Source organism: Dermochelys coriacea, chromosome 11 (assembly GCF_009764565.3).
Source record: "Dermochelys coriacea isolate rDerCor1 chromosome 11, rDerCor1.pri.v4, whole genome shotgun sequence".
In the NCBI taxonomy this organism is placed as follows: Eukaryota; Metazoa; Chordata; order Testudines; family Dermochelyidae; genus Dermochelys; species Dermochelys coriacea.
The window spans coordinates 64,257,724-64,401,902 of NC_050078.2; the positions used below are offsets into that span (position 1 = coordinate 64,257,724).

General features: G+C 43.1%; 1 protein-coding gene across 2 annotated transcripts; it reads right to left on the minus strand.

Moving 5' to 3' along the window:
- Positions 1–40,216: 40,216 nt before the first annotated feature.
- On the minus strand, positions 40,217–111,352 carry KLF7 (Kruppel like factor 7). 2 transcript variants are annotated; one of them, XM_038422429.2, is made up of 4 exons: positions 109,873–111,352; positions 65,637–66,252; positions 48,837–48,960; positions 40,217–41,855 (listed from the first exon to the last, which is right to left on the minus strand). In XM_038422429.2, the coding sequence occupies exons 1-4, from the start codon at positions 109,972–109,974 to the stop codon at positions 41,804–41,806; spliced, it is 894 nt and encodes a 297-aa protein (XP_038278357.1). In that variant the 5' UTR covers positions 109,975–111,352; the 3' UTR covers positions 40,217–41,803. The 2 variants fall into 2 exon arrangements, with proteins under 2 accessions (XP_038278357.1, XP_038278358.1); XM_038422430.2 differs by having other exon boundaries at positions 41,818–41,855; positions 65,824–66,252; positions 109,873–110,422.
- Between the last annotated feature and the right edge of the window lie 32,827 nt (positions 111,353–144,179).

A 144,179-nucleotide genomic window follows, 5' to 3' on the forward strand; every position in this document is an offset into this window, starting at 1 on the left:
AGCAAGTTAAGGAAGTATGGGCCGGATGAATGCACTATAAGGTGGGTAGAAAGCTGGCTAGATTGTCGGGCTCAACGGGTAGTGATCAATGGCTCCATGTCTAGTTGGCAGCCGGTGTCAAGTGGAGTGCCCCAGGGGTCGGTCCGGGGCCCGTTTTGTTCAATATCTTCATAAATGATCTGGAGGATGGTGTGGATTGCACTCTCAGCAAATTTGCGGATGATACTAAACTGGGAGGAGTGGTAGATACGCTGGAGGGGAGGGATAGGATACAGAAGGACCTAGACAAATTGGAGGATTGGGCCAAAAGAAATCTAATGAGGTTCAATAAGGATAAGTGCAGGGTCCTGCACTTAGGATGGAAGAATCCAATGCACCGCTACAGACTAGGGACCGAATGGCTCGGCAGCAGTTCTGCGGAAAAGGACCTAGGGGTGACAGTGGACGAGAAGCTGGATATGAGTCAGCAGTTGTGCCCTTGTTGCCAAGAAGGCCAATGGCATTTTGGGATGTATAAGTAGGGGCCATAGCGAGCAGATCGAGGGACGTGATCGTTCCCCTCTATTCGACACTGGTGAGGCCTCATCTGGAGTACTGTGTCCAGTTTTGGGCCCCACACTACAAGAAGGATGTGGATAAATTGGAAAGAGTACAGCGAAGGGCAACAAAAATGATTAGGGGTCTAGAGCACATGACTTATGAGGAGAGGCTGAGGGAGCTGGATGTTTAGTCTGCAGAAGAGAAGAATGAGGGGGGATTTGATAGCTGCTTTCAACTACCTGAAAGGGGGTTTCAAAGAGGATGGCTCTAGACTGTTCTCAATGGTAGCAGATGACAGAACGAGGAGTAATGGTCTCAAGTTGCAATGGGGGAGGTTAGATTGGATATTAGGAAAAACTTTTCACTAAGAGGGTGGTGAAACACTGGAATGCGTTACCTAGGGAGGTGGTAGAATCTCCTTCCTTAGAGGTTTTTAAGGTCAGGCTTGACAAAGCCCTGGCTAGGATGATTTAACTGGGACTTGGTCCTGCTTTGAGCAGGGGGTTGGACTAGATGACCTTCTGGGGTCCCTTCCAACCCTGATATTCTATGATTCTATGATTCTAAGTGCTGCCTGGAGCCTGCACCCCTTCCTCCGAACCCTTCAGTCCCACCCTGGATCACCCTCCTGCACCCCCCCACCCTTCATCCCCAGCCGGAACACTCCCCACCACCACCCTGCACCCCAACCCCCACTTTCGTGAGCATTCATAGCCTGCCATACAATTTCCATACCCAGATGTGCCCCTCAGGCCAAAAATTTGCCCATCCTTGCACTAGCATAATGACCCTCCAGCAGTCTGTGTTCATGGAAACCTAACGCTTGGAGGGTGTTTATTACATTGTTACACTACATTATTAGTTTATATTGCAGTAACACAACGGGGCTCCAACCAGAGATCAGTCCCTCATTGTGCTAGACATTATTCCTCTGTGTAGTGAAGAAGAGCTCACAGTTTTCGCATGGTGGGAGAGACAACAGGAAACCATAACAAACAAATAGGGGGCGATAAACCAAACCACTGCGGCCATTATAGAATGAGTAAAATGTTGTAGGCCTGATTCTGCTCTTGTTTACACTCATTGTAAAGCAGGAGCCAGGCTGCAAATGTTCTTGGAGTTACTACAGCATAAAATCAGAATCAGCTCTGAGCGTGTATCTGCCAGCCCCTAAAAACAGAGCTATCCTGTTGGAACCATGAAACTGCCTTGTGTTCACAGCAAATTATAGCAAAGCTCTCTTATGGTTTCAGCTTCAGAGTCATGGAGAGCCACACCTGTCCTATATCCTAGGCCTACAGTAGATTACAGGATCATACCTAACAATCTTGATCAGCTTATTTGGTTGGGTAAGTATCATATGGCTTAAGAGGATAGAAAACTCCCTTTCCGATAATGATTCACGCGGGGATTTCCCCTTGTTTCAGTATTAGCCTTGCTGGATTTTTTTTCTTCTTTCCTACCTGCTTTGCTGCTGGGAGATTGCTCATTATAACACAGAATTTTAAAAAAGACCCAATCCTGTCAGCATGGATCTGAGTCATGAAGTGCTGAGCACTCTCGCGGGGGAGGTGAGAGCACTCAGTACATCCTGCAAGTCAGCCTTTTGGAAAGAACATCCCTCATTACGGCGCAGAGCTGCGCGAAGAAAGCCATTTGCAGTGCACGTAACAAGTATGTTGGTCTACAAAACCCAGAAAATATGCTATGTAGTCGTTAATGCCATCTATTGGCAGTTTTTGTTAAATATTTGTATAGATGTACAGCCAGAGCTGTCTTGTAACAGTGGCCACAGATCTGTAGGTAGAGTGACAAATTCAGAGATGACCTGCAAGTTAAACACCCTGACGGTGATGTAGGCACACTCACTCACGGTGAAATGCCCTTACGCCTATTGAGAGCCACCCTACCCCTGCATAAGGGAGTCTAAGCTGGTATAACATATGCATTGAGGAGCTAGAGGAAGGTGTGAGTTAAAGTGGGATGGAGCCTAGTTTAATTTACAGCTTCTTTTGGCTGCTTGGCTTGTAACAAACATCAGCTTAGCTCTACTTACACCCACTCCTGATGTCAAAGGGTGTGTAAAGAGAGTCTAAGTTACTGTATGGGAGAGAACGGCATGAATCTAACTTACCCATACTCACCATCACCTCTGAATTTGGCACCTGATGTTAACATCAAAGTATAATATAGTAATTAATAAGTAATACCTAACACTTACGGTAGCACTTTTCAACAATGGATCTAAAAGTGCTTTACAAAGGACGTCAGTACAATTATCCCCATTTTACAGATGGATAAACTGAGGCAAAGAGGTGCCCTGACTTCCCCAAGCTTACCCAGCAGTCCAGTGCCAGAGCTGGGAATACGGCTTTTGAGTCCCAGTCTGTTGCCCTATTCACTGGACTACACTTCTCTGAAGAGAAACCAAGAGTAAAACCCTGAGGTTGTTGGAAAGACAAAACCAAACATTATGCAGTGTAACAAATACCCTCCCCGCCCCATCATTTGAAGCTTCCTCCTTTACAGTGATGGTGTTTCTTACTGAGGCCTGATTGTTTCAAAAGGCCCAAATACATTGACTTCAATGGGAGCTCTTGGGTGTTTCGCACGTCTGAAAATCACTTATTAGGCAGCTAGCTAAGGGTTTAGCTGCCTAATTTTAATCCCCCCATTTTTAAATTCTTGGTTTGTTGCTCTTTGTCTCATACTCTTACAATGGCTGGAGTCTTGGGGGAAGCCTGAGAACTAGGGAGGAGGCTTTAAGAACAAGACGTGGCATTAGGAAGTAGAACTTCTTTTAAAAAATAGGTTTCAGAGTAGCAGCCGTGTTAGTCTGTATTCTCAAAAAGAAAAGGAGTACTTGTGGCACCTTAGAGACTAACAAATTTATTAGAGCATAAGCTTTCGTGATGCATCCGATGAAGTGAGCTGTAGCTCACGAAAGCTTATGCTCTAATAAATTTGTTAGTCTCTAAGGTGCCACAAGTACTCCTTTTCTTTTTAAAAAATATTGACCCCCTCAACCATAATTCAGTAAGGTGATGTTTGTGGTTTTGCTAATAGCACCAAAGGTCAAAATAAACATGCTCACTAAATTTCTAGTGAAGAACTATGAAATAATCTACTGGCCTCACTTTCTAGACTTTAATAAAGCACTGAAGAAACCAGATAATACACGCACATCACAAGTATGCTGTATAGGTATATGTTTTATGGTCTTGATCCTGCCCTCATTATAGGTGGTAACAAAACTCCCATTGACTTTAAGGGAAGCAGGATTGGTCCTAGCATATCTGTCCCTAATTTCCTGCTTTCCCCACAGATCTCTAGCTACTTTCTTTTGCCACCTGTGATTGTTTTTTTTATTTCCTCTCTCCAGGAAGTCTGTGTTTGCTTATCTATTTGCTTAAGCCAGCACAAAAGCCTCTGTGGCTTTTTATCTGTAGTTACCCTTTATAGAACATCTGCTTACAATCCAGTAGTTGGCTGCATTTTTGAAAACAACCAACACTTTTATTGATTTCTCTGAATTGTGTAAAATAGTTATTATTGTACTTCCAAAAATGCTCCCATTCCATTGGTAGAGAGCACGCTAAAACAGTAGGTATCCAATAATATGATCAAGCAAAAGCAGAAAGTTAGAAAGCACTTTCCAACAGGGCTAAAGCATATAATGGTGTATTGGAAAGATAGCAGTGTGTTGCATCATGGTTTGTCAACCTGGGTGTTGCACATAAGAGTTGTGACCATCCTGCCATTCTCTTCTTTTTAAATGGAAGGGTGGTGGGTTCTGGGGTGGCTAGAGAGATGGGTGTGTGGATTTATATATTTCTATTGACATAGCTCCTGAGGGCCCTACACAGAAGTCAGGGCCCCGTTGTACAAGACATGTACAAACATATAGCACACAGCCAGTCCGTGTCCCAGAGAGCTCCCAGTCTAGGATACAGACAATACGCAGCTGGAGAATAAGCCGACCCGTGGTGGGGAGAGGGATGGGAAGGCAAGGTAATAGCAGAGATGGGTGCACTGAACAGAGTCAGAAGTCCTGCTGAGCTATGGAGTCAGTCACCGATGGAGGACCACATTTTTTTTTTATTTTTGTGTGTGTGTTTTAAGAGCTAATTGGGTAGTGCTTGCTAGTTCTGCTAATGGGAGAAAAAGTGCTCCTTTTGGACTCAGTCCTGCTCCCATTGGAGTCTTTGGCATAGAGCAACTTAGATGAGTTCAAGCCCCTTAGAAGTACTCACTATTGGGTGATTTACGTTAGGTAGCTTTCGACAGCAATTGGTTACCAATAGAACACCATCACCTCAGAGAAGCATATTACATACAGCACAGCCGGATTTTCTGAGGTGCCTGACTATCCCTGAAAATCTGCCCCAATGTCTCCAATAGCTCCAACTGAAGAGTTGGGAGGAAGTCCTCCAGTATGAGTCCTTCCATGCCTTTAGTGGCTTTTCAGCATCTCTGCTGGACAGGCAGAGAGCGGGGAGAGGCACGTGCTTTTGTGGATTAAACATAAGCATGTGTAAATTTAGTGTTGACAAAAGAGGGAAGCGAATAGTATAGGCTGGAGTTCTTCCGGGGGAGACATGATTCCAGGTTTTCTCCTTCGTGTTGCTCCTAGACACCCAGAAATTAGAAATGGGTGTGAGAGGCTTGGTTACTTAATGTAGCTAAGGTCATCCAGGAGACCAATGGTAGAGCCAGGTACAACTTGGGCCTCCTGACTCCCAGTCCCGTGCTATGTTGGCTAAATGGTGCTGTCTCCCTTTACTATACCAACTAGGATCATTTCATGGGTACTTTGACCTCCCACCTGTCTGTGTTTTCCTAACATAGTGTGTCTTGTATGGTTAGACTGTTAGCATTTTGGAGTAGGGCCTGTTTTTTTTAATTTAATGTATTGTGTTTATACAGCCCTGGTTCCTGACTGCCGTACAAACAATAAATGATATTATTATTTTAGACTCACTTCCCCTTCATAGTCTATCTAGATTGTCTTAAAATTGTTCCTCGCTTCTGTGTTTGAGAAGAGCAGTATGAGCTAGGTCATATCTGAGCATCCTATTATTTGATTAGGCAGGTTTCTGAAATACATCACCTCCATTTCACATGAAGTTGAAAAGGCATCCTATGAGTTACATGGACACTTGTATACTTGAGGTGGTTGTTTGCTGAGTTAAGCCCAACATGTTAAAAGTGGGGGAGGAGAACTATAGGTTGTATTAAAATTGCCTGAGGGTTTTTTTTGGACTGGTTCATAAAAACAGCTGCATCAAAAATCTGGAAAACAAATTCAGCACCAAATAGTTTCTAGTGCCCCATCTATTTCAACTAGTGTGCTATTAATAGAACACACAACAGCAGGGAGTGGGAAAATCAATGTATTCTCACTCACATAAGGGTCTGACTAAATGACTTTCAAATGCAAAAATAAATAAATGGTTCCCCATGATAATCTGAAACTGTATTACACTGGCTGAAACTACTTGGCTTTTTAACAGTAACCTAACACGTTAAATTCAATCAGTTTTATTTGAGGCCGTAGATAGATTAATCTCCATTACCCTGGGCGTGCTCTTTTTTCCCCCCCCCCCCCCAATCTCCTCATCTTCGTGTTACCATTTTTCTTCTTACTAGACATCTCAGTTCATTTCCGTGAGCCTTCTTCATCTTAATGGCTGAATTTCAGATTTAATAATAAACCCCTCAGACATCTAAAGGGAAGTAAGTATGTGTGAAAGAGCAATGAACATTTTAAAATAATAGAGGCTCATTAACATTTTGTCCACTGCTGTCGCTGGATAAATAACTTATTTTAGCTTTCACAAATGGGATGTTCAGTGTTGTACTGCTGGCTTCAGATGCCATTTAAAACAGAAAAATCTCCCTCTCCCCCACTTCTATAATTGGCAAAAGGTATCTTTCTCCCCCCCCCCGCCCCCGCCCTCCCACAACCCCCTGAGAAATGGAATGAGGACATAGCAATTAACTCTCCAGTTCCTGCAATCCGAACGCTAATCACATCCTTAGCAACTGCTTGGTCACTACAGTACTGGCACCATCCCTAGCTCAAATCCTTTCTTAATCATTCTCATAGTAACTTTGGTCAGAGCAGAGGTTATGCACACTTGCTGACATGCCGCCAAACGATTCCATCAATCTCCATTCTGCAAAGTCGGACCCCATTGCAAATGAAAGCAAGCTGGGAGGCTCAAAAGGCAGCCATTAACTGGTCAGAGAACCCAGGCTGTTTGCTTTCCAGACACAGTGTGTAAATGACAGACCAAATGTTTCACTACAGCATCTCTGCTCTAATAGTCTTAAATGTGAGGCTAATGAACTTTATCTTTCAACTCCATTGAATCTCATTACACTGTAAATACCCCTTGTGTAATATATTCCAGTGAATCAGCTGCCAAAAACAGTAACGATGCTATCAGTAAAGAACTATGGTCTAAAAAACAGCCCAACTAGATTCATTTTTCTCAGTAAATGTTTGCCCTATGAAGAGTAGAGACAAACTACAGAAGATGTAATAGAAGAATTATAGAAGTCGTGATACCTGAGGATACTGAAAGAATCAATCAGCAATATACAGTCAATAGATCAAAATTCTAGTCCTGCTGAAGTCAATTGACTCCTGTGTCACTAAGATTTGACTTGTTAAAAATGGCTCAGTTTCACTCAGCTGTTCTCATTTGGCCAAAGTCTGCTCTCAGATCCACCACTATAAATCTAGAGTAACTACTGTAAGCAAGTGAAATGGAAAGGAATTTGAATCTCATCTAGTCTATAATGAGCAATCTACAGACCAGATGTGAACTACTGTAACGAGGTTTCATTTACTGGATATTTGGAGTCAAATTTACCAGCTTGCTCTAGCTGCTTTGAGCCACTCCAGCAACACCAACCAGTGATAAACCTGGTTTGCTGGTCCGTTAAAATGTGTGTGAGTGACGACTTTGCATTGCCAGAACAGTATAAAACAGTCGGCGTGTGTTCATGAATCTAGCCCTTAACTTTTAAATGGCAAAATTCTTGTCTATGGAATAAGAAAAGGAGTACTTGTGGAACCTTAGCGACTTACATTTATTTGAGCATAAGCTCACAAAAGCTTATGCTCAAATAAATTTGGTAGTCTCTAAGGTGCCACAAGTACTCCTTTTCTTTTTGCGGATACAGACTAACACAGCTGCTACTCTGAAACCTGTCTATAGAATGGATTCTTTTACACTAGTCAGCAAGTTCCCAGACAGGGAAATCATAGTTGGAAGGAGGAGAATGAATGTGAGAGCCCTATTCAAAGTATGTGAGAGCCCATTTCATGTGTCAGTCTCCAGCTATTGCGGATACAAGCAAACAACTCCTGGGGACAGGTGATTCCAGATCTTCCTAATGCAGGATTTCTCCCTCTGGAGAAGCTGGTATTGGCTCCTGTTGGAGGCAGGATACTGAACTTGTGGGTTTGGCCCAGTATGGTACTTTCTATGTTCAGATTTGGAGAACATATTCAGATATAAGCTGTGGGTGTTGAGATGCTGTAGATTAGACAATTATTAACACGGAGATCTGTCTAAGCATCAGATAAATGTGTGGCTTCAAAATGAGGTGCAGAGTGGACATTTTCAGTAATGGCAGCATTTACTATATATTTCTAATTGGAGGATATAAATTCTCCATTTTCCTAATTGATTCCTGTAACAAAGATGCACTGAGTGCTGTATACAGTTCCCTGATTGCTGGGCAAACATTATTGCAGTGTCAATATTTGCTCTTTTTTCCTAGAGCTCTCATTGTCTGAGAGGCTATAATTCATTTGGGACAATGTTGTAGTAGTTTTGTATTTAATACACATAGAAAGTATCTGGCAAATTAACCTACTTTCTTTTTTAAATACTTTGCACTGAAAACAGTTGTAACTTCATTGCTAAGACTGAAAGCCAAGATGTTCAAAAGTGACTACTGATTTTGGGTGCTTTTTTTTTTTTTTCTTACCCTATTGAAGATATCTTTGAAAGGGGCCTGGATTTTCAAAGGTGGGGGCTCAGAATTCATATCCACTTAAAGGCCCTTTTACACTGCCAGAGACAGGCTGCGTAACCATGTTGGTCCTTCATCTTCCCATGCCCCATCTCCATCTGCTCTGACTGTTCCAGCTGCTTATGGCATTTTTGTCTTGACTCTGGTAAGCTCTTTAGAGTAGGGACTGTCTCTTACTATGTGTTTGCACGGCACCTCACACAACGGGGACCTCCATCCTGATTTGCCTCTCCTGGCACTACTGTAATGTAAACAAATAGATGACAAATGTGCCCCAAACTTTTATGCTGGCTGTGGGGGTTCCGTTGCCTGCAAGAGAAAGAATAAGCAATACACACAGATCTGGTCTGATTTTATTGTGGAGGGAATGAAGAGGATAGTGGATGGATGTTTCCTATCGAACAGGGGGAGGGAGAAGATATAAGCTCTAGCCAGGGATAAATGAGACTTGCTTGTTCCTAAAGGGCTTATCTTTTTAATTACTACACAGCTCTGCCATGTAACCCTAGAGCATGAGCAGTAAACCACCTGCTACTGCTGGTGCATCCTTGGAGACTTCCTATGACTGCAAGTTTGGCAAAGTTGTCTGAATTGACCTAAACGTCATGCAAACCACAGCACGGGATCTCCTTGGTATTTATCTTACTTGCAGTAGGGTATTTTTGATATGTTGTCTGGGATGCACCACCATGGAATAGTACTTCAGATTATTCCATTGGTCCCTTGGTCTTTTGCATATACGTAATTGTGTTTCAGATAATACTATTCCCAGTTTGACAGATGATCACTGTAATTTATGGTAATGAAATGGCTAGGGAGTCCCTTCTGTGTCTGGAAGGAAGCCAGAACTAAAGAACATTGTGAGAAATCAGTGCTTTGGGTGTTAGACCCCAATATAGGACTAGGTATTGGTTGAACAGTGTTCATCTGTTTCAGATGTACAGAGTTAGACATCCACACCAAGGTCTTCCCACTGCCAGATCTGAACGTAGAAGCTGCAATTCTGAAAGGATAGGATTTACTACAGGTTATTCACAATTCCTGGTTTCAGAGTAGCAGCCGTGTTAATCTGTATTCGCAAAAAGAAAAGGAGTACTTGTGGCACCTTAGAGACTAACGAATTTATTTGAGCATAAGCTTTCGTGAGCTACAGCTCACTTCATCTGATGCATTTGGTGGAAAATACAGTGGGGAGATTTATATACACACACGGAGAACATGAAACAATGGGTTTTATCATACACACTGTAAGGAGAGTGATCACTTAAGATGAGCCATCACCAGCAGCGGGGAGGGGGGGAAGAGGAGGAAAACCTTTCATGGTGACAAGCAAGGTAGGCCATTTCCAGCAGTTAACAAGAACATCTGAGGAACAGTGGGGGGTGGGGTGGGGGAGAGAAATAACATGGGGAAATAGTTTTACTTTGTGTAATGACTCATCCATTCCCAGTCTCTATTCAAGCCTAAGTTAATTGTATCCAGTTTGCAAATTAATTCCAATTCAGCAGTCTCTCGTTGGAGTCTGTTTCTGAAGTTTTTTTGTTGAAGGATAGCCACCCTCAGGTCTGTAATCGAGTGACCGGAGAGATTGAAGTGTTCTCTGACTGGTTTTTGAATGTTATAAATCTTGACGTCTGATTTGTGTCCATTCATTCTTTTACGTAGAGACTGTCCAGTTTGACCAATGTACATGGCAGAGGGACATTGTTGGCACATGATGGCATATATCACCTTGGTAGATGCGCAGGTGAATGAGCCTCTGATAGTGTGGCTGATGTGATTAGGCCCTATGATGGTGTCCCCTGAATAGATATGTGGAAAGAGTTGGCAACGGGCTTTGTTGCAAGGATAGGTTCCTGGGTTAGTGGTTCTGTTGTGTGGTGTGTGGTTGCTGGTGAGTATTTGCTTCAGGTTGGGGGCCTGTCTCCCAACAGAACCACTAACCCAGGAACCTATCCTTGCAACAAAGCCCGTTGCCAACTCTGTCCACATATCTATTCAGGGGACACCATCATAGGGCCTAATCACATCAGCCACACTATCAGAGGCTCATTCACCTGCGCATCTACCAATGTGATATATGCCATCATGTGCCAGCAATGTCCCTCTGCCATGTACATTGGTCAAATTGGACAGTCTCTACATAAAAGAATAAATGGACACAAATCAGACGTCAAGAATTATAACATTCAAAAACCAGTCGGAGAACACTTCAATCTCTCCGGTCACTTGATTACAGACCTGAGAGTGGCTATCCTTCAACAAAAAACCTTCAAAAACAGACTCCAACGAGAGACTGCTGAATTGGAATTAATTTGCAAACTGGATACAATTAACTTTAGGCTTGAATAGAGACTGGGAATGGATGAGTCATTACACAAAGTAAAACTATTTCCCCATGTTATTTCTCTCCCCCACCCCACCCCCCACTGTTCCTCAGATGTTCTTGTTAACTGCTGGAAATGGCCTACCTTGCTTTTCACCATGAAAGGTTTTCCTCCTCTTCCCCCCCCCCCACTGCTGGTAATGACTCATCTTAAGTGATCACTCTCCTTACAGTGTGTATGATAAAACCCATTGTTTCATGTTCTCTGTGTGTGTATATAAATCTCCCCACGGTATTTTCCACCAAATGCATCCGACGTAGTGAGCTGTAGCTCACGAAAGCTTATGCTCAAATACATTTGTTAGTCTCTAAGGTGCCACAAGTACTCCTTTTCTTTTCACAATTCCTGCTTTGCTTTGCTTTGCTTACTGTAATGTTCTTTTTTCACCCTGTTCTGTGTTCCAAAGGGTTGAATTTGGTCTTGTGTGTGTAAAAGGTGGGGGGCATTTTTCCATAGGCAACTAAAATAGGTCACTTCTCTGCAAGCCGATTTGAGAGGAAGCCTTGAGTCCAATATTCATTTCTCCTTACATGCATGGAAATTCAAGTTGCATGAATGGAAACCCCATCCAGAATATTGGAGTTTAAAATCCAAAGTGTGGATCTGAGAAGAGTTTTGCCAGATCTGGGCAAAAACTTACATTTTATATGAGACATTACCAAGATCCTGCTGACTAAGAATTCATCTTTCCAACTAAAATGATGATCATTGTGACACACTGGTCAGTGTGGGCTACGGGTCCCTCTCTGTGCCCAAGCCACTGAGGGTATGAGTCTTTTAGATCCCCAATGGGAGAGCATTCGTTTTAAGCTGTAGCTGCTCACACTTTTTGCTCTGGAGGTCCCCGGTTTGGTCCCCAATATGTTAGCCAAGATCATAGCTGCACTAGGGAACTTTCCTTTTGTTCTTCATTTCTGCCAAAGCTTCCTCTTACAGTCAAGTTGATGGTCTAGCATTAACCAACAAAATCATTTGAATTTGAAAATAAAAACAGCTCCCTAGCTGACTATAGTTAGCTGACCTAACTATTTTTCTGAGTCATCACACATTCTCCCTCTCAGCCCTCCTGCCTATCGTATCTTTTTCTGCCACATGTTCCCCTGGACCTTGCTGCAGCTGATAATGCTTCCAGTAGCAACCTTTGCAGATTTGTCTCTGGGACAAATTTTGATCTGACCCAAGTTTTACACTAGTGTAACTGCATGGACTTCAATGGAGTTGTTTTTTGGTTTACACCAGGATAAATGAGATCAGAATAAGGTCCAGATTGATTGATTGTCAAAATCAACTGGTTGGTCTTCCTTGTTGACTTTTATCTAGACTCTGACGTGAATAATGAAGACATCTCAGAAAGAATTTCTGGGAGCTACACTAGAATCCTGCGCCACCTTGATTTGTTTTAATATGCTGTTTAACTCTAGCAGCCCTAATACAAGAGATTCAGGGCCTGGTTGTCATTGCCACTAAGATCCCTTTACACTCCTCCATAACTTGATGGAATTGGTAAATTGATGTAAATCGTCTCTTAAAGTGGGTATAAGGCCCTTTATACTGCCAGAGCAATGTAAAAAGGCCTTTATATAAATGAGAATCAGGCCCTTAATGACTATTTTGTAGCACCAAGTGCTTGTAAGCAAAAATGACTGCATAAAATGATGATCTGTTCTTAATCTCTTTCATTACATTTATAAAATCAGAAACATAAAGACCAGCTCCTGTGCGACAAAGACCCTTCCTGCTGGATTCCTCAGTAATAGGGGAATTGTAGCAAAAAGCTACCCAGTTGCAGGAAAATTTCAGATGTGCTACCAACAGTTGGCTACCAGAGCCTAGAGCTGTCCTTTCCTATGGCTATGGGCTTTGTTGTCCAATAGAAAAGACAGAAGGAGGAAATTAACAAGAACTTAACTAGCAGAAACTTCAGAAAATAGAAACAGGATTATCTACTAGGGAGGCCATTTCCTTCTAGATCCCATTTAAGGCCCTGAATCTGGGAAGCCCTTAAGCATGTGCTTAATTTTAAGCATGTGTCTTAGTGCCCTTGGAGAATAGGAATGCCTTCCTGAAGTGGAGTCTTAGGTGCTTTTTCCATTCTCTAGCTCTATAGAGCTTCTCCCTCCTCCCCCATTAGGTACAATGGATCTCTGAAAAGTTTCTCTTTTCGCATTGCTAAATATGGTGGGTGGGTGGGTGAATGACCAATGGAGACAACTGATTCAAATAGTAAGTTAGGGGAATAGGTTATAATAACAACAGCATGTTCCCAGCTTTTTAAAGAGGAATTTGTGTTTCTTAATCATTTCAAGTTCACTGTAACCTTGAGAACTAAATATGCATACATACTGACCCAGAAGCTGAGTTTGGTATGGATGTTCTTCTTCTATAAATACACCAGCTTAGTATGTTTTGGAAAGCCATAAATTAGCACCAAAGAGACTAATGAATAATACGTTTTTGCATGGCATTTTTTTTTTTTAAGTTGAATCATCTCTGGGTGGTTTTGGCCATCTTTTGGACACTTGCCACAGTACATTTCTTCTGGACATTTTTAATGTGTGGGAAAATGTTTCCAGTGCTTTTTAATACACTTAATAAAAAGGAAGGCTTTTCTTTAATTGCACGTCAAGAGCCTACTCCTATTGACAATGAGTCACGGTTAGATTTCTCTGATTTTCAAAGAAGCATGATCAGTCCCTATGATCATTGGAGGAAAATGACCATTTTAGATTCAAATTTCTGGGGCCAAGATTTTCAAAAGTGCCTAGTGATTTTGAGTTTCTCAAATTTTTTTTTTGGGGTGCCCAACTTGAGCCACCTTAAAGGAGACTGATTAGGAAAGGGAAGGTGCTCAGCTCTTTGTAAAAGTCACTCTTCAGGGTGTCTCAGGTTGGAAATAATGGTTTACTCACTAGGCACGTGGCTGAGAATCCACATGAATCCAGGAGAATCTCACTTGGAACCAGGGACAATTTATATAGTGGGGGTGCTGAGAGCCATTGAATCAAATTGTATATGATGGAAACCACTTCAAGCCAGGTATGCAGCCATACCTCCATCTCTTGTTCCAACACCTATTCTGGGAGCCCAAAATGAGACATTCAGAACACTAGTCACTTTTGAAAATATTGCCCCTGTCTGTGTGTCACTTTGATAGAAACTAATTAGTGGAACCTCTAGAATAGGGGAAAGTAATTTTACAGGATTTTTTTAATTTAAACTTTTGCTACTTCTATTTCTGTTCTATTACTTTCTTTTTTTATAAAAAGATATTAAACTTCCTGGAACAGTCTATACATAGCACAAGTACTCGCTAGTCCCCACTTGGTTTGTGTATATCCCCTGCAATCATTACTCATATTAAACTCCCGTTGGCTACAATGACCTTAACTCTGCAATTTCCTTCCCATGTGGCCTGATAGAGTCCAAGTCTGCTGGCCACCTGCCGGAGAATGCCCAGTGCATCTGTTTACTCAGGGGTTGAGCTGAGAGAAGGCGGTTATAGCTCATGCTGTGGGATTTTACTTGACGTTCTTTTAGTTTTAATTTGAAGATTTGGGGCCATATTGCACAGCTGTCAAGCACTGATCTAGGTGACTAATCCCATTGATTATTGTATGTGCTCTATGAGAATGTCTACACTGCACTAATAAAACCTGCTGTACCGAGTCTCAGAGCTCAGGTCAGCAGGCTCGGGCTGGGGCTGGGGGCTATAAAATTGGTAGTGTTCACATTCAGGCTCAGGGCAGGAGCCCAGGCTGTGAGAACCTGCAAGGGGAGGTGGTAGGTCTTAGAGCCTGGGCTCTAGCCTGAGTGTCTACACTGCTATTTTTAGCCCCAGAGCCCAAGCCCTGTAAGCCAAAATCACCTGACCCAGGCTCTGAGGTTTGGTGCCACATGGGTGGGGAGGGGTGGAATTGCTGCAGTGCAGACTTACCCTTATAGGCCCTGGTCCTGTAAAGGCTTAACCTGACTCATTGTGAGTAGCTGCACTGACTTCAGTGGGACTCATCAGCTGCAGTAGGATTGCTCAGAGTGAGTTAATCGTCAGTGAGGCTTTGTAGGATGGGGGATGTAGTTTGTATGTGCCTCCTGATGGCATGGAACTCTTTTTTTTTTTTTTTTATACACTGTCAGCCAGCATCTGGGAGACAGCTGGACTATCACTAACAGGATAGTGTTCTGGTTCAGGGGCCACATAATGGGAAAGAGGGTAGGAAGAATCCCTTCTAACAAAATCTCATTTGTAATGCTAGGGAGCCTAGTGCCTGCTCACTTTAACCCTCTATTGCCCAAGTCAATACAAGATGCAAACAACAGGCTATGTGCTGCCCTTGATGCAGATGTAAGTAATGGCTCCCCATGTCTGGAGGGAATCAGTGGAGATAGATCCAGAACTCTGAAAAGATAGGCCTTGCACTCTTGATTTTTTTTTTTTTCCCCGTGTGGCCTATGACTGTTGGAGGTACTTAAATAGCCTCCAACGTGAGCCTATGGAAGTGAATGTCCGCACTTGAGACTGTAAGATCTTTCTGACTAGCATCTTCGTTTTTAGATTCCTCTTACCAAAGTTGAGTATCATCATGCTAGATCTTGGCATGACTCTTCCCCAGTGGATGTGAAACAGAGTTACGCTTTTGTTTTATTTAGTGGCTCAGTGAGAGTTAGTACTTTGAACATGATTCAGATACACATTCAACTGTCTAGTCTTACCACTCAGAAATGCTATCTCCTATGGCATCTTTCAGTTCTAGCATTATTCTCCCACCTCTGTGACCTATTCTGTCCTTGCTGTCCAGTTTAGACAAGTATTACAATAGCTTATTGATTTTTGTCATTTCACCATTTTTCAGAAATGCCCGTTATGTCAAATTCCTCTTCCATTGCCAGGCACAGTACTTAACCTGTTAACAGTTTTATGTTTCTGATTTATAGACATGTACAATATTTGTTTTTGACTATGTATCTATTTTTTAAACAACTATGTTTGCCTGGCTCCTTATTACTTTTCCACAATATGGTCTCAGTCCACCTCTCCCTTTTCAAGGTCAGCTGCCATTCTTGTTCCTATCCCTCATTACTGGTACACGGTTGCCTTTATATTATTGACTAAAGCTGTTGAAAAGGGGGACACGCAGTAATGCCTTCCCTTTATCATCCATGAATTTTGAAACCATTTTTTTGAGCAGTGTTATCATAGAGCTGGTAAAAATATAGTACTTTTTAAAATGAAAATTAAAAATGTTTCAGATGTGAAATGTGTTGACTAATGCTATTATTGACATCTCCATGAAGCTGGTTGGAAAGTGGTAGAGTTTTTGTGGGAAAAAAAATCTGGAAAACATTGAAATCATTTTTTTGCTGCAAAAAGGAATGCGTTTTCACTGTATTCAACATTTTTCATTAAAAAAGGAATTTTGAAAGTGTGTGTGTGTGTGTGGGGGGGGGGGTCTCTCTTTATTCTCTTCTCCCCCCCCCTTTTCCACTCAAAAGGTGGAGGGGGAAATTGCATTATCTTCTCATCCATGCACTTTACCTCTCATTTTTCCCTGTGTCTAAGCTGACCCTGTGGGTGAAATTGAAAGCATTTCACAGAGGGCTAGCCTATCAAGCCTGAGCTGAAGCTGAAATTCAAACATTTTTAAAATAAACTTTATTTTATTTTATTTTTAACTAGAATGGTTTTTAGAAAATAACATTTTTCAGTTTTTGGTTTTTGTTTTTTTTTAATTGAAAAACAGATTTTATTTTTTAATTTCACACAAAAAATGGCAGTTTCTTTAGTTCCATTAACAACTAATTGAGCAGCCCCATTCACTCGGTTCTGAATGCCCACGCACACCACACTTCCTTGTGGCCACTCTCTGTGATTCACTCTATCCCAGTCGTTCTCAACCTATTTACCATTGTGGGCCACATCCACTACTACCTCTATGGCCCTGAGGATGTCACGTGGGCCGCAGCTCTGTGTTGATTGGGCCACAGGTTGAGAACCACTGCTCTGTCCCAAGGCCTCTCTCAGCTTGAGAATCTACATGAATTCTAGGAGAATATAGGAGAATATCATGGCTTTAGGTTTTGCCCAAAAGATTTCACACAGCTTCACTGGCAGGGAGGATTAGTGACCCACAAGCTGAGAAGAAAACCACTCACGCTAGAGTGAATTAAAAAATATGTCACAGTCATTGTAATGCTTGGAAAAGAGGTCCTTCATTATTGCCACATGGAAATATGTGGAATAAAAGTATGTTCAGCACCATTTTGGAGCATTTGCTATAAATACACTTGTAAGGAATCTAACTCTAGCCATAAACCATAATTTTGTAGGAAATTCAGCACACTAGGTCACCATCACCCAAGGGAGAAGCACTTGGAGGATGTTGTTAATTTGTTACATTATTAATGCTGAGCCCAGGCGTGGTCCCTGTAGAAAACATTGCTTTCTGTCTCCAGCTGTTCTTATTAAAATCAGAATTGTGCAGAAGAGCAGAGTCTTCACATGAACTTGCTGCTTGGGAGACCAGGATCATGGGTGCATACAGAGAGATTCAAGTCAAATTATCTGCTCTTTGTTTTTATTTTATGCCCCCCCAAAAAGCTGGAAAAGCTTGGTATGAGGAAGGAAAATCTCAGTATTCAGCATCAAGAATTAAAGGCCTGATCAAAAATCAATTGAAGTCAGTTGGAGACTTTCCATTGGTTTGGTTTGTTTTCAGTGGGCTTTGGATCAAGTTCCAGGTTAGCAACAATTCTTAGAGACGGGAGCTCTGCCTCTGATTCGCACCTGAAAACTGCACGCTGTATCTAGCTGCTCAGAGATGCAATAATTGAGCTTCTCTCTCCCTCTCCTTGGAGATTTTCACACTTCCTCCCCCAGCCCCCACCCCCAAAAAACCCAATAGAGTAATAGCTGCCAAAGTCCTCTGCCTCCCTCTTCCTCTCCCATATGCGTGGAATGCCCATGAGCTTTAATACTTGCTACCCAGGATGCTCTAGGAAAGAGAAAGATTGAAGCATACATTGATGTGCTCAAGCACTCCTGAGGCATGTATGTGCTGCACACATGCTGCGGAAAGTGACTCATTGCTCCTCGCATATGTATCTTCTTTGTTACCTAGGAGGGATAAGATGCATTAGTTGTTGATCTCCAAGCTTTTCATGGAAGCAGCAGGGTGCATGTTTTGTTTCTGGTGCAGATTGAGATTTGTGAATTCTGCAAAGATCTACTTATAGATTACAGCTACAAACAAATAGGCATCGAAGCTAGGTTTAGGAATCATGACTCTACACTTGTAAAGCATCATCTAAGCGTTGTTTAGACATTAAAATACTCCTGTTAAGCAGATATTTGTCCCCATGTTGTAGATGAGGTATAGAGGCCACATGACTAGCCCAAGACCATGCAGCAGATTGGTGGCAGGAGCTGGGATTGAAACTCAAGAGCTCCCAGCCCCAAAATCAATCCACTGCTCCCTGCTGTTTGTAGCTGTCATATGAAAGGATAGTGCACAAGTAGGCTTATTATTGTGTATACAGTTTTTGAGAGCGTGCTAAGCACTTTACAGAACACACATGAAGATACTGTCACTGCCCAGCAAAGCTTTTAGAAGTGATGCAACAAGTGACAGTAACAAATAATAGAGAGCATGAAATGGGGAAGGAATAGGGTTGTTGAGTTGTGGTATTTGCATACCCTCATGTTTCCATTAACTTTAATCTTATTTTATGGTAAATTTAAGTTGTTTCTCTAGTCAACAAAGGACTAGGTGTTTAGGAGGGATATGAATGAAGCCGGTCTTAGGGGAGGGTGTTGCAGGCATGGAAAAAGTCAGAGGTGAGTGAGGTGTCATTCTGTCCAGTGTATTTATATAGCTCCCCTTACTGCAGCATGTTCACATTGTAAGGTGTTTATCCTCATGACACCCCTGTGAGGTAAGACAGTGGTATTATTCCCATTGTACTTGTGGGAAACTGAGGCAGCTGACTTTCCCAAGGCCATGTGGGAAGTCTTTTTGGTACAGCATAAAATTGAATCCAACTCATAAGTCCTAGACTAACATAACCACTGTACCATTCTTCTTCATTTGCTGCAAGTGGGGGTGGGAGAATGAGACAGGAAATCAGGCTAGAGATAGTGTTGCCATCTTACCTTTCTTGATATCATCCAGGTCAACATTTTGATGCTGTGACGTTGCCCGAGGAGGCCATGATGTTGTATGAGTTCATAAGATTATCTGTACTGTCCTGTAAATGTTAGGACAGATAGGGATTTTCACAACCACGTCACCAGGCTGAATCTAGAGTCGGACGGTTGTGACCATCTGTAAACTATCTGATTGGTGTCCTACACACATCAATTGGTAACTCCAGACTGTTTCTTAGACCTTGTCTACGCTTGCCTATACTTGTGTCGGCGTGAAGGGTACATTTAGCTACATGCCACAGTGAAAGCCAGGCTGTGTCCATGCTCTCTGCATGGCTACCCTGTGTGTAGCTACACGTGGCAGTGAAAGGCTCTGGCTTGGGGAGGCAGAGTAGAAAAGCGATGGCAGGTTCCTGCTGCTGGAGCCTTTCACTGCTGGCAGGGGAGAGGCAGTGGGGGAAGGCTCTGGCCATGAGTCGGCAATGGAACACTATACTGCTAAAAACTGGGGGGAGGGATAGGTCAGTGGTATGAGCATTGGCCTGCTAAACCCAGGATTGTGAGTTCAATCCTTGAGGGGGCCATTTAGGGATCTGGGGCAAAAATTGGGGATTGGCCCTGCTTTGAGCAGGGGGTTGGACTAGATGACCTCCTGAGGTCCCTTCCAACCCTGATATTCTGTAAGTGTGGCCATCGGAGGTACTGCCTGAGAATGTAGAGAGCCATGTAGGGCACACACCCTGAGGTTCAGGTGTGTAGGACACTCTGCCCACCTAAGCAGTGCCATGCTGTCTACACTGCTGTTTATACCTGAGCTAGCTGGGCCTCTAGTATAAGTACTCTGCACACCACCAGAAGAGTATACCTACCCTTACTGGACGTGGATCTACCTTCACAATTGGCATTGCTTGGCATAGGTGTAGGCAGTCAAAGCAGCAAAGACAAGGACTGATTAGAAACGGAGATTAAATTATCCTTTCAATCCTAGAGGAGGTAGCTCTGGGTCTGGGTAGATGCACATTGGTAGGTATCAGGTTCTTTTCTTTGGACAGGGAATCTTCGCATTTTCACCAGCAATAAATTCTCTCTCTCACACAAAACAAAAACAAAACCTCACAAGAGGGAGGGTGTATGGGCAAAAGTCAGCTCTTGTTTTCAATGTCACTTCATCTTAAGTGATGAAGTGTAATCAGAGAGAGAAAAATAGCAGAGGTGCGTGAAGGAAAACATCCTTCAATTGGAACAGTGAGTTCTCTGTGATTATTTACAAGATCTCTTTAGAAAAAATCATACAGGAATGACTGAAATTTCTCCTCCAAAATAGTGTCAGAGGCGGCTATGTAAACAATGAATAGCATTCTAATACATGGTTTAAATACACTGAATTGGAGTAGGTAGTGAGAGGTGCCTTTCCCAAGCTGCTGTCAAACACAACTCGCATGCCATGTAGACTCCAAACTTACCCTTCCTGGAATTTTGGATTTGTTAACATGGAAATAAATAAGAACAAATAAGAGCTCAAAACTTCTTTCCAGGCATGGTTCCTCCTAGGGTTCCTCCCTCTTTATTGCTCAGCCCTCACCCTAGATCTTCTTTTTCTAGCAAGTCATTCCACCTTATATCCTGGTGAGGAGACAAGCAACCTACTTTAATGAGGCAATTGAACCCACTTATCTGCTAGCAGGTGAGGTGTCTCAGCAAATATTACCAGCTTGTGACTTTGGAGTGGTAAATATTAGGGGAATTATTTCATTTAGCTGAGTTTAAGCACATAAATGGAGGAGGGCATGGGGAACTGAGGCAATGAAAGATTAAGTGACTTGCCAAAGGTCACACAGGGTATCTATGGCAGAGCTAGGAATTGAACTAGTTTCTCCAGAGTCATAATCCACTCTTTCACCACAAAATTCTGCAGAGGTCTCATTGTCTCTAAATCTGTGCATGATCTTTTCTCTCTAATTTTCACTTTGTTCCTCTCCCTGGCCCAACAGCTGCAAAAAATCCTGAAGCAGTTGGAGTCTGAGCTGTATCTATTTCTCTATTAAAATAGAGTGCCCAGTGTTGAAAGCATGCTGGACAACCTGTTCTGACACAAACATATAAGCAATTTACTTGTAGCTTCCTCCTGGTTTCTTTTCTAACTGGAAATTAAGTCTTTCAGAGGAGGTTGGCCAAACCCCTTTTGACTACGGACTTGCTGCCAGCGATTACTGATTAATTAGGGATATGTTTTCCCCTTGGTATGTGCGTGATGCAATTCCTACTAACATCAAAGGGAGAACAGCCCCCTTAGGCTGGCTGAGCAGCAACTGCCCAGGGGCTGCTTCTGTCTCTTGATAACACATTGCTCTGCCTCCGGATGTGTTGTTTGCCCTCCCATTGTAGTTGCCCCCACTCTTTCCCACATCTCCTTTTGGATTTCCCTCCTCTTTTCCTGTTAACTCAAAGCACAAGACAAAGAAGGAGGTGATCCCAAGCCTGACTGCTGGGGCTGGCACAGCTAGCTTAAAGAGGGCCCCATGCATGGAGGCCAGAGGCGCATTTCTGAGTGTATCAGGGGTACTGACAGGTCACTTTTCAACCCTGGGGCAACAGGTACTGAGGGTAACACCTGCTCTCCGTGGCTGAGCTCCCCATACACCTCTTGTGTCCTCCCTCGCATGCAGTGGTCACCATTAAAAGGCCAACAGTTGCTTCCAATTGTAAGAATAACAGCAAGCCTGCGGGAGCCGTGCAGTCCGCCAGTGTCTGTATATGCCGGCCTTTCAATAGCAACTACTGTAACTAGTGTGCCAGGCTGTGTTGCTGGAGATAGCGGCTGTGTCCATTGTAAAGTGCCGGCATGTCAGCATCATGAAGAGACCAGCAGCTAAGGGGTTGAAAACAATCACGGCTGAGAAGAATATTTCCAACTGCAGCATTTTTATAATTTATTTAGTAACCAACCCTGCAAGAGAAACTCGAGACTGGGCAACAAGCGCAGCTGGCTTTGCAGCAGGAAGGGACCGCCAGAAACTGGGGGGGAGGGGGTGTCAACAAATGGCTGCGCAGGGAGAGAACGGCATGATTTCCACGTTCTGTGAAAAGATTGGCTTCACCTGTGTTTCCTGTTGAGTTTCCCCTTCACCATCACAGGTTTTGCTTCCTCTGCAGAGATTTCCAGTTAGTTCAAGAAGAGTAGTTCAGGCTTTCCCCCAAACCAGCCAGCACGATCAGGGCCAGCTCCTGCGTTTGAAGTGAGGGAGTGTTGGTTGTACAAGAGAGGCATGATCAGACCCCCAAGACTCAATGTACCATGTAGTAATTTCCCTCCACCCGCAAATTCAGTAGCTTTCCTGCTGGAGGAAGAGAGGCCTGGTGGTTAAGGCACTGACCTTGGGTTCAGTCCACCCAGTTCTGCTACAAACTCCCTGTGTGGTTTTGGGCAGGTCGTTTAATCTCTCGGGGCCCAGATCCCCAAAGGTACTGAGGGATTGTTCTGCTCAGCATTGCAACGCTTAACCCATAGTGGAATCCTCAGCCAGGTGCCCAGGCTCCCCATAGAATATGTGGGGAGAATTAGGTGCCCAAGAAAGGGATCCTCAAAAGTCAGCAAGCTGAACGGGGAGTTGCCTGAGGTGGCGAGGAGGGGGGCGGGGAGAGGCTCCTCAGAGGCCGACCTCGGGTGCCCGTCTGATGGGACAGAAAGAGGCGCCTCCTTTCACTTGGAATCCTCCGCCACACACACACTCTCTTGGAGTTAGACACCTAAGCCAGGCCAGTGGTTTAGGAAGCCCATGTCCTAGTATCTGAAACAACCTCTTTCTCGCTCTCTCCCTGCATTGTCCAACTGTCTCTTTTGTGTCCATGCTGTGTTGCTGCTTCCCCCTCCTCCCCTGGCTACATCTGGCCCTCCTGCTGCTGGGTCTGACAGATTTTGGGCCTTAGGCATGCTCTGAACATGCCTCTAGGATTGGGCTCTGCTGGCAAGAAGGGTGTTCCCCCGAGAATCCTGCTTCAGGGCGAGCAAGGGCTTAGAGCTGCTCGTTTAGCTGTGGGATGGCATAGGGGTTTAGCAGCCTTTTGCAAAAGTTCACCAGCAGAAACTTTTAGGCCTCTACGGGGTTAGGTAGCGTGAGGGGCGGTTTTGAAAATGTCAGTGGGGCCTAAATGGTAGACTTTGCTTCGTAAAGAGGCAGATACGTGCCGAAATAAATTTCAGGATCTTGGTGTCTCAGTTCCCTGTCCGTGAAATGGGGGTGATAATACATGCCCTCTCTCACCTCTTGCTTTTATATTTTGAGGGGTGCAATTTAGTATTTTGTTTTCTCTGCCTTTGCCCAGGCCCTGCTATGTGAGGTGCTACAAAGTGGTGCCCTTAACTGGGGAAATTCAAAATGCTATCTGGTCAGGAACATACAAAACTCCTTCCAATAGTTGTGGAGGAAGAGAAAGCAAATGAGCCCTCTCTCTTAATCACTGCCTCACTCTGTGCTGAGCTTCCTGACCCCTCTTCCTGCCCATACTCTCCAAGAATCACAGGAAATTAGGTTTCTAGTGTGGAAAAAATAACCCCAGCATTTAGCAAAGAAAACTGTAAACATTTCCACCCAGGAGAGGCAATGCTATTTGGCTTGCCAAGAAAACAATTAACTTTATAGTAAAGGGATCTCTGAGCAACAAAAAAATTTTAACTCGCGACACTGAGCGCTAGTTATTGTGGGAATGAAGGGAAGTGTGCGCCCTTCAGTGTGGAGAGAGGGAGGAATGCTGAAGAGGAGGAGAGAAGATTGACAGCTGTATCACACATACCATACCGGAGCCAGGCTGGTCCAGTGGATAAAACACTGGACTGATGCCAGGGTTAAATTTCCAGCTCAGCGATGGGTTTCCTGTGCAACCTTGAATGGTTCACTTAATCTACACTGTGCCTTGGTTCCCCATCCTATAGAGGGGGATGATACTTCCCTACCTGAAACAGGTGTTTTGAGGATAACGTCCATTAGTGACTATGAGGTAATCAGATACTATGATGAGGATGAAGGCCATATAAATACATAGATGGATAGTGTTGAGTTGAGTCCCCATAGGGAAGTTCCTTCTAGTGGTGTCTAATTACCCAGGCATTTAGAAGAACTCACTATTCATTAATGGCCTAATGATACAGTACATGTATTGTGAAAATCTGCCCCTTCTTCATTCTTTATTTTTAGGACAAAGCAGCTAAGTCTTCCGCTTTACCTGACACACATTCACACTTTGGCTCTCGTCACACTGACTCACCAATGCATCATTCTTTGTTGAGCTGTGGAGACTGTGACCAGGTCACTGTGCTCATTGTTTCTTGGTGGCCCATGTGCTCCCTGTAAGTAGAGCCTCTTAAACTTGAAGGAAACAGCCTATTGAAGAGCTCAGGCAGAAGTACCAATGTATTCTTTCTCCAGGCAATATTAAAAACCTGAAATTCACTCAATGGCAGCAAGGGATGAGCCACTTCCAAGTGAGATTGAGATGAATTTGAGAGACTAGGTGCATGAGTTAATAACATTTATTGGGCCAACTTCTGCTGGTGAAAGTGACAAGCTTTCGAGCTATCCAGAGCTCTGTGGAGCTCAAAAGTTTGTCCTCTCTCATCAATAGTAATTGGTCCAATAAGAGATATTACCTAACCCACCTTGTCTCTCTCTAATATCCTGAGACCAACACGGCAAACATGAAGCTGAGAAACATTGAGAAGATCAGATGTAGACAAGCAAAGCATTCTAATCTGTTCACCTGAGGATAAAGTGATGACTGAGATGATCTGGGTTTTGTGTGTGTTGATGGAGTTGTCCGGGAGCTACTACCTTGAATTTAGATGGAGAGGTAAAAGGAATCCTTACTCCTCTCCAACAGCACTCGGAGAGTTCATAAACGTTTCCCACAGTGCTATGCGTTGTTGCTCTGATTACCAGGGCTGCTTTATCTTCCCCTTTTCAGCTATCGCAGATTATAAGGGAAAATAGGAATGGAAAGAACTTACAGCCAGAGGGAACAGGGGAGAGACTGGAGAATAGCACTGTCACCAGAAAAAGGCAGGTCTATGTGATCAGGGACTCTTTATTGAGAAGAATAGACAGGCCTGTAACTAGAGCTGATCCAGAGAATAGAAGGGTGTGCGGTCTTCCGGGTGCTAAGATACGAAGTGTAGATCTGAGGTTGAAAAGGATCCTAAAGGGAGCGGGAAAGAATCCCCTAATTATCCTTTATTTGGGAACAAATGATACGGCTAGATTCTCGCTGGAAAGTATTAAGGGAGACTATGCTAGGCTGGGGAAGATGCTTAAGGAAATTGAGGCTCAGGTGATCTTTAGTGGGATCCTGCCTGTTCCTAGAGAAGGGCAACGAAGGTGTGACAAGATTATGACTGTCAACAGATGGCTTAGGTAGTGATGCTATAAGGAGGGCTTTGGGATGTATGGCCACTCGGAGGCATTCATGGACAGAGGACAGTTCTCTCGGGATGGACTTCATCTGAGTAGGGAAGGAAATAGACTTCTAGGATGGAGGCTGGCACAACTGATAAAGAGAGCTTTAAACTAGGAATTTTGGGGAGATGGTTGGGAGATGTCCAGGTAATCTCCATGCCAGATTTTAGCATTGAGAGGGAAGAAGATGAAGTAAGAAAGGATATAGCCATAGGAAGGAGAATGTATATAAGGAGCGAGGGCAGTGTGGATACCAGTCTAATAGGTTATACTGGCTGTAGAATGATTGTGCCTAATAGGGTACAAAATGTGAGCGAGGCCAAACAGCAAAAATTAAGATGTTTGTACACCAATGCGAGGAGCCTAGGTAACAAAATGGAGGAACTAGAGCTACTGGTGCAGGAAGTGAAACCAGATATTATAGGGATAACAGAAACATGGTGGAATAGTAGTCATGACTAGACTACAGGTATTGAAGGGTATGTGCTGTTTAGGAAAGACAGAAATAAAGATAAACGTGGTGGAGTAGCATTGTATATCAATGATGAGGTAGAATGTAAAGAAATAAGAAGCGATGCAATGGATAAGACAGAGTCCGTCTGGGCAAAAATTACATTGGGGAAGATAACTAGTAGAGCCTCTCCTACGATAGTGCTTGGGGTGTGCTATAGACCTCCGAGATCTAATTTGGATATGGATAGAGCCCTTTTTAATGTTTTTAATAAAGTAAATACTAATGGAAACTGCGTGATCCTGGGAGACTTGAACTTCCCAGATATAGACTGGAGGACGAGTGCTAGTAGTAATAATAGGGCTCAGATTTTCCTAGATGCGATAGCTGATGGATTCCTTCATCAAGTAGTTGCTGAACCGACTAGAGGGGATGCCATTTTAGATTTAATTTTGGTGAGTAGCGAGGACCTCATAGAAGAAATGGTTGTAGGGGACAATCTTGGCTCAAGTGATCATGAGCTAATTCAGTTCAAACTGAAAGGAAGGATTAACAAAAATAAATCTGCAACTAGAGTTTTTGATTTCAAAAGGGCTGACTTTCAAAAATTAAGGAAATTAGTTAGGGAAGTGGATTGGACTGAAGAATTTATGGATCTAAAGGTAGAGGAGGCCTGGGATTACTTTAAATCAAAGCTGCAGAAGCTATCGGAAACCTGTATCCCAGGAAAGGGGAAAAAATTCATAGGCAGGAGTTGTAGACCAAGCTGGATGAGCAAGCATCTTAGAGAGGTGATTAAGAAGAAGCAGAAAGCATACAGGGAGTGGAAGATGGGAGGGATCAGCAAGGAAAGCTACCTTATTGAGGTCAGAACATGTAGGGATAAAGTGAGACAGGCTAAAAGTCGAGTAGAGTTGGACCTTGCAAAGGGAATTAAAACCAATAGTAAAAGGTTCTATAGCCATATAAATAAGAAGAAAACTAAGAAAAAAGAAGTGGGGCCTCTAAACACTGAGGATGGAGTGGAGGTTAAAGATAATCTAGGCATGGCCCAATATCTAAACAAATACTTTGACTCAGTCTTTAATAAGGCTAAAGAGGATCTTAGGGATAATGGTAGCATGACAAATGGGAATGAGGATATAGAGGTAGATATTACCATATCTGAGGTAGAAGCGAAACTCGAACAGTTTAATGGGACTAAATCGGGGGGCCCAGATAATCTTCATCCAAGAATACTAAAGGAATTGGCACCTGAAATTGCAAGCCTATTGGCAAGAATTTTTTAATGAATCTGTAAACTCAGGAGTTGTACCGAATGATTGGAGAATTGCTAATATAGTTCCTATTTTTAAGAAAGGAAAAAAAAGTGATCCAGGTAACTACAGGCCAGTTAGTTTGACATCTGTAGTATGCAAGGTCCTGGATAAAATTTTGAAGGAGAAATTAGTTAAGGACATTGAAGTCAATGGTAAACAGGACAAAATACAACATGGTTTTACAAAAGGTAGAACCTGCCAAACCAACCTGATCTCCTTCTTTGAGAAAGTAACAGATTTTTTAGATAAAGGAAACGCAGTGGATCTAATTTACTTAGATTTCAGTAAGGCATTTGATACTGTGCCACATGGGGAATTATTAGTTAAATTGGAAAAGATGGGGATCAATATGAACATCAAAAGGTGGATAAGGAATTGGTTAAAGGGGAGACTACAAGGGTCCTACTGAAAGGCAAACTGTCAGGCTGGAGGGAGGTTGCCAGTGGAGTTCCTCAGGGATCAGTTTTGGGAGCAATCTGATTTAATCTTTTTATTACTGATCTTGGCAAAAAAAGTGGGAGTGTGCTAATAAAGTTTGCAGATGATACAAAGCTGGGAGGTATTGCCAATTCAGAGAAGGATCGGGATATTATATAGGAGGATCTGGATGACCTTGTAAACTGGAGTAATAGTAATAGGATGAAATTTAATAGTGAGAAGTATAAGGTTCTGCATTTAGGGATTAATAACAAGAATTTTAGTTATAAGCTGGGGACGCATCAATTAGAAGTAACGGAAGAGGAGAAGGACCTTGGAGTATTGGTTGATCATAGGATGACTATGAGCCGCCAATGTGATATGGCTGTGAAAAAAACGAATGCGGTTTTGGGATGCATCAGGAGAGGCATTTCCAGTAGGGATAAGGAGGTTTTAGTGCCATTATACAAGGCACTGGTGAGACCTCACCTGGAATACTGTGTGTAGTTCTGGTCTCCCAAGTTTAAAAAGGATGAATTCAAAATGGACCAGGTACAGAGAAGGGCTACTAGGATGATCCGAGGAATGGAAAACTTGTCTTATGAAAGGAGACTTAAGGAGCTTGGCTTGTTTAGCCTAACTAAAAGAAGGCTGAGGGGAGATATGATTGCTCTCTATAAATATATCAGAGGGATAAATACCGGAGAGGAAGAGGAATTATTTAAGCTCAGCACCAATGTGGACACAAGAACAAATGGGTATAAACTGGCCACCAGGAAGTTTAGACTTGAAATCAGACGAAGGTTTCTAACCATCAGAGGAGTGAAGTTTTGGAATAGCCTTCCAAGGGAAGCAGTGGGGGCAAAAGATCTATCTGGCTTTAAGATTCTACTCGATAATTTTATGGAGGAGATGGTATGATGGGATAATGTGATTTTGGTAATTAATTGATCTTTAAATATTCAGGGTAAATAGGCCTAATCCCCTGAGATGGGATGTTAGATGGATGGGATCTGAGTTACCCAGGAAAGAATTTTCTGTAGTATCTGGCTGGTGAATCTTGCCCATATGCTCAGGGTTTAGCTGATTGCCATATTTGGGGTCGGGAAGGAATTTTCCTCCAGGGCAGATTGGAGAGGCCCTGGAGGTTTTTCACCTTCCTCTGTAGCATGGGGCACGGGTCACTTGAGGGAGGATTCTCTGCTCCTTGAAGTCTTTAAACCGCGATCTGAGGACTTCAATAGCTCAGACATAGGTGAGGTTTTTCGTAGGAGTGGGTGAGTGAGATTCTGTGGCCTGCGTTGTGCAGGAGGTCGGACTAGATGATCACAATGGTCCCTTCTGACCTTAGTATCTATGAATCTCTTCCTGTGTCCTCCGCTAACCATATCCTTGTAAGGTCTGAGGAAGGCATTGGAGAAAGATTTGTATTTGGCCTTTCAGAGAGATTCTGTTACTCAAGGCCCTTTTTGCTAAGATTTTGACTCCCAACTCTGCCCCAGCTTTCTACTTCCTAAGTTAAGTGGAGTTTTTTGGAGAGCAGGAAGCCGCCTATTTTCAGAAATCCTTCCTGAGCATCCAAAAATACTTTTTCATCTCAGTTTTGAAATGGTGCTTCATTTAGCGCACTCCATCTGTAGTACTTATGTGGCTGTATTACCATAGTGTCCGAACACCTCGCAGTCTTTAGCGAATTTGTCCTCACGCCTTGTGAGGTAGGGCAGTGCTATTATCCCCATTTTACAGGAGGGGAAAATGAGGCACAGAGAGGCTTAAGTGACTTTCTAAGTTCCCAGGGGAAGTGTCTGTCTGGGAGGGGGGAGGGAGGGGCAGAGAGCAGGAAACTGAACCCTGGTCTCCTGACTCCCAGGCTTCTATTCTAACCATACTTCCCTTCGAATACGTACTCTGCACTGAACTATTGTTCAGCCTAGTAAGGACTGGACTAAAATCCCCATAGCTGATTCTTTTCCAGCTCATACCAGTTTTATACCACTTTAACTCCAGTGACTCAAAGGGGTTACCCCTGATTTACGCTGGGGTGAGTGACAGAAGAATCATGCCACCAAATGTAGGGCCTGTCATTAAGCACTTTCCATCAATGTCCTTGTATTGGGGAGAATTTCCTAATGTTTCCTAATTATTTCTCTCTGAACCACTGGATACTGAGGGGGGGGATGTGTCCTGAATCCTGAGGTACACTGATAATGTTCAGAAACTTCATAATGAGCCCCAGACCAGATGAAATCTGCCTGGTTTGTGCTTTCAGCCTGAAGTCAACACTCTGTGCTGCTTTGGGAACACGGGCTGAGTTTGAGGCTACTCCTTCCCACCCCACAGGGCAGATAGGGATTTATGGTGTGGGATAGTTTCCAGATGAAATGCAGCAGCTTCTGGTGAGTGTCATCAAGTTTCTGAGTGCATTTGGTGGAAAAACAAACATACACTGAGGAGCTGTGAATCCATGTGATTAGACCCACTGGGGAGGGATAGTTCAGTGGTTTGAGCATTGGCCTGCTAAACCCAGGGTTGTGAGTTCAATCCTTAAGGGGCCATTTGGGATCTGGAGCAAAAATTGGGGTTTGGTCCTGCTTTGAGCAGGGGCTTGGACTAGATGACCTCCTGAGGTCCCTTCCAGCTCTGGTATTCTAACCTGCGCTGGTACCTCTATATGGTAATTTGGACACTAGCCAACCAGTGTAAACAATAAAAGAATTTGAATCTGCTCAGTTGGATGCCAAGGAAGGGTCTTTGAACTCAGGAAGCCTCCTACGTGGTTTGAAGCAAAATAGCGTTATCAGAAAACCAAGCAAATTGGAAACCCCTTGCCCTCGAGAGCCCCCATGTCTCACAGCTCTGATGACTCTAGTTGCCTCCCTACACTCCGGTGAAGACACACATGCCAGTGCTGCGTCAGCAGAGAACTGACTTAACTCAGCAATATGGAGGGTCTTTGGAAAGCCGGGGAGGGAGCCTGGTCCAATTTTCATTGAAAAAGGTTTTTTTTTTTTAATTTTTTTTATCTTTTTTTAAAAAAATTCAAAATACTTCAAAATGTTTTCTTTTGTTTTTGGTGGGAAAAATTGCTTGAGCCCTGGCACCCATTTCATTACAAAGTAAGCCCTACTGATTATCCACCCAGCTGGAATCTTTGTCTCCTAACCTATGGCAGGATTTTCAGAAGTGCTCAGTATTAGCTCTTCTTCCATGAAAGTCGTTGGGAGTTTCACCATTGACCTAAATGGGAAAAAGAATTAAATCAGTGTTGAGTGCTTACAATGGTCCCACCCCCAAATGCCTCTTTTCACAAGCCCCATAAGTCTATGTGGAACTTTAAAATGACAGCTTTTCTCTTACCTTCGACTGGAAAAAGGTAGAAAAAAGTAACACACTCATTTTTATAGTTTCTTCGTTTTCTTTTAATAAACCATCCCTACATTTTGTTTCAACCAGATCTAGACTAATTTCTTTCTAGAAAACAAATGCAAGCTGGCAGCCGTCTATGACACTCTATACTGTCCACCAGATAGCCTTGTGGTCTTGGAGTCATAACTAGGAAGAGACTGAGTTTATTCAGGAGATGATTGGATTCCTTTAGCCTGAAGGAACAGCCTTACCAGTTCAGCTCTCACCACACCCCATTCCAGCTGATGTGCCTTGGAGGAGTATTTGGAGGGACCTTCTAATCTGGGTGGGAAACAAGGCGGGGACTGACCCTAGCATCAATGGATGCAAATTTTTGTTTTAAATGGGGAGAATGTAGTACTGGTACTTGCCCTTCTGCAGGAAGAGCAATGGCAGTGGAAGCTGTTGAAGGAGCTTGTTCTCTTTCTGTTAGTTGAATAGCTTGCGGGGGAAGATGTTTCTTTATATGATCAGCTTTCCTGCCCTTAAGTCCAGGAAAGTGTGTGACTGCTATTCTTGTAGACTAAGTACGTAGCGGCTCCTAAAAGGAAATGAAATATAAGGTAAAGGATAGGATTTTCTGAAAGTTCCTAGAGAACAAAATTATTAAAATGTTTACCTGTAAGTGAGAGTTCTGCATCTGATACACTAGTCAAAGGCTTGGCTCCATCCTTTATTACAGGCTAGGCAGGCAGAAGTCAGTCAAATTGCACCAAAGGTTTTAGTGATGACGGTTACACTTAGGTTTCAGAGTAGCAGCGTGTTAGTCTGTATTCGCAAAAAGAAAAGGAGTACTTGTGGCACCTTAGAGACTAACAAATTTATTAGAGCATAAGCTTTCGTGAGCTACAGCTCACTTCATCGAAATGCATCCGATGAAGTGAGCTGAAGCTCACGAAAGCTTATGCTCTAATAAATTTTAGTCTCTAAGGTGCCACAAGTACTCCTTTTCTTTCTGGTTACACTTACTTAACCCAAAACTTCCACAGCACCCAGGGAGAGGAGATGTTAAGGATTTGGGCATAAGGTTTGTATGAAAGATGCTATAAAATGTTTATTATATGGTTATAATTCCATATATTGTAGACATATGGAATAATTATGTACACTGCTATAATTATAGCCACATAATACAAGTATATCCACCTATAATAAATGGATAAGTTTTTCAGCCCTGTATTTTTGTGGCATCATGTCAAAGTACTAAGACTATTCCACACTTACTGTAAGAAAATATTTAACATACAATGACTTTTTTTTAAAGAAACATCAGGTTTACTATTTGATCAGCAGAGAGAAAGGAATGCAACCTCAGCACTTAAACAAGTGTTGGATTCTTTGTTGGCACAAGTGTAACTAATAATATACTCCCATATAGGACATGTAGTGGTCACCATTAAATATGAAGCATTGATTTGTGCCATCATATTGATTACCAGTCCTTAATTTGTGATAGGCCTGAGCCCTGGCATCTCTAGGCTTGGCAGCCCACAGCCCTAGCATCTTTTGGCTTGCTGCATCAGCTATGAATGGGAAAAAATTGCTTGAGCCCTGGCACCCATTTCTTTACAAAGTAAGCCCTGCTGATTATCCATCCAGCTGGAATCTTTGTCTCCTAACCTATGGCAGGATTTTCAGAAGTGCTCAGTATTAGCTCTTCTTCCATGAAAGTCGTTGGGAGTTTCACCATTGACCTAAATTGGAAAAAGAATTACATCAGTGTTGAGTACTTACAATGGTCCCACCCCCAAATGCCTCTTTTCACAAGCCCCATTAGTCAATGTGGAACTTTAAAATGACCGAAAACACAAAGCACCCACCATTTTTATGTTTCACCAGAAGCCCTTATTAAAAATGTAGGTTTATAATACAGTGCTCATTCAATAGTTACCACCCATGGGTATTGGAAACACCATGTTTACCCTCTTTAGTCTTCTCCCAGATGTGACTGTAGAGGACTTGCATCAGTTTTGATCAATATCACTAAAATCAAAACCAAGCCATGGATGTACTACCAGCATCTGAAGCCCAATTGGGATCTCATAGAAGTCCACTGGGAGTTGTTCACACGCAGCTGACTGGATGATCAGGTCCCTAGTGTCTAACACTAATAGTGCTATTAGCAATTCCCTGGGGTAATGAGCTATGCTGTCCCAGGGAGGAAAAACAGATAGATTGCATCATAGGGGCCCAACCAGCCCATCGGATGAGTGCATGCAATTCCCAATGAAGCAGGTGGGATTGAATATACACTTCCATCAGCATAAACATAAAGGGTTTCAAGACAGATTTTAAGAAGTTGGCCTCTTTATTTTATGCCAATTATTATTTGCGTTGTCCACAATTACTGTCCGTTGGCCATCCAAGAACTTGATTTGTTGGTACAGTCAGGGGCTGGGACATCTAAGTGAACTAAATAGTGCCTGCAAAATTGCAGCCACAAAAAAAGGGACACTAAGTGAGAGCAGAGATGGAAATTTTGCTCTATAGCATCTTGAGAGGGAATGTGCTCCATAGACAGGAGCATAGGTCTGGGAGTCGGGAGACCTCAGTGCTATCCCCACCTCCGCCACTGAGCTGTTCAACCTTCAGCAAGTCACTGAATCTCTTTGTGACTCTGACCCTCTGGTAAAAGGGGATCATAATATTTACTTCCCTTTTTAAAGTGTTTGGACCGCTATAGATGTACAGTGCTATGTAAGTGCTGTATGTTATAAAAATGCCATGGGACAGATCCTCAGCTGGTGTCAATTGGCATAGCTCCAGCAGAGTGATGCTGATTTATACCAGCTGAGGATCAGGAACATTTTTAATCAAGGGAATATCTTTAGGGTGAGTCTCCCAAACCGGGCATCTATGTAAATGACACTCATCTGGTCTAAAGTAAAAACAAAAGTAGATAATTTAGTTCCTGATCCTGATTTCAGTGGGACCACTCATATACTTTAAGGCTGCCATCAAAAAAGATGGAAAAAAATTGTTCTCTCTTGCCCCAGAGGACAGGACAAGAGACAATGGGTTGAAACTACAGCATGGCCGGTTTAGATTAAATCTCGTGGAAAAACTTCCCAACTGTGAGAACAGTAGGACAATAGAACACACTGCCTAGGGAAGTCGTGGAATCTCCTTCACTGGAAGTTTTCAAAAAAAGGCTGGATAGCCATCTGTCTTGGATAATTTAGACACAACAAATCCTGCATCTTGGCAGGTGGTTAGACGAGATGACCCTTGCAGTCCCGGTTCTGTGATTCTATGTATGTGTTTGCAGTGCTAAGGCCTTACTATCTGGAGAGGTTTTATTCAGAGAAGTTCCAGTAAAGAAGTAACATTCAGGACACACTGACCATTTTCAGGCCAAACACATTCTACTGTTTATTACACATATTACATTCTTAAATAAAAATGCATCACATAACATTTTTGCATAGATATCTTACAATATACCAATTTAAAAAAGAATTATGAAACAGACCAGTAACAAAAATAAATTTTTTCTTCATTAATAATTTTGTAACATTAACATACCACCATCATATAATACAAATAATATTTTTTAAATCTTAAAGACTTTTTGTACAGCAAAAAAACTGACAAAGTAATATATTTATATTTATATATATATATATTTATAAAAAGCTTAAAAAAAATAAAATGTCAAAAAAAGGCAGAACTGAGGGCTACAAGATTGGGTACTTCTGTGATATATTAGAAATACCAGAGTAGGCCTGAGAGAATGTGACCGAGGGCATCTCCAAATGCACTTGTTAGACACATCTGGCAAAAGAAAAATTATAGTGCAAAATGAACATCCTTTGAGCTATGTTGTTTGTGGGGGAGAGGGGTGTTTTTGTTTCAAAGGGGGAGCATTCATACTGTTGTTTGTTTGTTTGTTAAAGTGATACAGTAGCGACCAAGAAAGAGCTTAAACAAGGAGTGAGGGGGAGAAAGTGAACATTGTGATAAAAGAAAAATATCTTGACCATATTATTTTTTACTTCCTGTTTAAATGAGAAGAAATACGAAGGTCTTGTTTTATGGGAGAAAAGTTACAGCAGTTCATCGAACTGATTTTTAAAATCAATCTAGTTAAACCGGAGCCAGCCTCTAATATAAATGCACCTAAAATAGCTTAGCTGTTTGTTACATCAGTTAAGATTGATTAATTAAAAGTTACCAATGCAAACTAAACAGACTTAAGCAAAGGTTAAGTGCACCTATGTAGGGGCTTTTTCATTCATTTAACTAGCTTGATTTTATAAAACTGATGCAACTTGTCTGGTAAAGACGAGGCCCCAGTAACAAAATAGTGTTTAAACCAGTGTTTCAAGCTACTCTCGGGGCCTGTAGGGCTCGTGTTCTAAACTACAGGAGAGATGCGTTAAAATATAAGCTAAGGATCAGCCCCCCAGCCAACAGGCCTTTTTGGGACTTTGTGTTGGTTTTATTTTTCTCTACAGTCCAAAGATAAAGGCTAAAAATGTCATCTCTCTCCATTCTGTTTCACTCTCCGGGTATAGTCTGAGCCCTCCCTTTCCCACCCCCTAGTTTGCAGCTTACTAGCTCACAATACACAGCAACAAATACGGCTGAAAACTTCCTATGTAAACCCACGCTATTTCTAAAATGCACTGGCAACAGTAAGCACCCTCCCCAAACCAAAGGCAATAGGCACAGTTGGCTACCACACTGAAAATGTCAGTAGCTCAATTTCTTCTTCCATGTAGGTATGTGCTATACATACACACCCAGAGAGAGGGGGTAGAACCTGTTTTCTGGCAGCACACGGAAGTTGGAATCAAAACACTTACAAGTAAATGCTTTCATTTTGAAAATTATGAACAGTCCAACTTTAATTTTTACATAAAAATGCTATTCATAAGCTTTAAGGAAAAAAACAAAAACAAAACCCTGTTTGAAAACACCTGCTTCTGAATGTTTTCAGTTAGGTAAGTCCACTTTTGAGGTGGTACAGAAGGCAGATAGTCACCACATTTCTGAATATACTGACCTCTTTCTCAAAGAAGGGAGAAAAGTTTCACTACATAAGAGAGACCTTAGTGTGTGTGGGCCAACTCCTGCAATGCTTACATGGCCAAAACTTGCCACTGAAGCCACTGAGATGTTGTGGCTGAGTAAGATCGCAGAAGTTATCCCTGTTATTATTAATGCAACACTTGGAAGATTAACCACTTTAGCTTCATTGTGAAATCATCATTCCAAGGGACTAGAAATAATGCTAGTAAGAGAAGGCAAGACTCTTTCGATCAATGGGTGTAAAATTTTAGGAAGAAGAGGATTTTCATGTTTTTGTTTTTCAAGCCAATACTGAATAGAGTTATTTTCACGTTCTTTTTAAAATATATGATCTACAAGAAACCAACAAAATGTATTTTAAGGGAGTGTTGGGTTAGCGGTTTTGCCCACAAATATGAAAGCTTAAAAATACAAAATCGTACAGCATGGGGATGCCAAGAATCAAGATGTGTTGAGGCATGAATAAAAGCGTGATTTAAAAACCCTGGAACCACTGGCAGTTGGCCCTGTGAAAGTGAAATTATTTACAAACTTTTTCCCCTCTTTTTTTTTTATACTTTTTGACAGATGTAAGGTAGAGGGGAAAAAGGAAACAATTAAACAAAGCTTGATTTGTTTCTTATATTGCAAGCATCTGTTATGATCTCTTCGGTACATAGAGAAGCAAAGATCCCAAAAGCTTAAATAGGAGGGCAAACTTTGTATTGAAAAATGCTAAAGAAACAAAAATGCCCAAAATTGGGGAACAATATGAGAGAGAGAGAGAGAGAGAGAGAGAGAGAGAGCCTCTGAGTTTGCAAATAGTAATCAAGACACAGAGAAGATGCATTCAGTCACACTAGCCATCATATTCATGCATCGTCTCCGTTTAGGCAGGACATCAAAGATTAGTTGCTTTTAGCTTAAATTAAACACAGAATCCTGAAAGCAACGAAGTGGGTCCCACTTTTACATTCCAATTTACCCTCTTCTCCCATATTTAGTCAGTGGTTTCAGGGTACCAAGTAAAATGGTGCTTGCCTTTAAAAAAATAAAATAAAATCAGATTCCAGTGAAGCCTGCTGCCAATGAGACGAAAGATAGTATTCTAATGTTCATATGCACAGTGATGTAAATTACATTAGATCTAAAGTAATTTAACTCCTATGTGTTGGGCAAGGACCCAAGACATAGGGATAGGCTGCATGGCACAGTAATGTCTGCTGACAGTCACACTGGGACTTCCATTAGTTTTTACTTTTCCAAACCTCTCTCCTAATAGAAAGGTCCTGTAGAATTTAATAAGGAGGAAACTAATAGAGGTCTCTGGGCTTGATTCTATGTTCTGTTACACCAGTCTAATAGAGCGAAGAATCAACCCCACAAAGTGAAATTCTGGGCACCAGTGAAGTCAATGGGAGTCTTGACATGGGGCTAGGATTTCATTCATGGAATTTAATAGCAAATGATATCCACCTTTTGTTTTCTAACCATTGAGGATGTAATTCTCTAGTTCAACAGACAGAATGCTGGTCACTGGAGTAAAGCACCTCTGGGGTAATGAATTGAAGTATTTGCTAGGCTCTCACTCGAATTGCTGGAATTGTCTAGCATTTTGTATATTGTATGTACACTTTTGAGGGTTGTTTTTGTTACTCTGAAAAGTGACTAAAACATGGCACTGTCACCCTCCATGCTTGATATGGGAACAGTGAGACACGACAGGAGTGCTGAGGATACAGATCAAAAAGGTGACCCCAAAGAAAGAAGGAAACCCAACTTGCATGTCCGATCCCAATCTGAGTTATGAGACAACCGGCTTTTATACCTACACTAAGAAAATCTGATATGGAATAACTGAAAGAAAAAATAAAGCCACATAATGAAACTTTAACTCATTTTTTTGAAGCAGAACCCCATTAAGATGTACATTCTGCTCAGTTACACCAGTGTAAATCCAGAATAACTCGGGTACCCCAGTGTCCTAATATATGAAGTGTGTCCTGCTTGCTCTTCTCCAGACTAATGCTATATCACTATTCAGAGAAACTCATATTCCTCCTCTGTGCTCTTTTTCTACCAGTTTGTAGGCATCAGGTTTTTTTTGTGGGACTTTGTGTCTCAATTTGTTTCCATCCCCAGTGATCTTGGAAGCCATGTCTGGTCATTTTATGTCTTCTGTACTGCAAATGGGCATGAATTCAATTTGAAGGGAAACTGGGTAAAGCTCTCTCTTTAAGGCTCTTTTGAAAAGCTGTTAGATAACTTGGTTCCCAAAACAGCCTTATAGAGAGGATTAGCTCTTTCCCATTTTTCATGGGTCCCAGGTAGATTGTTACTAGTGATTCTTTACAATGTGAATGAAGTGAATGCAACTGTAGCAGAAAAACATGGGCTAAGACCTTCAAAAGTCGCAAGTGATCTTGGGTGCCTCAGGTTTTGAGTTCTCGACTTAAAAGGGGCCTGGTTTTTCTACAGAGTCCTGAGCACCAATGCATGGAAATCAAACCCATTTAAGTTGTCTCAAGTTGGGCACCCAAAATCCTTACTCACTTTTGAAAAATCGTAACTATGACCAAACTGTTTGCTTTACCCACTGTCCTCTATGAGACTAGAACACGCACTTTCTGCTATTAAATGACTGACAGAGTGCACTGAGCTGAGACACAATATACGCAGATTACAAATGTCTCAGAAAAATATCAGTGATGGTCCTGAAACCCCAAATTTCTCTTTCAAAGTTAGAGGACCATCACAGACAGGGCCCAACTGAGAAATCCAGATCTTGGTTTGGATTCTGAACCCATTTCCTATGGTTTTGGGGTATTTTGATTCAGGCCTATCTGTAGAAACAAAAGTTTCCAAATATTTCAGAATTTTTTGATATTTATCAAAAGGGCCCTTGTTCTGCTATATTTTAAATGAGATGTTAACAAGACCTCAAGTGACAAGAGGAAGCAAATATTTTCTCTCCCTTTTTTTTTTTCATTTTTAAAATAGAGCCTTGTACTTAAATTGCCCTTAATATTAAGTCTTCCGGACTATTAGTAACATTTCTAGAGGCAGGAGTACCTAGAGTTCTGAAGAGAACATTTATACAGGCTCATAGCCTAATGTAGTGGTGAGTATGTGCACATGTACTGTAGGATGCTATAGGAATGAACTTCTAGAGTTTTCTAAATTTTTATCTAATGCACTGAATGGATGCTCTATAGTTTCATGCTGCTGAGGTTCAAGTATCCTCAAGTTCCCATGAGACATCCTGGTAAGATGCTCCACATATTCAAACACAAGTTGGGTTGTAGGGCCCTCAGAACCCAATTGAACTCCTGGATGGAATGGCCATAAGAAGTATGCAAACACAGAAGTCGAGAACTACGAGATTGTCAGCAAGCAGTGCTCCAGTAATTTTTTTTAATAGTATAGTTAGTTTTAAATCTTTGGACTAAAACTCTATTTTCTTACTTTTTTCACTGTTACATCATTGCCCCCCAAAAAGATGGTTAGATTTTGGTCCATATCTCATGCCATATGGACCAGATATCATATTCCCCAGCAAAGTGTCCAACTGACAGTCAGTATTTGTAAAAACTGTGAGCAAAATAAACATCTTTCAGGTAGATTCAATCTCTGACTGGAACAAAGGTTGCGCAAATGCTGAGAACGCAAGTACCAATGATTCCAGTGACTGCTCTTATGTTTTACAGCTATGGATTTTTTTTTAAGAGTTCAGTTTTGCATCCCAAAAGGGAAATATTTAACAGTCAATGAGTCAAAACAGTCAAAGGAGGGCAGTTGGCTAGTACAGTATAAAAGAGCAGCAACCATTTGTGGACCATATGCCATTTTGTTTCATTTCTAGACGTGTCTTGTAGGGAGGGTCCCAGAATATACAAAATATACAACCTGTCCAATGACCACCCCACCTGCTTGCATAGGCCATTTTATATGGTCCTAAAGGCAGTCTCTGGAGTTAGGGCCAGTGCCAACTTGCTATAAATGCAAGTTGTATTTATATATATATAATATATTACTTTTTTTTTTAAAACAAGAAATTTAGTCCACTTTGAGCCAAGACGGTCAAATTATCTACAGGATTCAAGGGTGAGCATGAGGCTTCCATTGATCCTGGATGGTACAGAAGGTTGAATAGGACCCATGCTACCAATACTTTAGACCGATCGCTTGAAAAATCCTCAGTGCTGTGCACAAAAGCCAACCCTTCATTCACTCTTTAAATATTCTTACAATTTTTTTTTATATCCAAGGGCTATACCATCACCTTGATGAATGGGAAAGGAGGACTGTGATCTTTCCTTTAAAAGATTAATGCTGAATGAAGCCACTTTATTTGGAAGAGGTTCTCACTCTGGGACTGGAGTAGTATTTTTGGCTTTTTTTTTTTTTTTTTGTAAGATGCTTAACCAAAAGTTAGGCTTAGAAAATAAATGTTTGCAGGTGCTCTTTCAACAAATAAAAGTCAATGTTTTAAACTGGTCAATAGAATAACAAGAATACGCAACACAATTTGTCAATCACTGTGGATTGTAGCCAACATGCTCACATGGTGCTGAAGGAAATCTGTCGTCATGCCTGATTGTCCAGTCCAAGACAGATAAGCAGGTGAAGAGAAGGAGTTCTAAAGATCACTTGTTCGTGGAGAAAAGATAAAATGTCTAAGCTTCCACATGAGCTTTTCAAATTTTCATTAGACAAACAAGAAGTCCTAGCTATGGCAATAAGGTGATGCCTATGGAGATATAACGTGGTGTTTCAGGGACTCTTCCTTTGGCCGCTTTTCAGTCATGCCAGCAGCTTCCATAATCCCTACCAGTGCATAGGGCATGCAATAGCCAAAAAAAAGTTAACACAAAAATACCCAAACAAAAATATCGTCCTCCATGAAGTCTACATAAACTCAGGCCAAACAGATGATGTATATGTCACAGGTGTCACTCCACAGTCAACTACCATTAAGGCCATTGGTATTGACTTAAAATGATCTAATAGCTCAGTTCTAGGAAGAACCAAAACCAAGACAGATCAAAGTGTCTGTGAGAAGTTTGACGTGTCAAGCATTAGGAATTCTCAGACAAAGAACAAAGGAACCAAGAGGTTAATTTTGGCTACCAAACTGGGATTTGGTTTTCTAGGTCATTATTCCCCCCGCCCTCCCATCTATTTAAAAAGAAAAGTTAGTGCTACAAATATGCAACTTCAAGACGACATATTCTCCTATGGAGTTGCATTGAGAAGCGAGTTAAATAAGCCCCTCCTACTTGCTGTCCACCTGCAGAGAAGCCTCTTCCATTTTACTTTGATTTCTACTGGCAATAGCTGGAAACAAATCCATGGGTGATGAAGTCTGTAAGCAATTATTCTATCTTACTGACTTCACCATCTCCTCTCCTGCACCTTCTTCCATCCAGCTGGGGCAAGGCATAAAGAACAGATGTATGTATTTAAGTATAGTTGGGTGCATGACAGTGTGAGTGTGTGGTCTGTGTACAGAGGTTTACATGTGATCAAGTTCTCTTCTTCCGCAAGGCAGCGGGTTATAACTGAGTTCCACCCTTCATGCCATGTCTTTTAGCTCAGCTGACATCTATGCCATGCTGATGGATTTTAGGTACTTAGATGTGCCTCTTCATGTGGAGGGCAAGATGGTCAGACCTGGAAAAACACCTGCAAAACAAACAAAATAAGAATTTTAAAAACAGGCCTTTCTGCTCCTCTACCATCATGCACAAGAACAATGTTCACCCAGGTTTACAGCAGTTCCCTGGAACCTGCCACATGTGGTCACAAAGTCAAGATAAGTGACCATTCAAGATAAGTAGCTATGCTGGCTTATCCATCAGCAGATGATTCTCCCCTCAGCCCAACCCCACCAGATTCATACTATCAGAAACTGGGGAATGGGCAAGTTAATTCATTAACTAAGTAGCTGTAGTAATAAAAATTAAATAATTTTGCATATTTTATAGAGTCAGATTTTTCAAGGGCTCAGCACCCTTAGATGTAGCCATATCATCAAAAGACCTCAGCACCCACTTGGGCATCAAAACAAGAGGCCAGATTTGAGGGCTGAGCTGCTCATTTTGGTAGCTAAATCGAAGCAGAGCTCTGTTGAAAATCTGGCCCAAAGAGCCTTCTGTCTGAGAATGAGTGCTATACAGATATTGATGAAGGTAGTCTCACAACATCCCTGAGAGGAAGCTAGGCATTATCCCCATTTTATAGATGAGGACACTGAGGCACAGTGAGATAAGGAATTTGCTCGAGGTCCCACAAGAAGTCTGGCAAACCCAGCAACAGAATCCAGGTCTTTCACTTCCAAGTTCTGGGCTTTATCCCCCAAGGCCATCTTATCTTTAGACCACATGCAAAATGTAGATGCATGTTAGTGCTTATGAAAGGCTCTCAGAATGAGAGCCTTAGAGAATGAAAACCTCTCTCCAATCACAACATTAACACAGTGCTTTGCTCCACCAAAGTGTATTCACTGTGACTGAACTTCTGAGGACAACAGGCAATTCTTTCTTCATGGCCATTCGATCCTTGACCCTTCTGCTAACCTTTCCAGCAAGGAAGAGAGAACGTAAATGCCAAATGCAGTATGCTAGGAATTGGACTGAGAGCAGCAACTGCTTTCACACTGGCCACCCAAATACCACTATATACAAAGCAGCCTTCGGCCAAGATTTTCAGAAGTGCCTAGTGATCCCTTTTAAAGAGGACTGCTTCCAGAGGGCAGGTGTTTGGCACTTTCTGAAAAATAAAGCCCCTTTAAGATGCCTCAGACTAGGCCCTCAAAACCCGAGGTACCCAAAATCGCTTGGAACTTTTGAAAATCTTGACCTTCACTCTTGACACCCTAACCTGTATGACACTTTCTAAGTTATATTTAGTAATGATAAAAAGAATCCACCACCAATTACATTTGCTGCTTGTTGCCGGAACCTTAGCCCAGTGTACATTGTGGCAGGCCACTTCCAGAATTAACCTGTCTGTGATGCTTTGAAAATTCATGCAGTGCCACACAGTTACATTTCAAAATAAACACTGACAAACACTTTTTTATTTTTATTTTCTTTTAAAAAAGCTTGTTGCTAGAATTTGTTGTGCACACAAACAGATTTATGCTGAATAAATTATGATAAAAGCAACAGGTCCCATCGGTGTCTTCAGCATGAGGCAAAGAAAGAATCATGAAAATCAGAGGGCAAAGGTCTGTAGTACACTTAGTCTGTCCTTTTGCCATTATTCTCTGATCCTCTGTGCGCCTACTACTACTTGTATGCAGGGGTGAGCAAATATGATAAATATTGTAAGAGCAGAAAATCTGCAAGAAAACTTTCACATATATGGCCAGATCCTCAAATGGTATAAATCAGCATAGCTCCAGTGTAATCAATGATGCTATGTTGATTCATACCAGCTGAGGATCTGGTCCATGCTTCTTTACAAAACAGAGTAGGAAAAATTTAAAAAACAATTTTAGAATGGTATGGAGTTGGAATCCGGCATTCTTTTAAGTTCCAGGGTGACATATGTGCATTAAATATGGAGAGAGAGACAGAGAGGAAAGACTTACAATGGACAGTGGGCTTCTAATACAGAAGGCTCACCGCAGCTAGTATTGTCCAGCTGAAGGGTACCAAATATGTCCTTGGACAGCTATCTCTCTCTCTCATCAGGATAATGGAGAAAGCAGCATGCTGTGGATATTATGGCTGCCAAAACAAGTATGGGTGCCAGGAAGACAGGCACCAGCTGGCATTTTAAACTATGACCAGCCACAAGACCACCACCTGACCACTGCTTCTCTCGGATGCCTGCTGATAACCAGAAGCAATATTGATTAAAAGTCTGCTGAGTCACTGACATGGCAAGATTTGTTAATGTTAATAAACGAACCAAAAGTTTGTTTCATATTAATAACCTTATGTTCTGCTCCAATATATTTTTATACTTCATAAAATGATACATAACTAATCCTGCAGGCTCTTTCCCAGCTAGTAATTCAGTTAGCTTCATCTACTGGGGAGGCTCCTAGAGGAGGAGGACAGTTTCAACTGGGGGGGAAAAAAAAGTCAAAAAAAGAACTAGATAAATTCATGGAGGATAGGTCCATCAATGGCTATTAGCTAGGATGGGCAGGGATGGTGTCCCTAGCCTCTGTTTGCCAGAAGCTGGGAATGGGTGACAGGGAATGGATCACTTACATAAGAACAACCATACTGGGTCATATCAAAGGTCCATCTAGCCCAGCATCCTGGCATTGGCCACTGTCAGAAGACAGGATGCTGGGCTAGATGGATCTTTGATCTGACCCAGTATGGTGGTTGTTATGTAAGTCCCCACAAAATATTACAGCTAAATGCTACCATTAAAAAGCCCAAGACGCATCTGCAGCTATTAAGTGGCTGAGGTCCGGCCACATTTTCCCTTCTTGGAACTGGTGCTGGCAATAGGTTGGCCCAGAATGGACAGTTGTCCTCAATAGATTCGGAAATAGGGATCTATGAGGGAAAATCCTGTAGATCTCTGGTCTTCCACAGGACAGGTCTCTGTTTCCACAACTTTTCCAGCTCTATAGCATTGCTGCATGTTGTACCCACGCCCAGTACGTACCACCTCCAGGATTCAGAAAGGCTGCATGTGTCCCTGCATTGTTCCTAGCAGGAACAGCTTGCAATGCATAAAACTATCATAATTCCTGATGGGCTTGCATGGACATAAACTGCCTGCTTCCAAACAGGCTGGTGGGTTTCATCTCCACAGCTGCAGAGCAACAAGGGGAGGCAGCTGGGATGGGAAGAGAACATAATGTTCAGCCATCTTTTTCCTCTGCTCAGATCCTACCCGGAGAGACTTGGTCCTCTTAGCAATCTACCTACCCCTCCAGCTGGGTGGAGAGGAGCACATGGCTCTTAGCTTGCAGTCAAGGAGGATACCCATATATATATTAAAATAAAATTGAAGAGTTTTTCATCATGTTTCCCGCAGTTGAACACTGACAGCTGTGGCCATGGCTCACCCAGGTGTTCTGACATAGGGTATGTAAAGTCACCCATGGTTCTGAAAAGCTTCTCAACTATTTCTTCAGCAACGCTAATAACCAACACGTTCATGGTGCCTCAGCCACTCAGGGGGCTCTTTCATCTCCTTCTGGGCTACTTCAGCTCCCTCTGCTTTCTTCCCAGCTGCCTCCAAAGCATACACCACTAGCTGTACATATGCTGCTCCTCACATCAGTGGTAGTTTGCCAACCAAAATTAACAACACGATCTGTGTCCTGTAAGACGTGGGGGCAAAACTAAACACTTCATTTTAAAGGATCCTGTTTTTCCAGAAGGAACTTCAGCTGTTAATCCCCTTTCATGACAAAGAGAGTTGTGTTTCCACCCAAGGCCAAAGGTCCGCTACAAAACTGATTGAAGTCATTGGTCCTGGAGCATGCCCTTGGCACCTCCATTTACACCAAAAACAGTGTGTGCCTGAAAGTTTGGTGCTTTAAAAAGAAGCCACCAACATTGTTTGAAAAAGGGAGAAAGTGTGCATGCGTGCGCACTTGGGGAGGGAGAAAATAAAGTGACAGACTTCTAGCTTCCTGTCTCCCCACCCCCACTTCCTTTTCTCTCTAAAAGTTATAACACCTGATTTGACCTATATGGGTTGTTTTAAAAATTGTCCTCTAGGCTGATAGCATGAATACAATCCAAAAGGCTTGTGGTGTAAAGCCACAGCCCTGAAAAAGGGGGATTTAATGGACTCGTTGATGGATCACGTACATAAACGCTCCCCCTACTGGTAGTTCAATCACCATTTTCATGCTCTGATTGCCAAAGTACTCACCTTCACCTCTGAAGAGTGGTGTGCAGTTGGTTTACACTACATCGAGACTGTTAAAAGATGTACCTAAGGCTACTTAAAGCTCAGAAAACCAGGATGTTTACTGTAGGCAAGGACACGTCTGTCATTAGTGGAGGGTAAAAAGGAAGAAGTTAAAAAGAAATCTAAGAGGGAGCAGTTTAGAGATAGTGAGAATCCCATTTCTCTATCTGGGACCTTAATTCGGGAAAGCACCTGTTTAACTTGAAGCACATGCTTAAATGCTTTCCTGAATATGGATGGACTGAAGTATGTACTTAAGAGCATGCCTGAATACAGGCCTGGAGTAGGGGGCGGTGAGCACACTTGGGAAGAGGGAAAGAGGAAGAGAAAGGAAAGAAAGTGTTAAGTCAAAGCAGGCCCAGTGAAGTAAAGGAGCCATCACTCTGAACCACTTTAAACACAGTGAGTCCCTGAGCTTCCCAAACTAGACCTAGTGAAAGGGTGGTGGAAAATTGATGGACAGATTACACCACATATGATCAGTTTAAACTGCTGAATACTTTTTACCTAGCCATAGATTTAGTCAAATGGGGGGAAAATTGACAATTTTAAGGGAACAAATTCATTGAATAAAACAGCAAATAGACACTGTGATGGTGGCTGCTATAGAAAAAACACTTAGATAAAAAGAGAGAGATATTATTCTTCCAACTTGACATGTAACAAACGACTAAAGGAGATTATTGAGTTAATAGTGAGTGGTGAGATATCCTTGGATCTGAATGATCACAACTGTTGTCTTTTTGCAACAGAAACCAAAAAGGGTTGTTTGTTTATTGGGGGGTTAAGGGATTGGCGGGAAGGGACTTGGTTGGTTCTTAAAGAGCAAAGACAAGCAGAAAGCAGCCTCTTACAATAAAAATAAAAAACATCAATGTTCTTCTACTTCACAGAGATGTTTATAAAAAGGCAAGACTCCAGAGGGTCTGTGCTTGGTTTGTCCTTTATCATTCTGAAAGACAGAGGAAGCCCTTGGTTGGGGGTGGGGGGAGAGTGGAGGATGAGGATCTTGGAAAGACAGGATGTGCAAATGATCAAATTTCCTTCTCATCAAAGGATGTGTCCCTGTCTATGTTCTATGTATCCTTTCTCTATGCTTGCTCTTGGCCACTCTGGTGTGCCCACAGGCTTTATAAACTCTATATTGTATTACAAACCATTTTCTTATCATAACGGAGAACCTTAGTGCTGCATTAAAAAGACGGGTAATTTTCTTAAGCCTCTTAAAAATATATATAAATAGGATTAGCTGGATAACATGTTCAGATGCAAGCACATTATTTGATTATGCCTACACTGGATCCAGCCTTCACCCTGGGCATTGCCAGCCTCCAGTTTTGGGGGGAAGGGTTATTGTTTGATAATGTCAGTACTGTCAGATGTGATTCCTTGTGTAGTCTCTCTATTGCTCCACCCCAATTATGTATTTATTTTTAAGAGCCAGATTTTCAAAAATGCTCAGCAACCACAACCGGGACCAGATTCTCAAAAGAGCTCTGCTTCCATTCAGGCACCTAAATTAAGAGGCCAGATTTTCAACAGGAATCAGCAGCCAGCAGCTCCCATTGTTCTGGATGACAGCTGCTGAGCAGACAGCTCTCTAGGCAAACCCAGTCGTCTCACTTTTAGCTGCCCAAATTAGAGCTGTTGGACGGGGAGTTCTTTGGAAAACCTGGCTTTGGGTACTTATCCCTGGATCTAGGTGCTTAAAAAGACATGACCAAATATTAAATCTACAGTATTACATAAAACTGAGGTAGTCACGTGAGTGATTTAAAGACAAGAGGACTAGATTCTCAGTCAGTGTGACTAGTCAGGGCTCCTTTGATTTCACCCAAAATCCTAGTGGTAAAATTTTCAGATGTGCTTAAATCACATAGGCACTTCTGAAAATGTTGCCCTTGTTTCCCCAGGAACTGTCTCCCGCCCCCTCTACAACAGTCCTTTGTTTGCCTCTCTTCTTATAGGCAAACAAAGGGCTGTGTGCTCAGTTAACTGAACCAGAGGATCAGTGATAGATTTAACATGCAGAAAAAGGAAAATGCTGTCAGCCCCCTCGGGTTGGTTCTAGATCTTGGGTACCTTCGCCATTTACGTGAGAATCTGTGAGCATCACACATTCCCCATCTTAGGCTGTGTTGACTCCCTTGACCCATTGGTTTGTGAGGTTTGACAGTCCTCAGGTAACTTCCTTTACAGGGACCAGGAAGCCAAGAGGTGGAGTCCAACCACAATTTTGTAAGTGTGGGAGGGTAGCTGGGAATTCAGGCTTTTGTTGTTGCCCAAGTCACATGGGATCACGGAGAGGGAAAGCCAAGATGTTGTTGCAGCTAGCAGGCTGGGTAGAGTTTATGCACGTTAAAGCGAGATTTTGCTAAACAAAGCTGTGCACTGGGCCAAATCCTGCTCCAGTCAGAGTCAATGGCAAAACTCCCACTGACTTCGATGGGACCACAATCTGGCCTTGAGGGGTATCCATAAGGAAAACCAGGTACAGAAATTAGTTGCTGGTCCCAGCCCAGATGCTAGCAGACAAACTTCCTCTTCCCAGAACCCCCCCGCCACGCCTGACACTCCTGCTGGCCACCAAAGAAGAGAGGGGTTTCAGGGCAAAAAAAACATGGGCCATGCACTGTAAGGAAAGAGGCACTGCTGTTGTGTATGCCGTATGGAAAGCCAGAGGCTTTGGTCCCTGGGGGCTGGCAGTGGGCTCTCTTTCACTAGCCGTACATTTGCTTGAACACTAGAGTTAGAAGGCTGCATTACCTGTCACAATGGTTGCATTTAAAGGGTTTTGCCCCTGTGTGTTTCCTGTAGTGCCTCGTGAGCTCGTCGCTTCGTGCAAAACGCCACTCGCACCCCTCCCATGAGCACTTGTAAGGCTTCTCACCTGCAGGGGGACGAGAGATCAATCAGTACTGCAATGAAATTACTGCTGCCTAAACCTGCCCACCCTTTGTCCCACACCCAGCCAGCCAGGCCTTTGCCTCCCAGTTAGCCACATAGGGCACGAGCACCACTGATGTTGCCCCACGTTTGCCCCACACCTGGTTGCCTAGCACGCAAGCACCAATGACTTATATTCACTCAGACTCTTCAAATCTATGGCAGACTCCCAAAAGCAATTGTCCATTCTGAACCTGTTTCAAGGCCCGCTGAAGTCAATAGGAAACTTTCCATCAACTTGAATGGTCTTTGGATCAGGCCCCAACTTCATTACATCTTAAATTCTTGTGCTACCTTGGTGAAAGAAATATTTCAAACCCGTCAATGTTTTTTTGTTTATTTTTGTTTTTAAAAAATCCAAACACCCCCACAGCTGTGTTGCCGTAGGCTTGTTTTCAATTCCTTGAGTCAGCATTGTGTGCACAAATCTGGTTACTGCCCATGCAAGTGGCTATTCCTGTGCACAGACATCATGATTGCCCATGCATGTCAGGCAAATAGGCGTACAACTGCACATGTAATTAAACCCATAGTGCTTAAAATACCATTTAACGAAAAGTATTGCTGTAGTTCTGGCTTTTAGGAGTTGCCTTTCATCCCCCACCCTGGTAGCACTCACATTTCCTACCACCCAGACCCCATGACTTGTATCCCCACTTAGATGCACCTGCTTAGTTGATTATAAAGTGCAAATGATATTTTCGGTGCTGCAAGAAGAGAACTGTTCTCTTTAAATCTGTTAATCCCACAGGCGATTGTGACTGATTAGCACCTTTATGACCATATGTTTATCAGCTGTTATCCCACATGGAACACTCTCTCTCATACAATTCCCTTGAAGTCAGTGGGGCTGCAGGGGTTAGAAGTCAGTGCCGAATCCGCTCCGCTGTGTTCACTTTCCCCATTTGATACCACAAACCAGGTTCTGGGGTCAAATGCAGCTCTGGTGTAGCACCCATGACCTCAAGGACGGTACTCCAAGGCCATTAACATTTTAGAATCACAGAAATCCGGGTTGGAAGGGACCTTAGGAGGTCATCTAGTCCAACCCCCGCCCAAAGCAAGATCAATCCCCAACTAGTGGATACTGTCAAGGTCCAAAATTCCCCCAGCCACACGGCCACTTTCTCTACAGGATTGCAAAGTATGGGCGTGTGCACACATTTACCACATCTCCTCTGAACAAATGTGTGAATGCTCTTCTCCTACATTGCAGCCATGGCACTATGCCCAACCCTCCTGAGCAACCCAGCAATAAAAAGAGGCTGGCGGCATTAGGGGAGGTGGGGATGAGCGAGAATACAGGGAGGAAACAGGTTTCATTGTTAACCTTCAAAGGGGTAATTATAAGCAGGGAGGGAAAGTTGTTTTTGTTTTTGTTTTTTAAATTCTGAAAATTGCTAAGGTGTTTCTTTAAATCTCTCTCAGCAGATTTAAATACCAAATATAGCGTGTCAGGTCTCCCAATGTCATGAATTTACCACAGAATATATTCAGCAGGTACTAGAGAGAGATCTGAATAGTTTATAGTGCAAAACTAGGAGCGACACAGTAAGCTGGTGTAACTCCACTGACTGCAACAGTTACCCCAGGAACTGATTTGGCCCAGTATGGGTAGGAAAAGCTTCTCTGTGACTAGTCATTTACCAAACATTATTGATTACAAGCTAGGCTCTGCTGCTCCAAAGATAAAGTGGAAAGCTGGCACAGAGAGGAGAGGAGAATGGGCTGGGATATCTACCAGAGTTCAGCAATTCAAGCCTTTTATCCTCCACTCAAGTTTGAAAAGCAGAACCCATGAAAGGATGCATTGCATCGTTCCTATTAGAAGAGGAAACCCTACATGAGGCTGCAGCAGATGGAGAAATGCCAAGGCACAGACCGATCCATCAGTCAAGCAATCACAGTCTATAGGCCCTAAAGAATAAAAGGTAGTGGATGGGGGAGGGTTCAAGAAAAAAACAAAAAAAGAAGAGGCAGCAGGATTTTCATTTCCAATCGCATTCTCCCTGAATTTCAATCTAGGCAGGTGGTGTTGGTTTTCCCCCCCAGAATACCATATGAGAGTGCATAAAACAGAGCCCAGATATCTTAAGCCAATCATGAACATTCACCACACTGTACAGGTAACATTCCTCTACAGCTCTAGAGCACAAGGCCTTAGAACAGCAGGTCCCTCGTGTGCTGCAAGACCTAGGCAAAAGAGGCCAATGAAACATGCCTACATTTATATGTGCTGTAGTATTTAGGATGCCCTAATTCTCTTCTAAGCTGTGTGTTTGTCCCAGCCATTTTTGGGTTAGACAGTAAAAATAAAAGAAATCCTAAAGAAACCGCCGGCTGGTAACAATGAGAAAACAGAACAAACATAGCACATGCTGGATTGGAACAAGCTAGACACATTGAGGCAAATTTGTTAAAAAGGAATTTTCCGCTCAGAAAGCCATTCAAGGTTTTCATTTCCATCAGGGCCTAGATCACAGGCAAGGTGGTGTTTCCCATGCCCATCTCAGCCGTGGCTCAGGCATTGCCCCCAATGCTAGCCCACCCAAACACTGCCCTCAAGTGTACTACAGCCTACATGCTCTCTCCTAGAGATCCAGGGCAAGATTTGTATGCTGCCCTGGGTCTCCACTGGCATAGAAAGTGGACACCCAGAAATGACACCCCATATTCTGGACTTGTCCCTGATGGTGGACCATTGAGCTGCTGCTCTACTGGACAACTAACATGTTGTTTTTAAAAGCAATACACACCATAGTAACAAATTTTGTGTGTGTGTGTGAGAGAGAGAGAGGGTAATGTGCATGGTGAAAATCATTTAGCTTGTGTGGCTGCAAGAGAAGAGATGCCTCGCTCACAATGGAGACAGCAAGGCAGATGTGTTTCTGCGTGGCTGTGCATTTGTTGCATACTTTATGGAGAGAGTGAGAGATGCTGACGCTTGTTCAAAACTGGCAGGTACAGACAGCCTAACGTACAATCATCTACAGAACAGAAAGGTTGTTAACAAATACTGTAGTCTTTGCCTGAAATCAGTGGGCATTATGACTGAAGATGGATTTGTCTAATTAACGTTTGCCAAGTGCTTTCAGAATGTAGAGTGCTGTATTTAGCTTATTGAAGGCCAGCAGTAGTTCTGTTAGGCCTGTCTAGAATACATGTATGGGTGGCATGCTACATATCTCTGTTGTCTGTGCTCCAGGGGCTCTGTCCCCAATTTGTCTTAGCATAGCATAGAGTCCGGTTTTGTCTTCAGATTCCCTTCCTCTGTAACATTAGCCATGTTCTGTCAAATGTCAGACAGCTCCTTTGTGCTCCCAGGCAGCCTGCTTGCTTACAGTCAGTCGTGTGGCATAACAGAAAGGCAAAAGTGCCTGTGACCTTTAAAGCCATGTCAAAAAGAGATCCTTGTCCCACAGACCTAAAATAGATTAGCTTCCCCCCCCCACCCCCATATAGCAATTTTGAAAATGGGAGGGTGGGGGTAGGGAGAGATTTCCGTGAGCACCTCTGTGCACAAAGGATAAGAACTAACTGTATCTTTTCATTGTTGCTTTACTCTTACCCATTGTAGATAAAATTAAAAGCCTCTCTTGGCTACTGGTCCCACAAAGGGTGTCTGGGAGTGGGGTGTCCCTCTGATCTCAGTAGTGGTAACAGTGGAAAAAAATGATGAGGGATGAATTCAATGTGCTCTTCTGTTTTAATAGAGGAAACGTGTGAATAAGAGAGTACATGGTGAAATCCTGGCTTTACTGGAGTTAATGGCAAAACTCTCAATGACTTCAACGGGGCTAGGATTTCACCCTGTAACTTTATAAAATAATAAATTAATATACCAGAAATGAGTGTGCACCCCCTCCTCCCCGGTCCCAAACACTGCAACTGTCAAAATATTTTGTTTGCAATGTCTTTTGTGAAATCATGACATTTATTTGAAGTAGTATTAGACCCTGATCTATGCAGTTCCTGGGGTCCACACCACACTGAGCTCTTTGCAACATCCAGGCATAAGTCCCTTATGGTTTCTCTCAGTTCTCCCCTGTGTGACAATAAGGAAACTCTCCTCAAGTGTTGCTGAGTCAGCCAAAATATTTGAAGAATGCAGGGAGGGGGAAATAGATCCTTGATGACATACATTTTGAACTTCATTTAAATTTTAAAATGAAGTCCCTTTCATTCTTCAATACTATGTAAAGTCATAAACATAAAACATTAGAAAACCTCCATAAAAAGTCAGCATATGCTCTTCCACTGTAACTTATTTTCACATGGTTTCAGGACCCACAATTGTGCATTTTTGTAATCAGTACAAAACTGGAAATTCTATTTCCCTCCCTTTTTACAAATTGGAGATAAAACGAGATTATGTGTGCGGGGGGGAGGGGAGGAAGAAAAAACAATTTCAAAAGCCTGAGCTGTTAAGAGATTGTGTGGGCTGAGAGTCACTGCTAGAAATTTGTATTCCACTTGCTTCCTTGTAGAGATAGTCAAAGGTGAACTGCAAAGCAAAACTGAATAGGGAGTTAAATGCAGGCTCGTTCTCCTGAACTCTCCCCTAAGCAAAAGTGGGGAGGGGGAGATAAGCAGCAGGAAGTTATGTGAGTAGGAGCAGGATCAGAGCAGCCTCACTGACTTTTTAGAGAACCTTTCTATAGTTCTCCTTCCCATCTCTTCTGCAAAATCCTTAAAAAGAAAAGGAGTACTTGTGGCACCTTAGAGACTAACAAATTTATTAGAGCATAAGCTTTCGTGAGCTACAGCTGCTGTTTCAGAGAGAGTAGCCTAGAATGGAGCATCACACAGCAGAAGTGTCCGTGTCATTGAAACCCAGGCAATCCCAGGCATAGGTCACGGAGTAACACATTCTGGGATTGCTTTAGTGAAACAGGAAGTAACACGAGAATTCCAGATGGGGGTGGGGTGGGGTTGGGATTTCAGTGGTGAATGGCTCCCTACCCACACTGCCTTGAGGAGATGTGTAATACATGAATTTGGTTTTGCTCACAGTTTGTCTTAATAACAAAAGCCTATTGTATCACAATAAGAAGCCTAATACAATAATCACATGACATGTATCTTACATTTAGCTTTCATCCCAGAGTGCTTTACAAATTACATACACAGCGTACCAGTGAAACAAAGCCTTTGCTGGGGCAAGGGTAATAATCGGGCAGAATACCCAGCATGCTGCACAATAGAAAACGTTGTTGGTCAAGGACACTAGGTCAAACCGTTATTTCTACGAAAGATGCCAAGTGATCTTCAGCATCAGCATGTTGCAGAAAGGATGACAGATTTCAAGGACTCCTCCAAAAGACTCATACCTTAATAATAACCCTCTCAGTGCCCTATGCACCACCACTACCCACCTCTCATTTCACTGTGTACACTCTACTCCATGATGGAGCATGGGCTATTGTGAACCCCAGTCTCTCTAGAGACAGATTTGGAGTAGTCCAAGATCCTTTGCCGGCTCTCCATCCACAGTTTCAAGTGAGGAGTCACAAGTCACAATTGTATGGCTCACACAGCTGAGACGGAAAAGTCTCCTGAAAAGACACAGACACGCACTCTGGAGGTTAAATATACAACCTCTGTGTCCTGCAACTTGTGTGCCTCTCCTCAACTAAGCAAAAGTGAAACTACTTATAAAATCAATTTCAGCTTCTCTTAAGGTCCTTTCATTCTCTAATTGATTTTTTTTTTACTGAGAAATGGAAAATGACTTTTTATTTAAATATACAAAGGACTAGAGGGTACTGGAGAGTATTTAACTGTTTCATCATTCTTTTCTGCCTATACAAGAATTGTTTTTTCATTACCATTTTGGCACCAGCCAGAAAGATAACTACCGCCTCAAAGGTGATGGTACAAAGCAAACGGACATTAGGCAGAATGTGATAGGAGTGTCAAATACACAATGAGACAAGGTTGTGACTCTTTTTAGGTCAATAGGGATGATTACATGTTAAAATTAGTACTGATTTACATGAACATGGTATAGATCTTTTCATCCAAAAAGCTCAAAAGTGCCTGTATAAATGTGGCTATATTCATGTCCATTTTAGAAGTGGGGAAAGAGAAATTAAGTGCCCAATAAGAGTCTTTCACACACAAAGCCCGTAGCAGTTTTCTGCACATAGTCATTCAGTGCATGAAAATAAATTATTTTGATTCCACCTTATTTCCTATATACATACACATCGCCCCTCCCCCCCCCCCAGGGATATAGCCAACAAGGTTCAAAACATGTAACTAATTTCAAAGAAAGGAAAACACTCCATTTTCTACCCTCCTTGCAAAGAAGCATTTAATAAATATCCATTGTCCATCGACACGCACGCTGAACAGAAAGCAGTCTGAGGAATACCATGTTTATTCTCCCATAAAGAGCCATAAAGCCTTCTAAATTCTGATTTTCTTTTAAATATATTTTAATAAGCTTAGCCAAGAAAGATGCTCCAGGATTCTGATGTGTGCTCAGAGCAGAAGGATTTAGTTTAAAGAGCAGGACTGGGGACACAGGTGCCAGGCATTGTGTAGAATTTGCACTTATGCTCCATTAATTGCCAACATATCCTCCCCCACCTCAGACCCCTCGGGAGAACAGCAGGCCCAGACTGGTACCCAGCAGCAACACCAGCAGCAAAAGTAGCCAATTAGCCTCTAGAATAAGTGCGTGGGAGGGGAAGGGGGGGAGTGGATGCAGTTGCCTAGCAACCAGAGAGCAGAAACAGCTGTGTAGCAGGCCAAGGTTGGTACCCTGGCAGTGACTGCTAGCCAATTAGCACACTGCATTTAATACTGATGTGGTTTCCTAGTAACAGACTGTACAAATCTGTCTGTTGCACTCTTCTCCTCCTTTCCTCATATTTTCCCCCAGTCATGCTAGGCATTGCTGTTTGCCCTAATTACTGATTCTCTGCTGCTTCAAGCTGCCATTATTTTTGTCCCCAGAGAGGTTGGAAGAACTTAAAAAAAAAAATCATCTCCTCTAATAAGAGCTTTTAGTTTCAAATTCAGTTGAGCTCTAAAAGCTCAAGAGGAGGCAACCACAGCAAAATAAACAGATGAAGGGGGACAGGGGGCAAAAACTCAAAGATTTCAATTCACTTTGAAAGATTTTTCCAGGACCCCACAATAAACTTTTTTTTTTTTTTTGCAAGTTACACTGAAGAGCAAGTAATGAAAAGGGCTATTTATAACACGCACCATAAATGTCCACAAGGCACAACTCTGTGGCAAAGATCTATAGTTTGCGGACTTTCATTTTGTGCATATAGATTCTCTGGGAAATTCTAGGCAACATAGGAAGACTTATCAGTGATTAGAGCTGGTGGAAAAATGGTTACATATTTTCACAAAAATATGCTAACATTTTTAATTCTTTTTTGTGCTGCAGGTTTTGAAAAAGGAACATTTTTTTTGTTTGAAATTTTTTTGTATTAATTTTTTACCCCCTTTTTTCCTTTTGCCTCTGGAAAACAGGGAGGAAAAAAGGAGAAGGGGGGAAAAGGAGACAGGAAAAAATGAAAAACTCCCCAGAATTTCTCATTTTCCAGTTTTGTCCAAAAAAATTCTGATTTTTTAAAAAAGTAAAAAGGCCTTTTTTGAATTAACAAAAAACATGTAGAATAGTTCTTCTATGATGCTATGCTGTAGTCTTTTGCTACAGTGTATTGTGCAAGCCAATTTAAGATGGGTTAGTTCAACATGCACAAACTATTGGCTGAGAAGTTTATATCCGGAATTGCATTATTTCATCTGGATTTTGGAAACAGGCATGGTTAACTCTTTTCAGTTCTAAGGGAGATGAGAACACCAGCTCATAAATCACCTGGAGTAATTAACTCCATCATGATAAATAGCGACTCAAATGCACTAAGAATATGTATCATTTGATGACTTAGAACTTTACCAGGTTGGTGACTTTATGATATGGGCGGGGCGGGGGGGGGAAGAGAGATTTATCTATAGTGATAATACCCACTTGCTGGGCCTGATCCAAAGCCCACAAAGTCAATGAAAAGACTGCTATTCAATGTACTCTGAACAACACTTAAAAGTGCTAATAAAATTGTACTAATTGTATTGCACATGTGTAAAGAGCAATTTTCAATGAATTATAACTCAGTCAATCCAAACCAATTTTCACCAAGTATGCTCAAAGGTATGTCTTCTACACAAGGGCTATTTCCATGACCAATACCAACTTTCCAACCCCAGTCCTTACAGTGCTATAATTTTTACAAATTATTTTCTAAGGGGAAAGTATTTCCCTGCCCTGTCCCTCTCCATTACTCCTGCCTCTTGTACAAAAACAAAAATTTTTGCTCAAACTTCAAAACAAAACAACCAGCCACTCCCACTGGGTAAAGACCAAACATCTGAAAAGGCAAATGTTTTGCAAACTAAAAGGTGATTGAAAGCTTATGCAAGCAGCCATAGTGTCTACTGCTAATTCAACATATAATAAACTAAACAAAAATAGACACATTCTATTAAATACACAAGTATTTATATAAAATCATCCACCTTTAAATAACATTTTGCTTCCAGAAGTCTCTACTGCATTAATAATCATGTATGGACATGGGAATTGGCCTACCAGAACTGCTCAATTGTCCAGCTATCCCAATATCCTGCTTTTGTCAGAGGTAAAGGAGCAGATGCTTCAGGGAAAGGTGTAAAATCCTGTGTTATACTCCTAATTGTGCAATATTATACCATGAGGGGACAGTTCGTTCTGTGCCCAGCTGGTGATCGGCTTTTATCTTGAAACACGAGCCCTTATAAGGGTTATCTTAGCTAGCAGAAATGCAGATGTTTTCCATTGTGGGCCCAATCTTCAAATATGAGTTTAACAGTTAGGTGTCTAACTAAAGGTTTAGCTGTCTAAAGTAGCACTTACATGCCTAAACACAGATTTAGGCATCCAACTTTAAAACTCTAGCCCATAAATATCTAATGTTTTTCATTTGTACTCAGCCATTTGCCTCAAGATCTTGAAGCAATAAGTGGCACGAGTTAATTAGATGTAGCAACAACAACAAAAAAAGTATTCTGATCTGTTTTAAAATTGATTTGCAAAGCAAAACAATTGGATTTATGCTCCTTTGGGCTTCTTTGTAACATATAAAGATGACTGTGAGCAGAGAAAGACTTAAGCCTGCTAGCCTTGATTCCCCAGTCATACAAAGGTTTTTGCATGCCCTCTAAAAATTCTGGATAATTTGGGTTGTACTCTATGCTTCTACCTTCTCCATTCCAAACTGACTAGCCTATTATTTAAACTCTCCTTAGATGGAAGCCCCTGTCTCTGAATCATTTTTAATCCATTGCAGCATATTATAGTTTATCAAAATTCCTTGCACGTGGCCTTAAGCAAAAGCTTCTTGAAAAGTAAATAAAATGATCCCCACTGGTTCTAGACCCTGTCCTGATAGGGTGATCAGATAGCAAGTATGAAAAATCGGGACAGTGTGGGGGAAATAGGCACCTATATAAGAAAAAGCCCCAAATATCAGGACTGTCCCTATAAAATTGAGACATCTGGTCACCCTATGTCCTGATCTCACACTCCAACAGCTGCAGCAGGTTAGAAAGGCACAATTATAACTTACAAAAACAATGCTTGGTTGTCATCATCCTATCCAGGTCCTTCATGTGTCTTTTAAATTAATTTTCCCAGTGGGTGCTAACAAAAGGTGCACAGTTCTCTATTACCCATAGTCATCCTCAGGCTTCTGTTCAGTGTGGACACAATACATGGGACACATTTTCAAGCACATCATTTTGTTAGTGGCTCAGATGCTTCAACCTTGGTTTCCTCTGAAATGCTCAGATCAGTCACATCCAGTCCGTGATGTAACTGTGACTGCATTTTAACAACTTAAGTTGTTTCCATTTCTGACTGGTCTTCACCTTTGCTAGGTGCGAAAAGCATTCGCAGAGTAGAGATTTCTCCATCATCCTCTGTTGAAAAACGATGCACAGAAAGAGTTTAGGGCCAGATTCAAATATCCTTACTGCTACTGAATGCCGCCTGACTCTGCAGGAAGTGCCGTTGACTTCAATGGGACAGCTCAAGGAGTGAGGTGCCACTCAAAGGGAGTACAGGTATCAGAATCTCCCCCTTAGCTTTGCTGCACAGTATATTACTTCCCTTTGCTAGTCTAGGCAGAAGTTATTGTATCCCATTACTCTTCTTCTACTAGGTTCAGGAATGTTGTTGCTATCTAGGCCTTATCTCCTGGCTGGATCACTCTTGCTCATCTCTTCTGTTTTTAAGCTGCTGGTGTTGGTATCTGTATTTTCCATTTGTGATGATGTACTTGGTTCCGTGACCTTATTTTTGCTGAAGCTTCTTCTTCAAAGGATTGCTCCCCCTTCTCCAGCCGCAGCTCTTCTTTTGCCGAAGCCAAAGTTATCCCCTACTACTGGTCACATACTTTTATTAAATGCTCTTCATCTCCTCAGTAGATATCATGCTCTGTCCCCTAGCTCCTATATTAGAGAATCTTGTGGAACCTTAACAGTACACAACTAGTTTTGCAACTAGTTTTTGTATCCGTAGCGCCTTTGCATCCAGTGATCTCACAGGTTAAGCTTCCCATCGCCTTCGTAAGGTGGGTATGTGAACACAGAGGCACCACAAACTGAAATGCAGTTACACTGCAGGAGAAACACAACTCTTTAACAATGCATAATCCGACTACACAACGGGAGGTGAATTGAAACTGCAGGGAGAACTTAGGCAAGCAGAAAGCAATTACCTGAACTTCATTATGGCTGGGAACACAGAGTTAGCATCTCTACCTTTACAGAAAGTGCCATGGGACCATAGATTACCACTGGAGGTCATCTATTCCTAGAGTCAGCATCTCCAGCAGCACCATGCCCCCTCAGCTCACAGGGAAGAGCAAAGGAATTATCTTCCTTGTCTAGGTCCTGGTCCCAAGCCAACCTGTGTGACAGCAAACAACGAGTCCCCATGGCATTGCACTAAGCACAATCTAGGGAGTGACCTCCCTACACCCAGTCGCCAGACTTCTATGGAAAAAAAATTCATCAGTTCCACACAAGGCTCCTCCCACTGCCCATCTGTATGACGACAGGATTTGGTGCTCTCAAAATGAACGGGTGTTTCAGAAAAGTTGCTGGCTCAGGATAAAGTCTTTCACCCCTCAGCCACCATTCCTAATCCAGCTCAGGACAGCAGTGACCAAAAGCAACTATGAGCCAATGGTCATATAGAGATCCATGTGAAATGAGACGAGGGTCTCATTATAAGGGCTCAGTCTCCTTACTTGAGAATTGTTGTCCACATAATTGACACCGTTGTCTGCTCTGCCTCAGCTGAGACCAAGGACTGAATGACTATGGAGATAGCTACCCAGGGACACTAGAGGTGGCCCGTGTACCCTGAAGCAGACTGGCGTGTCACATGGGGGACCTTGCATGGTGCTGCAGCTGGTCTGTAGATAAAGTTTTAAAATGCAAGTACTATCTATTGGTAATTTACGTCTATGTAGATCTTCTCCTATGATCTAGTACCTTTTGAAGGGCCCATTTCCACAGTCACAACTCTCACAGGTGTAAGACTTGGGCACTTTCAAAAGTGAAATGGCAAATTTTTTCCAAAACTAGCTGAACATTAAACAGACTCAGGAAGGAAAACCCAGACTAGGCTCATTTTAATCAGTCTAGATGAACTCTAGTTTCACTTCTATTCAAATTACAAAAAAAACAAAAAACCCCTTCAAGTTTAGCAATGCAAAAATACACCCAACTACCCCAAAGTAAATCTAACCCAGAAAGGATTTCCTCTCGCTAAGTGTGCCCACTGTTTCTGTTGTCACACATAGAGAAGCTGGGAATTATCTGTGACCAAGGACTCCCTTCCTGCCCTTCCACTTCTCATGCTGCTAACCCCTGCAGATTACCTTCTAAACATCACATAAAGCTGTGAATCTTTCTTTTGGCATAGCAAGTACTCCTGGGCTAAAGGTAGGCAATCTCTGGTCTTCGTTTCTTCCATGCTGCCTGTGCAGCTCTTCCCAATTTCTTTCCCCAATTTGCTTTGCTTGGCTATTCATATCTTTCTCCTCTTGCTTGGCTGGCTTCCTACCCTCTTGCACTATCTCATTAATACAATGTAGATATTACTTCACACGCTAATACTATCACGGGTCTTGCTATCAAATCATCTTATTTTCCCAGTTATTCCCTGACTTCCTATTCCTTCCCGTTATCTCTCACTCTTCTTACCACTATTCCTTCTTCTCTTGCCATTTCTAAATACTATACTTTTTCTTCTTCTATCCCCTACTCTTTGGAAATCTCTTTCCCATTGTTATCTTAAATCCCATCTCAAAACTTTTATCCCTTCCTATTGTTTAATGCTGCTTCTAATGACCTGATGTCTCCCTTTTCTTCTTTCTTGTAACTCTAATAATTTGTTCTCCTGCAGGACCACCAGTGGTTGGTTTGTTTGGGTTTGGTTATTCTTACCCAGCACTTTGGATAAAAGACACTATATAGTAAAATGGGAAGACAATGTGAGACAGGCTACTGCTTAAAGCCCTTAAGATACCTGGGGAAATGAAAGCACTGGGAAGTTAGATCTCACCAGATCCTAATTTTAAAAAGAAAAAAAAATCCTGAAGTCCTCAGAACATCCCAAAAGATACTCAAAGGAGTCCCAAGCAGGATCTATCAGAGGATCAGCTTGAATAAAATCCCCAACTTAAGGATCTTCCTTGCAAGTCCATAAGTGGTGTTTATTTTTGGCCAGAAATACTCCATCCCATCATTATACTCTCCCCTCCACCCATATTAGTACAAGGAAGTCGAATACGACAAGCTTCATCTGTTCCACTGGCCTCTGAGCTTAGGGACAAAATGAATCGTGGTGACTAACCCTTCTTTAGGTCACATGCCAGCTCATTTCTAGATGTGTTTGCATCCAGACCCTCGCCAGCAATATCCTGCCTTCTAATTTAGGAGGCAGCTGATGACTGTCTTTTTTTTTTTTTTTGAGCATTCCACTTAACTCCCCCTCTGCTCCCCGCTACATTGGTAATTCAGCTCCATGCATTTGTTAAGACTGGGCTAAAATCCCTGTTTCCCAAAGAAACAAACTGTCATTCGTTGTGCTGATGTCTGCTATGTGATTAAGTGCAACTGAATGGGTTAAGGCTGGATTACCTCTGCAGCCAGCCCAACTCTATTTATTCCATTTAGATTCCACACCTCACTCCCGCATTAGCTGCACGTCTTTCCCCGACACCCAGCTCACGTTTTCCTGCCATTTAAAGTTCACTGTTGCACACGTCTTCCTACCCACTGCTTGGCTTCCCCCATTTCAGTCTGTATAACCTCCATTTTAATTTCTCCATTTACTCCCTATTTCCCATTCCCTTCTGTTTTGTTCAGATTATACTGTCCCTTCCAAATTAAATTCTCTTCTATACAGATAGTCATTCATCCCTTTCCAAAGGCTGATGATTTCATAGTGAAAATGTTGCATCAAGTGTGCCATATAATAATCTCCTGAATCTTGCATATGGTGCAGCAGAATAATAGGAGTTTGTACAGCGCCTAGCACGTTGCGACCCTGATCCTGACAGGAAACCTCTAAGTGTTACTGATTATATAAACATACTATATAAGAAAAAGTCAGATCTAGTGGGTTGCTAGCATTTTGTAGCATGCCTGGCTCTGTTTGGATCATCACACACTAAAGAAAGCCAGCCAAGTGTCCGATCAGCGTTACATACAAACAAAAAGGAATGCAAGTCTTCCCCCAACAGACATGGTTTTAATTTTCATGGAAAGGAGTGAATCCTTTTGATCCGGCATGTTGTCTTTATACACGAGTTGTGTGATCTTCCTTCTGCTTGGTCTGAACCCCATACTGAGAACTCTTTGTCTGTAAGCGCCATCCTGCCCTTTCTGAACAGAGCAGTAACTGGCAAATGGCTCTTGTATTACTCACGAGCGTGCTACTAGCCAAAGTAAAATATCCTGCAATCATTTCAGATCCTCTAGTTCAGCTACCGACTGAGCCAAGTGGCTAGTGGCCATTGGCACTGTCAGCCACATTCACGATCAACAACATTATACCGACGACAGATCCAAGCAGGCTGCATGCGAAAACAAAGAACCAAGCAAGATGAGTGCTTCTTGTCTATAATCTTGGGTGTTGGGGCTGGGAGGAGACAGCTTGAGCCGTGTACAATATATAGCCCAGAATTTCCCAAGCCACTCCCCTCTAACATTTACTGTCTCTGTTTTGGAGGCAGTTTGACTCTCTCCTTGTGTTAGAACCACTAGCTTTGTTGTTCAGAGTGATCAGATTTAAGCTCCTGATCATACTATACATGCAGTCATGGAAGGAGATCCTGTTACAATGCACTGAAGGTTCAAACCATGCCCATGCCTTTCACACTGCTCTTAAAATGAAGTGAGGTGTCCCATCGCGACGGCACAACAGAACTGTGCTTTACAACTGTTCCTGGGGACAGCTGTGATGTAACTGAGTCCACCACTAGGTCTGTATCTGTAGCGTAGGCAGGACATTCGTGGAGAAAGTTCCACAGCTGGGTATTCTTCATGCTTTCAGAACCACCTCTGTCATCGGCCTTTCTCTGTGAAAGCCAAGTAGGACCTCTTCCAAAAGCCAAGATCTTATTTTGATATCTTTGTTTACACCTATTGGCACTTCAGTCCACAAGTAAATCCACTGAAGCCAATGGGATGATTTGTGGGCTAGAACCTCTAGATTCAAGGCCATAGTGAGAAACACTTCTCCCCACCTATAAACTATAAAACATTTGAAATACAGATGGGCTGAGGCAATGATCTTGGTTGGCTACAGGTTTGGAGTTCAGGCTTAATGTTGAACCAGGTCGACGACTTGCAGTTCAAAAGCATCAAAAACACAGTGGGCTGTTCTTGCAAGATTTTGATTCCAAACAGTGGAAATTTCATAAGATCAGTAGCTTTTGCAAGCCCCACAATCTTAAATAATGAAAATTTCATGAGGTCAGCCCTTTCTTGTGAAATGTGTCTCATTCTCTGCCAACCTGTGTGACATCTGAAGTGGATCCAGAAGATAACTCACTTCTGGTTTTAGAGCAGAAGCTACAGTGGCTTTGGCTCAGGAGAGATCAGGGTTTCAAATCTGAAACACACATGCTTAACATTCGTGGTTCTGGTGGGGGCAGTTTCTCCAGTGTAAGAATTTTGACTGATATATGTAGTCTGACAGTGGTGACGGTGTCTGTCTTACTGCAAAGTAGTCTCAAAATGGAGCCTAATGCCAGAGGCAGTAAAACATTTCCCCTCCTGCTCACGTGCAGATTGATGGGGCTACTCATTCATTGGCTGGGTCACAAGTGAGGTTACTTGTGGCAACATGGCTCCCACCACTGGGAGCATTCAGAATGCTCATATTAATCAATTTTTACATTACGATTTATGTTTTACACTATGTAACTTCTTAAATGCTGCTGGGAGCAAGATGGATGCAGCTCTCTTAACAATCCACACATTTGTTTGATTTACTGCACTGGTCCAACGTGCTTCTTTTCACCTTGCAGGACCAATCTAGCATCTAGGAATCCGCTTGTAGGATACGATCGTGAATTAAATGTGCAGTTATCGTAAGAGGCCACACATTTTAATGTAAAATTGAAGAAACTGATTACAGTAATCCCTCTGGAAACAAGAATAATCACATGATAAGATAGCGCTAATGGGAATTTATCGTCGCCTATCACATGTGGAGCTTAGAACAAAGCAGTCGATTTCACAGTTATTATTGTCAATGAACATTCCAACCAAAAGCTTCTAGGGACTATAAATAGACGACAGGGGATTGTGGGTTCTCAGTCGCCAAATTTAAGCCAATTTGGTATGCTGCAAGTAGCTTAGACAGTGAAACTCACACACACCATTATTAAATATTACCCAAAACAACAACCTAATCTCCCTCTTTACAGCCTAATCTCTTGTCCCCTTTTCCCCATACCCACACACAGCACTCGGATAGATTCACCAGTACATTCTGGCTCCTTTGCATCACTAGAGCAGCCAAACAGAGCCAGAATTTATGAGTGTATCCAGCTTCTCTCTCTCTCTCTCTCTCTCTCTCTATTTTTTTTTTCAGATTTAGAATACAATCTTTGGATTTTTTTTTAAGTTACCTACAATATTTTCCATTTCAACCAAATAAGACTTGACTGAAATTAAAATTTTAAAAGGCACCTATGGGAACAAGGCATCCAAATCCCATATTTCAGTAACAACCTTTTGAATGGGAATTGGGCATCCCATTCCCTTAGGCAACCAGCACCGATTTTGCACCAAAACCCGGTAAGCAGATCTCTGCGACACATAAAACAACAACAGATAAATCATGAATTCCCCCTTCTCTTCAGACACAGACGCAGGCCTACAACATTTTTCCACCGCGGCCCCCATTTCATAGCTAGAGGCTTTGACTTTTGGGAAGAGAGGAAGGCTTTTTAAAAAGAGAAATAAAAGGAGACCATAATGGCTAGGTGGCAGGAGAACAAGGAGAAAGAGAGAGGCATCCTACACCAGTACCTGTGTGAGTCCTCTGATGAGCCTTTAAGTGGGAGCTCTTTGTATAAACCTTCCGGCACCCGTTAAACTGACAGCGATGAACCCTCTTCTTGTTTTCCGGGGATGCCTCGGCCCCTGCCCCTCCTTGCTCACCGTCATTCTGCCCGCTCTTTATCGTGCCTGCTGCTGCCACCGCTGCCACTCCCACCTTGACTGAGCTGAGCGATGCCTTCTTGGCCACCAATTTCAACGTCACCGTGCCGTCTACAGCGGAGAGAGTTTGTGGGGTTTTTACCAGATGGCGGCTGAGCTCAGGAGAGGAAGGGGGCGTTAATGAGGTCACTGCGTTGAGTTGGGCCTGGTTGACAGCGGCGTAACCCTCTACGGAAGAGCTGGTGGGCTGCAAGCTGAGGCACGTTGCAGACAGCAGTTTGTCTCGTGAGAGGATAAGGTCCATGTTGGTGCTTTTGTCGCATGTACTCGTCTCCACTGGCAACAGGATGGGGTCCAGCCGTCGGATACTGTCCTCTGAGCCTGGAGGAGAGGAGGTGTGAAGGAAACAGTCCAAATCCTCGCCAAAGTTCTCTGAGATCTTCCTTGGCTCCGTCTGAAGATAACGTTCCAACTCAAGGCATGTCTGCAGGGGGAACGGAGAGGGAGGGAAAGAAACCATCATTAGAAACCCATCTCAGCATTAAACCCAGCTGCGGCAGGAGGCTAGGCATGGTAATCTCTCTGTGTCCAGAACAGTTCAGAGATAACATTTATACACACCAAAGCGGTCATGCACAAAGAAACAAGATAAACCTACTCCTGCGGTACAGACCAGCTTTGGAACTACGTTGTCATGCAATGCATGTGATAAACTGCAGAGCCATAGGAAAAGTATCCAGTGTACTTTCTGATTGCCTCACCTGCACTCTGCCCACTAATCTGTCTCCACATGGAATTATTCTAACAAGCCAAAGCTCTGAGCAGCTTCAGGTAGCCATCAGTTTTTTAAAAAGTAACATTTCCAGAGAATTGTTTAATCTTTCTTCACACAAATGTGGGATTTCACCCCCAAAATTACCCCAATCCAAAGCACTGCTCAGCTAGGTCCCAGTCTGATCCTAAAAGTGGCACAGTTTTGAAGTCCACTCTCTTGAAACTCTGCAGGGCTAGAAGCAGGTGACTAGAAGAGAGGGATTCCCAATGGGACCCAACATTTGCTGTTCAACCCTGGAAGGTTCTGACACAATGGAAGATGTGACACGTAGGCACAGAAAAGCTACTTTGGGTCATTTTTAGAGATTTTTCTGGCTCCCTGTATAGTGGAGAACACCTGGCTTTTACTTAAACAAGCACACACATTACTTACAAAAAACTTGATTATGGTGGAGTTAAGGTGGCCACCGCACAAAACTTGCCATCACCTCTCTTTTACAAACTATGAGCATGGACATAATGCTGTGATGCAAAGGCTTTCTCACCCTGAGGTCGGGATGACCACCTGACTTAAAAGTGGCCAAATGAGGGCCAATAAAGCCTTTCAGCACATCACACCCTCGGGTATTCTTATTTTTATAGAAAATAGTTAGAAATAGTTTGGGAAGTTTTACAGAGTTTAATTAGTGCTATTTTTCAAACTCCTCTGCCTGAAAAGCCTGGCCATGTTCACATCTTGATTCTAAATCTACAAGAGTTGGCATGAGACAAATTATCTACCTAATTCATTTTTGAAACCTCTACAAATTATCCCTGAGAGAGCATATTCATATCATAGAATCATAGAAGATTAGTGTTGGAAGAGACCTCAGCAGGTCATCTAGGACAGCCCCCTGCTCAAAGCAGGACCAACACCAACTAAATCATCCCAGCCAGGGCTTTGTCAAGCCGGGCCTTAAAAACCTCTAAGGATTGGGATTCCACCACCTCCCTAGGTAACCCATTCCAGTGCTTCACCACTCTCCCAGTGAAATAGTGTTTCCTAATATCCAACCTAGACCTCCCACACTGCAACTTGAGACCATTGCTCCTTGTTCTATCATCTGCCACCAGCTGAGCTCCATCCGCTTTGGAACCCCCCTTCAGGTAGTTGAAGGCTGCTATCAAATCCCCCAAAAAGAAAAGGAGTACTTGTGGCACCTTAGAGACTAACAAATTTATTAAAGCATAAGCTTTCGTGAGCTACAGCTCACTTCATCGGATGCATCCGATGAAGTGAGCTGTAGCTCACGAAAGCTTATGCTCTAATAAATTTGTTAGTCTCTAAGGTGCCACAAGTACTCCTTTTCTTTTTGTGAATACAGACTAACACGGCTGCTACTCTGAAACCTATCAAATCCCCCTTCACTCTTCTCTTCTGCAGACTAAACAAGCCCAGTTACCTCAACCTCTCCTCATAAGTCATGTGCCCCAACCCCCTGATCATTTTCGTTGCCCTCTGCTGGACGCTCCAATTTGTCCACATCCTTTCTTACCATAGATGGTAAGGTTGGGTTATTAGGGTGAGATTTTTCAAAGGAGTCTATGGGAGTTGGATGCCCAATTAAATCTAAGCCTGTAAATCCAATACCTTTCAACACCTGGGCCAGAAACAAAAGCCTGAAACTATCCGAAACAGGAAGAGAGGTGAGAGACTTTTGGCTTCATGGTATAAAGGTCTCATCAGCAGGGGTATAAAGGGCTCCCACTGATAGTTCTGGGAAGTGTCTGAGTTACTTTTAACCCATCATGGATCTAGGAATGCGTATTGCCTATTTCACATGTAATTTTGTGAGAGAAATGTCATGGCTAGGGAAAGGAGGAAATATTTTGCAGGCCATTCATTTTTAATTTGTTTTTAAATGGTAGCTGTTTGAAACAGCTTAGAGGCCTGAAGTAGAGAGATGGACCCATGGGCATAGTGCAGGTAAGGCATTCAAACTGCATAACAAATAGTTAGTAACATAGTGCTGCAGTATATCACATGGATATCATTTACATAACTGTGTGTTTTGTGTTACCTCTCTGTGCACAGGGCTGGAGCCAGGAGCTCGGCAGATCAAATCTTAGTTTGTTCTGACCTCTATCCCCCTAGACTTTAACAAATCATTTCTCTCTCTGCCTCAGGTTTGCAGCCTATAAAATGGAGGTATTACATCCTTATCCACCACTTGGGGTGTTCTGAGTTACAGGGTTTGTAAAATCACTCTGAAGAATGAAGTGCTAAGCACTAATTTTCCCAGGTTTGAACATGGTGTGGTCCGCCACTAATAACAGAGGGCCAGGGTTTTCAGAAGTAACTAATGATTTTGGGTGCCCAACTTGAGACACGTCAGAGAGGCCAGGTGCTCAGTCCTTTCTGCAAATTGGGACCCTTGTGTCAAGCTGGGCACCCAAAACCTGAGATACCCCAGAATCACTAGTTGCTTTTGAAAGTCTTGGCCTTACTCTGTATTTTGTACTGGCTGTGTGCAGTAAGGATAGGGGAAGGTTTGAGCCTGTACCTAACACCTAGCCCATCGGGGCTTTGGCACAAGGCAGAGCTTCCATTTTTTAAAATGTGGGTTTGTAGCTCTCATTATTATTTATTTGTATTCTCATAGTGCCTATGAGCCTAGTCATGAACAAGAACCCCCTGGTGCTGGGTGCTGGCCAAAACAGTTTAGAGTCTAATCGTTCAAAATAACACCTTCCAAAGGAAATCTAATTCAATGCTGTCTTTACAGCCCTGTCTATATTGGGCAAGGTTTATAACAAAATATTCCAACTGGTTTTGGCACCAACAGGAACCTTGCATAATGAGGCTCTTGCAGCTGGATATGTTTCTAGTCAACATCCCCATTTAGCTGAACCTGCCTTGAAGAAAGTCTAACAAAAAATGATGATAAAAAGGAGACTGCCCTCCAGAGCCTTGCTCACTGTCAGGCTTCCACCAGTAGCCCTGACAGGAATTGCTCTGTAATTATGCCTAGTGTACGTACAATCACTGAATCTGCAAATAAACAAAAATGCTGAGCCAGACACTCGGCTGACCCCAATCAGTGTAATTCCACTGCAGTCAATGGATGTGTACTAATCTACATGAGCCCAAGGATCTGGCCCCAATGCTGTCCTCTCACTGGGATGCTGACTCTAGTGACTGTTCAGATAGCAATCTTGTCAATTGTTTCATTGCTGACTGCAGAGGGGCCTGGCTAATCATATGTGGAGCTTGAGTCGTGCACACACCATGTCTCTGAGCCGAGTCCTTGACCCTGAGTAAACGTTTGATCCCATAGGTTTGCTCCAAAAAGAGCACATGCCCTTTTCACAGAGATGAGTGTACTTCTATTGACTTTGGTTGCCACCTGGTATGATGGTAAGGGGGAATGGTCAAAAGAAGAGGATAAAGCACAGTTATTCATAAAGCTCTCTCAGGCCTGGTCTATAGGAATTAGCACCAATCTGAGCAACTATTGCAGCTGGACCCATATAAATCATTTCATGCACCCATGCAAATCATTGCACCCATACAAAGGCTTTCCTTGTCTAACTGGTACAGATACCTTGGCTGCTGAAACTGGGGCGAATTCCCTGTGTAGACACAGGCTATTTCTACATGTCTATTTATCTGCTTACATGGCCTGCATTACACTAGTATGTGAGTGCCTCACAATCTTTTAATGTATTTATCCTCACAACTATCCTCTTCTTTAGGGAAGCACTATTATCCCTATTTATCACATGGGCATCTGAGACACTGAGACCCCAAATGACTTGTCCAAAGTCACACCTAGGAGTCTCTGATGCAGCAGCAAATTGAACACAAATCTCCCAGGTCCCAGGCTACTGCTCTCACCTCAGAGCACCTGTCTCTGGAGATATTGGAAGGGTAGCTCCTGGCATACACTGGAGGTCTCTGTTTTTATTGCCACTGGGGGTGCTACATTCCACAAGGAACTGAAGAGACTGCAACCAGCAGCTGATCCCTTTATTTTTCAGTTAGCATTTGAAGTACAGTGGCCAAGAAGTGCTGAAACCAGGCCCTCAGGTTTGATGATTTGCAAAATCCAAGAATAATGTTATGAAAGCTAATCGGGTACAAGACAGATGCTAAGAACCTGAGACTTCTGTCATCTCTCTGTGATGTGTGGCTCTGCTGACGGTCCTGTTTCAGGAGTCCAGAAATTGCTTATTTGTCTTCTCCCTCCCCGCCCCCCTTCAGTTAGTTTCTTTGTAAGGGTTCCCATTTCCTGCTGCACAATGCAAATCAGCCCTTGGAACATCCGCCCATTTCATCCTCTGAGGTTTCTCTGCTTGTAGCGCAGAAGAGGAAGCTTGAAACTCCTGGAGTCAGCATTAAACACTTGGGCAAGTTGTAACAGCGTCACATGTTGCTGTTGCCTAACTTCCCTGGCTACATGTGATTGTCGGAGATGCTTTTTGCTGCAGCCTTCCCCTTTTAAATGAATGCTTAGGATTTCTTTTGACGGAAAGGCCCAGTCTGGGGACATTCACTTACTCTTCCCCTCCCACTCACTGAAAAATCATACAAGCAACAGCAGAAATGTGCACTACTAATGAGAGAGCATTGATCAGCTGCAAGATGAACAACTGTTTCTTGAACCAGTTACAGATCCCATGGATATTGCTGTTGAGGGCACCAGTAACAATTTTATAAGCCTGTCATTCACAGTCCTACTCTGCCACTTCTCTCAGCAAATGGAAACCTGAGGCAGCAAGGATCACAATTAGAATCTGCGGCACTGGACCACAAAAGCTACTGTCCCTGGGCTACTCGTGCATTTGCTAGACAACAAGAAGGCAGGACACCTTCAGAAAAGAGGAAGCCTGTTTTCTATTTAAACTAGGATCCCGGAACTGCAGGCAATGGATCCAACTTGGGATCCCAAATCTCTCCAGATGCATAACAGGTAGTGGGGGCAGATTTTCAAAAGGCACACATTGGAGTCAGGCACCCAGCTCCCTTTGACTTTGAATGAGGTGGGCTCCTTTGAAAATCTTCCCCCCTTAGGGGAAAAAAAAGAAACAAGTTTGTCAGTAGCCCTGCTGCTTGTTTCATTTTGTCTTTCTCTTCCAGCTACCCACTGTCTCTTGGGAGAGACCCAGAGATTCAGGGGTTAATAAATAAAAAGCTCTGGAGAGAGAGACGGAGCATAATCCTAGGTTCCAGCAAAGAGACACCGACAGAGACATAAGGCCATTAAATCCAATGACAGTGACATGAAATTTCAATTGTGCTGACATTGGAAAGGCTGTATCCTCTCTTTTCAATTCCCACAAAGGGAACAGATTTCAGAATAGCAGCCGTGTTAGTCTGTATTCGCAAAAAGAAAAGGAGTACTTGTGGCACCTTAGAGACGAACAAATTTGTTAGTCTCTAAGGTGCCACAAGTACTCCTTTTCTTTTAGAGCGAACAGAGAGGCACTGTCCCTTTAAGGCAGGACCACCCCCACCATGACAACAATAGTGGTCCTGACAGTTTTTCAGCTTCACCACTAATTTTCCATAAAGAGCAGTTTCTCGGCGAGCCCTTTTCAGGCAAGGCCTGACGCTTCAGAAACCTGTAATTATTCTTGGCTCCCCACCCCCTGCCGTCTTTGCACCTGTGTCAGTTCAAGACACCAGCTGGTCATGTCTTGCCTTCTGCCTCTGAAATCCAAAACCAGCCAAAGGAGCCCATCTCCCCACAGAGGGAAAGAAAACAACCACAAGAAAAAGAAACAATATGATGGGCAGGAAAGGGGGGAACCCAACTCCAACCCTCATCCCTCCACCAAGGCAATAGGGAAAAAAACACAGCCAAGAAAGGCCTCCATCTAATCAGCATTAGAGACAAAGCCGTTAACAAAAAGGAAGGGGTCTGACAAGAGAGAACTCCAGCACCCTCCTTCCTGTATCCCCAACCACAGTCCTACTTGCTGTTGCCTTTGCTAAGAGCTGGCACTTTCGTGCAGGAAGAAAGTTTCTTTACCCCACACGCCCTTTTCTGCTCATGCTGAATACCTTATCTGACTTTCCTCTCTACCCCAAGTCACTGGAAGAGTCAGGGCTCTGGCTGCTGAGCTCGCTTGTCGTATTGTTAAACAACGAGCCACTTTCCTTCACCCTCCCCCCCAATGCATTGTTATTGTTCTTAATTGCTAGGCTCATGAAGTCCAGCCTCTGCCTTCAGCCCTGACCTGGAGGAACACAGTGGGACCGTCCAAGGGACTGAAGGGAGTCAGATGCCGAGCTCTGATCCTATTGACCGGTTCTCGAGGTAAGAGGGTACCTCTGTCTCCATGCCCACTGAGTCCTTGGCTGCCCTGCCAGCAAGTGCACCCGTTACTGTCATTTTCGTGGTGGTGGCTGGTGTGATGTTGACCCTCCATTGAGAATTGGACTGACTACCATACTCGTCTTCTGAAGAGCCATCAGAGGGCGACTTTCATTCACTATCAAGCTGGGCTGATTTTGAACCTTGGTTGGACAGGATATAGGTCATAGTTGGGCAAATTACAGCCCGTGGCCACATCCAGCCTGTGGGACCCTCCTGCCCAGCCTCTGAGCTCCTGTCCCAGGAGGATGTCCCCCGGCTCCTCCCCCGCAGCCTCAGCTCACTGCGCCACTGGTGCAATGCTCTGGGCAACGGGGCTGCGAGCTCCTGGGGCAGCTGCAGAGCCCGGCCTGACCCGATGCTCTGTGCTGCACGGTGCATGGCTGGCTCCAGCCAGGCGGCGTGGCTGTAGTGCTACGAGCTACCAGCGCTCCAGGCAGCACGGTGGGAGCAGGGGGGTTGGATAGAGGGCAGAGGAGTTCGGAGGGGGGGTCAGGGGGCGTGGATAGGGGTCGGGGCAGTCAGAGGGTGGAGAACGGGGTGGCTGAATGGGGCAGGGGTCCCAGGAGGGCAGTCAGGAAGGAGGGGGGGTTGGATGGGGCGGCGGGGGCAGTCAGGGGCAAGGGTTCCAGGGGCGGTCAGGGAGAAGGGGTGGTTGGATGGTGTAGAGGTCCCGGAGAAGCAGTCAGAAATGAGAGGAGGGGTTGGATGGGGCGGCAGGGGGCAGTCAGGGGTGGTGGTTCCGGGGGCGGTCAGGGGACAGGGAGCGGGGCAGGGGGGTGGATGTGGCAGGGGTCCCGGGGGAGCCATCAGTGAACAGGGAGGTTGGATGGGAGGTGAGAAGTGGGGGTGGGGAAGATAGGAGGCAGGGGCTGGGTGACGCCTGGCTGTTTGGGGAGGCACAGCCTCCCCTAACTGGCCCTCCATACAATTTGGGACTTGGTCCTGCTTTGAGCAGGGGGTTGGACTAGATGACCTTCTGGGGTCCCTTCCAACCCTGATATTCTATGATTCTATGATTCTATGAATTTCCGAAACCCAATGCGGCCCTCAGGCCAAAAAGTTTGCCCATCCCTAATATAGGTGAAGTGTCCTCTCTTTGATGGCCAATCCCTTAGGACAAGCAGACTGTCTCTAAATGGCAAGAGTATGCTTTGATGGGGCAGAGGGGAATTCAGGTCCTGAATGAATAATTCAGTCCATAATCAAGGCCCATTGAGAGGTTTGTCTGGTGTACTTCAGGTTTCTGAAGTGCAGGAAGTCTACTGGACCTCAGCAGCCAACATCAGCAAGCATCTGTATGATTTACAGCAATAAAGACTCTGAAGATTCCCACTCAAAGAGGAAAATAGCTCACATCAGGTATGCAATACGAACAAACAGAGACCAGTGGTTGCCATCAGAGTGATTTTTCAGGCTCAAGATAAAAAGTGACCCAAGGCTTCAATCCACCTGCCCCAATGAACAAGGGATCATTTTCTTTGCACCTTGCTTCACAGTTCAGCCAGCTCAAAGTAAGGATGATTTATGGGTGACAAATAGGATGTGATTATACTAGGCTCCATACTCACGCAAGGAGCTGGCTAACGGAGGACAGCAATCTCGCGTGTGACCATTTCCTAAAATACCTCAGCCCGATTTCTCCATTGAAATACAATTGCAAGAGAAGTGGTTTCTGAACATCACATGCTAGGAACCCTCACGAAACAGAACCCTGCCTGCCCTCACATAGATGCCTACCAGTGCCAATTGGTTTCTTAAATTACAACCTATCCTAAAATACTGTGTGGTCTATATAGCACCCAAGTGAATGCAGATGTTGCATACTTTGGTATTCCATTTAAACATGTAGGGTTAGATCCTCAGATGGTGTAAACCTATGCAGCTCCAGTTACTTCACTATACCATTTTACACCAGCAGAGGATCTGGCCTGTATTTTGTGATTCTACCTAAAGATGCTGTATTAGCACTGATCCAATATCAATCCAGAAACATATGCTGTCTAGTTTATGTAGTGCCTTACCTCTGGCTCTCGTTCAATACAGAACAATTATTATTTATTGAAACGCATCAGTATACTCTGCCCTGTACAGCACAAAGCCAGAAAAGCCCTGGTGCTTGTCTCTGAGTTGGAACTTACATGAGATATTATGGGTGCCATTTTCACGAGTGCTCCATGCCGGCCTAACTCTGCTCCTGTTGAAGTTAAAGGGACTTTCACCCCTGACATCAATGGGAACAGAGTAAGGTAAACTCAGAACACTGTCAAATCCCACCCTATTGCCCCAATAGCAATATACAGGCTTGTCTACATGGGCAATTATTCCAGAAGAGCTATTCTTGATTGTGGACATCTTTATTCCATAATAAGAGCAACCACACCTGGAGTTAAATTATGAATAGTTGGACCACTTTAAGTTCACACCCTATATTACTCCGGATTAACTTTCCATGTGTAGACACAACCTCCGTGACAACAGCGTATATCTCAGATAACACCAGTGAAGGCAATGGAGTTTCTCCACATTTACAGCTGGGTAACACATTAGAATTTGGCCCATATGTCTGAGCCCTCAAAGAAACAAGTTCAGTTCAGAAGCATCTAGCTTCTCTGTGGAATCTTCATAATACTTAAAAATGTCTGAGTTGTTTTGGGAGTGGGAGCCGCAAGGGAGATGGGGTGGGTAAAGGTCAGTACTGGGTTAACAAAAGCCCAAATACCTACAAGGAATTTAGGACAGAAACTCAATAAGGGACCTACTCGCTCTGTTCAGCTGATTCTTCTGTTTTATCGATACTGATATTTTATTACATCTTGATTTTGAATTTTTCTAGCAGACCATAGGCAGTTCTCTTATCTGGAATGTGCTAGTTACTTTTAAGTGCCATTTTACTGCACATATAATGGGACATCAAGCACTGAACCTGGAAGTTTTCCAAAACCTAATTAATAAATTTGGTGCTTGGATTAGCCTGTGACAGAAAATGAAAATGTTGAACGTGCTGTATCTGCAGGTCTGAACTTCAGACTCAGTTTACACTATTTACAAGGATTCTTCCTGTAGGGGAGTTTATTAGAGCACCTGCTCTAGTTAAGGTCAATTTCCCCTTCTAATTTCCGTTTTCCAGTTGCATGTAAAAAAGGCCTCATCTATAAACTACTGCACAAGTCTCATGATTGCAAAAGAAAGCCTGCAGAACGTGAAAGCCGAGACATCTGCCTGAATCTGCAGACAGCCTGAAACAATAATTCGGAGACCTGTAAAATCCCCGCCACCACCCCTGCAGTCTGATCACAAAAGTGCCCACATACACTAGTTCACTGCTGATCAGATTGGCAGTAGCATCGAGCTAATGTAGCTCTCTCATTTTGGGCCACAACGGCGGATATTGGAATGGAGTACAGTGGGGCAGCTAGTGGGTGGCGTGGGGGATGAGGAATTCTAGGCAAAGCCCCCATCCCCAAAACGCAAACTCTCCCTCTGCCGCTGTCCAAAAGAGGGAGTTAAAAAGATGCATCTCCTCCCTATTACCAAAAGGCGTAACCACCTCCTGAATAATATAAGCCAACACCGGCTATCATGACTTCCTGGGTTCCAAAAACCATCATCTGTCCCTCACCCAGATGCCAAAACCTCAAATGTTTCTTCTTGGCAGCTCCTATAATGCAGTTGTTAATTATCAATGCAAAAATCTGCAGCCCATTGAAAGCGTAACATTTGAGAGGGCATAAAATAAATTGAATTTAATATTTTTAAGGTCAGGCTTGACAAAGCCCTGGCTGGGATGATTTAGATGGGGATTCGTCCTGCTTTGAGCAGGGGGTTGTACTAGATGACCTCCTGAGGTCCCTTCCAACCCTGATATTCTATGATCAAAATAAGCTACCCACAGTGAATGACACTGATTGGATTGGATTGGGCTAGATGGCAACAAAGTGGGGGAGGAAAGGCAGTGCCGGATAATTCTGTGATCTCTGCTGCATCGGTTAGATCTAATGTGTCACTCAGGATACAGGGTTTATTGCTCACAATAAATTCCTTTTGTGCTGAAAATTTTCCCTGCATGGTCTCCAGCCCAAAGGCGAACTTTCAAGGAAATATGTTTGGCAAAAATAGCCACTGTGTAATTCAACTGCAAAAACACATTTTTTACTGATCTGTTCCCATCACAATTAAAATGCTATACTTTCCCCAGGTGTTGCAAACAGAATTTTTGGCATCTATGAGAACATAAAGAGGCTGAAACCAGAAACTTCAAACTTGGCTTGTTTTGTAGATCTCCTTGACGCTTAAGGCAGTCAAGATAAATTTTAATAAAACCAGTTCTGCAGCTTTAATTAATGCACAGAGAGTCACCATTTTACACATTCACAATACAGTTTTTCTGTTTTTTCTGGTGACATAATTTCAGGATGTAGCCAAGGATATCCGAGATTCCAAGGATCCTAATGAACTCAAAGGACCAGATATTCTGCTGCCATAAATTGGCAAAGTTCCACTGATTTCAATGGAGCTACACCAATTTATACCAGGGGAGAATCTGGCCAATGAGTCCTAAACCCAGGATGCTCCAAGTGTCTCAATTAGAAACCAGTCAGAACCTAGATCCTACCAAATGCAGGCCATCCCAAATCAAGCCATATCAAAACCTGGTCATTGAGTTAACAATCTAACAAACCTTGTTCCAAATGGCTACGCTAGTTTTGCTCATTAAAATATATATAACATTTGGGGTGTGACCAAGCTTAGAAGATGCTTTGGTTAAGGATGGCTGAATTCCAAAGGTATCTGGATAAACATCTTTGGATTAAAGAAATGGACAGACTCTAAACAGAATAGAAAAGGAGTATTTGTGGCACCTTAGAGACTAACAAATTTATTTGAGCATAAGCTTTCGTGAGCTACAGCTCACTTCATTGAATGCAAGTGAGCTGTAGCTCACGAAAGCGTATGCACAAATAAATTTGTTAGTCTCTAAGGTGCCACAAGTACTCCTTTTCTTTTTGCGGATACAGACTAACACGGCTGCTACTCTGTAAACAGAATAGCCAAGGGCATTTTTGTTGATTTTTTTTTTTAAGAAACCAAGAAAAATTCCATGCAAAACCAACCATGCAAAAAACAAACAAACAAAAAATACCAGTAATGTTAGTATAAAAAGCATTCAGAAGTAAAGAACTTCCAAAAGTTACACCTGAGCATTCAACCTTAATGCTATCCTTCTGCATAAGCCAGGAAAACCATCAAATAGCAGCATAGAAATATAAAATACAAACAAGAGCATCCTACACAAACTTACATACTAGCATGACTGGGTAATACAGATTGCAGGTAGCTAGATAAGGATAATATAAGAGAAAGGAAATACAGTGTTAGACTTTTTATGAAGAGTCCTCTTATTTGTGTAACAAACCAGAATGGTTCGGAGTCAGTGGAAGACATGGCCTTAAGCTGCAAAGTTAGGCCTAGCTGCAAACTTTCATCTACATTTGTTAATTTTTAGATTTCAGTGTTGTTTCCTGTTTGGGTCCATCTCTTGTTTAGAATTATAAATAGTCAGAAGAGACAGTTAGCTTCTAACAATTGCTCAATCCAGCTCCCACTGTACTCAATGGCTCAGGTTGCCAGAGCTCCCAGGGAGCACAGTAAAAATGCCATAAGAAGTGGATTAAATAAAAACAGTGCTGATGGCTGAGAGCTTTAGAAAGTAGAGCCGTATTCCAGGTCCTGATCCCCCAATAGGGTTTACCCACATGGTGGCAGTGGGGCAAGAACCCATGCTGGTGGATAGCTCTGGACAGGCTCACAGACTCAGAATGTACTATTTAGAGCTAGTTAATTAACATCCATGAGTAACTTAAATTTCCTCCCCATCAACTGACATACATATGCGAATTAAGATTTCACTCTGTACTGTATTCAAAATTGCGAATAGTCACACTCAAACCATAAACTAAAAACTCAAGAAGATGTTTGATGCATAAACTCAAAATAGGAGGTGTAACTAAAGTAAGTTATTAATATGAATTATTTCCTCTGCTCTAGTTTTAAGGTGTATCAACAAGGAGCAGCATTAAGTTGAAATTCCTAACCCAAAGGTTTGATTTCTCAATCTTAACTTTGGGTTAACAGGAGCCGGAGACCAATTAGGCTACTGGGTGGCACCTGGACGGGTGTCGGGCACAACTGGTGATCAAACCCAGCTGAGGCTTCAGGAAGGCAGGAGCAGAGGGCAGTGGAAAGAAAGGGAAGGGAGGAGTCCCAGGGGAAAGGTAACTAAAGGCTGACAGAAGTCTGAAACTAGGAGCAGTGAAGCCTGGGGCTAGAGGTGGACTGTCCTGAGCCACTGGACTGAAGTTTGAGGGGCTGCAGAGGGAGAGAGAAGAACTTTACAGTCCCTTTCCGGGCACTAGAAAATGGAGCTGTCTGGAAGACACAGAATGGAGTAAGCGCCTCTGGCTGATCGTGCTGCAACGGTAGGAACTGGACCTCTGAGGAGTACCCTGGAAGATTCTGCTTCTTACGAAGCACCCAAGAAGGGACTGAGTGGAAAGGCCTAGGGAAAGACGAATGGTAGGAAGGAGTCCAGAGAGGCAGCGGCAAGGTGTCTAACAGTGTGGACCTTGGCTGCTTTCTTAGCATCCCTGGACTGGAACCCAGAGGGTGGGCCTGAGTTCCCTCACCAGCCACGGGGAAGGCAGTATGAAGCCCCCTGATGTAAGGGGGACAATTCAGAGCCTGGAGAGAGAGAGGTGTAAGGACTTCTGCACCCAGAGTCAGGGGCTGGAGACCTGACACGAGGTCTTGTGGAGTTGTTTGGACTTTCTGTTACCACGAAAGGGTGTGGAACTAAAATGCGACCCGGCTGGAGGGCTGAGTTGCAAGATAAGGCAACCTACCGCAGGATGGCGCTAAAGCAGACAGAGCTGCTACACCAACTTAGCTACCAGGTGAGTCCTCGCTTCCTACAATGCCCATTCACTGTTAAATCTTTCGGCTCAAAAAATTGTTCACTTCTATATTATTTTTGGCTGCTGAGAGGAAGAGGTGGTGGGACCTGCCTGGGAAACAGGAAGCAGGGGGAAGGAGAGGAATGTGGTATGGAACACAGTCAGGACAAAGAGAATGAAGAGCATTTATACCATTTCTAAATCATAACAAACACATGGGAGCCAAACTATGACCCCAGTTACACTAAGATCAATGGTCTGAATTCATCTTAGAGATTCAAACAGCCCAACAACTCTTAGATCAAAATCAATAAAAAAGCTAATTATTTGCCTTTTTTGCTTTATCTGTTGGGTAATTTGTGGTGGTAATTTTTTTTTAAAGCCATTAGCTATCTCACAAATGCAAGACAATGTGTATTCCATGGGAATAAAACACAAATCTCAGTGCAGAAAAAGCAGATTACAGTTTCAAGATTCCGACTTGTTTACACTGAGCAAAAAAATCAGATTTTGTTTTTTAAAAGATGGAAAAGGTAACCAGATCCTTAGCTGGTGTAACTTGGCAACACCGCACTGCCTCCAGTTGCTCCCACCTACACCAGCTAAGCATGTGGCCTCTAGTCATTCCAAACCAGATCCTGCCCTTGGTTAGATCCATACAAAGTCACTGTTGTTGGGTGGATCTAAGTGAGGGCAGAGTTTGGCATGTCCTGTAAAAGAACAAATGATTCTATTTGATGATCAATCTCCCATATTTTACTAATGCCAGTGTTACCAAAAAGGGAAAACAGGAAATACATAAAAGCAGCCAAACACTGGTTTTGAATGTTATGGCTCCCTTCTACCCTCCAATCCCCCCTCTGCCCCTCCCCTGCAACAAATACAGGCACAGGGACCCGTTTGCACGTCCTGATTTCACAAGGTGACCTGCACACGCACGTCATCCACTGTCACTTGCCAGTCATAGGTTTCATCACCTGTGCGTGGCCACTGTCTAACCTTCCTTCTCTTTGTATGGCATTTGATGCTAGTTGTTGTACAGGTTTGTTTTTCAAGTAGTTCTCTTTTAAAATTGCTTTGTAAAGAATTTGCTCCCGAGTTCCAGCCCTCTGTGAATTGAGCCCAATTATTAAATCCTGGCAGTGGTGCACCCACAATGCAGGATTGGCCTGCCGAGCATTTAACTAGGGATTGCTTAATTCTCAGTTGTGCCTCATCGCTATTCTGTTAATGTACTGTCTAGCAGGCACTGCAGCCAGTGGCTAAAGCATAGGACTTGGAGTCAGGAGACCCAAGTTCCATTTGCCAGCTCTGCCACTCATTTTCTGGATGACTTTGAACAAGCCACTTCAGCAATCCGGGCTACATCGTCAGCTGATGTAAATTAGTGCAGCTCCATATGCCATGTGACACTGCTATTGGTGAAATGGGCCTGTGGGGCCTTACCCACGTTTATAAAGCATTTTGAGATCTACCAATCAGAGACTGCTGTTTAAGTGCAACATGAATAGCAGCAATCAGTAAAAACAGAATCTAGAAGGGATGCAATGTCTTGTTGCTGGAAGCCAGCACTTCCTGGTGCCCATGTTGCATACCCTACTGTGGTTAAGACAAGACATCTTGATGTGCTGGGGCTTTGTTAGGTCATGTCATTGTGATAAACCTATTATTACGTGCCTGCCCCAGAAACGCTCCCCACTTTCTCTGCCCCTGTAAGAAATACAGTAGGAGAGGCAGCAGACTAGCACACGGAGTCCTTGGGTTTATTGGAAGCAGGATGCCTAGGAGAGAGACCAGGGAAAGGAAGGCCGGGTGGTGGTGTATCCAGGATGAATGGAGCTCTGATACTAAGATTTTAAAGACTTCTCTCCTAATGAGCACAGCCAAGTCAATGGGGGGGGGGGGGAATGTCTATCTTCAAGTCACAAGCTTTTTTCCCCCTGTGTTTTCATGACCCCCCCCAAAAGTCTTGCTCTGTTCTACCTCTGATCTTATTTGCCACCTCCTCCCCCTCCCCACTTGCTGCTCCCATCGTGAATCTTCCCTTGTAGGAATGACCATTTCTCAAATGCTGCCCTACTGGAAGAAGTACATCTAGGTGAGGGTTGCTGCATCTCTTAAACCCTGCCACCTTTGCTTGTTCTTATGCTTATTGCAGAATATCCCTGCAAAATATATTGCAAAACGACACAGCCGCTCACAATAGTGCCTTTCATCCCAAAGGATCCCAGAATACGTCACAAAACACCACCCTCTGAAAACAGAAACGCAGCCGCAGCCCCTGGATAGCACGGAGACAGTGTGGGGAGGAGGATCTGGCCAAAGGCAAATCTCAACTCTTACATCAATATCACAGGCTCTTTAATGTCCATGCAGAGCACAAAGATTCTCTGTCACTCAGGTCCTTAAGAAACCTGCTCCCAGCTAACGGCCTGGAACTCAGTGTCTGTCTTTCGGGGACAAAAGGCTGAGCTGATGCTGCTGGAATTTGAACATGTTGCTCTTGGGAATCCAAAATCTTGCAGCTTGCTGCTTAGGCAATTAAATCTTGCCCTCTGGTACTGAATTCATTTTTATGTGCAGGAGCATCGTCGCTAACCGTTGACCCTGTGCAGATGAGGATGGCTGCCTTGTTTTACCATCCACGGGTACTCCCTCACCACCCCCCAGAAAGCAAGCAAAGGCAATCCTCTTCTCTTACTTATGATCAAAGGAAAGAGGGAGAGTGTGTTGTATATACATCATACTCTGTATAGTTCTAGTCCTTCCAATTATTGTAAACTTCCTATTTAAATTCTGCATTTCCCCTAATTTTCCATGAACCTCTGTTTATTTCTCTGCTACACGAAGCTGGCTTTTCTCTCTTTTAGTTTTGCTTACCCCTTCCTTCTTTATCTTTCTGAGACAGGGCCAAAGCCCCTGATGTAGTTGTGAGAAGGAATATCTGCAACTTATGTTTTCTTATTACAAGGGGAAGAGTGGAAGTGTATTCTCTCTCTCTCTCTCTCTCTCAGCAGATCTAGTCTATAGTTTGGGACGGGAGGACCTCTTTGGCAAGGTATATTTCTCTGACACTCTGTTTATCATCAGTACTGCCCAGTTAAAGCCATTTTTAGTAGCCTCCGAAGCAGACTCTGCTGTCATCACAAACATTTTCAGACTCCTGGTAGCATGCTCGTGTATAGCCCCTGCTAAACACAAACATCATTTTCCCCAAGTACAAATTGCAGCTTTCAAGAGCTGCAATTTTATTTTGGATATAAACATACGAAAGTTACCTTGACTCCAGCAGACGCACAGCACAGAGACCACAGGACAAGCACCTATCCTTGCCATGTAAAATTTCTGGAAGCCCTTGATACTTTAATATTAACTGAGCCCAGCTTCCAAAAACACCATTACAATGTCAGAGTACTATGGAAGAATTAAAGTTCTTAAATATTCAACTCCCCAAATAGGAATGAAGTAACCAAATTAGGCACAGGAGGTGTGGGAAGCCCCAGAATTGCAAATAAAATAAATGCATTTTAAAATAAAAGGCCAAGCTCAGAGTTCACAGGTTCCTCTAGCTATCATTGTCCTATGTTCTCGGGCCAAGATTTTCAAGAGAGATGAGTGACTCTGGGCGCCCAACCTGAGACCCCTTCAAAGGGCAGTTTCTTTAAGGTGTCTCAAGTTGAGTATCCAAATACAGAGCCTCCCACTGTCCCCTGTCACTGTTGAAAATCTTGGCTTCCTGCTGATCCATCTATTTCATCCATGTAGGGCATCCATCATAATTATTTATTTGTATTGCCGTACCCAGTCCCTGACCAGGGCCCCATTGTGCTAGGTGCTGTACAAACACAGAACAAAAAGAGAGCTTACAATCTAAGCACCAGGACTGATAGGCACAGATCCGCGTAAGAGGCAGTGCAGAAACTTGAGGCCTGGTCTACACTAGGGGCGGGATTGATCTAAGTTACGCAACTTCAGCTACGTGAATAACGTAGCTGAAGTCAACGTACTGAGATCTACTTTCCGCGGTGTCATCACTGTGGTAGGTCGACTGCTGACGCTCCCCCGTCGACGCTTCTCGCTCAGTGGAGTACCAGAGTCGACGGGAGAGCGCTCAGTGGTCGATTTATCGCGTCTAGACTAAACATGATAAATCGACCCCCCCCCACTGGCTCGATCGCTGCCCGTCCATCCAGTGCGTATCGTAGACATACCCGCAGTGGGTGCTAGGAGGACCGCAGTGGGTGCTAGGAGGACCGCAGTTCCTGCACTCAGGAGAACACAGGGGCTGTAATTGTGCCCAGCCCCGTCACACGGAGGCATCCAAAGGAGGTGAGATTTCCTTGCGCCTTCCTCATGTCACCCCCTGGTCAGTGTGTGTTACATGTTCCCCTTTGTGCCTGATCCACAGAGGATGAGAGTCTGGCTCTCTAGCGGCTCAGGCTTCCTGCTCTCGAGGTCCCAGTTCAAGCCATGGTGGCCGTCACACACAAGAGCCAGGCACGAGCTATCCCTAACTCATGTCAGGGAACAGCAATGAATTTAGCGTGAATCTGCACAGAATCCAGTCGGAGTCGGAGCATGAAATCCAGGACTCACTGAGTCCATAGGAGTTTTGCCAGTGACTGCAGTGGGCCAGGATTTCACCCAGAGAGTGTCAACATGAATGTCCCTGTACACCGGGGAAATTGCTTAGTTGCAGCTTCTGCAAGCTGTTAGCTTGGCTATGGCACAGCTGAAAGCTCATATTAGGGGCAGGAGGCACAAACCAGACCATAGGCCTAGTTAGGCCTGCAACTAGCTTGCCTTGCTCCATTTATCTCTGCTCTTCTAAGGTAAGAGATGCCACAGTCGCTACTAGACTCATAACCTTGCCTACTTCATATAACGGGGGCCAGAAATAAAGATCAGTTACTATCCAGCCCTCCTGTGTGTCACAAGAGACTTCACATCCGTTCTCAGGCTCCCTGAGGCAGCATGTTAAAAGTGGCAGCAACCATAATTTACAACCCTGTCTCTCCGTAGACATCAAGGACCTTCCAGGGTGGAACAATTGTAATTATCCCCATTTTACAGATGGGTAAACTGAGACATGGATAATGGCCATTTTTGGAATGTTTAGAATGAGCCTAATTTTGGGTGCCTCTAATTTTAGGTGGCTAGCTTGGGGCACCCAGAAGAGATTGATTTTTCACAAGCAATGAGCACCTGCACCTTAACTCCAACTGGAATGGTGGGTGCTCAGCACCTACGAAAGTCAGGGTCCAAGTGCCTCAAATTAGGTTCCCAGTCTTAAATGTTGGCTTAAGTGACTTTCCTAAAACCAAGTGGGCATACCAGAGAACAGAACCCAGGTCTCCTACCTCCTTATCCACTGTTCTGCTCACGGGACTTTCCAAATAGGGATGGTTGGTCTGGAAATTACCACCCAAAGGTCAGATTTTCTTATAAAATATTTCCATGAACCGTGCTTCACTGATATATTTAGCAGAGGGAGTGGGAGCCACAGAAAGCCTTGGAGTTGCACTGTGAGGCAAACAGCATCATGATGTACTTAGCTAATGCAAACCCCAGAAATATATAATTATTAATAATGAGCAGGGGACAAATACATTCCCTTGCTGGAAAGTTACGTATTTTTTACGGGAAGGAAACAGGTAATCTGGGGGAGGATTTTGGCCAAAGAGTAGGAGAGAAAACATCTGCTCGTATGAGAAGTGCCATGGAATCTGCAAAGTGCATGTGGAGCGCATCACCTTCATTTTTAATGTCTCAGCCATACTTTCCCTTCCCTTCCTCCCTTCTACCTCCACCCCTCACTTCATCTGCCAAAGCAGCATCAAGAGTTGTCTAGTGCCAGCCTCCCCTTACAAAATCATCCATTCCTAGAAGCAAGATCCTGGCCGGAGACGACAATCTGCAATAAAGCTATTTTTATGTGAGTGTTAAGAACTTTAATTCTCATGTCATTTTTCCTCATAAATACCTCCTCAAGGTGACTGCGTTCTCCAGAGATAACTCAAAATGTACTGTAAGTAAAACCGGCATTTGGCAATTTGTCATATGGAAAAATAAAAGCCACATTTGGTTTCTCCATACACTTAAAATTACCACTTACGCTGTCTGAGACAGACCAAGCTGCTTAACAAGGTCATGAATAGCAGCCTGGGGAGAGGAGGGAAAACCCCACCCTGGGCATGTTTTTTTTGCACTCTGCTTTTCTGACTGCTTAGAAAGGGAGCAAAACAACAAAGAGGAAACCTCTCCTGTTCCCGTAACTCGGTGTTTATCCACATTCCAGCAGCCGACAGTGCTCACTAACAGGCTCCTTGAGGAGCTTCTCAAGGGCACAGAATCAGAGCTGGTTTTAAAGCGGTCCTCAAGTTGAGACCTGGCCATTTCAAGTGGGAGCAGCCTCAGGAGTTACCTGAAAGTGTGGATGAGAAGTCCGATGGACAATGGGGCACCCCCACCCAATTAAAAAATAAAAGCTCAAAATGCCCTTTTGTCAAGAAAAGGCTAAAAAATGCATTTGAGGAAGCACAGGGCTAAGACTAAAAACAATTCCTCCCCCCAACCCGCAACAGTCCCCAGTGGCAGCGGAGCCTGACTCAATCAATACAGCACCAACATTAACACTGCAATACTAGGATAGAGGACAGGAGTTCTTACTGGTGGTACTGAAGCGGGGAAGAAAATTACTATGGCTATTCTCCAAGGAAAAAGCATTTTTAAATTGTTAGGTTTTTCATAATGACAACATTTCCCTCCCCTCCTCCATATGCAAGTTCCTTTTTGGGAGAGTCCAATTTTGCCAATACTACTAAGCTCCAAGGGTTCCGAAATCTTGAGTCAGGTTCATCGAATATCACAACATTGGCTTAAAAATCACCAAGGCTTTAAAAATTATATTGTTGTCAGAGAGAGAAACTGGGAGAGGTAATATCTTGTGTTGGATCAACTTCTATTGGTGGAAGAGAAAAGCTTTTGAGCTACACAGAACTCTTCAGGTCTGGGAAATGTAGTCATGTCAGGGATAATCTAGATAATACTTAGTTCTGCCATGAGTGCAGGGGACTGGACTAGATGTAGATGACCTCTCAAGGTCCCTTCCAGTCCTATGATTCTAGGATTTTAATCAGAGTGTCACAGCTAAATATGAGGTGGAACAGACTGTTTAGCATAAGGCATTAACACATGTTGCAAAAGACCATTCAAGGTGGATTGAGCAGTTAACACTTCTGCAGCTGTAGGACAAAAAAAGTGGGGGCGCGGGGGGAGATTAGTGGGATACAAATTGTTGTAATAAGCCATAAATCCAATGTCTTTGAGTCCCTGGTTTTGAGTGTCTAGCAAAATTATGAATGTAAGTGCTCAGGCTCATACCTGAAGGTGGTTTGCAGGCTTCCTTTGAGGACAAGGGCTGAGAGGTCAGATATAGAGTGACCGCTTTGTGAAAAGTGTTTACCCATGGGTGACGTGGTGTTCTTGTCTTTATTATTCTATGTGTAGTGATTGTCTGTCACTCGCATAGTTGTTGTTTGGGCATTTAGAGCATTGGATGAGGTACACCATATATGACAGGCAGGTTTAGGACCTAGGGATATTGAAAGGTGTGCTGGGGAGAGGGTATTGATCATTGTAGCGGTGAAGATATGTCTGCAGGTTTTGCATGTTATGGCACAGGCTGGTGCTGCTTTGACTTGGTGTGTCTTGGTCAGTGGGGAGCTTGCATCTGAGCATGAATGGGTGGGGGCGTTGTTTTAAAGCCGGAGAGGGAAGGATTGCTTTCAGGATGTGGCCCCCATTGAATATTGGTTGTAAATGTTTAATGATACCCTGTATGGGTTCCAGAGTGGAGGGGCGGGGGAGGTGGCAACTAGGGGTGTGCAGTCAGAGGTTTTTTTCCTGTATTAAGGCAGGTTCTCGCGGTGTATGTGGGGACCAACACAGCTATCACAACACTGTAAATAATAACATTGTGGGTTTTTTAATTTGCCTTCTGAGGCTTGGGGGACCATGTTCTTAAGCAGTGGGTTTATTTTTTGCAACCATGACAGCTAAGAACTTACACATTTCCTCCATACCTACAAAAAGTAAGACTGAGAGTCTTGAGAAATCACATGATTCCAGGAGTTGAGGCTTTACGACATACCAAAGATCACTAAACTCCCAATAAGATCATGACAGTTGGCAACAACTCCCATTATTCTGGAGGGCTTGGGTCAAATGCAACGGGGATTATTATTAGCAATAAACATATTAAGGTAGTGCTCAAATAGTGCCAACCTGGATTGTGGTGGGCACTGCACAAAGATAAATGACAAGCCCTATCCGAGAGGGCTTACAGCCTAAAAGACACAAAACAGTTGATGGTGACATCATACAAGCAAATGAATATGTTGCAAAAATGGCACAGCTTTGTAAGTTACAAAGCTTTTGTCTTGTTGTTGTTTTTACACTTCATAACTGCAGGTAGGGAGAGGAATGGAGAAATTAGTAAGAATAGGGCAAGGGAAGAGAGACAATCCCTCATAATCAGCAGCAGACATAAAGGTTTTGTAGGCTTCAGGGCCCTGGCAAGTCTCTAAAGGAGGATAAGGAAGTGGCTGTACAGATTATACCAGGGAATCGCCCTCCTCTTGTGCCTCCCCCATACAAAAGGGTCAGTGTAGGAGGAAGCACTCAAGGTATTTAAAGCAGAAGCTGACTGGTGGGTGGTGAGTAGTGGGACTGCTGGTGGAGTGAAGGGAGGGGTCAGAGTCATGATAAATTATCAGATCATCAAGGTGTGAAGAGCCTTAAAGACAAAACCAGGGAAGATATTTCATCTGCTGCTGGAATGAGGCCTCACGCCAGATGTCAGAAATCGCTAGCTATGCACCTTGCTTCAGAATAACTTGGATAAAAACTACAAGGGGGCTGTGATATTCATTTGCCTCCTATAGGGAACTGGTTCTTACCTGGAGACCCCACCCCAGAGAAGACTTTCAAAACCCAAACGAGAAAGTAAAAAGTCTAGCTAGTGTGTGCACACATACAGGCCTAGCCCTGCCTATGTGCAACATGTTCATTAAGCACCTTTCACCAGACCCGCATGTTACTCTCATGCAGCTGCTGGGACATGGTTACTCCAACGATGGGGGCTTCAGAAGTGTCTAAACAGACAAAAATTAAACCAATTATACGAAGCTGCCCACAATTTATAAATTAGGGCCGGATCCTTAGCTGGTGTGAATCAGCAGAGCTCCACTGAAGTCAATGAAGCTATGTTGATTTCTGCTGCCTGGGGATCTGGCCCATAACCTACTGCCAAAACTGCAGCCACAATTTCAGCCACTACCCCACGCTTCAGGAACCAAATTGCCAAGAATGACCATTACAAAAATAATTTAATTATAATTGGGAGTCAGGAGACTGTGATCTATTCTCAGCTGTATCACTGACTCACTTTGTGACAACAGGACATAGAGGTTCATGACTTGCCCCAGTGTCCCCACCTGTAAAATGGGCATAATGAAGCTTTCCCAATGCTTTGAGATCAGTGAATGAAAAACATGACGTGAATGCTAAGCATGATCTCTAGATTAGACAAGAATGTCTGGCATCTGATTTAGGTCAAACCTGGGCACTAGAGGAGCCATTTCCAAAAGCGCGTTCAGTGGGGGAAGGGGATCTCTACTGAGACAGCTGTCACTGGTCCTGGAAAATTCGATTCCAAAACTGACAGCAAGAGCATTCCAGCCAAGCTTGATTTGCAAGATTACAGGGTAAAAGGCATAGGTGCTGGAACTACGGGTGTTGCTGCATCCCCTGGCTTGAAGTGGTTTCCATTTTACACAGGGTTTACACTTTGGTTCAATGGCTCTTAGCACCCTGCCTATAAAAACTGTTCCAGCACCCCTGTGCGCTCTCTGTGGTAACTGGGTACCAGATTGTCACATGAGGCCATCACATGATTTCATTGCTTTGCATTGTTGAATCAAACCATAAATCTAATGGAACAGCGATGATGAAATTCTGCTTTGCTACAGGTCTTTAACTGCTGTAAACTGAGCTATGTATCCAGGCCAACATGCATCTTAACTTTCAACCACAATTATGTTCTTTGCATTTTACCTTGGATCTCCTTTTTTGAAAAAGTAACAGATCTTTTAGATAAAGGAAATGCAGTGGATCTAATTTACCTAAATTTCAGTAAGGCATTTGATACCGTGCCACATGGGGAATTATTAGTTAAATTGGAGAAGATGGGGATCAATATGAACATCAGAAGGTGGATAAGGAATTGGTTAAAGGGGAGACTGCAACGGGTCCTACTGAAAGGCGAACTGTCAGGTTGGAGGGAGGTTACCAGTGGAGTTCCTCAGGGATCGGTTTTGGGACCAATCTTATTTAATCTTTTTGTTACTGACCTTGGCACAAAAAGTGGGAGTGTGCTAATAAAGTTTGCAGATGATACAAAGCTGGGAGGTATTGCCAATTCGGAGAAGGATCGGGATATTATACAGGAGGATCTGGATGACCTTGTAAACTGGAGTAATAGTAATAGGATGAAATTTAATAGTGAGAAGTGTAAGGTTATGCATTTAGGGATTAATAACAAGAATTTTAGTTATAAGCTGGGGACGCATCAATTAGAAGTAACGGAAGAGGAGAAGGACCTTGGAGTATTGGTTGATCATAGGATGACTATGAGCTGCCAATGTGATATGGCTGTGAAAAAAGCTAATGCGGTTTTGGGATGCATCAGGAGAGGCATTTCCAGTAGGGATAAGGAGGTTTTAGTACCGTTATACAAGGCACTGGTGAGACCTCACCTAGAATACTGTGTGCAGTTCTGGTCTCCCATGTTTAAAAAGGATGAATTCAAACTGGAGCAGGTACAGAGAAGGGCTACTAGGATGATCCGAGGAATGGAAAACTTGTCTTATGAAAGGAGACTTAAGGAGCTTGGCTTGTTTAGCCTAACTAAAAGAAGGTTGAGGGGAGATATGATTGCTCTCTATAAATATATCAGAGGGATAAATATAGGAGAGGGAGAGGAATTATTTAAGCTCAGCACCAATGTGGACACAAGAACAAATGGGTATAAACTGGCCACCAGGAAGTTTAGACTTGAAATCAGACGAAGGTTTTTAACCATCAGAGGAGTGAAGTTTTGGAATAACCTTCCAAGGGAAGCAGTGGGGGCAAAAGATCTATCTGGTTTTAAGATTCTACTCGATAAATTTATGGAGGAGATGGTATGATGGGATAATGGGATTTTGGTAAGTAACTGATCTTTAAATATTCAGGGTAAATAGGCCAAATCCCCTGAGATGGGATATTAGATGGATGGGATCTGAGTTACTATAGAAAATTCTTTCCTGGGTATCTGGCTGGTGAATCTTGCCCATATGCTCAGGGTTTAGCTGATTGCCATATTTGGGGTCGGGAAGGAATTTTCCTCCAGGGCAGATTGGAGAGGCCCTGGAGGTTTTTCGCCTTCCTCTGTAGCATGGGGCATGGTTGACTGGAGGGAGGCTTCTCTGCTCCTTGAAGTTTTGAACCATGATTTGAGGACTTCAATAGCTCAGACATGGGTGAGGTTTTTCATAGGAGTGGTGGGTGACATTCTGTGGCCTGCGCTGTGCAGGAGGTCGGACTAGATGATCAGAGTGGTCCCTTCTGACCTTAGTATCTATGAATCTATGGATCTGGCCTTTCTTAGTACAGTAGTTATTGACTGGCTGGATTATTGGACCTATAGCATCTCCTTGGGTCTTCATCTCTCCCAGTCAGTAGTGAAATAGTGAGAAACACCCAGTATGTGGACCAGGGCAGTCATGCCAATCAGTTATGAGGATGACACATGCTCCCTCTGTGTTTAAGCCACTTGTTTGACATCCTTAGTGCTAAAAAAATCATTTTGCATTATTGTTTGCACGATGGTCCCGGTCTATAGGAACGTTAGGTAATTCCTACACATGGCATGTCTTTCATGAATTGTATTTACAGAATCCCTGTGCCTGGTACAGATAAAAATCCAATGTAGATGCTCTGCATGATTACAAGACCATTTCCTGAAAGAGCTTTCTGTTAAATTAACATCTCAAGTATAAGTATTTCACATTAGACCTGCATTAATTTTCCCTCAGCACCAGCAGACACACTGAAGAGGGCTGAAGTTTGCAGGTTAGTAGGGGAATGCAAACAAAACAAACCCAAAAGGATAATCCATTGCAGGATGTACTTTGCCAGCTGTACTTTAGCTTTGATTCTGATAATACTTCCAGATATACCAGTATCCTTGAGATCTCCCTAGAATAGAGGACTTGCTCTCAAAGCTTTGCTGAGAAGAGGGAACAGACCACAGTTTGTGTGTCCAAATTATATATGGCCAGATCCTTAGCTAATGTAAATCTGCATCGCTCCACTGATCTAGCCAAAGATGTGCACTAATTATTCGGTGAGGTCCTGCTGCTTTGTCACAAGCATAAGATGCCAACCCCTGTGTTATCTGGTTGCACCTCACACAGGATAGATTGGTACTACATCCTAAAAACAGGGAAGATCTTTTGCAAACCTCCATAGCAACCAGTACAAATTCCTCGAGAGAAACAGACAGACTAGTGTGGCAGGAGATTCTGGTGCCTGCAGTTAGTAGCCAGCCTCAACAAAGAGTGGTTCAAAGCTCAAAACATCTGGCACTTTATGCAGTTGGCAAACTCAGACGTTTCCTTAGGGCCACTGGATCAGGATTAGTCCCATCTCTGTCAGGCCTAATCCAAAGCCCATGATTTCCACTGATTTCAGCAGCCTCTGGATCAGGTCCATAGTGCCTGCCCAGCAATGACATCCAAAGCGCTAGGTTGAAACAGAGTCTTTATCGTATTCTGTTTGCATCTTACAGTATTTTAGGCTTAGCAGTGCCATGCGGGGAGCCTTTAGTAGTCCATGCAGGAGCAGCACTCTCAGAAACAACAGTTGCCCAATGCTTTCTCGGGGCCTTAGTGGTCTAGGACTCAGGAGATTTAATATTCAGGCAAAGGTCATACAACATCCTCAACTCCAGGGTCTGAATTTTCTGGCAATCCCAGCCATCAGCTACCACCTTTTTACTGGTTTCAGAGTAGCAGCCGTGTTAGTCTGTATTCGCAAAAAGAAAAGGAGTACTTATTTGTTAGTCTCTAAGGTGCCACAAGTACTCCTTTTCTTTTCACCTTTTTACTGGCATCTCTCCTCTGCCCTCTGGTCAGCTAGGAGGGCACTGTAGCAGAATTAAAAACTGCACACCACCTCCACCCTCTAGATAAAGTAAAAAGGCAGATCCGCTCAATCCTGGCACGGAGATTCAGGTATCCTACTCAATGGTCTAGTTATACACACACACACACACATACATATTATTGCATCTGTCAAAAAGGCCAAGCAAAAACATGTAAAGCAGTGGGTTAGGTCCAGTGTCAACTTGCTGATGTTGGTATGGGAGGAACAAAAATTCTAGCACCAGGAACCCTGCTCCTCTACTCACTGTGACTGTCAACCAGACACAAGTCACATTTTTAGGCCCTGAGATTGTCCACTATCTGCCATCTGTGGTCGCATTCAGAACTGACTACTTGCAAGGATGTTACAAGTGATATCATCTGTACTAGATTTGACTTTGTCCTCCTTATGATCATTTCTGTCCTAAAGGGGGGCGAAAGCAATTGACATTTAAAAAAAAAATCAGTTACTCTAGTCCACATCACTAAATTTAAAACAAACAACAAACAAATGGAGAACACATGAGAGTCTAATGCTCCACACAAATTAAAAACCAAAGGCAGCTAATATAAAGCTCTCTTTGAAAACAAAGAAAGCAGAGAAAAATCTTAAAAGCAAGTGTTGTCTTTAAATGATGCCTGTGAAGGGATTATAGAAAGGGACCCATGGAGTGAGCAGAGATATGAGCAGAAAATAAGTAGGTGAGATGCAGTTATGAAAAATGCAGACTAATAAATCTAGGAGACTCGGTGAATCTGAGCCATGCATATTCAAGGGGAAGGAGAGAGCCAGTCAGTAGTAATGCTGAAAGAGACCTAAAAACTGAAAAGACATGAGATTACAATGGGAAATGGCAATAAAAAGGTCCGTTTAATTTTTGGGATGCATTCTCATACACACGTTATGGAGCAGGATCCATCTCTAGTACAACGTCACCTGGAAATATTGCATTCACTTCTGTGAACCTCAATACAAGCCAGGTATATAGGCAAATTGCAAGGAGCCCAGAGAAGTGCAACAGGAATTATTAGGAAGCTGGGGGGACACTTTATTCTTTGTATTGCAACAGCTACTAGAGTCACCAGTCAGGGATAGGGTCCCAATGGTGCTAAGAACTGCACACTCCTTTAACAAGAAGATGGTCTCTGAGAGAACTAATTTATGTATAGCAACAGCTAATAGAATGGAGACATAAGTCTATAAAGATTTGAACGGTCTGAACTGCAAGGAGGCACTGGAATTTTTTAGAGAAGTAAAAGGAAATATAAATAGGAGAAATTTGATTCAATTTAGGAAAGGGAAGTAGTCTTTTCTGATATTCAGCCTATAACAATGAGGTCTATTAGATGGGATGAAGCATTGTCCGTGTACAGCAAGGAATGGCACATTGGCAGGAAGACTAGACGATTGTAACAGGGATTTTCCAGCTCAATTTCTATGATCTGAATAAAAAAATTATACATGTGCACCACTGTTTATGGGCCCAATCCTGCAGCCCTGACAGACATGACCTACGGGTGGGTACACTGTTCACTAGTTTTGGCTAAAGGCAGTGGACAATATGGCCTTCACATTGCATGCTCCCGGCTAATTTGCCTTCAGAATCAGCCAGGCTGAACCCTCGCCAATTCCAGATACTTATTCATCGTCTGGGCCAAACTCTAACCATCAGCAGAAGAGGCCCTCAGGCCTGAACCAAAGCCCACTGTGATCAATGGCAAGACTCCCTATTGACTTTAAAGAATTAGGATTTAATCCGAAACCCATTGGATATAAACGTGGGCTTTCCTTAAAAGGTTTTCTTCTAGATCCACTTCAGATGCTTTATACAATGTACTCTCTTGACACAGATTTTATAAATGAAACATTGGGTGTGAACACACACATGCGCACACCCACCATCCCCTACATCATCTGAGAATAAATCAGGGTGGATTTGATTTAAATCATGATTTAAATCCCTAGTCAGGAAGACTTGATTTAATCATGGATTTCTACGTAAAAGTGCATTCTCGTTGGTTGTTATAACCTTAAAACAGATTCTTCACAACTCAGAAATAGATGTAGGTTTCATTTTTAGAAGATACACACTATACATTTTTAAAGTGATTTATTTTGAAATTTTTTCAGATTAGTTTTACAGCTATATCAGAAAATGAATGATTGTTTGGTTATTTCATTTACCAAAGGTAATTGAAGCAGATATTTATGAAGTCATTGGGAGGTGAACTATCTCCAATTCAACAGGTTAATCATTAATATTTGGAGGATTTTCTTGCCATGCTGTATTAGGAGGAGAACATCACCAGACAGGCATTTAAATTGTTTTAACTAAAAAAACAAGATTGTATTCTGGATTTTTTTATTCAAGAGCAAACATATAATATTTTAACAAAACAAGAATATGAATTTTTGAATTTAAACATTCAAGTTTTTTTAAAATCAGATTTTGGTTGTTTTTGTTAAAATTGTTTTTAACTAAAATAGTTAAATGTTTCCCATGGAAATAGTCGATTTAATTTTTTTTTTTTTTTATGTCAGCCAGGTCAACATGAGAAACTTAAAATATTGCCTCTGCAGCTAACTCAGTCATCTTCATCTTCGTTTTCCTGTTTGTTCATAATCTGGAAAAGAAAAACACGCTTTCCTGCTTTTTCAGGTCCCAGACAATTTCTCAAGTTGGAATGAATTAGTCCAAAGTAAGAAAATATTCTTTTTACACTGGTACAAGAAGCTTCTGATGTTAAAAGTGAGATCACCGTGGTTTGAGCATTGGCCTGCTAAACCCAGGGTTGTGAGTTCAATCCTTGAGGGGGCCATTTAGGGATCTGGGGCAAAATATGGGGATTGTGCCTGCTTTGAGCAGGGGGTTGGACTAGATGATCTCCTGAGGTCCCTTCCAACCCTGATATTCTATGATTCTATGAGCACTTCAACAGTGTCTGAATCCAAGTGCCTAAGAGACTTCCACCAGTTCACTGGTGTGACTTTCTTTAAAATAGCAGCAGCAAACGTATATTTCTTGAATGGTTCACCCTTAGCTCTGAAGCTGGTTATAGTTGGCATTATGGAGGGATGACTGCTGATGCATTTTATCAAAATCAAAAAAATCCTGATTTTAAATTAAAAAAAATCCGATTTTTGATTTTTTTTTTAAATCATTGATTTTTATCCACCCTGAAATAAATCCAAATCCTGATTCTCATTTACACCAAGGCCCCTTTGCACCACACTCGCTGTGCAGAGGTGCCTCCAAGTGGGCCTGACTCGCCTACTGTCCTGCACATCCTGCCAGAGAATTGCAGTAAGGCCCATGGTGAGGTGTGTACCCCACACAGGCAAGAAAAGGGTTAATGTGGGCCTTGTTATGCTTCCTGGCTGCATCTGGACAGTGGGCCAGGTTTAAATAAAGTTGAAACCCAGCTGGGGAAGGAGCTGGGTGATGATTGTAGAGAAAGGAAGCACCAATTCGAAGGGCATAGGGAGAGAAAAGAAACCAGTTCTGCACTTTGGGGTTTGGTTTTGGTGTGGATTGCACAAAAATGTACCCTTTCAAAAGTGACGCAATGTACACCTCAAATAACTCCCCACCCTTCCAATGTGGGAGAAGGACATGGTTAAGCTGTGTGTATGCGGTCCCTTTCCCCCCATATTTTCGTCACAGGAAGAAAAACATACTACACTATTTGTTTTACAGAGGGAAGTTCACGAGCTACCACTTTTTCCTGGAAAGAAAATTCCTTGCTTGCATATATTTCTTCCCATTATTTATTACCTAAAAGGGTGCGGATGATGATTATAGAATTCCTAAGGCCATACTCACTAGAAATAAGCCAAAACAGTCAGATGTGACTTAAAGGTCAATGGACAAGTTATTCTCTCATTCTCTATTTCCTTCCAAAATGCCACTGGAAATAATACTTATGGAAGACCAGGAACTGCTATATTCTTTATAAACAATCATTAAAATGGGTATATTATTTTTGCCCCATTTTTATTTACTCAGCGTCTTGTATAGTGTGTAGAATGAACGCACCTAGTTGCTGTCTGTGATTAATTATACTTTGCTTTTCTATAGAAGCTTCTACAGAGAGGTCTCAAATGACTTGACAGACATTAGTTGAGGATCTGGTCTAATGTAAATCAGCCTAGGTCCATGGAAATTGACGTAGAGCCACAGAAGTCGATCAGGGCTTGTCTATGTGGGGCAGCAATGAGCATGGTCTACATGGGCCAGCTAGCACGTTGGTGCACTTTAGAAGTCACACACATCTAGTCCATGTAGACAAGCTCTTAGTTGAGGATCTGACTGAGTCATACAGACAAAACCCCAATGCAGAGCAGGTATTACTATTCTCATTTTATTGGGGGGGGGAATGATACATAACTGACCAGTCCAAGGTTTCTTGACTGCATGAGACTACTTCCCTTCAAATATATAGAAGGGGAAAAGAGATGAAAATGTGCCACCCTTTATTAAAGTTTCTTCTGGCCTAAAATGTTGAACAAACTGTAACAACTATGTAGTGGCAAAAACATGAATGAATGAAAGAGGATGTGCAACTGGGGCAGAGCTCACCATTGAAGATGGAGAGTCAGAAAGAGAGTGTCCCGAAGTTGAGGGTCTCTAAATGACAATGTCCTATTCACTCTTGAAAGCAGTGTTCAAGACACTAAAATGAAATGTCCCAATGGTGGCAGTGGACATTAAAGAGGATATAGTCTCAAAACTAAGCATATACTTTTAAGAATAGCAAAAAATGGAGTTTTACTACAAGATGTACTCTCCTGATAAACCACTGTAGAATAGTTTACATGATTACAGTAGGGAGGTGGGGTAACCCAATGGATATTTTAGTTTCATGGCATTCAGTCTGCACCTTGGGCCACTGTAGTCAAAAGCCAAGTATAAAGACAAATATGCATTCAGTTTAATGGTCCCACTTGTGTAACTAGCAAGATTTACACTCTAAATTGATTCAGGAGAAAATACAGATTAGCTGAAAAGGGAAATGGAATTTGAGTTGAGGATTCCTGCAAATCAATGCTGAAGGTGACTGGACAAAAACCTCAGACAGCAATATTTTGCAATGAACTTATTGATAATTTCTGTGTCTAATGCTGCAGTGGGCTTGCCACACTCAGTCAGCTCCTAAATATTATAGCTGTGGTTTTCCAAAGACATTAGTGATTTTTGTCAATACCCAACTGGAGATAACTTAAAAATGGCTCCCACTTTCAGAAAGTGGGTAGGTGGTTCAGCTCTTTATAAAAACAATGGACCTTTGAGGTGTTTCAAGATGAAAACCTCAGCCCATCTTCCCATCATCCTCCCCCCAAATTCTTTTCTTTAAAAATAAAAAGGCATTTGTAATACCCTTCTTCATTTGCCAGTATTAGGAAAAAAATATTTCAAATACCACTTTATGTAGATCAGTAAGCACCCTTTGCCTTTCCTTCAATAACCTAGAGACTATATATTTGGAGTGGTGAACTCCTCACATCAGAATTCAACTTGGCATTTTGATTTCTCTCCTCTTTCTCAAAACACTTATGGCTTATATCAGATATAAAAACAAAACAGAAAAACCTACTGCAAGCCAGCACATCTAACACAGAATATTTAATCAGGGTACCCTAAAACCTATCTGCTATCATTCAAGAAAGATCAATACAGGAGTCACTTTTTAAAACCATAAAGCCGTCTCGTGAAAGTGGAAAACCAGGACTGACTGAACATAGAGAATGTCATCCTAGCCAAAGGAGGACTAGAAAGCATTGCTGTAGAATAGCCCAAACTGAATTTGAGGCAATTAGCATAGACTCCTCACATGGCTCTATCTGGACAGAATTCTTTCACCTGGAAGTATCGTAATTCCTAGAGCTCCAATTCAGGGAAACATCTCTATTTAGGAAAGTATTGAGGCACATGCTTTAACTCCCACTGAAATCAATGGAGTTAAGCAAACGTTTAAGTGTTTTACTGACCTGGGACCTAAAGGGCTGATCATACATTCACTGAGGCCAATGGCAAAGCTCCCATTAACTTTAACTGTGCGGAATCAGTACCTAGGCTAAGAGACTGACTCTGCATGGAAAAATCCTGTAGAACCACACAGAGATGAAACCTGAAGAGTTCTCTAGATATTACTCGAAAAGCCTACAGAGTAATCACCTTCTAAAAAAAAAAACCTTCTAGAGAAAGAATATGACACTTAAATTCAACAGCGTGGTTTAAAGAGAACCTATAGAAAGCTTATCACTTCCTATTCTATAGGACTTTCCCATATGCCATATTTTTCATAGGAAACTAGGTAGATTCCTCTTTAGATTTAGTTTGTACAGAACCATATGACATCCACTTATCCCAAAGCTCCCAACCACAGAAGCCATTAAAAGGGCTTTTATAAGCTATTTCAGTCGGCACCTAAATTGTCACACTAACCCCATACTCATCCACCTCTCACCCCAGCCCCGCCACCCGAGACACAGGCAACCTCTAAGCTGCGTCACTGCCTCATTGCTCTCATACTGCGTAGACATGCAGTATTGCCAACTCTGGCAATTTTATTGCCCATCTCACAATATATGATATTTCTCTTAAAGTGCCAGCTCTTAGAGGTATATGGTTATGTGAGAATATCAGCTTTCATGTTTCTAAGAAATGAATACAATTCTAGCTTTCATGGCTATGCAGAAAAGCCTGCAAACATGACCTAGTTACACACAAAGGGCTCCGAACCAGAAAAATCTCCCATTTTTAATCTCATGACTTTGGGGGGCCCTGACATGTGATGCAGTATTGGAGTGGCAGGTAAGTTTCTGGTAAGAGTAGCGAGGTATAGAGTTCTCTAAACTGGTATTCATCTCTTCTAAGCCCTAGGTAGGGACAGTGGTGTAACCAGTCTTGCTCAGGTTTTATACCCCCTGAAGCAATCTTATTCACTCTGACCACTGCACTTGGCTTCCCCAATTACTTGTTTTCAAAGGCACAAAAAAAAAAGGGAACAAAAGCCATTCACAGCACACCTTTCTACCCATCCAATGCAAAAGGTTTCGCCAAACAAGCACTACACAGGAATTCCATTAGACAGCGAAGGCAGCCTCTCCACTGTGTCAGAGACAAAGCAGTTTCTGATTTGATGCTTTCCATATCTTCCTTCCCTCACCCGCAACCACCCTTTTTCACACTTCCTTACTCACATGGCAGCGCTTAGTAGCTACAGTTGAGGGGGATGGTTTTGCAGAGCAGTGTGCATTTTCCAGCCTGACATGGAAGGCAATATATCATTACAAAAAAGTTTTAACCAGTTCATTGGCTGAATTAAAGCCTTGTAGGGCCAGCTATGCTTTGGCCAATGCATTGGTAAAACAAATGTGCAATTGCAGGAGAAGAACAAAAACAAGGAGCTTTTCATCTTCCGCTGCACAGTTGAAAGAGAACCAGCATGAAGGTTCTAAGTAACCTCAAACCATTCAGGGACAGCAGGTTCCTAAATTAGGGACAAGAAGGAACTGGCACGAAAGTGGAAGCCTCATGCAGAGCCAAGCCTTACACTTTGCAGGGAAACAGATAACTGGGCCCAAGCCTCCAGGAAAAGGGGTAGGGAGTCAAGTGAGACAATCAGCAGCCTCCCTCTTCGTTCCCACCAGCAGCAGAAAATCTGATGGGGAGCTGATTCCTGGAGATCTAGCGTGGGGGTGAGGAACGGTCAGTGGACTGCAGAACCTGGAAGGGACGGGGAGCCCAAAAGAGCAGGGCTCCAAGTGGTTGCTTGCACATGGAAAGGGACATTGTCCATTTAAATGTCACATTATTAAAACCAAACAACTAACAGCGCATTAGCTTATTAGAAGCAGAAGCATTTTTGAAAATCTAATTTATTTGTCGTGCTCGATACATTTCTCCCAGCAGGGCAATCAAAAACCAACAAAGGCACTTTAACTTTCATCAGTAGTCACTTTCACTTTCGGTTATCATGCCTGGAATACTGCAGCATTGGCCCTGCAAAAACAGCAGCTGGGTTGGGTTCTTTGTTTCGTTTTTCTTTAAAATGCTGCTTCCCATGGAAATATTTCTATTCATAGTAGGCTTTCTAAGAGCTATACTTATTTGCTAAGTCTAAATTTGTGGCCAAACAGACTTGATGGCATTGCCCCTTTGATGCTGACCTTGGGATACTTGTACATAAGAGAAGAATTTATAAATCCAGATAGTTATTGGAACATCTTGGAAAAATTTTCTGTGTGCCAATATCCTTTTCCTTCACATCCCTCCTGAAAATCCATTTTGTCCACAAGGCCCTTCTACGCTCTGCCACTACTCTTCAATTCGGATTTCTGTCAGAAATGTTCCCCTGTATATCCTATTTTGATGATTTTTAGGCCCCTGTTCTGGGAGTTGGATCCAAGGCTGCCCAGAGCTTTGGCTATTCAGCTGCGGGTCCGGAGCTTTAAACTCTTCAAGGCATGGAATTTCTAAATCAGGATTGGATGTTTTTCTAAGAGAGAAGCTCTGGTTCAAACAGGAATTATTTCAGGGAAGTTCTGTGGCCTGTGTTAGAGAGGAGGGCAGAGTAGGTGATCACAGTGGTCCCTTCTGGCCTTGGAATCCGTGACTTGAGTGATTTAAGTATTTACCCAAAGTCCTAATTTTTAAAGAGGCTTAATTACTGTTGACTTTCAATGAGACTTAGGAGCCTCAGTGACTTAAGCGCTTTTGCAAATTATATCCCTTATCTTTTTGCATGTTTTAGAGAGTGCCATATGTGCCCTTATGCACAGACAATTACATACAAGAGTGTTGAGGTGTGGAACCATTCTGGATTAGAAGGGGGTACCTTAGATTTACAGAAAGGGGGAAAATAAGCACCCATCCCAATCAAAAACTTTAAATGCCACAGCATGTTGAAAGATCAATAGATTGGTTTTTTTCAGGGTCTGACATAAGTTTCACCACCACCAAGTTGCTCACCACCTTCCTTTATAGCTCAACCTCTCTGCAAAATTTATGTCAAGTTATTCTACCTGCTGTTTCCTCTAAGATGTCATAGACTAATTACATAAATTCTGGGAGGTGGGGCAGTGGAGTTGGGGTATTAAGCTTACATGTAAGAACAATTTTTTAACCAGAGGCAAGATTGTGAGCACTGCTGAGAGCTACTAGAGACGGGGAGCTGTCCCACAGTTTCAGCAGATATCAGTCCAACAAACATAGGAAATTAAACACCGGAAATATAGTGTAGTACGTCTCGGAAGGAGCTAGCTATATCAGGTCTGCATCACTGCAGTGTCTGTGCACCTCCCAGTCTTTATCCTCACAACACTCCTGGGCGCTAGGGCAGTGCTGTTATCCCCACTGTACAGATGGGGAACTGAGGCACAGAGAGATTAAGTGACTTGCCCAAGGTCACACAGAAAGCTTGTGGTGGAGCAGAAATTGAACACAGGCTCTCACACTCACCACTGGACCATCCTTCCTTACAAGGATTTAATGTTGGGCATATAATGGCTAATAGTTTACATAGGGCCTGATCTGCTGCCACTTCCTCTTCCGTAGATTGTAGGCACTGCCCAAAGGGCTTACAACCTGTCTCTTACTATGTATGTGTAGAGCAGTGTTGTTAACTCGGGTAATTTCACTGAGTTCCAGAACATGTGGGGTGTTTTCTTAAAGCTCCAGCTCGTGGAATCATGTAATTATCTGAGAATCTCGGTGTGCAAAGAATATATAAAAAATTAAGCCCATGACAAAAATGCAGCTAACTTCAACACTGTAGGGTCAAGGGCATAGAGCGCCTTTACTAAACATTTGGGTTAAACACACACATTCTCCAACTAAGTCAAAATCAGGGAAGGGTGGGGGAGAGAAGGAGCTCTTTCCTCAACAGATTTTAGTTACTGGGCCAACTGAACTCCTTAGTCCTGACCCCAAATACATACTCATTCTAACCAAGATGACGGTGGATATCATTAGCAGACACTAATGGAGGCTTAGGAAATGGACACTTTCTGGGGGCACTTGAAGTTTCAAGGCAGGGGGCAGAAATCACAGAAATGACGCTTGTTGTTCCTGGGCCAGGCCTGCCCACTCCTATTAGAAAAGATGGAATGGGTACATTTTGTAGGTTTACAGAAGAAGCTGTAGCATTGGATGATAGTCATAAGGCACCTGTAAGTACCGGGGAGGTGGTGTGTGAAGGAGAGAGAGAGAAAGAGAGCACCACCATTCTTACAAATCTCCATTATCACCTGCTTGGTTTGGCTTTATGGTCCTGATCCAGTGTCCATTCCAGTCAATGGAAAAACTCTCATGGACTCCAATTGGCTTTGAATTACCCCCTTTGTGGGTGAGGGCCAACTGTCCAAGTGTGACAGGCTTAACCTGGAATAAAATCTGTATCTTCTACTCTGTCATTTAATTTACTGAACCCCAATGCCATACTCTCCTGAGAAGATGAACAAGCTGCTTTCATCTCTATAACAAAGAATTAAAAATAACTTTATATAGTTACAGATTTAAATGGAAGCTGCTTCCCCATGTCCCTGTGAAATATGTGCTAATAGAGAATAGGGTTCCCCTCAATGGAGAACCATGTAATAAGGCCTCAAAGGATTCAACAATATACAGAAAAATATTAAAGACAATTCACCTCCAGCCTGAAAAGCCAAAATGTGAAGCTATAACTGCATGGAACTGATAATCTGCTGCCATTTCAAAATGATAGTACCTCTATGTGGTCTGGGTATATTGTGTGTGTGCGCGTGCGTGTATTGAGAGTGAGAGAAAGAGACAGGGGTATGTATATATACACAATCTCATATTACAATAGGTTACATATATGTATGTGTTTCAGAGTAGCAGCCGTGTTAGTCTGTATCCGCAAAAAGAAAAGGAGTACTTATGGCACCTTAGAGTCCAACAAATTTATTTGAGCATAAGCTTTCGTGAGCTACAGCTCACTTCATTGGATGCATGCAGTGGAAAATACAGAGGGAAGATTTTATATACACAGAGAACATGAAACAGTGGATGTTACCATACACACTTTAACGAGAGTGATCAGGTAAGGTGAGCTATTACCAGCAGGAGAGAAAAAAACCTTTCGTAGTGATAATCAAGGTGGGCCATTTTCAGCAGTTGACAAGAACGTGTGAGGAACAGTGTGTGTGTGTGGGGGGAAATAAACATGGGGAAATAGTTTTACTTTGTGTAATGACACATCTACTCCGAGTCTTTATTCAAGCCTAATGTAATGGTGTCCAGTTTGCAAATTAATTCCAATCTAATAGTATCTAGTTGGAGTTTTTTTTTCCTCTCCTGCTGGTAATAGCTCACCTTACCTCATCACTCTTGTTACAGTGTCTATGATAACACCCACTGTTTCATGTTCTCTGTGTATATAAAATCTCTCCACTGTATTTTCCACTGCATGCATCTGATGAAGTGGGCTGTAGCTCATGAAAGCTTATGCTCAAATAATATTGTTAGTCTCTACGGTGCCACAAGTACTCCTTATATATGTATGTGTGTGTGTGTGTGTGTGTGTGTGTGTGTGTGTGTGTGTGTGTGTGTACGTATATATATATATATATATATATATAGTCTCCATATTATTTTTTTAAAAATACAAATACTCATTTGATTTCATGACCATGAACTTCTACTATAAAAAAATATGCATTTTGTAATTGTATCTTTTTAACTATACTAAATAATAGAAAATATTTTCTTATTTAGTACGTACACTATTAAAAGAAATACATTTTACCCAATCTGAAGATCACACCCAAGTCACACATTAAATCAGCTATTTTACACTTTTTATGGGTTTTGCAGGTCTCCTTTGTGTCTCTACACATTTATACCAGCAATACTAAATGCCAAGAAGTAATAATATAAAACAATGTTTTCTGTAACTGAGGGATGCAGAAAATGATATGAACAGTGGCTGCAGTTTGCTGATTTGATTTTTTGTAATTTTTTTTGGGGGGGGGGTGACAGGAGCCTGTTTTCAGTTCATTTAGCAGACAGTAAGCCTGTATACCGGTATTGAACATGGCTCACAGTCCAAATACATTGCATCGCACATGTTGCTGTTCTTGGAAGTCAACCATTTCTGCAAGTTATCCTCAGGAGGCCTGATGTACTATAAGCACTTAGAAATGTGTTTCACTGTGACTGGAACCAAGATGAAATAGCAATATTAGAAGAGATGGTTTAGTTTATGTAGTGGCCAAGTATGCCATTTAACTAGAACAATGAGGACAGTAGGGAGGTAGGAACATTCTACAATGTAATTTATTCCTTTCCAGTAGCAGTGGAAATTTTTCCTTCAGGCCTGAAACTGACCCCATCTGCCAAATATAAATCAGAATCAGCAACTAACAGAGTTCTGCTAGATTAGTCACATCATAATAATATGCTGCACTTACACAGCACAAGGATCTCAAAGCACTATCCTGGTATTAAACTATTTAGCCTCACAATGCCCCAGTGAGTATTATTAAGTATTATCATCACTCATTTAACAGAGAGGAAAACATTGGCACAAAGATTTGCTCAAGGACACACTGGGGGACAGAGGCAGGGTGTCTACAGCAGAGCCAACCCTCCCCCCAGATCTCTTGAGTCCCAGTCCTGTGTCTCAACTCATCCTTTCTTCCTGTCTAGTGTAAGAGGAACCAAAGCTTAGTTCATCTAAGAACTAATGAATCATCCCAGAGAGAAGGAATTCAAATCAGAGTATAAGCATCAGCCCCTATGTTTGGAACCATATTTCTTTTTATCAGAAGAAGAGATCCTGTTTCCAGTCCTCCTGGCCAATAGGATCTATGACCCCACCCCTGACAAAACCTGGGAGAATGGGAAGGGCTTGACACCCAGACTCTGCTAATTGCAGAATTACCCTGGAAGCATGAGGCCATAAGCATGGAGAGACCCTGTGCCTCGGCCCATCCTCCAGGCTCCCCTACTCTGACAGCAGGGATCCACTTTAGTCGCATTACCAAAGTCTTCCACGCCAGAGGCTATCCCTTGGGGTCCTCCTTTAAAGGGATGAGGGGCCTTGTAGAAAAAGGAATGCAGCCCCAGGCTGTTCCCTGACTCTTTCCCCACTGATGGATCCTGCGCCCTGAGAAGTTCTTCCTAAGGCCCAAAGAAGGAAGGGGTGATTGTCATGGGGCAGCGGATGCCTCCTTCCTATGGAGGTGCACATCTGCAAGTGGATGATCCCCTCTGCACACAGCTCACCTAGTCCATTGTCTTCACAGGATCAGGCAGATCCCTCCGAACCCCTTCCCTCCACCAGGAGTAACATGCTGTGGATCAAAGGCACCTCCTGGCCTTTTATTGTTTGAAACACACTTTTCACACCCTCCACAGCTCTTGTTTGATATTCCAACAGTGCCACACCTGGTGAATACCTCACAATAACAGTGCACGTGAACCCAGGGTTCTTTATACTGTAGGACAGGCAGGGAGGATTCATGCCGGCTCGGGCTTCCCCCTCTGAACAGGCTCCTAAGTCATAGGAATGGATACCAATGAAGATGGTTCAAATGAGAGCCACAGCGACACACTAGAGGGCTATTTACAGAATCTGTCTGAGCTACCAGGCAGCTGAAATACACCCTGGGCCTGATTTTTAAACATTCTGAGCCCCTATCACATCTATTGTCGACGAAATAGCAATATCATGGTAACTTGTGGTCCAGATCCTGCATTCCTTGCTCAGGCAAAATTCCCATTGATCTAAGGGGAGTTTTGCCTGACAAAAAAAATCAGGCCTTAAGGAACTGCAGCATTAGTTAACAAGAATTAGGTACCAAAGTTTACACCCCCACATAAAAATGTACATGAAAATAACCTAAACTCACAATACCTTCAGATTCCATCTTAAATTTCAAACACACAAGCCTTCCCATTTTACAGTTCTTGCTATGGTCTCCCCCCCCCTTGAAATCCACACATAAATACATTTTTAATCTCCTCCTACCAAAAATCTGTTCACTTTGCACTTACAGGTTGGGCTGTCTAATGACTGTCCTATTTTAACTTCCAACACTAATTAACAGAAGCACAGATACGAAACTTCCTCTCACTTCTGTTGCGGGGGAGGAGGAGGGGAGATCAGTTGAGTGCATGCAAGTGTTTAGCAACCAGCCTGAGCTGTCATTGCAATTAGTGATGCACATTTCATAATCGGAAACACTAGCAATTGCATGCAACTGTCCCTATTGTACACTTCATCAAGCAGCCACAAAACAGTAGACCAAACTAGGGACAAAAGGAAGAAGGTTGTGTCAACAATTTCAGGTAGCTTTATGGTAACACTATCAACAGCCCAGATGTGTCTTTATAGTATAGAAGGAGATATCACTCACAAGTTTTTAAACTGGCACACACTAACCTCTCTACCACGAGTGTTATAAGAATGTTAAACAAGAAACAACTTTTGCTGACAATGTGATAAAGCATCTTGCTCTTCACCCTCACAACCATACTGTCGCCCTCTTAAACGATACTAGAATAATCTTCCAAAACACTGCTGCACTGCTGGTGGAAGAGGTAATATTATTTATATTGCATTGGGTTTTCATTTGAAGATGTTAGAATGATCAATTCAAGTGCTTTCACTTAAAATTAAGGCTGCTACTTTACATTCTTGGGGGGCTCCATGGAATGGATTACTGCGCAGGAAGAGGAGAGGAAAAGACAAAAAAATTTTACTAGTTAGCTGTCTCCCAAAAGCATGGTCTCCAGATTACTACTTTTAAAGGGAAACAAATGGAAAACACACACATACACACACACACACAAACAAAAGCTTTTTAACCTAAGATTATGACTGAAAGAGATTAGGAGGAAAAAACACCTCTCTTTTTCAGTTGGTTTACTTTGTACATTTTTACACCTTGTGCACCAGTCAGTTTCACTGTTCCCTGTGTCAGCCAGTTTTCCCCCAGTTGCTTGCGTGGAGACTTCACACAGCAACAGGGGAGGAAAAACATTATAAAAATAGGATGTACTAAAAAAACCAACAAGAATTGGCCAGGGGACTGAGGGAAAGAGGTAGCACGTGAAACTGGTTTTAGCTCCTTTCCTAAAAATTGGCTAGATTTTTTAAGTGATGGTGTTCCTTTAAAATGTAGCTCTTACAAGAGGATTGCTTTGATACACTATTGCAGAAATTGAACTGCTTCCCTTCCTTCTATGAAGTCAGGCAGCAGCAGACAAAGTATCACATACAGTATCTGCCTTAGGCATGCTGGCTATGTCAACAGATTATCTCACATTGAACTGTCTAGACTGTTATTAATATGCAACTGATTCAACAGCAAGGACAATGCAGAATTAAATGGGGATTTTAAAATGAAATCATATTAACCGCTTCAGTTTAATTTAGCATGTTAAAAGTCTAAAGGAAACCAGATGTGACTGTCACTGAGGTGCAGACTGATAACAAAAAGTGTTTTCCCCCTTTGGCGTATTAAGCAAAGTTGGACTGTCCAGTTGCGAATGAAATCTGAAAATGTTTGCCCTGTGGCTGCCAGTAAGCCTTTCATAAAAGAAAGCTGAAGCCAAAATAATTTTACTAGGTAAATCTCCCAAGTATCCAAGCACAGCCACCACAGATTGTCCTGGAGTCCTATCATCCACCCAGAAACAAAAACAAAAAATCCTACCGCCCACTTACTAGAGAACTAATACACACTAGCCTTGTGCTGGCAAATATTGCACTGGATCAATGCAAAATGAAATCCAGCCCTCATTAGTCTTAACCTGCTTCTGTCGTGGGGTAGGTAAGTTACATTAGCGCCACATGCCATTCTGCCCACACCTGACCATTCATATAGACTTGTCGATTTTTTTAAGAGACACTAATTTACAGAATGTTGACAATCTGACTAACCTGTAATCACATCAAGCAATACAGTAGCTTAGCTCTTCTCCTGCTATAATGAAGAGTCTCCTGTTTTTTCCTCCATATCCCAGTGGATAGTTATTTAGGGTCGATTTGCATTTGGGCTGGTCATGACTTTTACACATCTTGCCCATTTCTCTATAAACTATTCTTTCCCTTGATATTATTTAGTCATGTCACCCATCACTTTTAATGCATCCATATACCAGATTTCCACCTTTAGAAGTACTCCAGTTCTTTCTGCATATTAACCCTATACTGTCTCAATGCACCCTGGTGCCTGAAACCAGCCTGAAGTGTTATTGTCTTAAGCCAGTTTAAGATACAAAAAGAAGTTTCATCTGTCCAGAACAATTCAAAAAGAAGTAATCTTTCTTACTCCAGATTTCACTGACTGTATTTTGCTATTGATACCATTTCCACCCCCAGCACATCTCTAAATTAAGGTAGGATTTTTATTGACACATACTAATACTAATTACCTGAAAAAAAGAATGATCTATTCTGCTTCCACTAGCTGCCAGTTGTCAACACTGGCTGGAATAAGTGAGCAAAGAACAAAAAAAATTACTAAACTTTACAAATAATAATAAAAAACAAAACCCAAAGAATTTCACCGGATCTGAGATACTGCCTGGTGTGTTTATATGATTGAATGCAGACAGCTTTGAATGGACGGCTCTGTCTCTAATTGCAAAAAAAAAAATATTAAGGTGTTAGCCCCGCACACAAAAAAACCTCCAAATTAAATATTAAAGAAAAATAAAATCAAATCAGAAATGCAGCCTCGACGCACCGACTGTTTGCACTTAAAAGATTTACAGGAGTAATTTAAATGGTTCACCTGCTGCCAGTTTTCCTCCAAGGATGGCAAAGCTGAGAAGTAGCCGGTGTCGTGGACAAGCTGTAGTTCCTGGAATATACTATAACTAGCCAACACATCCATGCTGCTGCTGAGCAAAACCCTTTTGTTTTGTTTTGTGTTTGTTTGTTTGTGGTGGGGTTTTGTTTTTGATCATAAAAAACAACAATAGATCCAATGTCCCTTTTTTTGTTTTGTTTTGTTTCGGTCACACTGTAAAAAAAAATCAATTCAGGAAAGAAAGGGGAGGAAAAAAAACCCCAGTGAGAATGGCTAGGTGCACCCAATATGTACAGTGCAAACAGCAGCCAGCAAAAGCGGGGGGACTCTTCCACTTGTAGTAAATGCAAGTCCCTTCCAGGGGTCTAATCACTCCACTTCTTGGACCAGGAAGGGGGAATGCAAACTCCCTGACACGAAACTGCCATCTATTTCTGCATTGCTGCTCGCTGCTCAATGCAATCTTTGCTCTTTATTTTTGGGAGGTTGCATTTTTTTTTTCTCGCGATCGCTTTTTTTCTCAGCCCCCATTGCCCCCCCCTTTCAAAGCCAATCCCCCCCCCCCCTCAATCCTGCAAGCTCAGAGCCCCCCCCTTCTCTTCGTCCCCCTCCCCTCCCATCTTTTCTCCGCGCAGCCGTCAGCTCTTGAAGGAAGCTGTCCATTAAGACAACGCGTGACCATGTAAGGCGAAGAGGGGGTGGGGAGGGGGGGGGAGCCCATGAAGTCACTGAAGCCCAATGAGGCCCACGGAGAAGGGGCGGAGGCGGAGCCTGGCACGGAAGGGCCACGCGGATTGGACGGGGGTTGATCTCCCCGCTGCCTTACAAGGCAGCGTAAGGCGAGCTATTTTTAGAGGGCTATATAAGGGGCGCACGGCTGCGCGCGCCCGCCCGGGGATGGGAGCGGGCGCGAGGGCGAGGGCGAGGGCGAGCCGGGGGCCCTGGCTTTGGGCAGCCCGCGAAGAGAGGCGGCAGGTCGGAGCCCGGCTCCCAAGCGAGCTAGGCAAGCCGCGGGCACACACGGGGACCCGCAGCCGCCCCACAAAGGCTGCACGGGGGCTCTGCAGTCCGCAGCCTGGCGTGGCGCCTTAATGGCCAAAGCACCCAGATGTTTCGGGGACTTGCTCGTTATGGCGCGTTGTCAGCCGGAAAACGCTGCTCTTAAAATACCAGGCGCAGGCGGGAGGGGAGGGCAAAGCTGCCTGCGGCGAAGGAAGTAGGAGCTGGTTTCTTTTAGTTAGATGCCTTGTCCCGGGGGGGGGCTAGCAGCACTTCTCTGCACGTGCCACGGTGGGGGGGGGGGGGCGGGATCTTTTCCTGGGGCAAGGGGAGAGCCGGGGGCAGAGAGCGGAGGAGAGGCGTCCGGTGTCACCAGAGAAGAAAAGCAGGCAGCTAAATCCCGGCTCTCTGGTTAACCCTGTCCCGCAGATCTAGCGACATCTACGGTGCTGCTCCCCAGCTGCCTGGAGGGCCAGACGAGCGGCCCCGGCTTGTGCTCTGCCCCTCCCCTGGTGATCGCCGACGGGGGAGGATCTGTCGAAAAATTCCCAGTCAACAGCTGATTGAGCGAGGGCACGTCAACCCCATGCGTAAATTGTAAGGGGTGAGAGGGGAAGGGCAAAGAGCGTTACAGCCGGGGTGAGGGAGCTGTTGGAATACGAAGGACTTGGGAGTGAGTTTTAGACACGTGCCCGGTGCCTGTGTATCTTGTGGGCGTCTAGCCCAGACAAGGATAATGCAGCCTCTTGAGAAGGAAGGAGGGCTGAATGTTAATAGGGCTGGAATCCCTCCATAAATGTACATGTCTTTATTAGAGATTTATCAAAGCGTTTAACCAGGCTGAGCTGTTACCCAATCTCCCTGCATGCTAGTTTGGGTTAGCCAGTGAGCGGTTTGACCATAAATGGTTCGCGTGATGGCAGTTTCCCCAAATTGCTCTTGGAGCTGGGCAGAGTTGCATTTCTGCTTTTGGAATGATTGCAGAAGTGTGACTGTGCTAATTTAAAGATGATGGGGGTTTCCCCCCCCCCCCCAGTAATAGAAGAAATATGTTCTCTTTGTCTCTCTCTCAAATTCAACGGGCCCGTGAGTCCCATCAGATGCTCAGTCAGGGCCATATCCCACCATCAGTCAGCTGGCAGAGCTCCCTCCGGTGCCCTTTTGTGAGGGACCCTTGAGTTGGGAGTTGGAATGGTTCTCAACATAAACAAATTTTGCCACAGATGCTGCCGTGTTCTCTCAGGCCATCTGGTTTTGCAACAGTTGCATCACCACTTTTCTGCCCCTACATGAATAAGATGAACACATTTAGCCACCATCTATCTCTGCAAGCCAACACCAGTTCCTGGGCCAGATTGTCAGATGATGTAAATTAGAATCGCTCCATGGACTTTAGTGGAGCTCTGCTGATTTACATCAGCTGAGGATCTGGCCCTTTAAGTGCAACTCACAGTAATGTTCAGGTATAAAGTAATCTGTCTGGCAGTAATTAATTTTGCATGTGTTTTGTCTCCATCAGGGCCAAATTATGGGGAATGCTGTTTTCTAGCACTGACTTCACATGAAATGCAATAATTCTGTAGCTGAAATTTATGTTTGGAGGAGATGTAACTTTGGGTTCTATAAATAATAACCAGGAACAATGGTGGGCTTGGGGGACTGTATAAAAATAAATGTCTTTGGCACTGCAAAAGTACACATTGCTTTTAGATTGTGGGTTCGTTTTGAAAAATAGTTGGATGGTTTGTGTGGCTGATCAAAGAGTGCTCAGTCTTTCACCTCTGCAGCCTGCACAGTTCATTGGTGATGGTGAGTTACTGTTTGATAGCAGTTTGATAGTTTGATAGTTCAAAGGCCTGTGTGGGAAAAGAAGCATTGCCTTTCTCTCTCCATTCACTAGCCCATTGTAAAAGAACCACCCCATTTGGCAGAGGAGAAGAAAAGCTTTGCACTGGCTGTGTCTGTGCTGGAGGTGTTCTGAGGATAAAAGTCATCGGTTTCCAGGGTTTCTTTGGTCTCCCAGAGTAGTGACAGATTTTCTGAGCGCATGGAATGACATGTCAGGTAAAGATCCTAATGAAAGGATAAGAAAAGAAAGAATCCCAAACCAAGAGGGTCAAATATGATAGGAAACAAGACAAGGCAATTGTTCCACAGCTACTGTACCAAGAAAAACCTGTTTTAGAAAAAGCTTTCAGTGAGCATTTTTCCTTCACATATCATCTTTGGAAAATGATTTCAGAGCAAAAAGCTTGTAATGAAGCTGTACGTGGCCTGTTTAAGGGTACAGAAGATGAAGACTACTGAATTTGCAAAATTTGGACTATTTAAGTCTCCATTTCTATCTACTGATTTAAGAGTTTTCAAAGCACTTAACACTCTAGCCTTGAATCAGGTGTGGCTTTTTAATAATTGTGCGTATCTACAATTTTAATAACAAGCAAGGTGCTCAGCAGTTGGACCCCCCCAAAGCTAAGGACTTCCTCTTTCACAATGATGAACCTGTGGTTTTGTTTCAGCACTTTCCATTTCTAAAAGGAAGGGAGGATCTTTTCCATATTCCAGGCGTCTATTTAGACCAGTTTCATGCCCATGCCCATCTGGAGTAATACCATTGATTTCAGAAAGGGACGATTTCCATTCTGACTTAACTCCACTGCGGATTTGCAATGGGGTACTCCAGATTTATACTGGTGTAAATGAGAGCAGAATTTGGCCTTTATGGCTTGGGGATAAATTGATCTAAGCTCCAGGCTGTCAATCCCTACTGACAGATGACCTTATAGGAGTCTCCTGTGATACGGTAATGATCAATTTCACTTTCTTGCCCTACCTTTCGTCAGGGATTTCTGCTTTGGATCATCATTATTTGTTTTGATTTTATTTCTTTCAAACATCTCTGGCTAATGCCGTGCATGGAGAAATGACTATATCTCCGTCCTCCTAAAAAAGGCTGCTCTCAAGTAGGGCACTACACTGCTGGACACCAGCTGAGAATCTAGCATGCAGCCTTTTGTCAGGCTGTATGGTTACTAAAGGCCAGACTTTGCCATCAGATACAGGCATGCAGCTCCCGTTAGTTTCAGAAGGACTGCATGCTTGTCGCTGAAGGCAGAATTTGGCCTTAAGCCTTGATGTGAAGATCTCTGCTAAGATTCTGGCCACATGCCTGGAAATGATTCAAAGGGCATCACTCTACGGTTTCCAGGAAGGTGTTTAATTTTTATTGTCTGCAGCATTGTGGATATTCTGTTTAGACGTTGGTTCAGAAAGCTTTCTCTTAAACCTGGATGGGGGTTATCCTTTGACAGTGTTGGAAATGTCTCAACCTGGAACTAACTCTACTCTATTTAGCCTACACAACCTTCCCTGCGTAAAATGCACCAGCAAAGTGCTGATTCAGGAGCAGTGAAGGAAGGAGTCATTTCCTGTTCCATCCTAGCTTCAGGGTTGGTAATCTGCTACTGGCCACTACCATTAGCAAAGTGCAACTCCTCCTCCCATGACCCAGCCACACTTCCCAGCACTCTGAGTGACACCTAACTCTAACAGACTAGTTTTCATCAGTAGATCGCAAAGTGCTCAACAAAGGAGGCAGTATTCAGATGGAGAAACTGAGGCACAGAGAGGGGACATGACTTGCCCAAGGTCATCCAGCTGTCTAGTAACAGAGCCAGGAAAGATCCTAGGTCTCCTGAGTCTTAGCCCAGTGTTCTATGCAGTAGGCCTCACTGCTTCCACCAAGCCTTGCTTGTGGGTATGGAATTAGTGGGCTCACAGGCCCAGAGCCCCAAAGGTATTTAGGTGCCTAACTCCCATGGGAGTTTGACACCTAAATACATTTGAGCACCTGGACCATAGTGCCTCCATACCCTTATGGAGACCCAAGGTCCAGGGGGGCTGCTCAAGAGTTTAGGGGGCATCCCCTGACCCCTTGCGCTCCTGCCCAGCTGTGTTGTCTCAGTCACCACCTGATCCTCAGCGAATCGGATGACCGCTTTGGCAATGGGAGCGGTTTGCGCCATTGATTTTGATGGGAAAGTCATTGTCGTTTATGCTGCCCTTACATTTTCAATATCCCACAGACTTCTGTATTGAAAACTGTGTCAGAAGGAAAACAGAAGGTAGGGACAGCTGGGCATGCAACAGCCAAGGGTTTACATTTTTGGCACCCAAGAGCAACGGTGGCTTTTAGTCCTGGGGGGAGTGGGCGTGTGTTTCCTTGGTGCCTCTGGTTTTTTGGGTAAGGGCCAAGGGCTACTTGAAAGCCTCATCTCCCTACTACTACTGGCCCCACCCCCACTGCCACTATATGGCTGCCTCTTACTATTTGTACCATAATAAGAATCCCACGCTCTTACGGAGCACTTTTCGTCAGTAGAGCTTGAAGCACTTTACAAAGAAGATCAGTATCATTATCCCCATTTTACACATGGGGAAACTGAGGCATGGTGAGGGGAAGTGATTAGCCCAAGATCGCCCAGGAAACCAGTGGTAGATTTGGACATTGAATCCAGCCCCTGAGTCCCTGCCCAGTACGCTATTCACTGATCCTCAGAGATATTTAGGTGCCTTACTTCCATTGATTTCAGTGGGAGCTGGGCACCTCAATACTTGTGAGGATCTGGGTCTAAGCCATGGCGCCTCCTCAACAGTGCCCTGAGCTTGGCTGGCTCCTGTAACACAATAATAAATTCTTATTTCTCTAGCTCTGTTCAGGCTCCTGGTGTTTCATTCAGGCTGATCTTTCATGCACATTGAAACCTGGCATTGCTGAGCCCTGGAGCAGCGCTGGGGTACGTTTCAGTTGGATGCTATGAAATTCCAGTTTGTGAGGCTCGTTGACGTTTGCACCTATGTAGTATTACTCTGGATTAGCAAGGGTGCAGTGTGATTTAGTTCATGAGGATAAAGAACTGGGATGTTATGTTGAAGAGTATGGTATAAGCTCCTGGATGGATATATTGGTTTTGTTACCAGTTTAGGTTTCAATTCAGGGTTTCTTAGAGATCTAATCATTACATTGGGATGGCCCTTTTGAATTCTGGCTGCTCTCACTTAGCTGTGCATCATTTCTAAGAAATAAACTGAATTCTGTGCATTTACACTGTGTGGGTTTTCATGATGAGATTTTAAAGTCTGAGATCTTGTCTGCTCTACATGGCCAGACATTTTCCCATGGCACTTTCCACACAAGTAAGAGTTTGCCTAGGTGTCTTGGCCAAAATTTGCCCTTCCTCCACATATGCAGGGCTGCTGTCTGCATCATTAATCTTCCCCAATGCCCCCCTCCATCCCAGAAGTGGCTGCAATTCAGAGATGCTCTATGTATATCGACCCTGATACTGCAAAGGGACCCACAAGTGCTTATTGCCTGAAGTCATTGAGTCTTCGCATGTGTCTGCACGTGTTGACGCCTTTCCAGGACTGGGGGCCATTGGGGGTCCATTAAGATAAAAAGCACTCTGCATACACTATGAGCTTGATTCTCCGCTGGTGCAGTCATTTCCTGTTGTGCAAAGCGGGTGTAAAATGCTGTCATCAGTCAGTGCAAGTTGAGAATTCTGATCTGGCAGCTGTTTACAGTCTCTTTGCACAGGTATAAGTGACTGCCCAAGCTGCAGGGAAGAGGATCAGATCCTGGGAAGGCATTGCTGTTTTGATTAAGTGCTATCTAATTCCAGCATGGGTATGTTCCACATCTCTAAATCTGATCTGAACAGCTGCAGTTTTTACCAAAATCCTAATAAACAGTAAAGAGCCATAAAAGAGACAATTTCCTTTCCCAGAACCAAGCAGTTTTCTTCAGGATCTTGAAGTCTCTAATTTCCTCTAAGTTTTGATAGCTTTCCCCTTCTTGTCAGAAGGCCTTTATTGATGGACTTTATAGTTCCTGCCCCCACCGCTTAGCATTTCGGTGAATGGGAGGATAGTTCGGTATGTCAAGTTTCCTAACACGTTCTCTTAAAATGCGTGCTGATTTGAATGACTGCACAGCTGAGCTAGACCAGACCAAGAGGGAGTGAGCAATGTTGAGTGCTGGGATAAAATTCACGCTCTTCTCTTCTGACCCTTGTCTTTGGGGCAGATGGTAGGGTGGAGGTAGAGGGGTCACTGCGAGAAATCTGGTTTTCTAGGGCAGGGAAATCCTTGTTGGCCCATAATTTTTAACCTTCTGCTTTTTAATTGAAGTTATTTCTCCAGGATAGCTCTTTAAATGCCATTGTGCCCTCTTCAGATGGCCCTGTCCCCATTCCGATTGGTGGAAGGCGAGATTGTATAAGATAGAAATCTGATTAGGCCCCTGACCTCTCTGATGTCCACAGGGAATGCGGGGCTTCCTTTGGACAGCTCCTCTGAAGAACAAAGCGTGCAGGCTGGACGTATGTCTCTGTATGCGTGTGTCATCTTGCTTGTTTGTAACCCAGAAGGGCCAATCTCGCAGTCCCGACTGGGGAGCATCTCAAATGAACACCAGTGGGAATTTTGCCTAATCAGAGGAAAATTAAGAAACAGTGGGGCCCACTGGATGGAGCCATGGTGTAGGTATCAGGAGACCTGGGTTCTATCCCTAGCGCTGACCTGCTGTGTGAGCTTGGGCAGGTCTCTGTTTTCCCTCCTGCCCTTTGTCTTGTCTTTGTAGGTTGAAATCTCTTTGGAGCAGAGACTGTCTCTTACTATGTGTTTGTACTGTGCCTAGCACCAGATGTTTGGGTGTTACTAATAATAATGATAATAATAATATAATAGTATAGACTGCTGGATTGGGCTCATCGTGCGGCACGCACACATGAATTCATCCAGAATATATCGTATCTGGGCAGTTCCAAGGGGTGCAGTTAGCATTATTCTCTATGCCCAACTTTGTAGGGAATCGCACTGTAGAACGGCTACACATTTCTAGGATTTTCCAGGCTGGTGGTTCTTGAGGGTGCTTCACTGCTGCTTCACAGGTGGGCAGCAATGGTGGCTGATAGTGTCTTCGTCTCATGTGCAGCTTGTCAGCAGACTGTGATCTTTTGCAGCATGACTTTGCCACTTTCAGATTGGGGAACTGGAACATGCTTTCCTTGGGGTGACCCTCACGGAACCTCTAACAGCTGAACGCAGTGGGTTGGGTTGCTGGGAGCACACACAACACCTGTGTTCTTTGTTCTTCACTGGCTACCGGTTCTGTTCCTGATGCAATTAAAGGTGCAGGTGACAATCCTTAAAACCCTCTTGTCTGGGATCTGGTTACTAAAAGGATTGTTCCTCCGTGATCTGCCGTCACGGTGGAAGTCCAGAGAGATACACGTGATACGAGAATTTCGAGGATGGCAGAAGCAGGATATTCGCAGCTGAAAGATCCCACCTTTGAAACTCACGTCCCTGGTAGAGCCCAAGGCTGTTAATCAGGCTTTTGACTGACTATGCTTTTGTTATCAATTCGGGGAAGGAGGGTTACTTTGTTTGCTTTAACGGAACAATTTCAGACAGTTTTAACTATGAGCAGGACACTTTGTAAATGAGTTGTCATCTCCCATGGGATTTGGGACTGCATTCCTATTGGCCACTCACTTTCCTCACTTGCACTGCCTCTCTACCAGCTTTACCCCTTGCCATCCACTGCCACTGGGTTTTTGCATGAGATCCCTTTCATGTCTGAGCTAGTTGCTATGGCTACTGGCAGTCTGCTATCTTCTGGGTCTCTGGAGCCATAAGTGAAGGTGTTTTTGCAGCATGGAGGTAAACTGTTGCCTCTTCTTTGTATGGCGCATCCAGCCTCACTCAATCAACACACACTGCTGGTGTTTCACCTTGCAAAGGGGCCTGGATTTGATGGGATGAGAGGCTGCAGTTGCTTCTTTCCTCTTTGTAAACAGCTTTTTCCTTTGTATAACTTTTTACTACAAAGAGGAGGCTTTGGTTCTAGGAGTTTGCTTGCTTTGCATGTATTTGTGTGTGTGCGTGTGTTCTCCATATACCTTTCGTTGCCCCTTCTGTTTAAAAAAAAGTCTGTTTAATCTCTGGAATTATTCTGCGGATATGGAGACTTTCATCTCATATTCTCTGGGGTTCTTTTCATGAGGGTATGTTTTGTATCCTTGCTTCAGTCTTTGCTAAATTGCCGGCGCGATACCTCTTTAAAAGGATTAGTGTGCACCCTGGGGCACAACCTTTCAGTGGAAAACAAACGGGTTCCACTTTGCATAAGCTCCTCTTTGCCAGCCCCTGATTTCCCTAACCAAATGTACCCAGTGCCTGGGCAGCTGTTTTGCCTTTGCTCTCCCAGGGAGAAAAGAGCCGGCTCGACTGTGCTGAACAAAGGCGGAGATAGGAAAGGGAGAGAGAAAGTGAGGTTGAAATCTTGGTGTGTTGACCCTCTGTTCTACTTTGCTGAGAGATCGGGTCCCAACTGGAGACTTGTTAAAAAACGAACGCTGAGAGTCTGTCCTCCCCTTCCAGCAGGTGCTGCCCAGACTGCGTAGCCCAAGGGAAAGAAGGTGAAAAGTAGCTTTCAGTCACCTTTGTGCCCTGGGATGCTTGTCTGCTCTAGTACTTGGTGTGACCTTCAGTATAAATTGGAGCAATCAGGAGCTGCCCCCGCTCCCACCAGAATCCACTTTCTTCTGCCCCAGCTCCACCTACGGTATTTCCTCTGAGCTGGGCCTTGTTTCCCAACCCCTTGTGACCAGTCTGTCGCCCCTACATGCTGCCACATGATGTGTAGGGACCAAAATGGTTGGCAGAATCCTTCCCAGACTGCAGGTCGCTTCCATTCTGTGGCATAGTGAGGTTCCCCTGTTTTCCCTAATTCCTAAAATGGGCATAATTGGTTTTCTGTACCTTTCAAATCATTGAACCATGGAAAATGAAATGGCAAAATAACGTTAAGGCTCTAATTGCTATGCAGCAAATGAGCACCCTTCAGAGGTAAGACTGATGCACTTAACCCCGTAATCTTAGCTCAGTTCATCCAAAGAGCTTAACAGAGTTTGCAAACTAATCACAAATCATTGAGTGTGCCCCTAGGAGGTGCAGCCCAGACCAGAGCAGGGGTCCATCTAGCTCAGTGCCCTCTGTCTCTGACAGAGCCTGGCACAGATGATTCAATGTAAGGTTAAAAACAACCATACAGTGTAGGCTTGATCCTGGAAGATGGTGAATTCCTTTGATTCCCCACTGTCTTCAGTGAGGGTGGAGGGTGCTGAGCTCCTCATAGGATTGAGCTCTGACAGAATAACTTTGCCATCTATTAATGGTTGGATTATATGCCCTAAAGTGTTTATCTGGCTTATAATTGCTTTTTAGCTCATCTAATTGTAACTGTTCTCGTTATTCATTTTAAGATCAGCCTGCGTCTCTGTGGCTGCATTTGTATCAGGGACATCAGAACATGGTGCAAAGTCGATGTGACTCAGATGCTCTTACCACTGTGTTAGGTGACATGGCGGTAGCAATAAACTGATCCCTGGCTAGGCTACATCCTTCACTCTGACTACGGACAGGAGTTGCACCTCTGGGGAATTATGGGTTCTAATTTCTTAGTCTAGGCAGGAGCTGAAATACAGCCACTTTTGGAGAGCTGCTTTCACTACCCCAGTGTCTTGGCCAAATTCCAGCTCAGCTAATGATGTTCCTACACCCTAAGGTTCCCCCCTTTCACTTCAGTTGGATTCAGTAGTCTTCATTTTGCATCTGCTCTGTAGCATGGCTTTGCACTATTTTGGTAAAACATGTTTAACAGATATTTGACTTGTCCACCCTGACCAAGCAAGCATCTTAGGCCTATGTTACTAAATAACAGATTCAACTAAAGCACCTTGGGCCAGATCCTCAGCTGATATAGGTGGAGGGGCAGCTGCTTTGACGGCAATGGACTGACACCAGCTGGAAATCTGGCCTGATATTTTATGTGAGCTAGACAGGGTGATGGAGGCTATCACAAGGGTCTGAAACTCTTTCTGATGGGGTGGATGAAAAAAGGGATTTCTGGCCTCTTTTAAAACTTTTATCCAGGCTGGAGCTGGTTTCCTACTTAGTTTGCTGTTGGGTTTTTAAATTACTTGCAGTGACATTGACTCCTAAGTAAAATGTGTGAACCAAGTGGCATCCTGGAAGGAGGGAAGGATTGACTTCAGGATTGGCCTGATCCTGATCACATCAAAGTCAATACCAAAACACCTGTTGAGTTTAACAAATTCTTAGTTGGAATTTTGCTGATTTGGGCCAGATTTGATGCTGATTTATAAGCCCACTGACCTCAGGGGGAGGTTGCAATGTTGTTGTAGCCATGTTAGTCTCAGGATATTAGAGAGACAAGGTGGGTGAGGTTCATTGGACCAATTTCTGTCGGTGAAAGAGACACGCTTTCAAGCTTTTTTTTTTTTTTTTTACTTATGACTGCAAACATTAATGGGCCACTCCACTTTGAAATGTCACTTAGAATATGCATTAACTACTTATGCTAAACAATCTGTTCCATTTTGTATTTAGCTGTGACAATCCGTATATGTCTACACTGCAATTAAAAACACACAGCTGGCCCATGCCAGCTGACTCCAGCTTGCAGGGCTCGGGCTAAGAGGCTGTTTAAATTGCAGTGTAGACATTCAGGCTCATCCTGGGACTTAGGACCTTGTGAGGTGGGAGGACCCCAGAGCTCAGGTTGCATCTAAGCCTGGACATCTGTACCACAATTAAACAGCCCTTTGCTTGAGCCCCGTGAGCCAAAGTCAGCTGGCAAGGGTCAGCTGCAGGTGTCTAATTGCAGTGTAGATGTACCCTCTGACTACCTTTCCCAGAGGTGAAGAAGAGCTCTGTGGAGCTCAAAAGCTTGTCTTTTCTACCAGCAGAAGTTGGTCCAATAAAAGATATTACCTTGCTCATTTTGTCTCAGTGGAGGTGTAAGTTAGCAATGAATCTGGTCCATTATGTTAAATTATAAACTCCTTTAATACGGGTTAATTCCAATGCCCATGGAATTCAGTGAGGGTCTTTCCATTAACTGCAGTGGGCTTTGGCACAGTCATTCTTTGGTTTTGGTTTTAGAAATGAATGCAGGCAACCAATGGACGAGATTCAAAAAATGGGTTAGAATAATATAATACTTTGCATGTATACAGCATCCTCCATCCAGTCATCTCAGAGCACTTTACAACACTGATTTGTGATGGATTGAATCTGTCAATCAGTAACATGGCGTTATTCTATTTTGCAACTAGGGAAACTGAAGCACAGAGAGCTTATATGGCTTACTTGAGGGCCTCAGTCCTGAGCTTTTAACAACTGATCCATTCTTCCCCACCAAAAGGTTCACTCACTTATCTGAACCTTATCTTACTATCCAGACCACTTGGGTCTGTAGACCAGTCTGTAAACCAGGTAAGGGCAGGCTTTCTCCAGAGATATCAAGTACTTCCTGATTCCCGCCAGATCAGAAATACTGCAAGAACATCGTTCCTTGCCATACATCTACCTCCAGCCCAGTGCAACATTAGGAAGTACAAGGATGAGCAAAAAATCAGAACTAAAACTAAAGGAGTACTTCTGGCACTTTAGAGACTAACAAATTTATTTGAGCATAAGCTTTTGTGAGCTACAGCTCACTTCATCAGATGCATGCAGAGGCTCGTTCACCTGCACATCTACCAATGTGATATATGCCGTCATGTGCCAGCAATGCCCCTCTGCCATGTACATGCCAAACTGGACAGTCTCTATGTAAAAGAATAAATGGACACAAATCAGACGTCAAGAATTATAACATTCAAAAACCAGTCAGAGAACACTTCAATCTCTCTGGTCACTCAATTAAAGACCTAAAAGTGGCAATTCTTGAACAACAAAACTTCAAAAACAGACTCCAAAGAGAGATTGCTGAATTGGAATTAATTTGCAAACTGGACACCATTAATTTAGGCTTGAATAAAGACTGTGAGTGGATGTGTCATTACACAAAGTAAAACTATTTCCCCATGTTTATTCCCCCCCCCTTCCTCCCGTTCCTCACACATTCTTGTCAACTGCTAGAAATGGCCCACCTTGATTATCACTACAAAAGGTGGGGGGGGGGGTTGTTTTTGGGTTTTCTCTCCTGCTGGTAATAGCTCACCTTACCTGATCACTCTCTTTACAGTGTGTATTGTACACCCATTGTTTCACGTTCTCTGTGTATATAAAATCTCCCCACTGTATGCATCCAGTGAAGTGAGCTGTAGCTCACGAAAGCTTATGCTCAAATAAATTTGTTAGTCTCTAAGGTGCCACAAGTCCTCCTTTTCTTTTTGTGGATACAGACTAACACGGCTGCTATTCTGAACTAAAACTGTTTATCCAAGTTATCTGAATGTTTCTGGCTCTCCTTGGGAGAGGTAACAGCGGTCTTTGTTCTACACGTGTCCAGTGCCAAGCACAATGGGGCTTGGAGCACTTCCTAAGCACTGTAGGTGCTACTGCCATACGAACAATAAATAATAATCCGCAAAAACAGTTGTGCTTGAGTTTTGGGGGATGGTTCTGATTTGCTCTTATTTCAGCTGCTTGGTTCAGCCATCCCCGCTGCAGAGTCACTGTGATCATTGGTATTGTAGCTGTGCCTGGAAGCCCCCATCAGCAATTAGGGCCCCATCATGCTAGGCACATAATGAAAAGATGGTCCTTGCCCCGAAAGAGCTTACAAGCTAGGTAACATATGGTGTCTGATATGGCAATGCTGTGATAGGCTCAAACAGTAGTTGTCTTACTGCTGGGCTGATCCTGTTCTCGCTGTTTGGGTCACTATTGAATTCAGCGGGAGCCAGATCAAATCCCCTGGCAACTTTCCTGGCCCCTCATTCCCATGTTGCAAAGGTGGTGGAAAATAGTGCATCAGGAGGTACTGTAAGGTCATTATTAAAGAGGAAGTAGAATTGTTTGCATGGTGCATGCCTGTGATTTCATACGTTTAACAACCAAGCCAGTTGACTTGCAGATAACTTATAGGAAATATTGCAGTAAAATCAAGGAACATTGGCAGATCCCAGCGGATGGTGTCATGAAATGGCGCCTCTGGTCACCACTTTTTTGATCACCAGCCCAAGCCTTATGTAAAGTGGTGGCATTACTCCATAGATAGGATACACACCGACCAATGTTAGATGTGTGCTGCTCTCGCCACGGCGAGACAGTAAGCATCAGTATGCCACTCGCTGCCTGTTGAAAGGCTGGAATTCTCAAGGAAGCAGAGGTTAAAACAACGCTGCTGTTTTTTTCTAAACAACTCTGAGATGAAGGATATGCAAAGTGTTCAGACTAAAACCTGCCTTCCAGTCGGGAGCTGCCAGAGTCTATTACTGAGCTGTTTCCACATCCTCTGGGGGGGTTTCTCTCCTCTGCTGTCCCTTATAACAAGCTGCTGAAGACATGGCTCTCACGGTGCGGCATGGATGTGAGAATTAATGAGGAGATTTTCAAGTGCGACAAAGAAAGTAGAGGCTCCCGGCTTGTCTGTCAGAGGAAGTCACGCTGGATGCACACAGGTTTAATAGACGTGCCACTAGCCTATAAAGTCTTTCTTCAGACTTCATGATAGAGAGGTACGGCAAATAAAATACCCAACATGGCCAAAAATGCACACTTGATGAGGGTGTCCGGCCCAGTATCAAGATCAAGGGGGAGATGTGTAGGGAGGAAAGGGGAAATCCACATCCCTTTATTCACGCCACAGGCCAGATCCTCAGCTGGTGTAAATCAGCATTGCTCCACTGGTGCTCTGAGGATCTGGAGGTTCTGTGCTGTGGGGTAACAGGGTGGCATTCCTCAAAGTGCCAGCTTGCCATTAATGTCAATATTTCGGAAGTGCCATTCCAAGTGTAAGGAGCAAGCTGCATTCTGCCCCCTGTACCTAGCAGGCCACACGTAAGTGGCTAATTACCAGCACTGAAAAGAGGATGGATCTGTGTGTCTGTCTGCCTGGAGCACCCCAGGCTGGAACATGATGTGTTTATATGGTTTGTTTTGCTCTGATTTTGTCCTGTATGTAGGGTCAGAACATAAGAATGGTTATACTGGGTCAGACCAAAGGTCCATATAGCCCAGTATCCTGTCTTCTGACAGTAACCAATGCCTGGTGCCCCAGAGCGAATGAACAGAACAGGTAATCATCAAGTGATCCATCCCCTGTCGCCCATTCCCAGCTTCTGGCAAACAGAGGCTAGGGAAACCCAGATCATGGGGTTGCATCCCTGACAATCTGGGCTAATAACCATTGATGGACCTGTCCTCACCTATCCTCTGGCCACTACATATAGAGCCCAGCATTCAGCTCAAATGTGGCGTTCTTCAATGGTATGTGGCAGGGAGGGGGGCGGAGAGAGAGAGCATCTCCCTTTCAAGCTACAGAGCAGCTGCAGAGCTCCTCCACACCCCCCAGTGCAACCTCCAGCAACCTCGTTTGCAAACTTGCGTTTTCAGTGCCTTTTTTTACACTCCCTTGCACCTGTGGGCAGAAACTCTGCCTTGAGCATAAAGCACTCTCAGGAGAGTGTATTGCCCCTGTTTAAGCCTTAAAGTGGAGGGGACGGGTCTGAGTAGGCTGATGGATACATCAGTAGTAGTAGAACTACAGTAGTACCTAGACACTTCTGCTAGGATTGGGGCCTCATTGTGCTGGGCACTGTCCAAACACAGAATAAGAGACAGGCCTGGCCACAAAGAGCAGAAGCCCTGGTATTTAGGCACCTAGTTGCCATGGGAATCAATGGGAGTTCAGTGCCCACATTCTTTGAGGACCACGGCTTTGCCGTCTAAATGGACAAACGCTGGGAGAAGAAATGGAGCCTTACCCAAAGTTGCTGGTAGAGCCAGGAATAACACCCAGCTCAACCAAGTCCTAACCAGTGCCCCAGCCATTGGACTACACCTGATTTGCACCTCCTTCACCTGGAGCCTCAGGCTCCCTTCACTCTTTGATGGGGGTAGACTCTTGACTTCTCGTGTCAATTTGCCAGCTGGTGGAACTCAGCTGAGCTGTCATTTCCTCCAGCACGATGCTCAGAAGGGTAGCTTGCAGTTTGTCATCCCTGCCCTCTCTACCAGTAGCAATTGCTGCCATCAGTGAGTAATTGGTTATTACTATTAAAGCCACAGGGAATGTTATGAGATTATTTTACAAGGAAGGGGGGGGGGAATCATTTTATAAAATGCAGGTCACCAGCTTCCCTCCTGCTCTTTAACCGGAGGTAAATATGTTAGCCTGACGATTGTTCTTTCAGAAGAAAAGAGGCAAAAAGGCAATGCAAGTGACATGTGGTAGCCATGAACCCGTTCTTGCTCTGCACTTCTTTGACTTGAGAGTGAGTTAACAGAAGTGAGGCTAGACCTGTTGTGTAATCATTCCCACTGGAGCTCTATAAAGCAAAAGAGAGATCTTGGTGTGCACAATGGATTCATATTGATTTTTGAAATCCGAGATAAAGTGAGGCAGAGTTCAGGAGAGAACAGAGAGAGGCGTGTCACCTCATATATATTCTCCTAGATTCTTGGAAACAGGTGACCTTGTGGTTGCTTTTATCTCTGACATCACTTTACTCTCCATGGCACATATCATGATATCACACTCAGGTGGGCTGGAAGTAAAAGCAACCTGTAAAAACAAACCTTTCTGGCTGGGAGGAGAAATATATTGATTCACTTTGATTTGTACTCAATGCAACACTGTTGAGAGTCTGATCTTGCTCCTGTGCAAGTCAAGGGGAAGACACCCATTGACTTCAATGAGAGTTGGATTGGGCCCTGACCCTAACCCCCCAACTCTGTAAAACAAGGTGAACTATCAAAAGCCCCAGGAAATGGAACATTGGGATTCAGAATCTGATAGGGAACTAATTTCATTCTCCTGAGAAAAACAATTGCTTTAAGAGCCACCTCTTGTTATAGACCATGGGAGTTTCACCATTGACTTAAATAGGATAGGAGCAAGGGAGGGGACAGCTTTCTGATTCAGACAGTTGAGGAAACAACTAGGGTGTCTTCCATTTTGGATCTGGTTTTGACCAATGGGGATGAATTAGTTGCAAACATGAAGGTGATTGGGAACTTGGGAGGAAGTGATCATGATCTGATAGAATTCAAGAAAGGAGGACATGAGAACAGCAAAACAACGACACTGGATTTCAGAAAGGCGGATTTCAACCGACTCAGAGAAATAGTAGGCAAGGTCCCATGGCAAGACCAATTAGGAAGAAAAGGAGATGAAGGGGGCTGGCAGTTCTTAAAAGATGCAATACTGGAAACTCAACATCATGCTGTTCCAACGCAGAGGAAAGAAAGAAGATCTGCAGGAGGCCAATGTGGCTGCACAAGGAGCTTTTTAGCAATCTAAAAACCAAATGGGATACATACAGGAAATGGAAGGAGAGGAATGTCGCCAAGGAAGTATACATGGGAATAGCATGAGCATATAGGGACAAAATCAGAAAAGCCAAGGCAAAGAATGAGTTACAGCTGGCAAAAAATACTGGCGACAACATGAAGGGGTTCTTCAAATATGGCAGACAAAAAAGAAAGATCAAGGATGGTGTGGGTCCACTGCTTAGTGGAGAGAGTGAGTTGGTAACATGATAGGAAGGCAGAGCTCCATGCCTACTTTACTTCATTCTTCTCACAAAAAATAATGTGATCGGATTACTAGAGAAGTTACCGTAGACAATAAAGGGGAAGGGATGCAGATTGGGATTAGTAAAGAACAAGTCAGAAATCTTCTCACCAATTTGAATGAATTCAAATCAGTGGGACTGGATGCTGTTCACCTGAGGGTACTGAAGGAATTAGCTGAAGAACTCTGGGAGCCACTGGCAATAACATTTACAAACTCATGGATGACAGGAGAGGTCCTGGAAGACTGGAGAAGGGCTAACGTAGTGCTCATCTTTAAAGGGGGCAGAAAAAGAGGAGCTGGAGAGCTATAGATCAGTCAACCTGACTTCGATACCTGGGAAGCTACTAGAGAAATGTATAAAACATTCAGTTTGCAAATAGCTGGAGGATGAAGGGGTGATCACGAGCAGCCAGTATGGATTTACCAAGAACAAATTGTGCCAAACCCGCTTGATTTTCTTCTTTGGCAGGGTAACTGATCTGGTGGATGGAGGAATGCGGTGGACATAATATACCAGGACTTCAGCAAGGCTTTTGACACAGTCCCACATGACATTCTGATCAGTAAGCTGGAGAAATGCAGGCTCAGCAGAACTACCATTAAGTGGATAAATAATTGATTAAACAACCTCAAACAAAGAGTAACTATTAATGGAATGTCAGATTGGAGGGAGGTCTCAAGTGGGTTCCACATGGATCTGTTCTGGGTCCAGTTGTTTAACATCTTTATTAATGACCTGGATGTCGGTATAGAGAGCATACTGATCAAGTTTGCAGATGACACAAAGGTGTGGAGGGGGGGTTGCCAATACTTTGGAGGATAGAGATAAAACTCAGAGGGACCTTGATAATTTGGAGAACTGGGCTAGAGACAACAAAATGAAATTCAACAAAGACATGTAAATGCTACACTTAGGGAAGAAAAGTCAAATGCACAAATGCAGAATGGGGGAAAACTGGCTTGGCCGCAGTACTGCTGAGAAGGATTTGGGAGTTGTGGTGGGTCACAGCCTCAACATAAGTCAGCAATGCGATACTGTTGTAAAAAAGGCAAATGCAGTTTTGGGTTGCATGAATAGAGGCATAGCATGCAAGTCATGGGAAGTGATAGTACTGCTCTACTGGGTTAGGCTGCAACTGGAGTCCTGTGTCCAGTTTTGATCACCGATGTAGAGAAACTAGAAAAGATCCAGAGCTGAGCAACAAAGATGATCAAAGGGATGGAATGCAAGCCATAGAGCAAAGGCTGAAGGAATTGTATGTTTAAGCTTGGCAAAGAGGAGATTAAGGGAAGAGATGATAGCGGTCTTCAAATACTTGAAAGGCTGCCGTTAAAAAGATGGAGAAAAGTTGTTCCCTTTTGCCACAGAGGGCAGGACCAGAGGCAATGGGTTCAAACTACATTATAGCAGATTTAGATTAAATCTCAGAAAAAACTTCCTAACTGTAGAACAATGGAACAGACTGCCTAGGGAGGTTGTGTGGAAGCTTCTTCACTGGAGGTTTTCAAAAGGAGGCTGGATAGCCATCTGTCTTGGGATGGTTTAGACACAACAAATCCTGCCTCTTGGCAGAGGGTTAGACTAGGTGACCATTTCGGTCCCTTCTAATCCTATGGTTCTATGATCTGGCCATAAACCAATCATATTGCACTTTAAAATTGAGAGGCAGTGTTGCCTAGAGGATAGCACACTGGACTGGGCCTCAGGTTCTATTCCCAGCTCTTCCACTGGCGTGCTGGGTGACTTTGGCAAGTCACCTCCCTGTGTCTCAGTTTCCCCATCTGTAAAATGTAGATAATGATGCTGACCTCTTTTGAAAAGTGCTAGGAATTATCATTATCGAAGAACTGCTGTTTGTAGTAGTAGTTGCTATAGGTATTATTAATTAGATTACAAAAGCAATCCCGATATCAGTTATTTTCAATTTATTGGTGTTGGAGAGGGTGTATGTCAGGGCAGATTTGTCCCTTTATGTTTTGTGCAGTCTTTGTTTTTATTTTGGAGAAGCTATTTGCGAGGGTGGTGTTTTCTTGGCCCCAGTGGTATAGCTCCTGCTGAGAGAGGGAGTGGTGCTTATTCTTGGAACCATTTTCCTTCAACTCACCAGTTGCAAGCCAGTGTTGTCAATCATACTTGGAACTGGACAAGGTGATTTTGTTTCAGTGACCATCCATCCATCAACAGTGAGTCAAGGACACATATCCTGTGTCGCAAAGGAAATCCATGGATGTAACACAGTATTTCCAATAATTAAACCCAGATTCCTGCTGCAATCCTCAGCAACAGTTATATAGAGTCACACAAATGTTAATATCACCCTCTTTAAAACAGCCAACAACAAAACACTTTTCCCCCACTTCCATTGTCATTCTTACTGCATGGAGAAGAACAATTCCAGGATTTCTTTTCCCTTCCACACTATGAGTTCACTATAAAATTTTCTAGGAATGTAAAATGAGGCAGCCCACAGAAAGAAAATGCACAAACACAGCCTTCCTGAAGAAGCCATTATGTAGCATTCAGAAATGAGAAGACAACTAATAAAATTACATTGACATTATTCCAGTAGCTTGGCGCTTAGTGAATGACTCCTTAGAAGTACCTAAGACAGAGAGATAGATTAGAATTTACTGGATGCTTTTGCCTCTACTTGAATACAACAAGATTACTAAAGTACAAAAAAATGCCCTATTCAGCATATGAGACTTTTTAGCATCTCGCCCAAGCCTGAAAATTACAAACTATACTGTAGGATTTTCAATCAATGTTGGTTTATCCCCATTTGTCTGTAAGTGATTAACATAGATCTCAGTCACACATTCACTGGGGAGTGTCTGAGTTCAGGGGTACTTAAACAGTGGATCGGGAAAGACTCCCAGATGTACAGAAAGTCTTTGCTTTTATGTCTCAGAGCATAAAGTGCTTTCTGTCGGGGTATAATGTGGGTTATCTTGATTTGCCAGGAGGCAGTTCAGGTTTCTAGCTCAGTCTGATTCCTCTGAGTATTTGTTTTAATAAAAAGGAATGGTTGTGATGTCCGGGTTTCTAAAAACGGCTGCTATCAAACATACAGACTACTTTCCATATAACGTTTTAGTGCACAGGGTTACTGCATAGTAAGGATAGCACATTATTTGCATGTAATAATTATACCTATCTCTCATATAACATTTTTCATCAATAGATCTCAAAGCACTATATGAAGGTCAGTATCATTATCTCTGTATTACAGATGGGGAAAGTGAGGCATGGAGGGGGGAAGTGACTTGCCCAAAGTCACACAGCAGACCAGTGCAGAACTCAGGAATAGACTCCTGAGTCCCAGACTAGTGCTCTATCCAGTAAGTCACATTGCCTCTCAATTTTTAAGGTTAAAATGCCCCATCTTGGCAGTAAGACCAAAACCATTTTGAAGGAGCAGCTAGTACAGTGGATCCTTAGCAGCATGCACTGATGAATTAGACCATGGAAGTCAAAGGATCTGTCCTGCTTGTTGTATTAATCTGGTCTCCCTGGAAGATGAAGAATTTGTGGACTGTAATATTAACATATAGGTACATATATTTACGTGTTCAGACCTTCTGATTGGGAAGAAAATCTTCTGGATGTGGCACAGTACAGTGCTGTAGGCCGCTCAAATGGAATTATAGCTCTAAGAGAGACATGAGTTGCCCCTTTCATCTCAATGGGATATTGATGCTTAGTCGCTTTAAATAGCAATATTGGTAGCTGTCAAAGGCCTTGTGTATACTGGGGGGTTGCTCAGATTCCAGCCAGAAACCAGTGTATCTGCACCAGTGCAAATCTCTAGTGTGGGCAGGCAAAGCTGCTCCTTGCCCTGGTGGAACTTCTGTTCGCACTGGACAGACTGGAGCGACTTTGCCTGTCTTCATTCAGTAGGGGTTTGCCTGGGTGCAGCTACACCAGTTGCAGATGGCAGGAATCAAGGTAAATCCCCAGTGTGGGCATGCACTGGCTGTTGATCACATCCAGCTAATGTGCTGATCCCAGGAGGTGGGAGGCAGGAGTGTGGCTATCAGGAGCGGCCACTTGTCATCCCAATCAGATAAAAGTAGTTCACTTCTCCAAACCCTGACCTGCTACTTTGTCTGCCCCTGTCCTCTGCCTGAGAGCAGGAGCCAAGGAAGGAGAAATGATCCACTGCTGGGTTTCCTCCACTGCTGTGCTCAGGACAGGTGGTCAGGAAGAAATGAAAGAGCTGATTTTGCTGCGCTTTTTACCTAGGACTGCTAGGTGCCTCCTCTCCTTCTTCACCCTCTTGCTCTTTCCCCACTCAGTGCAGCCAGCCAGCACAGGGAACTGGGGGGAGGCACAGCGAACCCACAGGCAGTGGTATACATTAGTGCCCCAAAGCATGGGGACAAGAGACTCTACCACCTGATGTCCCCAAAGAGGATTGGTCTTGGGCACCAGCACGGAGGGGGAAGTGTGGGAGTGAAGTTGAGAGTGGGAGAAAAAATTTGAGGCCCACAATGATATGAAGTCAGCTCTGCCTTTGGAAAGAATAGATAGACAAGAACAATGGAGGAAAGGGAGCCCAGAGAAGAGAAATGTAGGGAGAAGAAAGGATGAGAGACGTACAGAAAGAGGGGACTGACTAGAAAACAAAACTGGAGTGGGGAGTGGGAAGAGATAGGGAAGGAAGAGAATCAAAGGACAGACACAGCAGGCCAAAATGGGCCCTGGCAGCACTTTTGTTCATCACTGATGCCTAATATTCACCCAGGACCCATTCGTACTCCACCATAAGACTCCCATTGACTTCACTGGGAGTTGGAACAGGCCCTAAAGATGTAGCGGCTACCTAAAGGCCATGTTCTACCCTTTATCTTTACAGCAAATCTCCCATTGAATTCCACTGTGGAAGGAGGTTACTCTGTGGCCCTACAGACCTAGGCTATGAACCCTAGAAAACAGGCCCTTCATCTCCCCTCATAGAATAATTTTGACACCCTACCCGTGGTTAGACTACAGTAACTCCAAAGGAGCATTGTCCGTTTTCCTGCCAGTGACAGGAGGATGAAGGACTCCCTAAATGCACATTAACCCAATAGACTTTAATGGTTCAGAAGAGGCCTTTATGGTCTGCTGGGTCAGTGATCTACAGATAATGGCTCACTGAGAGGTTGTCAAGCAGTGGATTCGGTAAAACTGATTAGCTAGAAAAATTATTTTTAAAAATGGGTTTGTAACCTTGTTTTATTTTGCTGCTTTGTGATGTGGAAGGTGGCATGGAAGGATTTTTTAAAGGGTGTAAGACTCACGCAGCCTCATGCATGTCTTTAATTACATGATCACATACTGGTTTTTCCCCCCCACATTTCCTAACTTTTGAGTACTTGACTTGGCAACTTTAAGTGTAATTTTTAATGTAAATCTGTAAGATTTTTTTATAACCTTAAATATTTGAAAAAAAAATCATCATGTAGAACTTTGTTGCTCCCCCCTCCCCCATTGGTCATCAGCAGAGTTGGAATCTTTGGTTCCACAGAATAGTCCTCTACCACTTGAGCTAACAGAGTAACTGGTAGCCATAGAAGGCTGTTATCTTCTACATAGATCTGGGTAGAGGGACATGTGGGTGTCACAGCTATTTGCTACACAGTGAAGGATTGTTGTGACTTAGGACTAATGGGTTTTAAAATCCAAGTTCTAGAGAAGATAGTATTACAGATCCTTCTGTTCCATTCACCTCGGCCTCTCTGTTCTCTTCTGCTTCTAGTTCCCACTCCCTATTCCTGCCCTGTCCCCTATCTTTCCTGGTTCCTCTCTCTGTCACTAACTCCTGCCCAGTATTCTACACCCCTGCTCCTACTGTCTTCCATTCCTGGCTCCTACTCCTGTCCCTTCCCACTTGTTCCTATCCTCTCTCTTTATTCCTCTCCCCCCGCCCCGCCCACTCTTCTCCTGCCCCTGCCCCTGCCCCTCTCCTAGCTTCTGCTCCTACGATAAAATCCTATAGGTTTTTAGATTATTAGCTACAGAACCTCTCTACATTTCTGTGGAACCCTGTGTGACGATTCGGTCACAGAGAGACTCCCTTGGGACTGTTACCTGATGTGCTGAGATTACCTCTGAGCCCGTTTTCCCTGCCAGCTTGGGACTCCAGAACCCTGCCTTGTTGAGCCAGACACGCTAGCCTGCTGCAACCCAGGCCCAGGTCTGGTCCACGCCCCCAAAGCTACAGACTTTAACCAAAAACTGCTCTGCACCCAGCACCCAGAAACCCTGTTCCCAATGGGATTCAAACCCCAAATAAATCCGTTTTACTCTGTATAAAGCTTACACAGGGTAAACTCACAAATTATTCACCCTCTATAACACTGATAGAGAGATATGCACAGCTGTTTGCTCCCCCAGGTATTTATCACTTACTCTGGGTTTACTAATAAACAAATGTGATTTTATTAAGTATAAAAAGTGGGATTTAAGTGGTTCCAAGTAATAACAGACAGAACAAAAGGTTCACTACAAAAGGTTTTTTTCTCCTGCTGATAATAGCTCACCTTAATTGATCACTCTCATTATAGTGTGTATGGCAACACCCATTTTTTCATGTTCTCTGTGTATATATATCTCTTCCTACTGTATTTTCCACTGCATGCATCCGATGAAGTGGGTTTTAGCCCACGAAAGCTTATGCTCACATAAATTTGTTAGTCTCTAAGGTACCACAAGTACTCCTCGTTCTTTTGGACAGAACCAAGTATGTCACCAAGTAAAATAAAGCAAAAACATGCAAGTCTAAGCCTAATACATTAAGAAACTGATTACAGGTAATATCTGACCCTCAGAGATGTTCCAATAAGTTTCTGTCACAGACTAGACTCCTTCTTAGTCTGGGCCCAGTCCTTTCTCCTGGTACAGACCTTGTTAGTTCCAGCAGACATCTTAGATGGAAACTAGGGATTTTCTCATGACTGGTGGCCACCTTTTCCTCCTCCACCCCCTTTTTATAGCTCTGGCACAAGGCGGGAATCTTTTGTCTCTCTGGGCTCCCACCCCTCCTTCTAAATGGAAAAGTACCGGATTTAAGATGGATTTCATTATCAGGTGACATAGTCACATGTCTCGTGAGAACCCGGCCTCCATTCTTCCTGGGCTGGCCCACACATCACAGGAAGGTTTGCCGGTAAATAACCCATTTACAACCAATTGTCCTAGTCAATGGGAGCCAGCAAGATTCTAAACCACCATTAATAGCCCACACTTTGCATAATTACAATAGGATCTCAGAGTTATACTTCATATTTCTAGCTTCAGATACGAGAATGATACAGTAATACAAATAGGATGAACACACTCAGTAGCTTATAAGCTTTGTAATGATACTTTACAAAAGACCTTTTGCATAAAGCATATTCCAGTTACGTCATATTCACACTCATGAGCGTATTTTTTTAAACCATTTGGAGTGCAAAGTCACACCCTCTGTTTAGTCAATAGAATTAAGGACCTTTTTGGTCATTCCAGCTTCTGGCTGTGCCACTGGGTTGTTCTGGACTGAAGCTGAAAAATATTAGATGAAGTTAAGAAATGTTACTTCTCTTTATCTATCACTGAGGCCACATCTGTGAGTCCAATAAAACTTCAGTCAAAAATTACTAGGCAAAAAGGAAGACGGGAGGAAAGGCTTTTGTGTGACCTGTAGTGTGGATATTGTCATCCATGTTGCTCAGGAGGAGACTGAAGGAGTCTGATACCTTTTGATACGCACAGGAATTACCTGGATAACCTATAATGCTTATAAGTTGTGCATGTAAATACTGCTCAGAAGCAACAGTGCCCCAGTTTTTGTAACAACGTTGATAATTCATTGGATGATACCATCAAATTATGCTATGTTAATGGTTCTTATACATCACACTTTGAAGATGCTTTTTATTGACTTAATGTGAATATTATTGCCATTGTTTATTACTGAGAAGTATCTTGTAGTAATTGAAATACAATATGGTGTCATTAATCACTCTGAATGCAAAATGTTAATTTAAAACTGCTTGTCATGTATTAAATGCTCTTCTAATCATAAAACAATTTGATTTGCAACAAAATATTTTATAAATGGCTGGTGTTTAGGATTTAATAGGACTGGCATTTGTGTTGCAGTGTTTGGTGTTTCTGTGCGTATGGGTAACAATTTCCTTTTGAATTTCTATAAAAGATATGGTAGTAACGTTTTTATTGGTGTATAGGTATAAGTAAATGTAAACATTGAAAGCATGGGAATTTGCTGTTTAAGAGCATCTCAGATGATGTGGTCATAGTATCAGTGAAATTCTAAATTGTATAGTAAACTGCATGCAGTACGCTTATCTCCTAAAACATTACAAGTATTTTATTTCCAAGACTCCTTACAAAGGACTGAAGTAATAAAGCAGCAGTAGAAAAGGTAAGTAGAAGGGAAGAGAAATACTCAAATTGATAGATCACATGTAGATCTGTTAGTTTTCACAGGAAATTTTTAAACAATTCATTTTTTTCCTAAATTTCCTGCTGAAAAATAAAATTTAAGATAAAAAACCAAAAGGGATTTTTGCCATTTTTTGAAAACCGTTCTCAGTAAAACAAACAAATAACAAAAACAAAAACACTGGAAAATTAAAATTTTAACTGAAATTTTCTACTGAATCTGATTTTTTCCCCCCATTTTTCATCAACAAACAAGAAAATTGTGAAATGAACATTTTCCTTTTTTTTGCAAAGCCATTTTCGGTTTGGGAAAAAAAATGTTTTTATGTTCAGCCAGCCCTAATGATAGGCCTATAGGACTGTCCAAACACAAGCAAAATTCCCATTGAATCAGGCAGTATAGCCTTCATGACGAATATAGAATCAGTGCATATTGTAATGCATGCACTTGAGTTCTGTTATGAATGGTTCTTACCAGGTCCTTTTTTCGCTCTGTTTGCTGTCAGCAGCCATACACGGCATGCTCTTACAAAGTGCAGAGCACTCTTGCAACCTACTTTTGGTTGCAAATAGCAGCTGAGTGAGCTCAGTGCTGAATAGCAGGTGCTAAACACCTTGCAGGATCAAGCCCATAGAGACTGAGATTTATGATTCAAATTATTCCTGTGCCTTGCATTTCATCCTACCTATGGTCTGATCCTGTTCTCATTGAAATCAGAGTAATAATTGCCACTAACTTCAGTGTTCAGGATTAAGGCTTTGTCAGTCTAGTATGGTATCTAATGGCAAGAGTCACTTAAAACGTGTATGGAATTTGAGCCCAAACCCTTATTTAACCTAAGCTTCTAGAGAAGTTAATGAGAATCTTTCCAAGTATAGACTGCAAGATCAGGCTCTCAAACTATTTATAAAAAACCTATTTGTATACCCCAAGAGTAGCTGAGCACCTGGCCTTCCACTCCCACAGATGTCATTGGGAGCAGTGGGTAATCCACATCAGGCCGTGGCTTTTCATTTATTTATGTCTGTGTGTGATGAGTACATTCACAATATAGTCATGCCTGTTGTAAGACTGACCTTGAAGTGCACAACCATTCAGTTGTATGCAAGTGTATTATATATGCTACACAAACAAAATATATAGCCTGATCCGAATCACTGATGTCAGTGGAAAGATTCCCCCCCTTCCCCCTGCCCAATTGATTTCAATAGGCTTTGGATCAGTCCCGTGATGTTTTTCCATAATAAAATACTCCAGAATGCTAAAAATATACATCATGCAGTGGATTTAATAAACGCTGATATTAAATATTTACAAAGATCCTCACTTTTTACTATCTTACTTAAAAAGCAAATTTAAATTACATTTACATGATGTAAAAATACATATAACTTCTATTTTCTAGACAGATCTTTAAAAGATTTGCCAGAAATACAGGATGAGGTTGTTTTTTGTTTGGGGTTTTTTTTGAGTTGGAGTATTTATTTGTGAGATGTATTTTTCATAAAAGGTAAATAATAGAAGCAATAGCATCTGACTTAGCACTCTGCTGCTCAGCTGGTGACATTTATAAGGCAATGCCACATCTTTTCAAAACAGTCTCTTCTTCGTAGTTACTGTATCGATGTACACATTTATTTTAGCACTGGCAGCAATGAGATGAAAATGATAATGTATGAAAAATCCCACAAGGCATAGATCCATAGATTTGAAATGCAACTCACTTGCCTTTGGCATAATTTGGGGGCTAAGGGTCATAGATGAGTCATTATGAAACAGCACGGCATTTCTTTCATACATACTCAATACTCTCTCATTTTTCTCAGTTTCTTTTGACACCAGCTGTGTATATCTTAATCATCTCGGCAAGTTTACATTTCTTTCTCAATTATCTTTAAACAAACCATAACAATTACATGGCAGGTGATGGCTAGCGAGAATTGATCAAGTGTGAGATTGTGTAATGTGAACAGGGACAGGAGAAAAGAAAAATAAATAGACATGGGGCTATACAAAGCTCCTTTAAAAATATATCTATATAGCTGCCCTAACTAGTGTCGTATTGGAACACAATACATTTACTGCAAACAATCAATAGAAACCATGGGCCAAATTAACCCTGGTGCAATTTGATTGACTTTTGCACCATGTGTTTCTATTCCAGTCCCTTTAAGACTACAATTCAGGAAAGCATATAAGCATGATGGGATTTATGCACCTGCTTAAAATTAAGCATATGCTTAAGTGCTTTCCTGAATTGGGGTCTAAATGAACGCCATGTAGACATAGGAAGTATTTTCACTACTTAAAGGCGCAACCCTGCAAATCCTTGCTCAAATGGGTAGATTTTGCTTATGCAGGTAGTTCCTCTGACATCAGTAGGTCTAACTATGTGATTAAGGACTGCTCCAATGAAAGGATTTTCAGGACCAATGAAATCAATATAGCAACATTACAAACATGCTTTTAGTTCCAGATGAGAAAATAATCATAAGGAATATTTATTTCTGTAGATATTATTTTAATATGCAGTTGTATATCTTTAGTGTGTCTGGGCTTTATGTCTGCCTCCTTGTCCATCAGTTTACCAGATGGGATGGAATTTGTTTTTAAACCTGGGGGCAAATTCTGCCCTTTGGATTTAAAATAGGATTTCACTGAATTATTGAATATATCAATAAATAAAGCCACGGAGGCAGGCAGAAGAAAACCTAGAGGACCTTTGAGGATGTAAACTCTGGCAATGGGATGTTACAGCAGTAAAAAAATAAGGAAAACAAAGGATCTAAAAACTACACTGCTGTGTTGTTCTGGTTTTTATTGAGTTTGATGGCAATTGCTGGTCAGATTTTTTGGTTGTTTTTTTCCTTCTGTGGGTTCCATCTGCTCTCATGACGAAGGAGACACTACAAATGGTTAGATAAATAGCCCAGGCAAACGGAGTGAGGAAAACAAAAATCACATTGGACATTTTTCATGGCTCTGCCCTCTTTGCAGAGCTGGGGTGTTGGGCTGTGGTGCAGATTCTGGGAGCCTGAATGGGAGTGCTGCATTCAGGTGTAGGTACCGCAGGTGATGGTGACATTTCAGGTGAACACTAGGACAGGACATACCCATAGGAAGCCTGCTAATGCATTTAAGAGTAGTGTTGCATTTTCTTTCTCTTTCTTCTCTCAGCATAAATTCTCTTTAACACACAATACACAAACAGAAAAAAAAAAAAAAGGAAAGGAAAGGTCATCCCTCCAGAGAGACACTAACTCAGTAGAGGATGTGACGTTTCAAGGCATCGTTGCCATGTGCTTTGCAGTAACCCATAGCAACAGTCATTCTCATAGCAGCTGTAAGGTATTGATTCAAACAGATAATCTAGGTGCTGGTCTTTAAAAATAACCCCACAGATATTTGCATGCTATGCTAATATTGCGTGCGAGGTATGAGATTTCCAGTGCACAAAGCAGAACAGCTTTGATGTCAACAAATAATTAAGTAAATAGAGTGAGGCAATTTCAGTGTGACACTGTAATAATTTTTGAATTGAAGAGAATGTTCTGTATAGGTTAAATATGTTTTCAGTTAAGCAAGTAAAGTGTTCTTGGCTTATTGAGAATCATAAATAAAACAGAAAGGTGTTTCCTTAATTCTGCATAGGACAGAGGGGAGGGAAATTGTGTCCCAGGCTTGTAAAAGCTTGCTAGATTGACAGTCACAAAAAATAAACTGCCCTATTTATCCCTAGAATAGGTACAGCAAAGCTGCTCAATCCTGACATAAATTCTGTACTTAACCCTGATCTAACAGGACCCTATCTAAGGAGTGACACCTGTCATATATTGAAACAGCATCTGATTGTGAATGTCATTTTTGGACCATACTGCTTTTGGAAGTATCACAGAGGAGTGATTTAGAATAGCTGACAAACAGTCAAATTCATCAGGGAGGTGATTAATAATACATTGCGTTTTACAGCACATGTGCCATCCTGTCCCCAAAATTAAGACGCCCCTTACACCAGATCTCAAGAGAGCTTGTATGAGAAACAATTTAAATGAGTGTTACATTATTTACAAGTTTCATTATTATTAAATCACTGTTGCTTTTTTTTTTAGACAGAGCTATAATTTGAACAACATACTAATCAAGTCTGAAATTGTGGCTCCAATTATTTTACCATTAATTTGCCCATTCAGCCTCTTCTACATCTGTTGATTTCTTCCATACTGTCTAGAATCTTGAAATGTGTTCCATGAAAGCAACTACACAGAGATGTGTGCTGTTAAGAGGCAAAATCACCATGAGGGAAACAATAGGAGATGTTTAAGCCAGACACAGCTGAGGCCACCAAAAACACTGCTGCAAAGAGGCGGTTAGATGTCGGTTTCAAAGGAAGCACATAATTTACCTGAATATCTCTTATTTGCTAGCAAATCTGTGGTTTCTTGTGATCTATGCAGCTTGTGAATGTAACTCAAACTTTTCTAGTCCAGGCATAATATTGAAAGAAGTCACACAGCTGTGGGAAATTCTCTCTGCAGATCTTAGGAGTGAAACTTTGTGTAAAGTAAAAGTTAAGCCAAAAATTAAGCATGAGAATACACTTTGCATAGGAAGATAATCTATCTGAATCTAAGACAGTTAAAAGGAAGGTAATGATGACAATATTAGCAACCCTAACAACATTTCAGCAGTGTTGAAAATAAGCCAGAGTCGCTAAAAACATTTCATTGTTTAATGCTGGAAGAGCAAGCTTTCCTGACACGATCTCAAAGTCCTATAATTTATTAATGATGTTAGCTTGGAGAATGGCACCTAGTATCTTTCTTGTGTCTCTTCCATTTCTGGTCCACATTTGCAAAATGTCCTCATTCTGGCCTCTTAGGCCGGGATCCTGTAAACATGTATGTATGAGTCATTGTGTGCATGCAATACGACCAATGCCAAATGTTCAAAAATCATGAGTTAGACTTAAAAAAAATTGTGATTGGCTTAAAAATCATGAGATTTTAAAAAAAAAAACAATAAGTGAGGTTCCTCTTCTTTGTCGTCTCGTTTTAGAGCCTGTGGCATGCATTCAAGCTTCCCTCTGCAACCAGGAGAACTAGAAATGTACTTTTAAAAAAATGAAAGCTGAGATACTCATATAATCACTGGCCTCCAGGAGACAAGAGGCTAAGAAAAACACCAAATTGCATGAGATAGAATCCCAAGAGCTGGCCACACTAAATCGTCCTGTCGAATTCACCAGGATGGCCCGCACATGTGTGTTTGCAGGAGTGAAGCCTAAGACTGTTCCCACAGTTTTGCTCTTACAAGTTTTGTGTGTGTGTGTGTGTGTGTGTGTGTGTGTGTGTGTGTGTGTGTGTGTGCGCAGTTTTCAACCGTTTTCACACATACAAAAAATTCAGATGTGTGTGTGAGCAATATTTGAATATGCAAATCAGGTCATTAAAAGCAAAAAACACCTTCCCTTTCATCTCTTTTTCCTTATTTCACAAGTATGAATTTTCAACTAAAAGTGGCTTTTCAAGCTTCACAAATATCCAGAGAGTGAAAAAAAAGCTATTAAAAATGACATCACATGGCTCCAATTCTGGGAGTTTTGCAAACTCCATTCCCCTTCCCCCATGTTTCAGCAAATATTTTGCTGAATTCTTATATTCAGCTACATTATTAATAAAATGAAGAGTAAAAAGCATCTTGCTCCCTGATCCTGCAGTCAGATCTGCTAGCACAGCTCCCGGTACCCCTGTGAATCCCTGTTGTGAAATCAATGGGAAATCTGTGCTAACAGATCTGATTGCATGACCTGGGTTTGATTTGTCAGGTGTCCTCGAGGATTCTGGGAAACTGATGCCTTTTACAAGGGCCTGATTTAACACCCATTGACAATAATGGGAATTATCCCATTAGTGCGTGGGCCCGGCTGTTGATATTTCACAGGGCACAGCTAAAATCATAATAAAATGCATATAACAGCATGCATGGGGAATAGCGGTGCTTATGAAGATAATGAAATGTGGATATGAAAAACCCACAGCGAAGCCTCTTTAGATGTGCCTAAGCTCTGTTCATTAATCTGTGATAATTAGACATATTTGCAGAGGTTAACAGCAGTGGCACATGGTAATTAACCACTTATTCCCTGCATAAGGAATCATAAATTTTCTCATATGACTCATGTCCAGCTGCAGATTTTATTGACAGGGCTCAACTAGTTGCATACCTGCTTGAAGAATAAAGGTTCCTTTAACAATGAGTGAGGTGGTTGATTTATCCCTATATGGCTGGGTGACTGAAAGATCTAAATTGCGGCCAATCCTCTGCTACTGACTGGTTGCTAATAAAGGCTGCATAGTGGTATGTAATCCATTGGCAATGATGGGGATTGAGCATAGACACATTGCGCTAGTAGGAGCTTTCAGACAGTGCGGCTTATGCACCCCTTCTCGAGTTCTAACTTGTCTGTCCTGTCTGTGCAAATCAGACCAACTCCCAGCCTCGTCCATCCCTGCCAATATGGAACGACTAGCCTCAGATGGTCTTGACACTCCTGGGGTGCAAGTAATAGGGTTGTGACTGGCCCGTGGTGCAGAGGGGCAAGGGGAATGGATGGCTTGTAGACGCTTGTCCAGCACTAAGTGCATCACACTGCTCCACAAACAATGCGTCCCGAGGCATTTTGATTTGAATCAAAATAAAGAGACTAGGGAAAAGCAGCATGGTCCAGTGGGTTGGGGGCTATGGCTCATAATCAAGAGACCTGCGTGCTAGTCCCTTCCACTTTCAGTGACTCAGTTTCCCTGTTTGTAAAATAGGGTTAATAAGTTCTTGCCTCTCTATGCAAAGCATGTTGAGATCTATGGATGAAAAGTAGTATTGTGGATCATATTATCATTATTAAAAGGGCTAATTAGATCTGCCAATCCAAGGGTTTGCTGTGGGGGAGATGTATTATTGTTAAAAACCTAGAAACGCCTAGGAGTTCGATGTGGTAGTAAGGCAACCTGTTCCCTGCCCCAAAGAAATTACCATCTGAAGGTACATAGGTTAGTGCTGGGGACAGAGTAAAAGCAGGTGGTTGAGCTGTGATATCGAGCGCTTGTCTTGCTAGTTCCATGGGGGTTTTTTGTTTCTTCCACTGCAGTTTATCATTTAGTAAACACTGTGGGTGAAATCCTGGCCTCATTGAAGTCCGCAGGCAAGATTCTCTCTGACTTCAATGGAGTCAGGATTTCACCTTCTGCATCTTGCCAGGCTGGCTGTTGAGAATGTGATCCTGGGGCTGGCCAGCTAGAGAGAGCCCTGCCCCCGTCTGATCTCAAATGTATTAGCCTTGCTGCCGCTTCTTGTTGTTTTTGAGGCACTATCAGATGATGCTCTCAGGCAGCCTGGGCTAAGGATCCAAGTGGCAAAAGAAGAGCCCAGAGGGCTGGTTGTGGCCAATTTTCGATACACAGCTGGTGTATTCATTAGCAGCTCTCCTCTCTCTCTTACCTCCTCATCTCTTGTACGGGTGCGAAATGGGGCTTCACAACACTTGTTTTCACAATCCTCTTCTCTCGCCTCTGCCCCCCCACACCCCTTTGCTTTTGAAAGACAAGTGTTGACACTTCCTGAGGAAAAATAAAATTCCTTGCAGTGCTGAAGAGAGAACTGTAATAACACAGCAGGGTCTGAAACACACACACACATATCCGATGAGTACAGAGGAAAGTCAGCTTGTTCTGATCTATTATTGGCTTCTCATCTCTCTCACCACCTCATTCAAGCATGGACCAAGTTTCCTCCCTAGATTTCTGCTTGTCCACATTTAACTACCTCTTACTACGCTGCAGTGTCCACATGGCTATTTTCAGCATCCTTGCTCAAGCAGAGCTGGCGGGATTCTGTCTTTCCCGGGCTGGGAGGCTCGTTCCCAGCTGCAGTGTAGACACACTCTTTAACACCCACTGCCACTGTGTTGCTTAGAGTTATTTCAGCTGACTTGTTGACAGAATTTCCTGTTGTTAGTTCCTCTTCCCCTAAACTCAGCCTACCTGGGGCTGGCTGACTGCCCTAAGCTCCTCAGGGCCCGAGCCATCCCCTCTGGAAAGCACCTAGCACATCTCAGGCACCATTGCAAACAAACAATAACGAATCTTCCTACTTTCAGAGGCAGTGCCGTGTATCAGGGCACCGTCAGTACGGACTGTGGATTTGGATTTGGTCAAGGATTTGAGGGACACAGGGTCTAG

What these genes read in the sequence shown, in the direction of transcription:
- KLF7 (XM_038422429.2), bottom strand. Translation starts at nt 109,974, where the DNA reads ATGGATGTGTTGGCTAGTTATAGTATATTCCAGGAACTACAGCTTGTC. An exon ending in TCATCAGAGGACTCACACAG is followed by an intron (nt 48,961 to 65,636) that starts GTACTGGTGTAG and finishes GTCCCCCTGCAG; the next exon opens with GTGAGAAGCCTTACAAGTGC. An exon ending in AAATGCAACCATTGTGACAG is followed by an intron (nt 41,856 to 48,836) that starts GTAATGCAGCCT and finishes TTTGTTTTGCAG; the next exon opens with GTGTTTTTCCAGGTCTGACC.